Source organism: Pseudophryne corroboree, chromosome 2, assembly GCF_028390025.1.
Source record: "Pseudophryne corroboree isolate aPseCor3 chromosome 2, aPseCor3.hap2, whole genome shotgun sequence".
Lineage (NCBI taxonomy): Eukaryota > Metazoa > Chordata > Amphibia > Anura > Myobatrachidae > Pseudophryne > Pseudophryne corroboree.
The window spans coordinates 1,048,707,169-1,048,850,762 of record NC_086445.1 but is presented as its reverse complement, the minus strand read 5'-3'; the positions used below and the strand labels follow the sequence as shown (position 1 = coordinate 1,048,850,762).

At 52.8% G+C, this 143,594-nt stretch overlaps 1 protein-coding gene across 1 annotated transcript; it reads left to right on the top strand.

Annotated features, from left to right (window-relative positions):
* The first annotated feature begins 25,389 nt into the window (after positions 1-25,389).
* LOC135050399 (immunoglobulin superfamily member 3-like) lies at positions 25,390-125,868 on the top strand. The gene is made up of 10 exons (XM_063956886.1): positions 25,390-25,457; positions 33,905-34,282; positions 36,117-36,524; positions 48,837-49,202; positions 81,054-81,449; positions 118,952-119,347; positions 121,526-121,930; positions 122,338-122,727; positions 123,953-124,351; positions 125,316-125,868. Exons 1-10 carry the CDS (start codon positions 25,415-25,417, stop codon positions 125,531-125,533), a joined length of 3,399 nt encoding a protein of 1,132 aa, XP_063812956.1. The 5' UTR covers positions 25,390-25,414; the 3' UTR covers positions 125,534-125,868.
* The last annotated feature ends 17,726 nt before the right edge of the window (positions 125,869-143,594 follow it).

Genomic DNA, 143,594 nt, shown 5'->3' with positions numbered 1-143,594 from the left:
GTGCTATGGAGCCAGGGGACTTCACGGTATCCCTGGATATACAGGAAGCATATCTGCATATCACTATTGCTCCCTCACATCAAAAATACCTGCATTTTGCTATATGCAATCAACATTATCAATTCCAGTCGCTGCCATTTGGGCTGTCTATGGCACCCAGAATTTTTACAAAAGTTATGGCAGCATCGTCAAGGAGTCAGAATACTTCCCTACCTGGACGACTTACTGCTTCTAGCAACTTCACAAGAAGTCTTACAACGACATCTTCAAATCACGATGACCTTCCTTCAAAATCACTAATGGCTCATCAATTGGAAAAAGTCCTCCCACACCTATCCCAGCAGATGTTACACTTGGGAGCACTATTGGACTCTGCGAGTCAGCGTCTCTTTCTGACAGCAGACAAAATCTCAGCAAGCTGCTCCTGCCCCGCTGAGTGTCCATTCACTCAGCCATGCAAGTCCTCGTTCTGATGGTCTCAACCTTTGACATGGTGGAGTATGCTCAGTATCATTCTCATCCTCTACAACATCTGATCCTGGTCGAGTGGAACTGCTAGCCTCGTCTGATTAGATCACAAATGATGACTCACTCCAGACGTTCGCTTGTCTCTCACCTAGTGGCTCCACATGACCCATCTAGACAAAAGACGACCCTTTTGGATCTTGGACTGGGTACTCGTCACAACAGACGGCAGTCTCCGCGGTTAGGGTGCAGTGACCGAACACCACTTTTTTTTTCGGGAGCAATGGACGCAGTTGGAGTCTTGTCACCTGAACAATGTCCTAGAACTACAAGCTGTCTACAAAGCCTTAACTCTGGCGCAAAGCATCCTTCAAGGCAGACCTGATCACATTCAATCCGACAATGCCCCAGCAGCGGCTTATTGAGATCACCAGGGCAGCTCACACAGTCAGATGAGTATGCGGGAAGTGGCCCGCATTCTCAGGTGGGCAGAACGTCATATTCCAGGGACCCTCAACTGGGAAGCAGACTTCCTCAGTTGCCAGGATGTTCACGCGGGAGAATGGTCCCTACATCAAGAAATCTTTTGACTTCTAGTGGACACGTGGGGTTTCCAGGATGTCGACTTCATGGATTCTCGATACAACCACAAGGTCCCAGTATACTGATCCCGCTCCCAGGATCCGCAAGCAGCATTCGTGGACGCTCTCTCAGTCAAGTGGCCTTCCGTCTCATGTGCGTCTTTCCTCCAGTATCCCTTCTGCCAAGAGTTCTCTGGAAATTCAAACAGGAAGGAGGCAACCTCATCATAGTGGCCCAGATGTCATTGGTTCTCCGACCTCCAGTGTCTCTCACTGGAAACCCCTTTTCCACATCCACTATTACAGAACCTCTTGATTGGATTCCCTTTTCTTCCCCTATGGTTTTCACAAACATGGTTGGCCGGCTAATAAACAGACTCTGTCCAGATGGATTAGAATAGCTATCGCACAAGCATACTCTCAAGCTGATCTTCCAGTCCCAGCTTCAATCTCTGCTCATTCTACTCGGTCTGTAGGACCGTCATGGGCAGCACGCTGTGGCGCGTCAACTGAACATTTGTCCAAGTCAGCTACGTGGTCTTCAATCCACACCTTTCACAGGTTATATGCCTTTGATACATTTGCCTCCCAGGATGCATCATTTGGATGCGTATTCTACTATCCGCTCAGGAGTGTCACCACCCTTGAAGTACTGCTTTAGGACTTTCTAGATGTTATCTCTGTGGAGCCCGAAGAAGAAAATGAGTTTTATGGTAGACTTAACCTTGTTAACTCTCTTTCTTCGAGGTCCATAGGGTCGGACCTCGAAGAACTACCCGGATGCACCTGGCCTATATGGGTTTGTGGCTTTGGTCACTGGTTCGCTTCTCCTGTCTGTGAGAGTGTGTTCTTACGTGTACCATGTCTTCCTTCTCTGCTTCCGCTTCCTGGTTTGGGCTTGTTACCAAAACTGACCTGCCTGAGCATGGAGGCGGGGTTATAGGGAGAGGGGAAGAGGCATCCTGGGATAGGCTTAACTGTATGGTACTCAGCAGCTGATCCTATCACTTATAACCCCGATGTTATCCCTGTGGACCATATACACCTAGAAGAAAGAGAGTTAATAAGTGTAAGTCTACCATAACTGTCCTTTTCCTCGCTTGATGGCCATCCCACTCCTGCGGGTACACCACGTCAGATGCCCACAGATGACTCCAGATGGAGCTGCTGTGATTGCGGGCTGTGGCGGTGAGTACAGTGTAAATGCCGCTATCAGTTGCTGTACAACAGCCAGCTCCTACAGTTCTCCACATTTTATCCTTATTGACAGCCTCCGGCCATAAATGTTCATAACTCCTGGTGGGATTAGGTCCTTTGAATAAAGGGGCAGGGGGGTGACCAGGATACTTTTTGTCCCAGAGAGTGCAAAGTTAAATTATTCTCACCTGGACATATTTAAGAACCAGATCTCTCACTATACATGTCACTATGCGGGGGGGAGGGGTCCTCAGTCGTTTTGATGGTGATCCCAAACTCAGGTGAATGGGATCATCACAAGGGGGTATGTGCGAGATCCTGAAATATACAGGGTCTCTGCCTAATCTGGTGATTTCTCCCCCATGCCTAACCCTTTTCTCTTCCTCCTCCCTAACTCTTGCTCTCCCCCATCACTAACCCCTGTCTCTCTCCCACCCCTAACCCCCGTCTCTCTCCCACCCCTAACCCCCATCTCTTCCTTATCCCTAACCCTTGTCTCTTCCCCCACCCCCTAACCCTTGTCTCTCCCCCTTCCCTAACCCTTGTCTCTCACCCTTCCCTAACCCTTGTCTCTCCCCCTTCCCTAACCCTAGTCTTTCCCCCATCCCTAACCTTTGTCTCTTCCCCAATCCCTAACCCTTGTTTCTTTCCCCATCCCTAACCCTTGTTTCTTTCCCCATACCTAACCCTTGTCTCTCCCCCACCCCTAATACTTGTCTTTCCCCATCCCTAACCCTTGTCTTCTCCCCTCTCCCTAACCATTGTCTCTTTCCCCATCCCTAACCCTTGACTTCTCCCCTCTCCCTAACCGTTCTCTTTCCCCATCCCTAGCCTTTGATTTCTCCCCTCTCCCTAACCATTGTCTCTTTCCCAATCCCTAACCCTTGTCTCTCCCCCACCCCTAATACTTGTCTCTTTCCCCATCCCTAACCCTTTTCTTCTCCCCTTTCCCCAACCATTGTCTCTTTCCCCATCCCCAACCCTTGTCTCTCCCCCACCCCTAACCCTTCTCTCTTCCTCATCTCAAACCCTTGTCTCTTCCTCCATCCTGAACCCTTGTCTCTTCCCCATCCCGAACCCTTGTCTCTTCCCCATCCCGAACCCTTGTCTCTTCCCCTACCCCGAACCCTTGTCTCTTACCCCACCCCGAACCCTTGTCTCTTTCTCATCCCTAACCGTAGTCTTTCCCCACCCTGAACCTTTGTCTCTCCCCCACCCCTAACCCTTCTCTCTTCCTCATCCCTATCCCTAGTCTTTCCCCCATCCCGAACCCTTGTCTCTTCCCCCATCCTGAACCCTGGTCTCTTCCCCCATCCTGAACCCTGGTCTCTTCCCCCATCCCGAACCCTGGTCTCTTCCCCCATCCCGAACCCTGGTCTCTTCCCCCACCCCGAACCCTGGTCTCTTCCCCCACCCCGAACCCTGGCCTCTTCCCCCACCCCGAACCCTTGTCTCTTCCCCCACCCCGAACCCTGGTCTCTTCCCCCACCCCGAACCCTTGTCTCTTCCGCCATCCCTAATCCTGGTCACTTCCCCCATCCCTAACCCATGTCTCTTCCCCCACCCCGAACATTTGTTTCTTTCTCATCACTAAACCTGGTCTTTCCTCAACCCGAACCCTTGTCTCTTCCCCCACCCCAAACTCTTGTTTCTTCCCCCACCCCGAACCCTTGTCTCTTTGCCCACTCCGAACCCTTGTCTCTTCCCCCACCCCGAACCCTGGTCTCTTCCCCCACCCCGAACATTTGTGTCTTTCTCATCACTAAACCTAGTCTTTCCCCAACCCGAACCCTTGTCTCTTCCCCCACCCCGAACCCTTGTCTCTTCCCCCACCCCAAACCCTTGTCTCTTCCCCTACCCCGAACCCTGGTCTCTTCCCCCACACCGAACCCTGGTCTCTTTCCCCCACACCGAACCCTGGTCTCTTTCCCCCACACCGAACCCTGGTCTCTTTCCCCCACACCGAACCCTGGTCTCTTCCCCCCACACCGAACCCTGGTCTCTTCCCCCACCCCGAACCCTGGTCTCTTCCCCCACTCCGAACCCTGGTCTCTTTCCCCAACCCGAACCCATGTCTCTTCCCCCACCCCGAACATTTGTTTCTTTCTCATCACTAAACCTGGTCTTTCCTCAACCCGAACCCTTGTCTCTTCCCCCACCCCAAACTCTTGTCTCTTCCCCCACCCAGAACCGTTGTCTCTTCCCCCACCCCGAACCCTGGTCTCTTCCCCCACCCCGAACATTTGTGTCTTTCTCATCACTAAACCTAGTCTTTCCCCAACCCGAACCCTTGTCTCTTCCCCCACCCCGAACCCTTGTCTCTTCCCCCACCCCAAACCCTTGTCTCTTCCCCTACCCCGAACCCTGGTCTCTTCCCCCACACCGAACCCTGGTCTCTTCCCCCCACACCGAACCCTGGTCTCTTCCCCCCACACCGAACCCTGGTCTCTTCCCCCCACACCGAACCCTGGTCTCTTCCCCCCACACCGAACCCTGGTCTCTTCCCCCACCCCGAACCCTGGTCTCTTCCCCCACCCCGAACCCTGGTCTCTTCCCCCACTCCGAACCCTGGTCTCTTTCCCCAACCCGAACCCATGTCTCTTCCCCCACCCCGAACATTTGTTTCTTTCTCATCACTAAACCTGGTCTTTCCTCAACCCGAACCCTTGTCTCTTCCCCCACCCCAAACCCTTGTCTCTTTGCCCACTCCGAACCCTTGTCTCTTCCCCCACCCAGAACCGTTGTCTCTTCCCCCACCCCGAACCCTGGTCTCTTCCCCCACCCCGAACATTTGTGTCTTTCTCATCACTAAACCTAGTCTTTCCCCAACCCGAACCCTTGTCTCTTCCCCCACCCCGAACCCTAGTCTCTTCCCCCACCCCGAACCCTTGTCTCTTCCCCTACCCCGAACCCTGGTCTCTTCCCCCACACCGAACCCTGGTCTCTTCCCCCCACACCGAACCCTGGTCTCTTCCCCCACCCCGAACCCTGGTCTCTTCCCCCACTCCGAACCCTGGTCTCTTTCCCCAACCCGAACCCTTGTCTCTTTCCCCAACCCGAACCCTTGTCTCTTTCCCCACCCCGAACCCTTGTCTCTTTCCCCACCCCGAACCCTTGTCTCTTTCCCCACCCCGAACCCTTGTCTCTTTCCCCACCCCGAACCCTTGTCTCTTTCCCCACCCCGAACCCTGGTCTCTTTCCCCACCCCGAACCCTTGTCTCTTCCCCCACCCGAACCCTTGTCTCTTCCCCCACCCCGAACCCTTGTCTCTTCGCCCACCCCGAACCCTTGTCTCTTCCCCCACCCCGAACCTTTGTGTCTTCCCCCACCCCGAACCCCGGTCTCTTCCCCCACCCCGAACATTTGTTTCTTTCTCATCACTAAACCTAGTCTTTCCCCAACCCGAACCCTTGTCTCTTCCCGCACCCCGAACCCTTGTCTCTTCGCCCACTCCGAACCCTTGTCTCTTCCTCCACCCCGAACCCTGGTCACTTCCCCCACCCCGAACCCTGGTCTCTTCTCCCACCCCGAACCCTGGTCTCTTCCTCCACCCCGAACCCTGGTCTCTTCCCCCACCCCGAACCCTGGTCTCTTCCCCCACCCCGAACCCTTGTCTCTTCCGCCATCCCTAATCCTGGTCACTTCCCCCATCCCTAACCCATGTCTCTTCCCCCACCCCGAACCCTTGTCTCTTCCCCCACCCCGAACCCTTGTCTCTTCCCCCACCCCAAACCCTTGTCTCTTCACCCATCCCGAACCCTTGTCTCTTCGCCCACTCCGAACCCTTGTCTCTTCGCCCACTCCGAACCCTTGCCTCTACCCCCACCCCGAACATTTGTTTCTTTCTCATCACTAAACCTAGTCTTTCCCCACCCCGAACCCTTGTTTCTTCCCCCACCCGAACCATTGTCTCTTCCCTGAACCCTTGTCTCTTCCCCCACCCCGAACCCTGGTCTCTTCCCCCACCCGAACCCTTGTCTCTTCGCCCACCCCGAACCCTTGTCTCTTCCGCCATCCCTAATCCTGGTCACTTCCCCCATCCCTAACCCTGGTCTCTTCCCCCTACCCCGAACCCTGGTCTCTTCCCCCACCCCGAACCCTGGTCTCTTCCCCCACACCGAAACCTGGTCTCTTCCGCCATCCCTAATCCTGGTCGCTTCCCCCATCCCTATCCCATGTCTCTTCCCCCACCCCGAACATTTCTCTCTTCCTCATCCCTAATTCTGGTCTTTCCCACATCCCGAACCCTTGTCTCTTCCCCCAACCTGAACCTTTGTCACTTTCTCATCCCTAACCCTAGTCTTTACCCCACCTCGAGCAGTTGTCTCATACCCCACCCCGAACCCTTGTCTCTTCCTCATCCCTAACCCTAGTCTTTCCCCCATCCTGGACCCTTGTCTCTTCCCCCACCCCAAACCCTTGTCTCTTCCCCCACCCCTAACCCTTGTCTCTTCTCCCACCCCTAACCCTTGTCTCTCCTCCACCCCTAACCCTAGTCTCCCGCACCACGAACCCAGGTCTATCCCCCACCCCCGAACCCTGGTCTCTTCCCCCACCCCGAACCCTGGTCTCTCCCCCCACCCCTTCACCTTGTCTCTCCTCCACCCCTAACCCTAGTCTCCTCCACCCTGAACCCAGGTCTTTTCCCCACCCCCGAACCCATGTCTCTTCCCCCACCCCGAACCCTGGTCTCTTCCCCCACCCCGAATCCTGGTCTCTTCCCCCACCCCGAACCCTGCTGTCTTCCCCCACCCCGAACCCTGGGCTCTTCCCCCACCCCGAACCCTTGTCTCTTCGCCCACCCCGAACCCTTGTCTCTTCGCCCACCCCGAACCTTTGTCTCTTCCCCCTACCCCGAACCCTTGTCTCTTCCCCCCACCCCGAACCCTTGTCTCTTCCCCCCACCCCGAACCCTTGTCTCTTCCCCCACCCCGAACCCTGGTCTCTTCCCCCACCCCGAACCCTGGTCTCTTCCCCCACCCCGAACCCTGGTCTCTTCCCCCACCCCGAACCCTTGTCTCTTCCCCCACCCCGAACCCTTGTCTCTTCCGCCATCCCTAATCCTGATCACTTCCCCCATCCCTAACCCATGTCTCTTCCCCCACCCCGAACCATGGTCTCTTCCCCCACCCTGAACATTTGTTTCTTTCTCATCACTAAACCTAGTCTTTCCCCATCCTGAACCCTTGTCTCTTCCCCCACCCGAACCCTTGTCTCTTCCCCCACCCGAACCCTTGTCTCTTCCCCCACCCGAACCCTTGTCTCTTCCCCCACCTGAACCCTTGTCTCTTCCCCCACCCGAACCCTTGTCTCTTCCCTGAACCCTTGTCTCTTCCCCCCACCCCGAACCCTGGTCTCTTCCCCCACCCCGAACCCTGGTCTTTTCCCCCACCCCGAACCCTGGTCTCTTCCCCCACCCGAACCCTTGTCTCTTCCCCCACCCCGAACCCTTGTCTCTTCCGCCATCCCTAATCCTGGTCACGTCCCCCATCCCTAACCCATGTCTCTTTCCCCACCCCGAACCCTTGTCTCTTCCCCCACCCCAAACCCTTGTTTCTTCACCCACCCCAAACCCTTGTTTCTTCACCCACCCCAAACCCTTGTTTCTTCACCCACCCCAAACCCTTGTTTCTTCACCCACCCCAAACCCTTGTCTCTTCACCCACCCCAAACCCTTGTCTCTTCGCCCACCCCGAACCCTGGTCTCTTCACCCACCCCGAACCCTTGTCTCTTCGCCCACCCCGAACCCTGGTCTCTTCCCCCACCCCGAACCCTGGTCTCTTCCCCCACCCCGAACCCTGGTCTCTTCCGCCATCCCTAATCCTGGTCGCTTCCCCCATCCCTATCCCATGTCTCTTCCCCCAGCCCGAACATTTGTCTCTTTCTCATCACTAAACCTAGTCTTTCCCCACCCCGAACCCTTGTCTCTTCCCCCACCCCAAACCCTTGTCTCTTCCCCCACCCCTAACCCTTGTCTCTTCCCCCACCCCTAACCCTTGTCTCTCCTCCACCCCTAACCCTAGTCTCCCGCACCCTGAACCCAGGTCTTTCCCCCACCCCCGAACCCTGGTCTCTCCCCCCCCCCTGAACCCTGGTCTCTCCCCCCCCCCCTGAACCCTGGTCTCTTCCCCCACCCCGAACCCTGGTCTGTCCCCCCACCCCTAACCCTTGTCTCTCCTCCACCCCTAACCCTAGTCTCCTCCACCCCGAACCCTGGTCTCTTCCCCCACCCCGAACCCTGGTCTCTTCCCCCACCCCGAACCCTTGTCTCTTCCGCCATCCCTAATCCTGGTCACTTCCCCCATCCCTAACCCATGTCTCTTCCCCCACCCCGAACCCTTGTCTCTTCCCCCACCCCGAACCATTGTCTCTTCCCCCACCCCAAACCCTTGTCTCTTCACCCATCCCGAACCCTTGTCTCTTCGCCCACTCCGAACCCTTGTCTCTTCGCCCACTCCGAACCCTTGCCTCTACCCCCACCCCGAACATTTGTTTCTTTCTCATCACTAAACCTAGTCTTTCCCCACCCCGAACCCTTGTTTCTTCCCCCACCCGAACCATTGTCTCTTCCCTGAACCCTTGTCTCTTCCCCCACCCCGAACCCTGGTCTCTTCCCCCACCCCGAACCCTGGTCTCTTCCCCCACCCCGAACCCTGGTCTCTTCCCCCACCCGAACCCTTGTCTCTTCGCCCACCCCGAACCCTTGTCTCTTCCGCCATCCCTAATCCTGGTCACTTCCCCCATCCCTAACCGATGTCTCTTCCCCCACCCCGAACCCTTGTCTCTTCCCCCACCCCGAACCCTGGTCTCTTCCCCTACCCCGAACCCTGGTCTCTTCCCCCACCCCGAACCCTGGTCTCTTCCCCCACACCGAAACCTGGTCTCTTCCGCCATCCCTAATCCTGGTCGCTTCCCCCATCCCTATCCCATGTCTCTTCCCCCACCCCGAACATTTCTCTCTTCCTCATCCCTAATTCTGGTCTTTCCCACATCCCGAACCCTTGTCTCTTCCCCCAACCTGAACCTTTGTCACTTTCTCATCCCTAACCCTAGTCTTTCCCCCATCCTGGACCCTTGTCTCTTCCCCCACCCCAAACCCTTGTCTCTTCCCCCACCCCTAACCCTTGTCTCTTCTCCCACCCCTAACCCTTGTCTCTTCTCCCACCCCTAACCCTTTTCTCTCCTCCACCCCTAACCCTAGTCTCCCGCACCCCGAACCCAGGTCTATCCCCCACCCCCGAACCCTGGTCTCTTCCCCCACCCCGAACCCTGGTCTCTTCCCCCACCCCGAACCCTGCTGTCTTCCCCCACCCCGAACCCTGGGCTCTTCCCCCACCCCGAACCCTTGTCTCTTCGCCCACCCCGAACCCTTGTCTCTTCCCCCACCCCGAACCTTTGTCTCTTCCCCCCACCCCGAACCCTTGTCTCTTCCCCACCCCGAACCCTTGTCTCTTCCCCCACCCCGAACCCTGGTCTCTTCCCCCACCCCGAACCCTGGTCTCTTCCCCCACCCCGAACCCTGGTCTCTTCCCCCACCCCGAACCCTGGTCTCTTCCCCCACCCCGAACCCTGGTCTCTTCCGCCATCCCTAATCCTGGTCGCTTCCCCCATCCCTATCCCATGTCTCTTCCCCCACCCCGAACATTTGTCTCTTTCTCATCACTAAACCTAGTCTTTCCCCACCCCGAACCCTTGTCTCTCCCCCACCCCTAACCCTTCTCTCTTCCTCATCCCTAATTCTGTCTCTTCCCCCCACCCTGAACCTTTGTCACTTTCTCATCTCTAACCCTAGTCTTTCCCCCACTTTGAGCCCTTGTCTCATACCCCACCCCGAACCCTTGTCTCTTCCTCATCCCTAACCCTAGTCTTTCCCCCATCCCGGACCCTTGTCTCTTCCCCCACCCCAAACCCTTGTCTCTTCCCCCACCCCTAACCCTTGTCTCTTCCCCCACCCCTAACCCTTGTCTCTCCTCCACCCCTAACCCTAGTCTCCCGCACCCTAAACCCAGGTCTTTCCCCCACCCCCGAACCCTGGTCTCTTCCCCCACCCCCGAACCCTGGTCTCTTCCCCCACCCCCGAACCCTGGTCTCTTCCCCCACCCCGAACCCTGGTCTGTCCCCCCACCCCTAACCCTTGTCTCTCCTCCACCCCTAACCCTAGTCTCCTCCACCCTGAACCCAGGTCTTTTCCCCACCCCCGAACCCTGGTCTCTTCCCCCACCCCGAACCCTGCTGTCTTCCCCCACCCCGAACCCTGGGCTCTTCCCCCACCCCGAACCCTGGTCTCTTCCTCATCCCTAACCCTTGTCTCTTCGCCCACTCCGAACCCTGGTCTCTTCCCCCACCCCGAACCCTTGTCTCTTCTCCCACCCCAAACCCTTGTCTCTTCCCCCACCCCGAACCCTTGTCTCTTCCCCCACCCCGAACCCTGGTCTCTTCCCCGAACCCTGGTCTCTTCCCCACCCCGAACCCTTGTCTCTTCCCCCACCCCTTGTCTCTTCTGCCATCCCTAATCCTGGTCGCTTCCCCCATCCCTAACCCATGTCTCTTCCCCCACCCCGAACATTTGTCTCTTTCTCATCACTAAACCTAGTCTTTCCCCACCCCGAACCCTTGTCTCTCCCCCACCCCTAACCCTTCTCTCTTCCTCATCCCTAATTCTAGTCTTTCCCTCATCCCGAACCCTTGTCTCTTCCCCCACCCTGAACCTTTCTCACTTTCTCATCCCTAACCCTAGTCTTTACCCCACCTCGAGCCCTTGTCTCATACCCCACCCCGAACCCTTGTCTCTTCCTCATCCCTAACCCTAGTCTTTCCCCCATCCCGGACCCATGTCTCTTCCCCCACCCCAAACCCTTGTCTCTTCCCCCACCCCTAACCCTTGTCTCTTCTCCACCCCTAACCCTAGTCTCCCGCACCCCGAACCCAGGTCTATCCCCCACCCCCGAACCCTGGTCTCTTCCCCCACCCGAACCCTGGTCTCTCCCCCCACCCCTAACCCTTGTCTCTCCTCCACCCCTAACCCTAGTCTCCTCCACCCTGAACCCAGGTCTTTTCCCCACCCCCGAACCCTGGTCTCTTCCCCCACCCGAACCCTGGTCTCTTCCCCCACCCCGAACCCTGCTGTCTTCCCCCACCCCGAACCCTGCTGTCTTCCCCACCCCGAACCCTGCTGTCTTCCCCCACCCCGAATCCTGGGCTCTTCCCCCACCCGAACCCTGCTGTCTTCCCCCACCCCGAACCCTGGGCTCTTCCCCCACCCCGAACCCTTGTCTCTTCCCCACCCCGAACCCTTGTCTCTTCCCCCACCCCGAACCCTTGTCTCTTCCCCCACCCCGAACCCTGGTCTCTTCCCCCACCCCGAACCCTTGTCTCTTCCCCCACCCCGAACCCTTGTCTCTTCCGCCATCCCTAATCCTGATCACTTCCCCCATCCCTAACCCATGTCTCTTCCCCCACCCTGAACATTTGTTTCTTTCTCATCACTAAACCTAGTCTTTCCCCATCCCGAACCCCTTGTCTCTTCCCCCACCCGAACCCTTGTCTCTTCCCCCACCCGAACCCTTGTCTCTTCCCCCACCTGAACCCTTGTCTCTTCCCCCACCCGAACCCTTGTCTCTTCCCTGAACCCTTGTCTCTTCCCCCCACCCCGAACCCTGGTCTCTTCCCCCACCCCGAACCCTGGTCTCTTCCCCCACCCCGAACCCTGGTCTCTTCCCCCACCCGAACCCTTGTCTCTTCCCCCACCCTGAACCCTTGTCTCTTCCCCCTCCCCGAACCCTTGTCTCTTCCGCCATCCCTAATCCTGGTCACGTCCCCCATCCCTAACCCATGTCTCTTCCCCCACCCCGAACCCTTGTCTCTTCCCCCTCCCCAAACCCTTGTTTCTTCACCCACCCCAAACCCTTGTTTCTTCACCCACCCCAAACCCTTGTCTCTTCGCCCACTCCGAACCCTTGTCTCTTCCCCCACCCTGAACCCTGGTCTCTTCCCCCACCCCGAACCCTGGTCTCTTCCCCCACCCCGAACCCTGGTCTCTTCCCCCACCCCGAACCCTGGTCTCTTCCGCCATCCCTAATCCTGGTCGCTTCCCCCATCCCTATCCCATGTCTCTTCCCCCACCCCGAACATTTGTCTCTTTCTCATCACTAAACCTAGTCTTTCCCCACCCCGAACCCTTGTCTCTCCCCCAGCCCTAACCCTTCTCTCTTCCTCATCCCTAATTCTAGTCTTTCCCCCATCCCGAACCCTTGTCTCTTCCCCCACCCTGAACCTTTGTCACTTTCTCATCCCTAACCCTAGTCTTTCCCCCACTTCGAGCCCTTGTCTCATACCCCACCCCGAACCCTTGTCTCTTCCTCATCCCTAACCCTAGTCTTTCCCCCATCCCGGACCCTTGTCTCTTCCCCCACCCCAAACCCTTGTCTCTTCCCCCACCCCTAACCCTTGTCTCTTCCCCCACCCCTAACCCTTGTCTCTCCTCCACCCCTAACCCTAGTCTCCCGCACCCTGAACCCAGGTCTTTCCCCCACCCTCGAACCCTTGTCTCTTCCCCCACCCCAAACCCTTGTTTCTTCACCCACCCCAAACCCTTGTTTCTTCACCCACCCCAAACCCTTGTCTCTTCGCCCACTCCGAACCCTGGTCTCTTCCCCCACCCTGAACCCTGGTCTCTTCCCCCACCCCGAACCCTGGTCTCTTCCGCCATCCCTAATCCTGGTCGCTTCCCCCATCCCTATCCCATGTCTCTTCCCCCACCCCGAACATTTGTCTCTTTCTCATCACTAAACCTAGTCTTTCCCCACCCCGAACCCTTGTCTCTCCCCCAGCCCTAACCATTCTCTCTTCCTCATCCCTAATTCTAGTCTTTCCCCCATCCCGAACCCTTGTCTCTTCCCCCACCCTGAACCTTTGTCACTTTCTCATCCCTAACCCTAGTCTTTCCCCCACTTTGAGCCCTTGTCTCATACCCCACCCCGAACCCTTGTCTCTTCCTCATCCCTAACCCTAGTCTTTCCCCCATCCCGGACCCTTGTCTCTTTCCTCCACCCCAAACCCTTGTCTCTTCCCCCACCCCTAACCCTTGTCTCTCCTCCACCCCTAACCCTAGTCTCCCGCACCCTGAACCCAGGTCTTTCCCCCACCCTCGAACCCTTGTCTCTTCCCCCACCCCAAACCCTTGTCTCTTCGCCCACTCCGAACCCTTGTCTCTTCCCCCACCCCGAACCCTGGTCTCTTCCCCCACCCCGAACCCTTTTCTCTTCCCCAACCCCGAACCCTGGTCTCTTCCCCCACCCCGAACCCTGGTCTCTTCCGCCATCCCTAATCCTGGTCGCTTCCCCCATCCCTATCCCATGTCTCTTCCCCCACCCCGAACATTTGTCTCTTTCTCATCACTAAACCTAGTCTTCCCCCACCCCGAACCCTTGTCTCTCCCCCACCCCGAACCCTTGTCTCTCCCCCACCCCGAACCCTTGTCTCTCCCCCACCCCTAACCCTTCTCTCTTCCTCATCCCTAATTCTAGTCTTTCCCCCATCCCGAACCCTTGTCTCTTCCCCCACCCTGAACCTTTGTCACTTTCTCATCCCTAACCCTAGTCTTTCCCCCACTTCGAGCCCTTGTCTCATACCCCACCCCGAACCCTTGTCTCTTCCTCATCCCTAACCCTAGTCTTTCCCCCATCCCGGACCCTAGTCTCTTCCCCCACCCCAAATCCTTGTCTCTTCCCCCACCCCTAACCCTTGTCTCTTCCCCCACCCCTAACCCTTGTCTCTCCTCCACCCCTAACCCTAGTCTCCCGCACCCTGAACCCAGGTCTTTCCCCCACCCCCGAACCCTGGTCTCTTCCCCCACCCCCGAACCCTGGTCTCTTCCCCCACCCCGAACCCTGGTCTGTCCCCCCACCCCTAACCCTTGTCTCTCCTCCACCCCTAACCCTAGTCTCCTCCACCCTGAACCCAGGTCTTTTCCCCACCCCCGAACCCTGGTCTCTTCCCCCACCCCGAACCCTGCTGTCTTCCGCCACCCCGAACCCTGCTGTCTTCCCCCACCCCGAACCCTGGGCTCTTCCCCCACCCCGAACCCTGGTCTCTTCCTCATCCCTAACCCTTGTCTCTTCGCCCACTCCGAACCCTTGTCTCTTCCCCCACCCCGAACCCTTGTCTCTTCTCCCACCCCAAACCCTTGTCTCTTCCCCCACCCCGAACCCTTGTCTCTTCCCCCACCCTGAACCCTGGTCTCTTCCCTGAACCCTGGTCTCTTCCCCACCCCGAACCCTTGTCTCTTCCCCCACCCCTTGTCTCTTCTGCCATCCCTAATCCTGGTCGCTTCCCCCATCCCTAACCCATGTCTCTTCCCCCACCCCGAACATTTGTCTCTTTCTCATCACTAAACCTAGTCTTTCCCCACCCCGAACCCTTGTCTCTCCCCCACCCCTAACCCTTCTCTCTTCCTCATCCCTAATTCTAGTCTTTCCCTCATCCCGAACCCTTGTCTCTTCCCCCACCCTGAACCTTTGTCACTTTCTCATCCCTAACCCTAGTCTTTACCCCACCTCGAGCCCTTGTCTCATACCCCACCCCGAACCCTTGTCTCTTCCTCATCCCTAACCCTAGTCTTTCCCCCATCCCGGACCCATGTCTCTTCCCCCACCCCAAACCCTTGTCTCTTCACCCACCCCTAACCCTTGTCTCTTCTCCCACCCCTAACCCTTGTCTCTCCTCCACCCCTAACCCTAGTCTCCCGCACCCCGAACCCAGGTCTATCCCCCACCCCCGAACCCTGGTCTCTTCCCCCACCCCGAACCCTGGTCTCTCCCCCCACCCCTAACCCTTGTCTCTCCTCCACCCCTAACCCTAGTCTCCTCCACCCTGAACCCAGGTCTTTTCCCCACCCCCGAACCCTGGTCTCTTCCCCCACCCCGAACCCTGGTCTCTTCCCCCACCCCGAACCCTGCTGTCTTCCCCCACCCCGAACCCTGCTGTCTTCCCCCACCCCGAATCCTGGGCTCTTCCCCCACCCGAACCCTGCTGTCTTCCCCCACCCCGAACCCTGGGCTCTTCCCCCACCCCGAACCCTTGTCTCTTCCCCACCCCGAACCCTTGTCTCTTTCCCCACCCCGAACCCTTGTCTCTTCCCCCACCCCGAACCCTTGTCTCTTCCCCCACCCCGAACCCTGGTCTCTTCCCCCACCCCGAACCCTGGTCTCTTCCCCCACCCCGAACCCTGGTCTCTTCCCCCACCCCGAACCCTTGTCTCTTCCACCATCCCTAATCCTGATCACTTCCCCCATCCCTAACCCATGTCTCTTCCCCCACCCCGAACCATGGTCTCTTCCCCCACCCTGAACATTTGTTTCTTTCTCATCACTAAACCTAGTCTTTCCCCATCCCGAACCCTTGTCTCTTCCCCCACCCGAACCCTTGTCTCTTCCCCCACCCGAACCCTTGTCTCTTCCCCCACCTGAACCCTTGTCTCTTCCCCCACCCGAACCCTTGTCTCTTCCCTGAACCCTTGTCTCTTCCCCCCACCCCGAACCCTGGTCTCTTCCCCCACCCCGAACCCTGGTCTCTTCCCCCACCCCGAACCCTGGTCTCTTCCCCCACCCGAACCCTTGTCTCTTCCCCCACCCTGAACCCTTGTCTCTTCCCCCACCCCGAACCCTTGTCTCTTCCGCCATCCCTAATCCTGGTCACGTCCCCCATCCCTAACCCATGTCTCTTCCCCCACCCCGAACCCTTCTCTCTTCCCCCACCCCTAACCCTTGTCTCTCCTCCACCCCTAACCCTAGTCTCCCGCACCCTGAACCCAGGTCTTTCCCCCACCCTCGAACCCTTGTCTCTTCCCCCACCCCAAACCCTTGTTTCTTCACCCACCCCAAACCCTTGTTTCTTCACCCACCCCAAACCCTTGTTTCTTCACCCACCCCAAACCCTTGTCTCTTCGCCCACTCCGAACCCTGGTCTCTTCCCCCACCCTGAACCCTGGTCTCTTCCCCCACCCCGAACCCTGGTCTCTTCCGCCATCCCTAATCCTGGTCGCTTCCCCCATCCCTATCCCATGTCTCTTCCCCCACCCCGAACATTTGTCTCTTTCTCATCACTAAACCTAGTCTTTCCCCACCCCGAACCCTTGTCTCTCCCCCAGCCCTAACCATTCTCTCTTCCTCATCCCTAATTCTAGTCTTTCCCCCATCCCGAACCCTTGTCTCTTCCCCCACCCTGAACCTTTGTCACTTTCTCATCCCTAACCCTAGTCTTTCCCCCACTTTGAGCCCTTGTCTCATACCCCACCCCGAACCCTTGTCTCTTCCTCATCCCTAACCCTAGTCTTTCCCCCATCCCGGACCCTTGTCTCTTTCCCCCACCCCAAACCCTTGTCTCTTCCCCCACCCCTAACCCTTGTCTCTCCTCCACCCCTAACCCTAGTCTCCCGCACCCTGAACCCAGGTCTTTCCCCCACCCTCGAACCCTTGTCTCTTCCCCCACCCCAAACCCTTGTTTCTTCACCCACCCCAAACCCTTGTCTCTTCGCCCACTCCGAACCCTTGTCTCTTCCCCCACCCCGAACCCTGGTCTCTTCCCCCACCCGAACCCTTTTCTCTTCCCCAACCCCGAACCCTGGTCTCTTCCCCCACCCCGAACCCTGGTCTCTTCCGCCATCCCTAATCCTGGTCGCTTCCCCCATCCCTATCCCATGTCTCTTCCCCCACCCCGAACATTTGTCTCTTTCTCATCACTAAACCTAGTCTTTCCCCACCCCGAACCCTTGTCTCTCCCCCACCCCGAACCCTTGTCTCTCCCCCACCCCTAACCCTTCTCTCTTCCTCATCCCTAATTCTAGTCTTTCCCCCATCCCGAACCCTTGTCTCTTCCCCCACCCTGAACCTTTGTCACTTTCTCATCCCTAACCCTAGTCTTTCCCCCACTTCGAGCCCTTGTCTCATACCCCACCCCGAACCCTTGTCTCTTCCTCATCCCTAACCCTAGTCTTTCCCCCATCCCGGACCCTTGTCTCTTCCCCCACCCCAAATCCTTGTCTCTTCCCCCACCCCTAACCCTTGTCTCTTCCCCCACCCCTAACCCTTGTCTCTCCTCCACCCCTAACCCTAGTCTCCCGCACCCTGAACCCAGGTCTTTCCCCCACCCCCGAACCCTGGTCTCTTCCCCCACCCCCGAACCCTGGTCTCTTCCCCCACCCCGAACCCTGGTCTGTCCCCCCACCCCTAACCCTTGTCTCTCCTCAACCCCTAACCCTAGTCTCCTCCACCCTGAACCCAGGTCTTTTCCCCACCCCCGAACCCTGGTCTCTTCCCCCACCCCGAACCCTGCTGTCTTCCGCCACCCCGAACCCTGCTGTCTTCCCCCACCCCGAACCCTGCTGTCTTCCCCCACCCCGAACCCTGGGCTCTTCCCCCACCCCGAACCCTGGTCTCTTCCTCATCCCTAACCCTTGTCTCTTCGCCCACTCCGAACCCTTGTCTCTTCTCCCACCCCGAACCCTTGTCTCTTCTCCCACCCCGAACCCTTGTCTCTTCCCCCACCCCGAACCCTTGTCTCTTCCCCCACCCCGAACCCTGGTCTCTTCCCCGAACCCTGGTCTCTTCCCCACCCCGAACCCTTGTCTCTTCCCCCACCCCTTGTCTCTTCTGCCATCCCTAATCCTGGTCGCTTCCCCCATCCCTAACCCATGTCTCTTCCCCCACCCCGAACATTTGTCTCTTTCTCATCACTAAACCTAGTCTTTCCCCACCCCGAACCCTTGTCTCTCCCCCACCCCTAACCCTTCTCTCTTCCTCATCCCTAATTCTAGTCTTTCCCTCATCCCGAACCCTTGTCTCTTCCCCCACCCTGAACCTTTGTCACTTTCTCATCCCTAACCCTAGTCTTTACCCCACCTCGAGCCCTTGTCTCATACCCCACCCCGAACCCTTGTCTTTTCCTCATCCCTAACCCTAGTCTTTCCCCCATCCCGGCCCCTTGTCTCTTCCCCCACCCCTAACCCTTGTCTCTTCCCCCACCCCTAACCCTTGTCTCTCCTCCACCCCTAACCCTAGTCTCCCGCACCCCGAACCCAGGTCTTTCCCCCACCCCCAAACCCTGGTCTCTTCCCCCACCCCGAACCCTGGCCTCTCCCCCCACCCCTAACCCTAGTCTCTCCTTCACCCCTAACCCTGGTCTTCTCCACCCTGAACCCAGGTCTTTTCCCCACCCCCGAACCCTGGTCTCTTCCCCCACCCCGAACCCTTGTCTCTACTCCACCCCTAACCCTGGTCTCCTCCACCCTGAACCCAGGTCTTTTCCCCACCCCAAACCCTGGTCTCTTCCCCCCCACCCCGAACCCTGCTGTCTTCCCCCACCCCGAACCCTGCTGTCTTCCCCCACCCCGAACCCTGCTGTCTTCCCCCACCCCAAACCCTGGGCTCTTCCCCCACCCCAAACCCTGGGCTCTTCCCCCACCCCACACCCTGGGCTCTTCCCCCACCCCAAACCCTGGGCTCTTCCCCCACCCCGAACCCTGGGCTCTTCCCCCCACCCCGAACCCTGCGCTCCTCCCCCCACCCCGAACCCTTGTCTCTTCCTCATCCCTAACCCTCATCTCTTCCCCACCCCTAACCCTTGTCTCTCCTCCACCCCTAACCCTGGTCTCTCCCCCACCCCTAACCTTTGTCTTTCCCCCACCCCCGAACCCAGGTCTTTCTCCCACCCCAGAACCCTGGTCTCTTCCCCCACCCCGAACCCTAGTCTTTCCCTCATCCCGAACCCTAGTCTTTCCCTCATCCCGAACCCTGGTCTCTTCCCCCACCCTGAACCCTGGTCTCTTCCCCCACCCTGAACCCTGGTCTCTTCCCCACCCTGAACCCTGGTCTCTTCCCCACCCTGAACCCTGGTCTCTGCCCGCGCCCTGAACCCTGGTCTCTTCCCCCATCCCGAACCCTTGTCTCCCCATATCACCACTCCTCCCCTTCCCTTTTAGATTTTGCAAGCAGGGCCCTCCCTCCTAATGTTTCTACCCTCCCCCTAGAATCACTATCAGCCAATTGTGTCACATTTATCATGTCAGTATACATGTTACTATTACTGTTATTCTGTTACGTAGTTTACCTGGTTCTGTATGTTTGCGCTGTACTGTGCTGCGGAAATTTGTGGCACCTTAAAGTTAAATGCTAATAAACATGTAGTCTCCTGCAGTCACGTGGAGCTCCGGGAGAAGGCTCCGTGGTGTTTATGTTACTGCGCAAGTGCAGCCTTGTAATAAAAATGTCTAATATTATAGTAATACCTGATCTCTTCCAGAAACCGCTGATAGGATCATGTCTAGTCTTTCTGGAGGTTTGCATGGAGAGGACGAGCTTTCCACAGGACCATGACTGTTAATCAAGGAACAGAGGTAAGTACTGTAGGTTACTGTCTTGTTGGATGCAGATGATGAACATGAGTGCGGCAAATCCCTGTCTTGGTTATAACGAGTGCAGGGACTATGTGTGTGGGACATGACTCCAGGAGAAGCGCTGTAAATGCTGCATCTCCTGGGCTAACGCGTTTCACCTGGCGACTTTCTTTGCATCTTTCTCTACAATTGTTATGTGCCCAGACCTGGTGTCTCTCTGCTGTGCTGTCAGCGACGGGTGACTGTGATTGAGGAGGGAATTCCCATATAGCCATTACCGCCAGTGATAGGTCTTGTTTTGCTGACCCTATAGATATAGGGACAAAGTGCCAGCCGTAAGTATTACAGGGAAGGGTCATTTTCATTTATTTTTCTGCACTAAACCTTTTCTTTTCCTTGTGACGTTGTATTTGATTTCTCTGTGATTTTACCTTGGATGCTGAATATTATATTTATGTATCATGGTGGAACGTCATTTATTTTTTCTTTACAATAATATAAGAACTCGCTTATCGGCAGAGGATTATTTTACTGACTAGCCCTCATTATAGTCACTTACGGCCCCATATGCCGGAGTGCTCAGTGACACTGGGGTCTACTTACTATGCATTGGAGAGAGATAAAGTACCAACCAGCTCCTAACTGTCAGATTTCAAACACAGGCTGTGACATGACAATTAGGAGCTGATTGGCTGACACTTTATCTCTCTCCACTTAATCTCTCTCCAAGGCTTAGTAAATAGACACTTGGCTCTGATATGCTACCAGCACTGGACGGCTCTCTGCGAGGTCCGCTCTGCGCATTTGTAGCTGGAAGATGTGGCGGAGAGAGTTTACTCCAGTGATGTAAACTGGAGCCTGGAGACCATCGTCAGAGACAATGGCCCAAATTTATCAAGCCTTGGAGAGTGATATATAGCACGGTGATAAAGTACCAGGCATGTTACCTAACAGTAGGTTAGGGGACGGCACAATGGTGGCTAGACTGCCTCACAGAGCTGGGGGCAATTTCCCACTAGGCCCGTATCTGTATGGAGCATGTATACCCTTCCCCATGTTACCTGATCCAACATGGCTGACAGGAATGTGACCACAGTCACTGGCCCTGTAGATGGATAAGTGCTGTTGTCCTTGCTGGAAATCACAGTACTTTGAGAAAGCTCCCAAAACCTACAGTGTAATTGTGGGAGTTTTCCTTGCGGCGTATGAGGCCATCACGGTTCTATCGGAGCGCCTGATACCTCTTCAGGTTCCGTTCAGCTGCATTGCCCTATCCTCCTGGCCGCCTCTTCAGGTTCCGTTCTGCTGCATTGCCCTATCCTCCTGCCCTCCTCTTCAGGTTCCGTTCTGCTGCATTGCCCTATCCTCCTGGCCTCCTCTTCAGGTTCCGTTCTGCGCTGCCCTATCCTCCCAGCCTCCTCTTCAGGTTCCGTTCTGCGTTGCCCTATCCTCCTGGCCTCCTCTTCAGGTTCCGTTCTGCGTTGCCCTATCCTCCTGGCCTCCTCTTCAGGTTCCGTTCTGCATTGCCCTGTCCTCCTGGTATCCTCTTCAGGTTCCGTTCTCCGCTGCCCTATCCTACCGGCCTCCTCTTCAGGTTCTGTTCTGCGCTGCCCTATCCTCCCGGCCTCCTCTTCAGGTTCCGTTCTGCGCTGCCCTATCCTCCCGGCCTCCTCTTCAGGTTCCGTTCTGCGCTGCCCTATCCTCCTGGCCTCCTCTTCAGGTTCCGTTCTGCATTGCCCTATCCTCCTGGCCTCCTCTTCAGGTTCCGTTCTGCGCTGCTCTATCCTCCCGGCCTCCTCTTCAGGTTCCGTTCTGCGTTGCCCTATGCTCCTGGCCTCCTCTTCAGGTTCCATTCTGTGTTGCCCTATCCTCCTGGCCTCCTCTTCAGGTTCCGTTCTGCGCTGCCCTATCCTCCCGGCCTGCTCTTCAGGTTCCGTTCTGCGTTGCCCTATCTTCCTGGCCTCCTCTTCAGGTTCCGTTCTGCGTTGCCCTATCCTCCTGGCCTCCTCTTCAGGTTCCGTTCTGTGTTGCCCTATCCTCCTGGCCTCCTCTTCAGGTTCCGTTCTGCATTGCCCTATCCTCCTGGCCTCCTCTTCAGGTTCCGTTCTGCGCTGCTCTATCCTCCCGGCCTCCTCTTCAGGTTCCGTTCTGCGTTGCCCTATGCTCCTGGCCTCCTCTTCAGGTTCCGTTCTGTGTTGCCCTATCCTCCTGGCCTCCTCTTCAGGTTCCGTTCTGCGCTACCCTATCCTCCCGGCCTGCTCTTCAGGTTCCGTTCTGCGTTGCCCTATCTTCCTGGCCTCCTCTTCAGGTTCCGTTCTACGTTGCCCTATCCTCCTGGCCTCCTCTTCAGGTTCCGTTCTGCGTTGCCCTATCCTCCTGGCCTCCTCTTCAGGTTCCGTTCTGCATTGCCCTATCCTCCTGGCCTTGCGTTGCCCTGTCCTCCTGGCCTCCTCTTCAGGTTCTGTTCTGCATTGCCCTATGCTCCTGGCCTCCTCTTCAGGTTCCGTTCTGCGCTGCCCTATCCTCCCGGCCTCCTCTTCAGGTTCCGTTCTGCGTTGCCCTATGCTCCTGGCCTCCTCTTCAGGTTCCGTTCTGTGTTGCCCTATCCTCCTGGCCTCCTCTTCAGGTTCCGTTCTGCATTGCCCTATCCTCCTGGCCTCCTCTTCAGGTTCCGTTCTGCGTTGCCCTATCCTCCTGGCCTCCTCTTCAGGTTCCGTTCTGCGTTGCCCTATGCTCCTCCTCTTCAGGTTCCGTTCTGCATTGCCCTATGCTCCTGGCCTCCTCTTCAGGTTCCGTTCTGCATTGCCCTATGCTCCTGGCCTCCTCTTTAGGTACCGTTCTGCGTTGCCCTATGCGCCTGGCCTCCTCTTCAGGTTCCGTTATGCGTTGCCCTATGCTCCTGGCCTCCTCTTCAGGTTCCGTTCTGCGTTGCCCTATCCTCCTGGCCTCCTCTTCAGGTTCCGTTCTGCGTTGCCCTATCCTCCTGGCCTCCTCTTCAGGTTCCGTTCTGCGCTGCCCTATCCTCCTGGACTCCTCTTCAGGTTCCGTACTGCGTTGCTCTATTCTCCTGTCCTCCTCTTCAGGTTCCGTTCTGCGTTGCCCTATCCTCCTGCCCTCCTCTTCAGGTTCCGTTCTGTGTTGCCCTATCCTCCTGGCCTCCTCTTCAGGTTCCGTTCTGCGTTGCCCTATGCTCCTGGCCTAGTCTTCAGGTTCCGTTCTGCGCTGCCCTATCCTCCCAGCCTCCTCTTCAGGTTCCATTCTGCGCTGCCCTATCCTCCTGGCCTCCTCTTCAGGTTCCGTTCTGCATTGCCTTATCCTCCTGGCCTCCTCTTCAGGTTCCGTTCTGCATTGCCCTATCCTCCTGGCCTCCTCTTCAGGTTCCGTTCTGTGTTGCCCTATCCTCCTGGCCGCCTCTTCAGGTTCCGTTCTGTGTTGCCCTATCCTCCTGGCCGCCTCTTCAGGTTCCGTTCTGTGTTGCCCTATCCTCCTGGCCTCCTCTTCAGGTTCCGTTCTGTGTTGCCCTATCCTCCTGGCCTCCTCTTCAGGTTCCGTTTGCGTTGCCCTATCCTCCTGGCCTCTTCTTCAGGTTCTGTTCTGCATTGCCCTATCCTCCTGGCCTCCTCTTCAGGTTCCGTTCGGCGTTGCCCTATGCTCCTCCTCTTAAGGTTCCGTTCTGCATTGCCCTATGCTCCTGGCCTCCGCTTCAGGTTCCGTTCTGCATTGCCCTATGCTCCTGGCCTCCTCTTCAGGTTCCGTTCTGCGTTGCCCTATCCTCCTGACCTCCTCTTCAGGTTCCATTCTGCGTTGCCCTATCCTCCTGGCCTCCTCTTCAGGTTCCGTTCTGCGTTGCCCTATGCTCCTGGCCTCCTCTTCAGGTTCCTTTCTGCGCTGCCCTATCCTCCTGGCCTCCTCTTCAGGTTCCGTTCTGCGTTGCCCTATGCTCCTGGCCTCCTCTTCAGGTTCGTTCTGCGCTGCCCTAGCCTCCTGGCCTCCTCTTCAGTTTCCGTTCTGCGTTGCCCTATCCTCCTGGCCTCCTCTTCAGGTTCCGTTCTGCGCTGCCCTAGCCTCCTGGCCTCCTCTTCAGGTACCGTTCTGCGCTGCCCTAGCCTCCTGGCCTCCTCTCCAGGTTCTGTTCTGCGTTGCCCTAGCCTCCCGGCCTCCTCTTCAGGTTCTGTTCTGCGCTGCCTTAGCCTCCTGCCCTCCTCTTCAGGTTCCGTTCTGCATCGCCGTATCCTCCTGGCCTCCTCTTCAGGTTCTGTTCTGCGTTGCCCTATCCTCCTGGCCTCCTCTTCAGGTTATCTTCTACGTTGCCCTATGCTCCTGGCCTCCTCTTCAGGTTCCGTTCTGCATTGCCCTATCCTCCTGGCCTCCTCTTCAGGTTCCGTTCTGCATTGCCCTATCCTCCTGGCCTCCTCTTCAGGTTCCGTTCTGCATTGCCCTATCCTCCTGGCCTCCTCTTCAGGTTCTCTTCTACGTTGCCCTAGCCTCCTGGCCTTCTCTTCACGTTCTGTTCTGCGTTGCCCTATCCTCCTGGCCTCCTCTTCAGGTTCCGTTCTGCGCTGCCCTATCCTCCTGGCCTCCTCTTCAGGTTCTGTTCTACGTTGCCTTATCCTCCTGACCTCCTCTTCAGGTTCCGTTCTGCGCTGCCCTAGCCTCCTGGCCTCCTCTTCAGGTTATCTTCTACGTTGCCCTATGCTCCTGGTCTCCTCTTCAGGTTCCGTTGTGCATTGCCCTATGCTCCTGGTCTCCTCTTCAGGTTCCGTTGTGCATTGCCCTATCCTCCTGGCCTCCTCTTCAGGTTCCGTTCTGCATTGCCCTATCCTCCTGGCCTCCTCTTCAGGTTCCGTTCTGCATTGCCCTATCCTCCTGGCCTCCTCTTCAGGTTCCGTTCTGCATTGCCCTATCCTCCTGGCCTCCTCTTCAGGTTCCGTTCTGCGTTGCCCTATCCTCCTGGCCTCCTCTTCAGGTTCCGTTCTGCATTGCCCTATCCTCCTGGCCTCCTCTTCAGGTTCCGTTCTGCATTGCCCTATCCTCCTGGCCTCCTCTTCAGGTTCTGTTCTGCGTTGCCCTATCCTCCTGGCCTCCTCTTCAGGTTCTGTTCTGCGTTGCCCTAGCATCCTGGCCACCTCTTCAGGTTCCGTTCTGCGTTGCCCTATCCTCCTGGCCTCCTCTTCGGGTTCTGTTCTGCGTTGCCCTATCCTCCTGGCCTCCTCTTCAGGTTCCGTTCTGTGTTGCCCTATCCTCCTGGCCTCCTCTTCGGGTTCTGTTCTGCGTTGCCCTATCCTCCTGGCCTCCTGCGTGCTCTTGGGCTGGTGTTTGTAGCCTGTCTGACAGTATAATTCATGGAGCTGGGACAGGTAGAGAGCGCCTCCGGGCGGTAACGCCACTGGGAAAGGCTAGAACAAAACTTTTGGCTAAATGCATTTTACAAGCCATAGTGAGTAGTTCCTCGCCTGCGCACTGGGCGGAGTATGCAGTGTGATGCTATTACAGTCCTAGGGATTTAATAACCCCATTATTTGCCACGTCCAGCTTTTCATGGCGTCATTAGATCGCCATCACCCCCCTCACCCAGACTTTCATCACAGCAGAAGCCTGAGCGTTGTGCGGATCATGATGTAAGTTGTGTTGCGTGTGACTCTGTGTGAGGACAGTTCTGCTGTGTAGCCGTCTGCCTGCGAGTCTGTGGTTTCCTGTGCACAAGAGTGGAAGCTGTAACCTGCTGTCTGACAATGCCTCATACACACTGCAGAGCCTCACGCCTCATCCGCACTGAATGTCATGGCACCTGTGTTTGGGGGGCTTCTGTTGCTGAGCGTCCTGGGTAAGCCCCTATTGTCTGTTCATGTTGTGGAGATATCGCTATAGGGAATGGCATTATATAGGTGATAATACTGCACTTATACTGAAAGCTGAGGCTTCATGGTGCCCAAATATTGTATATAATGTCAGTGATCTGTACAGTGTAGCGTTGGCTGAGACTGCGAGGCACAGGGCTCTGCTGATATAGGGGCACCACCACTCTTAGTGGCTGAGACTGCGAGGCACAGGGCTCTGCTGATATAGGGGCACCACCAATCTTAGTGGCTGAGACTGCGAGGCACAGGGCTCTGCTGATATAGAGGCACCACCACTTTTAGCGGCTGAGACTGCGAGGCACAGGGCTCTGCTGATATAGGGGCACCACCACTCTTAGTGGCTGAGACTGCGAGGCACAGTGCTCTGCTGATATAGGGGCACCACCACTCTTAGTGGCTGAGACTGCGAGGCACAGGGCTGTGCTGATATAGGGGCACCACCACTCTTAGTGGCTGAGACTGCGAGGCACAGGGCTCTGCTGATATAGGGGCACCACCACTTTTAGTGGCTGAGACTGCGAGGCACAGGGCTCTGCTGATATAGGGGCACCATCACTCTTAGTGGCTGAGACTGCGAGGCACAGGGCTCTGCTGATATAGGGGCACCACCACTCTTAGTGGCTGAGACTGCGAGGCACAGGGCTCTGCTGATATAGGGGCACCACCACTCTTAGTGGCTGAGACTGCGAGGCACAGGGCTCTGCTGATATAGGGGCACCACCACTTTTAGTGGCTGAGACTGCGAGGCACAGGGCTCTGCTGATATAGGGGCACCACAACTCTTAGTGGCTGAGACTGCGAGGCACAGGGCTCTGCTGATATAGGGGCACCACAACTCTTAGTGGCTGAGACTGCGAGGCACAGGGCTCTGCTGATATAGGGGCACCACCACTTTTAGCGGTTGAGACTGCGAGGCACAGGGCTCTGCTGATATAGAGGCACTACCACTTTTAGCGGCTGAGACTGCGAGGCACAGGGCTCTGCTGATATAGGGGCACCACCACTCTTAGTGGCTGAGACTGCGAGGCACAGGGCTCTGCTGATATAGGGGCACCACCACTTTTAGCGGCTGAGACTGCGAGGCACAGGGCTCTGCTGATATAGGGGCACCACCACTCTTAGTTTCTGAGACTGCGAGGCACAGGGCTCTGCTGATATAGGGGCACCACCACTTTTAGCGGTTGAGACTGCGAGGCACAGGGCTCTGCTGATATAGAGGCACCACCACTTTTAGCGGCTGAGACTGCGAGGCACAGGGCTCTGCTGATATAGGGGCACCACCACTCTTAGTGGCTGAGACTGCGAGACACAGTGCTCTGCTGATATAGGGGCACCACCACTTTTACCGGCTGAGACTGCGAGGCACAAGGCTCTGCTGATATAGGGGCACCACCACTCTTAGTGGCTGAGACTGCGAGGCACAGGGCTCTGCTGATATAGGGGCACCACCACTTTTAGCGGCTGAGACTGCGAGGCACAGGGCTCTGCTGATATAGGGGCTCCACCACTCTTAGTGGCTGAGACTGCGAGGCACAGGGCTCTGCTGATATAGGGGCACCACCACTCTTAGTGGCTGAGACTGCGAGGCACAGGGCTCTGCTGATATAGTGGCACCACCACTTTTAGCGGTTGAGACTGCGAGGCACAGGGCTCTGCTGATATAGAGGCACCACCACTTTTAGCGGCTGAGACTGCGAGGCACAGGGCTCTGCTGATATAGGGGCACCACCACTCTTAGTGGCTGAGACTGCGAGGCACAGGGCTCTGCTGATATAGGGGCACCACCACTTTTACCGGCTGAGACTGCGAGGCACAGGGCTCTGCTGATATAGGGGCACCACAACTCTTAGTGGCTGAGACTGCGAGGCACAGGGCTCTGCTGATATAGAGGCACCACCACTTTTAGCGGCTGAGACTGCGAGGCACAGGGCTCTGCTGATATAGGGGCACCACCACTCTTAGTGGCTGAGACTGCGAGGCACAGGGCTCTGCTGATATAGGGGCACCACCACTCTTAGTGGCTGAGACTGCGAGGCACAGGGCTCTGCTGATATAGGGGCACCACCACTCTTAGTGGCTGAGACTGCGAGGCACAGGGCTCTGCTGATATAGGGGCACCACCACTTTTAGTGGCTGAGACTGCGAGGCACAGGGCTCTGCTGATATAGGGGCACCACCACTTTTAGCGGCTGAGACTGCGAGGCACAGGGCTCTGCTGATATAGGGGCACCACCACTTTTAGGCAGGTGTGGAAATAATGCTGCACAGTGAGAATGCTTCCAATAATAGAAGTGTTAATAGTTTTTCTCTAACGTCCTAGTGGATGCTGGGGACTCCATAAGGACCATGGGGAATAGCGGCTCCGCAGGAGACTGGGCACAGCTAAGAAAGAATTAGGACTACCTGGTGTGCACTGGCTCCTCCCACTATGACCCTCCTCCAGACTTCAGTTAGAATCCTGTGCCCGGCCGAGCTGGATGCACACTAGGGGCTCTCCTGAGCTCCTAGAAAGAAAGTATATGTTAGGTTTTTTATTTTACAGTGAGATCTGCTGGCAACAGACTCACTGCAGCGAGGGACTAAGGGGAGATGAAGCGAACCTACCTAACTGGTGGTAGCTTGGGCTTCTTAGGCTACTGGACACCATTAGCTCCAGAGGGATCGACCGCATGGAACCGGCCATTGGTGTTCGGTCCCGGAGCCGCGCCGCCGGCCCCCTTACAGAGCCAGAAGCAAGAAGAAATCCGGAAAATCGGCGGCAGAAGACATCAGTCTTCACCAAGGTAGCGCACAGCACTGCAGCTGTGCGCCATTGCTCCTCATACACACTTCACACTCCGGTCACTGAGGGCGCTGGGGGGGGGGGGGGGGGCGCCCTGAGAAGCAATAAATACACCTTGGCTGGCAAATATATCACAATATATAGCCCCAGTGGCTATATATGTGATAAATACCCCTGCCAGAATCTATAAAAAAGCGGGAGAAAAGTCTGCGAAAAAGGGGCGGAGCTATCTCCCTCAGCACACTGGCGCCATTTTCTCTTCACAGTGCACCTGGAAGACAGCTCCCCAGGCTCTCCCCTGTAGTTTTCGGGCTCAAAGGGTTAAAAAGAGAGGGGGGGGGGGGCACAAAATTTAGGTGCAATATTGTTATACAAGCAGCTATTGGGGGAAAAATCACTCAGTTATAGTGTTAATCCCTGCATTATATAGCGCTCTGGTGTGTGCTGGCATACTCTCTCTCTGTCTCCCCAAAGGACTTTGTGGGGTCCTGTCCTCAGTCAGAACATTCCCTGTGTGTGTGCGGTGTGTCGGTACGGCTGTGTCGACATGTGGGATGAGGAAGGTTACGTGGAGGTGGAGCAGAGGCCGATAAATGGGATGTCGTCCCCTGTGGGGCCGACACCAGAGTGGATGGATAGGTGGAAGGTATTAAACGACAATGTCAACTCCTTTACAAGGCTGGATGACGTAAAACAGCTGTGGGACAGCCGGCTTCTCAGCCCGCGCCTGCCCAGGCATCTCAAAGGCCATCAGGGGCTCAAAAAAGCGCCCGTTACCTCAGATGGCAGACACAGATGTCGACACGGAGTCTGACTCCAGTGTCGACGAGATTGAGACATATACACAATCCACTAGGAACATCCGTTACATGATCTCGGCAATAAAAAATGTGTTACGCATTTCTGACATGAACCCAAGTACCACATAAAAGGGGTTTTATTTTTGGGGAGAAAAAGCAGCCAGTGTTTTGTTCCCCCATCAGATGAATGAATGAAGTGTGTAAAGTAGCGTGGGTTCCCCCGATAAGAAACTGGTAATTTCTAAAAAGTTACTGATGGCGTACCCTTTCCCGCCAGAGGATAGGTCACGTTGGGAGATATCCCTTAGGGTGGATAAGGCGCTCACACGTTTGTCAAAAAAGGTGGCACTGCCGTCTTAGGATACGGCCACCTTGAAGGAGCCTGCTGATAAAAAGCAGGAGACTATCCTGAAGTCTGTATATACACACTCAGGTTATATACTGAGACCTGCAATCGCCTCAGCATAAATAGTGCTGCTGCAGCGTGGTCTGATACCCTGTCAGATAATATTAATACTCTAGGACAGGGAAAATAGTTTGCTAACATAGAGCATATTAAAGACGTTGTCTTATATATAAAGGATGCACAGAGGGATATTTGCCGGCTGGCATCCAGAATTAATGCAATGTCCATTCTGCCAGGAGGGTATTAGAAACCCGGCAGTGGACAGGTGATGCTGCCTATAAAAGGCACATGGAGATTCTGCCTTATAAGGGTGAGGAATTGTTGGGGATGGTCTCTGGGACCTCGTATCCACAGCAACAGCTGGGAAGAAAAATTTTTTTACCTCAGGTTTCCTCACAGCCTAAGAAAGCACCGTATTTTCAGGTACAGTCCTTTCAGCTTCAGAAAAGCAAGCGGGTCAAAGGCGCTTCCTTTCTGCACAGAGACAAGGGAAGAAGGAAAAAGCTGCACCAGCAGCCAGTTCCCAGGATCAAAAATCTTCCCCCGCTTCCTCTGAGTCCACCGCTTGACGTTGGGGCTCCACAGGTGGAGACAGGTGTGGTAGGGGCGCGTCTCGGGAACTTCAGGGACCAGTGGGTTTGCCCACAGGTGGATCCCTAGGTTCTGCAAATAGTATCACAGGGATACAGGCTGGAGTTCGAGGCGACTCCCCCTCGCCGTTACCTCACCTCAGCCTTGCCTGCTGCCCTCGGAGAAAGGTAGTACTGGCGGCAATTCACAAGCTGCACTTCCAGCAGGTGAAATCTAGGTACCCCTCCTTCAACAAGGCCGGGGTTACTATTCCAAAATGTTGTGGTACCGAAACCAGACGGTTCGGTGAGACCCATTCTAAAATTGAAAGCCTTGAACACTTATATACGAAGGTTCAAGTTCGAAATGGAATCGCTCAGGGCGATTATTGCAAGCCTGGATGGTATCACTGGACATCAAGGATGCTTACCTGCATGTCCCTATTTACCCTTTTCACCAGGAGTACCTAAAAATTGTGGTACAGGATTGTCATTACCAATTCCAGACGTTGCCGTTGGTCTGTCCCCGGCAATGAGGTATTTACCAAGGTAATGGCCGAAATAATTATCCCGTACTTGGACGATCTCCTTATAAAGGCGAGGTCCAGGGAGCAGTTGTTCGGCGGAGTAGCACTATCTCGGGAAGTGCTACAACAGCACGGCTGAATTCTGAATATTCCAAAGTCGCAGCTGGTTCCTACGACGCGTCTACTGTTCCTGAGTATGGTTCTGGACACAGAACAGGATAAAAAGGGTTTCTCCCGGAGGAGAAGTCCAAGGAGTTGTCGTCTCTAGACAGAGACCTCCTAATACGTATACAGGTGTCGGTGCATCAATGCACGCGAGCCCTGGGAAGGATGGTAGCTTCTTACGAAGAAATTCCATTCGCCAGGTCCCATTCAAGGATTTTCCAGTGGGATCTGTTGGACATGTGGTCCGGGTCGCATCTTCAGATGCATCGGCGGATAACCCTGTCTCCAAGGGCCAGGGTGTCGTTGTTGTGGTGGCTGCAGAGTGCTCATCTTCTAGGGGGCCGCAGATTCGGCATACAGGACTGGGTCCTGGTGACCACGGATGCCAGCCTTCGAGGCTGGGGGGCAGTCACACAGGGAAGAAACTTCCAAGGCTATGGAAAAGTCAGGAGACTTCCCTACACATAAATATTCTGGAACTAAGGGCCATTTACAATGCCCTAAGTCAGGCTAGACCCCTGCTTCAACACCGGCCGGTGCTGATCCAGTCAGACAACATCACGGCGGTCGCTCATGTACACAACAGGGCTGCACAAGAAGCAGGATGGCGATGGCAGAAGCCACAAGGATTCTCCGATGGGCGGAAAATCATGTGTTAGCACTGTAAGCAGTGTTCATTCCCGGAGTGGACAACTGAGAAGCAGACTTTCTCAGAAGACACGACCTCCACCCGGAGGAGTGGGGACTTCATCCAGAAGTCTTCCAAATGATTGTACACCGTTGGGAAAGGCCACAGGTGGACATGATGGCGTCCCGCCTCAACTAAAAGTTACAAAGATATTGCGCCAGGTCAAGGACCCTCAGGCGATAGCTGGGAACGCTCTGGTAACACCGTGGGTGTACCAGTCGGTGTATGTGTTCCCTTCTCTGCCTCTCTTACCCAGGGTAATGAGAATAATAAGAAGGAGAGGAGTAAGAACTATACTCATTGTTCCGGGTTGGCCAAGAAGAGCTTGGTAACCAGAACTCCAAGAAATGATCTCAGAGGACCTATTGCCTCTGCCGCTCAGACAGGATCTGCTGCAGCAGGGGGCCTGTCTGTTTCAAGACGTACCGCGGCTGCGTTGACGGCATGGCGGTTGAACGCTGGATCCTGAAGGAAAAGGGAATTCCGGAGGAAGTTATCCCTACGCTATTTAAAGCTAGGAAAGAAGTGAACGCTAACCATTATCACCGCATAGGGCGGAAATATGTTGCGTACTGTGAGGCCAGGAAGGCCCCAAAGGAGAAATTTCAGCTAGGTCGATTTCTGCACTTCCTACAGTCAGAGGTGACTATGGGCCTACAATTGGGTTCCATTAAGGTCCAGATTTCGGCTCTATCGATTTTCTTCCAAAATGGAACTGGCTTCACTGCCTGAAGTTCAGACATTTGTCAAGGGAGTGCTGCATATTCAGCCTCCTTTTGTGCCTCCAGTGGTACCGTGGGACCTCAACGTGGTGTTGGGTTTCCTAAAGTCACATTGGTTTTAGCCACTCAAAACCGTGGATTTAAAATATCTCACGTGGAAAGTGGTCATGCTTTTGGCCTTGGCTTCGGCAAGGCGGGTGGCAGAATTGGCGTCTTTGTCATGCAAGAGCCCCTATTTGATTTTCCATATGGATAGGGCAGAATTGAGGACTAGTCCCCAGTTTCTTCCTAAGGTGGTATCAGCTTTTCACTTGAACCAACCTATCGTGGTGCCTGCGGCTACTAGGGACTTGGAGGACTCCAAGTTACTGGACGTAGTCAAGGCCTTGAAAATTTATGTTTCCAGGACGGCTGGAGTCAGGAAGACTGACTCGCTATTTATCCTGTATGCACCAAACAAGATGGGTGCTCCTGCTTCAAAGCAGACTATTGCTCGCTGGATTTGTAGCACAATTCAGCTTGCGCATTCTGTGGCTGGCCTGCCGCAGCCTAAATATGTAAAAGCCCATTCCACGAGGAAAGTGGGCTCTTCTTGGGCGGCTGCCCGAGGGGTCTCGGCTATACAACTTTGCCGAGCTGCTACTTGGTCAGGGGCAAACACGTTTGCAAAATTCTACAAATTTGATACCCTGGCTGAGGAGGACCTTGAGTTCTCTCATTCGGTGCTGCAGAGTCATCCGCACTCTCCCGCCCGTTTGGGAGCTTTGGTATAATCCCCATGGTCCTTACGGAGTCCCCAGCATCCACTAGGACGTTAGAGAAAATAAGATTTTACTCACCGGTAAATCTATTTCTCGTAGTCCGTAGTGGATGCTGGGCGCCCGTCCCAAGTGCGGACTGTCTGCAATACTTGTATATAGTTATTGCTTAACTAAAGGGTTATTGTTGAGCCATCTGTTGAGAGGCTCAGTTGTTATCATACTGTTAACTGGGTATAGTATCACGAGTTATACGGTGTGATTGGTGTGGCTGGTATGAGTCTTACCCGGGATTCAAAATCCTTTCCTTATTGTGTCAGCTCTTCCGGGCACAGTATCCTAACTGAGGTCTGGAGGAGGGTCATAGTGGGAGGAGCCAGTGCACACCAGGTAGTCCTAATTCTTTCTTAGCTGTGCCCAGTCTCCTGCGGAGCCGCTATTCCCCATGGTCCTTACGGAGTCCTCGGCATCCACTACGGACTACGAGAAATAGATTTACCGGTGAGTAAAATCTTATTATTTTTATCAATTAACAAAATGCAAAGTGACTGAACAGAAGAGAAATCTAAATCACATCAGTTCTCCTAGGTACACTTGCACACAGTTTTTGAAGGAACTCGGCAGGAGGTTATTCCAAACATCTTGGAGAAGTAACCGCAGATCTTCTGTGGATGTAGCTTCCTCAGATCCTTCTGTCCGTGCCATACAGTACTCAGCGCTGTGCTAAATCTGTCACTTTATACCAATGCCATGGCAACAAACACACAAACCCTCAGCACCCAGTACACTGTGACGTTGTATGCGGCAAAGCGGACGCTATACTAAGATATAATATATGTGCGCTGGTCGGAGCGTCCAAGTCGCGCCATACGGTGCAGAAAAGATTGATGACTGAGGACGCCTCTGTAGAACATTTCATTGGACCAGGCCGCAGGGAGTGTATTGTGCATCTTGTGTGTGTCACTGTCATTAATTGTCTGTGTGTCTTCCCCGCAGGTGTGTCCTGGGCCCAGCGTCAGGTCATCATCCAGCAGGGGCCCCTGTACCGTACCGTGGGCTCTCACATCACTCTCTGGTGCAAGGTGCGGGGCTACCAGGGCCCATCCGAGCAGAACTTCCTCTACTCCATCTACCTGCCGTCCGCCCCTGACAGAGAGGTGCAGGTGGTGGCCACCGGCGACCCCGCCTTCTCCTACGCCATCTACAGCCAGCGGGTACGTAGCGGGGACATATCTGTGGAGAGAGTGTCCGGCGACCACACGCTGCTGCACATCCGCCAGCTGGAGGAACGGGACGCCGGAGAGTACGAATGTCACACGCCCAACACTGACCCCACCTACCACGGCAGCTACAGCGCCAAGATGAACCTGAATGGTAAGATGCCAGGGGGAGCGCAGAGAATCATTCTGTAGCGTTTATACACATATGGGGGCGAGGCGGCGATGGAAAATATGTCAGCGGTGAACGCTGCGGAGGTAGGGGGTTGCTGCGACCACAATGAAATTGCGGTAGCAGCCAGTGGGCGGGACGGTCAGCATGGGATAGAAGCAGTCGCAGACTCCTCCTGATCAGGGTCCATAGTGCCAGGGATCATTCCTGCAGGTTGGGCACAAAATGTTGACATTTATCATGTAGACAGCATGGATGGTGTAGTGGTTAGCATTACTCCCTCACAGCACTGAGGTCATGGGTTCCATTCCCACCATGGCCCTGTGTGGAGTTTATATATTCTCCCCTTACTTTATGTGGTTCTCCTCCGGTTTCTCCCACAATCCAAAAGTATACTGCTCGGTTAATTGGATCGCTACAAAATGAACCCTAACATGAATGTGTGCATGTGGCAGGGCAGCGGTGGCCAACCCGCGGCTCTTTCATCCGCCGCATGCGGCTCGGTCGGCTCCTGGCCACCGCTGCCCCCAGACACACGCACACCTCTCCGGCGACGGTGTCTCTCTTCAATTCGGCGCCGGCCCGTGAACTTATCAGAGCTCGCGGACCGGCAGCTAAGGCTCCTGATTGGCTGCCAGACCGCAAGCTTTGAATGGTTCAAGGACTGGCACCTAATTGAAGAGAGACACTGCCGCCGGAGAGTGAGCAGCAGCAGCGCGGTGAGCGGGGCGCGGGGGTGGCTGGTGAGCACTGTGGGGACATGTGTAGCAGGGACTGGGGGCATAGCTGGCACTGGGGGCATATCTGGACCTGGGGGCATAGCCGGCACTGTGGGGACATGCGTATCTGGCATTGGGGGCATATATGTATCTGGCACTGTGGAGGCACCCATTTTTTGGACATGCACATAAAAATGAGATGTGGCTTTGTGACAACTAGGCCACGCCCCCACATTTGCGCGCATGATAGTGGCTCTTGCTCTTGACTACAGATCTTTTCTGGCTCTTTGCCTCTGACTGGTTGGCCACCCCTGTGGTAGGGAATATAGATTATAAGCTCCTCTGGGGCAGGGAAAGATGTGAATGACCAAATATTCTCTCTGTACAGCACCGTGGAATATGTGTGCGCTATATAAATAACTGGTAATAAATAAATAATGTCAGAATGCCATCCTGGTGGCCCAGCGGTGACTTACCTTCTGGTGGCATCTTCTAGGTCCTGGCGGTCATGTGACCATCACCCCTGGGTAATACCTCTGATCGTCTGGTGTATGTTTCCCCTAACGTCCCCTCCGCAGCCTGAAGGTGCCCGCACATGGGAAGATGTTTTACACGATGTGGGCATTTCCGACCAATTGGAACAACACATTGTGTAAAAACAGCCTGTGTGGGGGCATGTCAAGGACGCAATATGCGCAGCCCCGGGTCATTTATCACTTGAACATGCAGAACGATCTGAGGAGGTGACGAATGATGCCATGATGCCATATGCAGCCCGGCACCGCTCCCCCCACCCCGCCGTTGCTTGTCATTGCTGGGTCCCGTCACTCTGTCTGTGGGCACCTTAATCCTAACTACCCCCTCCTCACAGTCTAACTCTAACCTCCCCCCCCAAACCCTAACCCTAATGTTGACATTGCGGCTGTTGACATGTTGCCTGTCGACATTGTAGTGTCGATATTATTAAGGTTGACGTTGTTATAGTCGACCTTTTGACTACCACCCTATTTGGCCCCAAGGCAAGAGGCGGTTACTCAGATGGCCTCAGCCCATAGCAGGTGTAGGTGCTGCTTGTCTAATGCTGTCCCTCTTCCTTCCAGTCCTGCCGGACACTCTGAAGGTCACAATGGTCCACCAGACCCTGGAGAAGATGGAGGGAGCCTCTTTGGAACTCACCTGTCAGGTATCTAAGGCCTCCACCCAGCACACCCATGTCTCAGTCACCTGGCTCCTCACCACTGACCAGGACTCTGAGATCCTGTCCCTATCCCGGGACTTTGTTCTGCTTCCCGGAGCGGGCTACCTGGAGAGATTCACCTCAGGAGATATCCGGATGGACAAGCTGGGTGATGCCACCTACACACTGACCATCCGAGCACTCCGCTTGTCAGACCAGGGGGAGATCTACTGCCAGGGATCTGAGTGGATTCAGGATCCTGATGGAACATGGACAAAAATCACAGAGAAGCAGTCAGAGAAAGTCAGTGTGAGGGTGTCAGCTGTGGGGGGTAAGTGTGTAGTGTGAGGGTGTCAGCTGTGGGGGGTAAGTGTGTAGTGTGAGGGTGTCAGCTGTGGGGGGTAAGTGTGTAGTGTGAGGGTGTCAGCTGTGGGGGGTAAGTGTGTAGTGTGAGGGTGTCAGCTGTGGGGGGTAAGTGTGTAGTGTGAGGGTGTCAGCCGTGGGGGGTAAGTGTGTAGTGTGAGGGTGTCAGCCGTGAGGGGTAAGTGTATAGTGTGAGGGTGTCAGCTGTGGGGGGTAAGTGTGTAGTGTGAGGGTGTCAGCCGTGGGGGGTAAGTGTGCACTGTGAGGGGGTAAGTGTGTAGTGTGAGGGTGTCAGGCGTGGGGGGTAACTGTGTAGTATGAGGGTGTCAGCTGTGGGGGGTAAGTGTGTAGTGTGAGGGTGACAGCTGTGGTGGGTAAGGGTGTACTGTGAGGGTGTCAGCCGTGGGGGGTAAGTGTGTAGTGTGAGGGTGACAGCCGTGGGGGGTAAGTGTGAGGGTGACAGCTGTGGGGGGTAAGTGTGTACTGTGAGGGTGACAGCTGTGGGGGGTAAGTGTGTAGTGTGAGGGTGACAGCTGTGGGGGGTAAGTGTGAGGGTGACAGCTGTGGGGGGTAAGTGTGTACTGTGAGGGTGACAGCTGTGGGGGGTAAGTGTGTACTGTGAGGGTGTCAGCCGTGGGGCATAAGTGTGTAGTGTGAGGGTGTCAGCCGTGGGGGGGTAAGTGTGTAGTGTGAGGGTGTCAGCCATGGGGAGTAAGTGTGTAGTGTGAGGGTGTCAGCTGTGGGGGGTAAGTGTGTAGCGTGAGGGTGTCAGCCGTGGGGGGTAAGTGTGTAGTGTGAGGGTGTCAGCCGTGGGGGGTAAGTGTGTAGTGTGAGGGTGTCAGCTGTGGGGGGTAAGTGTGTACTGTGAGGGTGTCAGCCGTGGGGGGTAAGTGTGTAGTGTGAGGGTGTCAGCTGTGGGGGGTAAGTGTGTAGTGTGAGGGTGTCAGCTGTGGGGGGTAAGTGTGTACTGTGAGGGTGTCAGCCGTGAGGGGTAAGTGTATAGTGTGAGGGTGTCAGCTGTCGGGGGTAAGTGTGTAGTGTGAGGGTGTCAGCCGTGGGGGGTAAGTGTGTACTGTGAGGGTGTCAGCTGTGGGGGGTAAGTGTGTAGTGTGAGGGTGCCAGCTGTGGGGGGTAAGTGTGTAGTGTGAGGGTGACAGCTGTCGGGGGTAAGTGTGTAGTGTGAGGGTGACAGCTGTGGGGGGTAAGGGTGTACTGTGAGGGTGTCAGCCGTGGGGGGTAAGTGTGTAGTGTGAGGGTGACAGCCGTGGGGGGTAAGTGTGTAGTGTGAGGGTGACAGCTGTGGGGGGTAAGTGTGTACTGTGAGGGTGACAGCTGTGGGGGGTAAGTGTGTACTGTGAGGGTGTCAGCCGTGGGGGGTAAGTGTGTAGTGTGAGGGTGTCAGCCATGGGGGGTAAGTGTGTAGTGTGAGGGTGTCAGCTGTGGGGGGTAAGTGTGTAGTGTGAGGGTGTCAGCTGTGGGGGGTAAGTGTGTACTGTGAGGGTGTCAGCCGTGAGGGGTAAGTGTGTAGTGTGAGGGTGTCAGCCGTGGGGGGTAAGTGTGTACTGTGAGGGTGTCAGCTGTGGGGGGTAAGTGTGTAGTGTGAGGGTGCCAGCTGTGGGGGGTAAGTGTGTAGTGTGAGGGTGACAGCTGTCGGGGGTAAGTGTGTAGTGTGAGGGTGACAGCTGTGGGGGGTAAGGGTGTACTGTGAGGGTGTCAGCCGTGGGGGGTAAGTGTGTAGTGTGAGGGTGACAGCCGTGGGGGGTAAGTGTGTAGTGTGAGGGTGACAGCTGTGGGGGGTAAGTGTGTACTGTGAGGGTGACAGCTGTGGGGGGTAAGTGTGTACTGTGAGGGTGTCAGCCGTGGGGCGTTAGTGCGTAGTGTGAGGGTGTCAGCCGTGGGGGGTAAGTGTGTAGTGTGAGGGTGTCAGCCATGGGGGGTAAGTGTGTAGTGTGAGGGTGTCAGCTGTGGGGGGTAAGTGTGTAGTGTGAGGGTGTCAGCCGTGGGGGGTAAGTGTGTAGTGTGAGGGTGTCAGCCGTGGGGGGTAAGTGTGTAGTGTGAGGGTGTCAGCTGTGGGGGGTAAGTGTGTACTGTGAGGGTGTCAGCCGTGGGGGGTAAGTGTGTAGTGTGAGGGTGTCAGCCATGGGGGGTAAGTGTGTAGTGTGAGGGTGTCAGCTGTGGGGGGTAAGTGTGTAGTGTGAGGGTGTCAGCCGTGGGGGGTAAGTGTGTAGTGTGAGGGTGTCAGCCGTGGGGGGTAAGTGTGTAGTGTGAGGGTGTCAGCTGTGGGGGGTAAGTGTGTACTGTGAGGGTGTCAGCCGTGGGGGGTAAGTGTGTAGTGTGAGGGTGTCAGCTGTGGGGGGTAAGTGTGTAGTGTGAGGATGTCAGCCCTGGGGGGTAAGTGTGTAGTGTGAGGGTGTCAGCCGTGAGGGGTAAGTGTATAGTGTGAGGGTGTCAGCTGTGGGGGGTAAGTGTGTAGTGTGAGGGTGTCAGCCGTGGGGGGTAAGTGTGCACTGTGAGGGGGTAAGTGTGTAGTGTGAGGGTGTCAGGCGTGGGGGGTAACTGTGTAGTATGAGGGTGCCAGCTGTGGGGGGTAAGTGTGTAGTGTGAGGGTGACAGCTGTGGGGGGTAAGTGTGTAGTGTGAGGGTGACAGCTGTGGGGGGTAAGGGTGTACTGTGAGGGTGACAGCCGTGGGGGGTAAGTGTGTAGTGTGAGGGTGACAGCTGTGGGGGGTAAGTGTGTACTGTGAGGGTGACAGCTGTGGGGGGTAAGTGTGCACTGTGAGGGTGTCAGCCGTGGGGCGTAAGTGTGTAGTGTGAGGGTGTCAGCTGTGGGGGGTAAGTGTGTAGTGTGAGGGTGTCAGGCGTGGGGGGTAACTGTGTAGTATGAGGGTGCCAGCTGTGGGGGGTAAGTGTGTAGTGTGAGGGTGCCGGCTGTGGGGGGTAAGTGTGTAGTGTGAGGGTGACAGCTGTGGGGGGTAAGTGTGTAGTGTGAGGGTGACAGCTGTGGGGGGTAAGGGTGTACTGTGAGGGTGTCAGCCGTGGGGGGTAAGTGTGTAGTGTGAGGGTGACAGCCGTGGGGGGTAAGTGTGTAGTGTGAGGGTGACAGCTGTGGGGGGTAAGTGTGTAGTGTGAGGGTGACAGCTGTGGGGGGTAAGGGTGTACTGTGAGGGTGTCAGCCGTGGGGGGTAAGTGTGTAGTGTGAGGGTGACAGCTGTGGGGGGTAAGTGTGTAGTGTGAGGGTGACAGCTGTGGGGGGTAAGGGTGTACTGTGAGGGTGTCAGCCGTGGGGGGTAAGTGTGTAGTGTGAGGTTGTCAGGCGTGTCAGGCGTGGGGGGTAAGTGTGTAGTGTTCGGGTGACAGCTGTGGGGGGTAAGTGTGTACTGTGAGGGTGACAGCTGTGGGGGGTAAGTGTGTACTGTGAGGGTGTCAGCCGTGGGGCGTAAGTGTGTAGTGTGGGTGTGTAAGCCGTGGGGGGGTAAGTGTGTAGTGTGGGTGTGTAAGCCGTGGGGGGGTAAGTGTGTAGTGTGGGTGTGTAAGCCGTGGGGGGGTAAGTGTGTAGTGTGGGGGTGTAAGCCATGGGGGGGGTAAGTGTGTAGTGTGAGGGTAACAGCTGGGGGGGTAAGTGTGCAGTGTGAGGGTATAAGCCGTGGGGGGGGGGGGGTGTAAGTGTGTAGTGTGAGGCTGACAGCCGTGGGGGTTAAGTGTATACTGTGGGGGGTAAGTGTGTAGTGTGAGGGTACAGCCGTGGGGGGTAAGTGTGTAGTGGGAGGTAATAAGTGTGTAGTGTGAGGATGACAGCCGTGGGGGGTATGTGTGTAGTGTAATGTGTCAGCCATGGGGGGTAAGTGTGTAGTGTGAGGGTGTAAGCCGTGTGGGGTAAGTGTGTACTCTGAGGATGACAGCTGTGGGGGGTAAGTGTGTAGTGTGAGGGTGACAGCCGTGGGGGTTAAGTGTATACTGTGGGAGGTATGTGAAAATACAACAGCAACAAGAAAAGATTCCTCTTTGAGGCGCAGCCAAGGAGCAGCAAATGGATAATACCTGATAGATCACCAACCTATACAAACAATGGAGTAAAAAGAAAAGGTACAATCTCACTGTTTGCGCTCCAAATGTCCCTTCACTTGGATAATCCTCACATCGATGATAAGTACATAAAACAGAAAATAAAACACAATATAGTGTAATACTGTTGGTAAATAAAAGTTCTTCTCCCCTGTGCAGCGGAGATAATAAGTGATGGAAAAAAAGTCCCAGTAGAGATCAGACGTCCACCTTCTTATGGGATCACCCGAAATGATGTGATGATATCTTAACAATGGGTTTTTACATGTATGCTTACTTGTAAAAGTATGGTAGAACACACGTAAAGGTTTCTTTAGAGGAGGTATTTCTTCCATTCTCTTTAAGCCATATAATATGGATGGATACCACTCATGGAAAATGTAATGTGGAATTAAAAGAGGGGAAGCCAAGTTAGGGCAAAGAAAACCCCTTTTATTTTTTAAAAAGATACTAGACAGGAGATGCTGCACACCAGTGTGAAATACACTGTTTTATCTTGATAAAGACGCCGCAGAGCGTCGAAACGCGTCGACACAGTGTTATTTTGAAATCCTTTACCAGTGTATTCATTGAGGGGAGCATATGACCTTGTTATATCCGGATGTAACTTTGTCAGCTGAAATCCATCTCTGTTTCCCACTCTGGGTACGATTGGTTGTTTGTTTGTATCTTTTTAAAAAATAAAAGGGGTTTTCTTTGCCCTAACTTGGCTTCCCCTCTTTTAATTCCACATTACATTTTCCATGAGTGGTATCCATCCATATTATATGGCTTAAAGAGAATGGAAGAAATACCTCCTCTAAAGAAACCTTTACGTGTGTTCTACCATACTTTTACAAGTAAGCATACATGTAAGAACCCATTGTTAAGATATCATCACATCATTTCGGGTGATCCCATAAGAAGGTGGACGTCTGATCTCTACTGGGACTTTTTTTCCATCACTTATTATCTCCGCTGCACAGGGGAGAAGAACTTTTATTTACCAACAGTATTACACTATATTGTGTTTTATTTTCTGTTTTATGTACTTATCATCGATGTGAGGATTATCCAAGTAAAGGGACATTTGGAGCGCAAACAGTGAGATTGTACCTTTTCTTTTTACTCCTGTGGGAGGTATGTGTGTAGTGTGAGGGTAACACCCAGGGAAAGGGGGGGGAGTGTAAGTGTGTAGTGTGGGGGTGTAAGCCATGGGTGTGTAGTGTGGGGGTGTAAGCCGTGGGGGGGTAAGTGTGTAGTGTGAGGGTGTAAGCCGTGTGGGGTAAGTGTGTACTCTGAGGGTGACAGCTGTGTGGGGTAAGTGTGTACTCTGAGGGTGACAGCTGTGGGGGATTAGTGTGTAGTGTGAGGGTGTAAGCCGTGGGGGGGTAAGTGTGTAGTGTGGGTGTGTAAGCCGTGGGGGGGTAAGTGTGTAGTGTGGGTGTGTAAGCCGTGGGGGGGTAAGTGTGTAGTGTGGGTGTGTAAGCCGTGGGGGGGTAAGTGTGTAGTGTGGGGGTGTAAGCCATGGGGGGGGGGGGTAAGTGTGTAGTGTGAGGGTAACAGCTGGGGGGGTAAGTGTGCAGTGTGAGGGTATAAGCCGTGGGGGGGGGGGGGTGTAAGTGTGTAGTGTGAGGCTGACAGCCGTGGGGGTTAAGTGTATACTGTGGGAGGTATGTGTGTAGTGTGAGGGTGACAGCCATGGGGGGTAAGTGTGTGGTGTGAGGGTGACAGCCAGGTAGGGTAAGTGTGTAGTCACTGACTAGAGTACATGGATAAGCTGTATGTATGGATGTACAGTAGCAGATGCTGTCACATTTGGTGCCATGCACAGAACACTTCCTATACTCCTGCCACTGGTATTGTTTTGGGTAAGGCCCTGGTATAAGGTATGTGGGTGGGTTGAGGTATTTAAGTGTATACTGTGAGGGTGTTTCGGGTAAGGCCCGGGTGTAAGGTATGGGGGGTGGGGTAAGAGTGTACTGTGAGGGTGTTTCGGGTAAGGCCGGGTGTAAGGTATGGGGAGGGGTAAGTGTGTTCTGTGAGGGTGTTTCAGGTGAGGCCCGGGTGTAAGGTATGGGGGGTGGGGTAAGTGTGTACTGTGAGGGTGTTTCAGGCAAGGCCCGGGTGTAAGGTATTGGGGGGCATAAGTGTGTACTGTGAGGGTGTTTCAGGTAAGGCCCGGGTGTAAGGTATGTTGGGGGGGGGGGTGTATGTGTGTACTGTGAGGGTGTTTCAGGCAAGGCCCAGGTGTAAGGTATTGGGGGGCATAAGTGTGTACTGTGAGGGTGTTTCAGGTAAGGCCCGGGTGTAAGGTATGGGGGGGGGGTAAGTGTGTACTTTGAGGGTGCTTCAGGTAAGGCCCGGGTGTAAGGTATGGGTGGGGGATAAGTGTGTACTGTGAGGGTGTTTCAGGTAAGGCCCGGGTGTAAGGTATTGGGGGGCATAAGTGTGTACTGTGAGGGTGTTTCAGGTAAGGCCCTGGTATAAGGTATGTGGGTGGGTTGAGGTATTTAAGTGTATACTGTGAGGGTGTTTCGGGTAAGGCCGGGTGTAAGGTATGGGGGGGGGGTAAGTGTGTTCTGTGAGGGTGTTTCAGGTGAGGCCCGGGTGTAAGGTATGGGGGGGGGGGGTAAGTATGTACTGTGAGGGTGTTTCGGGTAAGGCCCGGGTGTAAGGTATGGGGGGGTAAGTGTGTTCTGTGAGGGTGTTTCAGGTGAGGCCCGGGTGTAAGGTATGGGGGGGGGTAAGTATGTACTGTGAGGGTGTTTCGGGTAAGGCCCGGGAGTAAGGTATGGGGGGGGGGGGGTAAGTGTGTTCTGTGAGGGTGTTTCGGGTAAGGCCCGGGTGTAAGGTATGGGGGGGTAAGTGTGTTCTGTGAGGGTGTTTCAGGTGAGGCCCGGGTGTAAGGTATGGGGGGGGGTAAGTATGTACTGTGAGGGTGTTTCGGGTAAGGCCCGGGAGTAAGGTATGGGGGGGGGGGGGGGTAAGTGTGTTCTGTGAGGGTGTTTCGGGTAAGGCCAGGGTGTAAGGTATGGGGGGGGGGTAAGTGTGTACTGTGAGGGTGTTTCAGGTAAGGCCCGGGTGTAAGGTATGGGGTGGGGGGTAAGTGAGTACTGTGAGGGTGTTTCAGGTAAGGCCCGGGTGTAAGGTATGGGTGGGGGATAAGTATGTACTGTGAGGGTGTTTCAGCAAGGCCCGGGTGTAAGGTATTGGGGGGCGTAAGTGTGTACTGTGAGGGTGTTTCAGGTAAGGCCCGGGTGTAAGGTATGGGTGGGGGATAAGTGTGTACTGTGAGGGTGTTTCAGGTAAGGCCCGGGTGTAAGGTATGGGAGGGGGTAAGTGTGTACTTTGAGGGTGTTTTGGGTAAGGCCCTGGTATAAGGTATGTGGGTGGGTTGAGGTATTTAAGTGTATACTGTGAGGGTGTTTCGGGTAAGGCCCGGGTGTAAGGTATGGGGGGTGGGGTAAGAGTGTACTGTGAGGGTGTTTCGGGTAAGGCCGGGTGTAAGGTATGGGGAGGGGTAAGTGTGTTCTGTGAGGGTGTTTCAGGTGAGGCCCGGGTGTAAGGTATGGGGGGGGGTTAAGTATGTACTGTGAGGGTGTTTTGGGTAAGGCCCGGGTGTAAGGTATGGGGGGGGGTAAGTGTGTTCTTTGAGGGTGTTTCAGGTGAGGCCCGGGTGTAAGGTATGGGGGGGGAGGTAAGTATGTACTGTGAGGGTGTTTCGGGTAAGGCCCGGGAGTAAGGTACGGGGGGGGGGTAAGTGTGTTCTGTGAGGGTGTTTCAGGTGAGGCCCGGGTGTAAGGTATGGGGGGGGGGGGTGAGTGTGTACTGTGAGGGTGTTTCGGGTAAGGCCAGGGTGTAAGGTATGGGGGGGGGTAAGTGTGTACTGTCAGGGTGTTTCAGGTAAGGCCCGGGTGTAAGGTATGGGGTGGGGGGTAAGTGAGTACTGTGAGGGTGTTTCAGGTAAGGCCCGGGTGTAAGGTATGTTGGGGGGGGGGTGTATGTGTGTACTGTGAGGGTGTTTCAGCAAGGCCCGGGTGTAAGGTATTGGGGGGCGTAAGTGTGTACTGTGAGGGTGTTTCAGGTAAGGCCCGGGTGTAAGGTATGGGTGGGGGATAAGTGTGTACTGTGAGGGTGTTTCAGGTAAGGCCCGGGTGTAAGGTATGGGAGGGGGTAAGTGTGTACTTTGAGGGTGTTTTGGGTAAGGCCCTGGTATAAGGTATGTGGGTGGGTTGAGGTATTTAAGTGTATACTGTGAGGGTGTTTCGGGTAAGGCCCGGGTGTAAGGTATGGGGGGTGGGGTAAGAGTGTACTGTGAGGGTGTTTCGGGTAAGGCCGGGTGTAAGGTATGGGGAGGGGTAAGTGTGTTCTGTGAGGGTGTTTCAGGTGAGGCCCGGGTGTAAGGTATGGGGGGTGGGGTAAGTGTGTACTGTGAGGGTGTTTCAGGCAAGGCCCGGGTGTAAGGTATTGGGGGGCATAAGTGTGTACTGTGAGGGTGTTTCAGGTAAGGCCCGGGTGTAAGGTATGTTGGGGGGGGGGGTGTATGTGTGTACTGTGAGGGTGTTTCAGGCAAGGCCCGGGTGTAAGGTATTGGGGGGCATAAGTGTGTACTGTGAGGGTGTTTCAGGTAAGGCCCGGGTGTAAGGTATGGGGGGGGGGGGTAAGTGTGTACTTTGAGGGTGTTTCAGGTAAGGCCCGGGTGTAAGGTATGGGTGGGGGATAAGTGTGTACTGTGACGGTGTTTCAGGTAAGGTCCGGGTGTAAGGTATGGGAGGGGGTAAGTGTGTACTTTGAGGGTGTTTTGGGTAAGGCCCTGGTATAAGGTATGTGGGTGGGTTGAGGTATTTAAGTGTATACTGTGAGGGTGTTTCGGGTAAGGCCGGGTGTAAGGTATGGGGGGGGGGGGGAAGTGTGTTCTGTGAGGGTGTTTCAGGTGAGGCCCGGGTGTAAGGTATGGGGGGGGTAAGTATGTACTGTGAGGGTGTTTCGGGTAAGGCCCGGGAGTAAGGTATGGGGGGGGGGGGGGGTAAGTGTGTTCTGTGAGGGTGTTTCGGGTAAGGCCAGGGTGTAAGGTATGGGGGGGGGTAAGTGTGTACTATGAGGGTGTTTCAGGTAAGGCCCGGGTGTAAGGTATGGGGTGGGGGGTAAGTGAGTACTGTGAGTGTGTTTCAGGTAAGGCCCGGGTGTAAGGTATGTTGGGGGGGTGTATGTGTGTACTGTGAGGGTGTTTCAGCAAGGCCCGGGTGTAAGGTATTGGGGGGCGTAAGTGTGTACTGTGAGGGTGTTTCAGGTAAGGCCCGGGAGTAAGGTATGGGTGGGGGATAAGTGTGTACTGTGAGGGTGTTTCAGGTAAGGCCCGGGTGTAAGGTATGGGAGGGGGTAAGTGTGTACTTTGAGGGTGTTTTGGGTAAGGCCCTGGTATAAGGTATGTGGGTGGGTTGAGGTATTTAAGTGTATACTGTGAGGGTGTTTCGGGTAAGGCCCGGGTGTAAGGTATGGGGGGTGGGGTAAGAGTGTACTGTGAGGGTGTTTCGGGTAAGGCCGGGTGTAAGGTATGGGGGGGGGGGGTAAGTGTGTTCTGTGAGGGTGTTTCAGGTGTGGCCCGGGTGTAAGGTATGGGGGGGGGGGGGTTAAGTATGTACTGTGAGGGTGTTTCGGGTAAGGCCCGGGTGTAAGGTATGGGGGGGCGTAAGTGTGTACTGTGAGGGTGTTTCAGGTAAGGCCCGGGTGTAAGGTATGGGTGGGGGATAAGTGTGTACTGTGAGGGTGTTTCAGGTACGGCCCGGGTGTAAGGTATGGGAGGGGGTAAGTGTGTACTTTGAGGGTGTTTTGGGTAAGGCCCTGGTATAAGGTATGTGGGTGGGTTGAGGTATTTAAGTGTATACTGTGAGGGTGTTTCGGGTAAGGCCCGGGTGTAAGGTATGGGGGGTGGGGTAAGAGTGTACTGTGAGGGTGTTTCGGGTAAGGCCGGGTGTAAGGTATGGGGAGGGGTAAGTGTGTTCTGTGAGGGTGTTTCAGGTGAGGCCCGGGTGTAAGGTATGGGGGGTGGGGTAAATGTGTACTGTGAGGGTGTTTCAGGCAAGGCCCGGGTGTAAGGTATTGGGGGGCATAAGTGTGTACTGTGAGGGTGTTTCAGGTAAGGCCCGGGTGTAAGGTATGTTGGGGGGGGGGTGTATGTGTGTACTGTGAGGGTGTTTCAGGTAAGGCCCGGGTGTAAGGTATGGGAGGGGGTAAGTGTGTACTTTGAGGGTGTTTTGGGTAAGGCCCTGGTATAAGGTATGTGGGTGGGTTGAGGTATTTAAGTGTATACTGTGAGGGTGTTTCGGGTAAGGCCGGGTGTAAGGTATGGGGGGGGGTAAGTGTGTTCTGTGAGGGTGTTTCAGGTGAGGCCCGGGTGTAAGGTATGGGGGGGGGGGGGTAAGTATGTACTGTGAGGGTGTTTCGGGTAAGGCCCGGGAGTAAGGTATGGGGGGGGGGGGGGGGTGAGTGTGTACTGTGAGGGTGTTTCGGGTAAGGCCAGGGTGTAAGGTATGGGGGGGGGTAAGTGTGTACTGTCAGGGTGTTTCAGGTAAGGCCCGGGTGTAAGGTATGGGGTGGGGGGTAAGTGAGTACTGTGAGGGTGTTTCAGGTAAGGCCCGGGTGTAAGGTATGTTGGGGGGGGGGTGTATGTGTGTACTGTGAGGGTGTTTCAGCAAGGCCCGGGTGTAAGGTATTGGGGGGCGTAAGTGTGTACTGTGAGGGTGTTTCAGGTAAGGCCCGGGTGTAAGGTATGGGTGGGGGATAAGTGTGTACTGTGAGGGTGTTTCAGGTAAGGCCCGGGTGTAAGGTATGGGAGGGGGTAAGTGTGTACTTTGAGGGTGTTTTGGGTAAGGCCCTGGTATAAGGTATGTGGGTGGGTTGAGGTATTTAAGTGTATACTGTGAGGGTGTTTCGGGTAAGGCCCGGGTGTAAGGTATGGGGGGTGGGGTAAGAGTGTACTGTGAGGGTGTTTCGGGTAAGGCCGGGTGTAAGGTATGGGGGGGGGTAAGTGTGTTCTGTGAGGGTGTTTCAGGTGTGGCCCGGGTGTAAGGTATGGGGGGGGGGGTTAAGTATGTACTGTGAGGGTGTTTCGGGTAAGGCCCGGGTGTAAGGTATGGGGGGGCGTAAGTGTGTACTGTGAGGGTGTTTCAGGTAAGGCCCGGGTGTAAGGTATGGGTGGGGGATAAGTGTGTACTGTGAGGGTGTTTCAGGTAAGGCCCGGGTGTAAGGTATGGGAGGGGGTAAGTGTGTACTTTGAGGGTGTTTTGGGTAAGGCCCTGGTATAAGGTATGTGGGTGGGTTGAGGTATTTAAGTGTATACTGTGAGGGTGTTTCGGGTAAGGCCCGGGTGTAAGGTATGGGGGGTGGGGTAAGAGTGTACTGTGAGGGTGTTTCGGGTAAGGCCGGGTGTAAGGTATGGGGAGGGGTAAGTGTGTTCTGTGAGGGTGTTTCAGGTGAGGCCCGGGTGTAAGGTATGGGGGGGGGTTAAGTATGTACTGTGAGGGTGTTTTGGGTAAGGCCCGGGTGTAAGGTATGGGGGGGGGTAAGTGTGTTCTTTGAGGGTGTTTCAGGTGAGGCCCGGGTGTAAGGTATGGGGGGGGAGGTAAGTATGTACTGTGAGGGTGTTTCGGGTAAGGCCCGGGAGTAAGGTACGGGGGGGGGGTAAGTGTGTTCTGTGAGGGTGTTTCAGGTGAGGCCCGGGTGTAAGGTATGGGGGGGTAAGTGTGTTCTGTGAGGGTGTTTCGGGTAAGGCCGGGGTGTAAGGTATGGGGGGGGGGGGGGTAAGTGTGTACTGTGAGGGTGTTTCAGGTGAGTCCCGGGTGTAAGGTATGGGGGGGGGGGGGAGGTAAGTATGTACTGTGAGGGTGTTTCGGGTAAGGCCCGGGAGTAAGGTATGGGGGGGGGGGGGTAAGTGTGTTCTGTGAGGGTGTTTCAGGTGAGGCCCGGATGAAAGGTATGGGGGGGGTAAGTGTGTTCTGTGAGGGTGTTTCGGGTAAGGCCGGGGGGTGTAAGGTATGGGGGGGGGTAAGTGTGTACTGTGAGGGTGTTTCAGGTGAGTCCCGGGTGTAAGGTATGGGGGGGGGGGTAAGTATGCACTGTGAGGGTGTTTCAGGTAAGGCCCGGGTGTAAGGTATGGGGGGGGGGGTAAGTATGTACTGTGAGGGTGTTTCAGGTAAGGCCCGGGTGTAAGATAACTGTCTGAGGATTTATGTTCCAGGTGGAGGATTTGATGTAGGGATCCGAGCTACAGGCGGTACTCTCAGTGCTGGGAGTCCTCTGGAGGTCACCTGCTCTGTTACCCACCTGAGTCCCGACCCGCGCCGCTTCCACGTCTCCTGGCTGCTCAATAATGAGGTGGCTGCGAGCTGGGAGCCGTCTGGCATCACCCAGTACATGAAGCTGTACAGCGCCCGGGCGGCACGGTGGCAGCTGTCAGTGGGTCGGAGAGACCAGCACACCTGGACCCTAAGGATCAACTGGGCACACGCCGAGGACGGGGGCTCATACATGTGTGTGGTTACTGAGGAGGGGTCCGACAGGAAGCAGAACTCCAACCTCCTATCTGTGACTGTGGAACCCACCGGTGAGTTACACAGCGGCGCTGTACTATCCGATATATACACACATATATACAGCAGTGCTGACACGTGACATACCCCCAGCCCCCTATGCACCACCAACCCCCTGTGCTCCCCCAGCCCCCTGTGCACCACCAGCCCCCTGTGCAGCCCCCTGTGCACCACCAGCCCCCTGTGCACCACCAGCCCCCTGTGCACCACCAGCCCCCTGTGCACCACCAGCCCCCTGTGCACCACCAGACCCCGTGCTCCCCCAGCCCCCTGTGCACCACCAGCCCCCTGTGCAGCCCCCTGTGCACCACCAGACCCCGTGCTCCCCCAGCCCCCTGTGCACCACCAGCCCCCGTGCTCCCCCAGCCCCCTGTGCACTGCTTCCACACTGCAGGCAGAATTATTTGCACAATGTACTGTAGTCTTCATGTAGAATACAGCATTTATTGCATCCTTATTAGTGGCAGCTGGTGCACATAGTAGAGCGCGGGTGTGCACCACCTCATACCTCCTGTTCTGCTGGACACCGCTATACATCTTACACAGAGATCTGCAGAACATTTCTCCATCCTGTGTGCGCCCTGTCCTATACACTCTGACATATGGCGCAGAGCACCTGATAGGTATTAGCCCCAAAGCGTGAGGCTCTCCCATATGCCCCACCACCGGCTCTATCTCAGGTTATCACAGGGGTGTCACATTCACTGTCCAAGTTGTAAAAAGGAGTGTGTACCTGCGCTGGCTGAATCAATTTAAGATAATATAATGTCAATAATTGTAAAACATAATAGTAATAATAACCTTAATAGTAAATTAATAATAATAATAATAATAATAATAAACGGATGGTTTGTTCTATAAAAAAGAATGACAATTTAATAGCATATCACATATAACAATTCTTAAAAAAGAAGGAATTCCTCTTGCCACTGGGTGGCAATAAAAGCTTGAATAGAGCTTATCTGGATAAAATTGGATATAATTCATATGTTCCACTGTTTAGATTGTCCATTCCTATAGGCTAGGACAGCTTCCCTTTGTATATTCACTGTACTCAGAAGATATTTACCAATTCCCCTTGTAGGTGAGCATCAGCCTTGGAACAAGTCCTTTGTGTAGCTGTAGGGGTGGGTCAGTTAGGTGAAGAGATCCAGTGATGGGAGATGTGTCCAAATATTGGCCCTCATTCCGAGTTGATCGGTCGCAAGGCGAATTTAGCAGAGTTACACACGCTAAGCCGCCGCCTACTGGGAGTGAATCTTAGCTTCTTAAAATTGCGACCGATGTATTCGCAATATTGCGATTACTAACTACTTAGCAGTTTCAGAGTAGCTCCAGACTTACTCTGCCTGTGCGATCAGTTCAGTGCTTGTCGTTCCTGGTTGACGTCACAAACACACCCAGCGTTCGCCCAGGCACTCCCACCGTTTCCCCGGCCACTCCTGCGTTTTTTCCGGAAACGGTAGCGTTTTCAGCCACACGCCCCTGAAACGCTGTGTTTCCGCCCAGTAACACCCATTTCCTGTCAATCACATTACGATCGCCGGAGCGAAGAAAAAGCCGTGAGTAAAAATACTATCTTCATAGTAAAGTTACTTGGCGCAGTCGCAGTGCGAACATTGCGCATGCGTACTAAGCGGATTTTCACTGCGATGCGATGAAAAATACCGAGCGAACAACTCGGAATGAGGGCCATTGCCCAGGAGGACACGGCTTTGGCGAGCCGGTGTGGAGAGCAGAGTCCAGATAGAGCAAGTAGATTCAGGTTGATCAGAAAAAGCTCAACGCGTTTCACTGGTAAATCCAGCTTCCTCAGGAGCATGAGGTCCATAAACATAAGGTGCTCTATTTATACTCTTACTAATAGATTGATTGTTGTCACCTGTTTGGGTGATTACTATTGTATAGAACAGGGGTGTCAAAGACAAGGCCCGCGGGCCAAATCCGGCCCGCCAGACCTCGTCTGATGGCCCGCGGTGCCGCCGCCATGAAACCCCCTTCTCCCGAGTGCCCAGCTCGGGGGGGGCGGGGTTTCGCGGAATGACGCGATTGCGTCGTGACGTCACGGCGCAAACGCGTCATTCAACGAAACCCCGTCGGAGGAGGGAGAAGGGAGCCGCGCAGACGAGGAGGGAGAGGCGGCTGAAGAGCGGCGAGAACCGCTTCAAATGTAAGTCAGCCCCTCTCCCTTCCTCTCTTTCTCTCTCTCTCCCTCCTTCCACCACCTGCCGCAATGTGTAAAATGGGGACCTGTGCCTGCCACAATGTGTAAAATGGGGACCTGTGCCTGCCACAATGTGTAAAATGGGGACCTGTGCCTGCCACAATGTGTAAAATGGGGACCTGTACCTGCCGCTATGTGTAAAATGGGGACCTGTGCCTGCCACAATGTGTAAAATGGGGACCTGTACCTGCCGCTATGTGTAAAATGGGGACCTGTGCCTGCCACAATGTGTAAAATGGGGACCTGTGCCTGCCACAATGTGTAAAATGGGGACCTGTGCCTGCCACAATGTGTAAAATGGGGACCTGTACCTGCCGCTATGTGTAAAATGGGGACCTGTGCCTGCCACAATGTGTAAAATGGGGACCTGTGCCTGCCACAATGTGTAAAATGGGGACCTGTGCCTGCCACAATGTGTAAAATGGGGACCTGTACCTGCCGCTATGTGTAAAATGGGGACCTGTGCCTGCCACAATGTGTAAAATGGGGACCTGTGCCTGCCACAATGTGTAAAATGGGGACCTGTGCCTGCCACAATGTGTAAAATGGGGACCTGTACCTGCCGCTATGTGTAAAATGGGGACCTGTGCCTGCCGCAATGTGTAAAATGGGGACCTGTGCCTGCCACAATGTGTAAAATGGGGACCTGTGCCTGCCACAATGTGTAAAATGGGGACCTGTACCTGCCGCTATGTGTAAAATGGGGACCTGTGCCTGCCACAATGTGTAAAATGGGGACCTGTACCTGCCGCTATGTGTAAAATGGGGACCTGTGCCTGCCGCAATGTGTAAAATGGGGACCTGTGCCTGCCGCAATGTGTAAAATGGGGACCTGTGCACTATAAAAGGGGGCACATGGCTGGGCACTATAAAAGGGGGCACATGGCTGGGCACTTTAAAAGGGGGCAGATGGCTGGGCACATATAAGGCAGGTGGAGCGGTAAATTTTGGATAGACCTACAGATACAACCGGCCCTTTGATGGGGACCAAACTGCTGATGCGGCCCCCGATGAATTTGAGTTTGACACCCCTGGTATAGAAACAAACCATCCAAAATTAAACAAAGGACAATTAGTCCAAAATACATACTAAATATCTATTCATAAATTATGTTAAAGTTAAAAAACGAGTATATATAACCCATTAAAACAGATAAACAAAGTGAGATAGTTCCGATCACGTGACATACCTCGTCACGTGATCAGAAAAATCCTTACATCTAATTTTATTAAATCAGTTAATACTAACTCATATCTACATTATAGGAGTGCTCATTACGCCCCATGGAAGAACAACATCCCTAAAGGGCAATTAATGCGTCTTAGACGCAATTGTTCAAATACAGACACCTTTAAAATACAGGTGAACCAACTCATAAATTCTTTTAAAAGCAGAGAATATCCACAACATATTCTAGACGAGGCCCTTAGGGAGGCCTTAAATATGGATAGGCAAGATCTACTTCTCCCTTCCAAAAATAAAACAGCTAATCAGGACATACAGAAAAGAGAATTGGCGTTCATCTGTAAATATAACAGATGCGCCAATGAAATCAAAACCATCATTAGTCGGAATTACAGGATACTTAAACAAGATAATGTTCTGGGTAACATACTACCTAATAAACCACAGATTGTATATAAGAAAAATAGAGCCCTCAAAACCATCTTTGCACCGAGCCATTTTAGATCTGCCCCAATAAAGGGACAAGGAGGAGGCTCAGACTGGTTAACCACCAAACCCGTTGGCTTCCACAGATGTGGTAAGAGCAGATGCACCATGTGTCAGCACATGGACCGTAAGACTACATCCGTATCTATACCCGGCTTCCAGGAAAAATATTTTTTCAAATCTTTCATGAATTGTGATTCAAGATTTGTGATATATGTACTAACATGTGGGTGTGGCCTACATTATGTTGGCAGGACCACGAGAGCGATACACACACGCTTTATGGAACACCGCCGTAACATAACACGTAAGTTGGAGACACACAGTGTCTCACGACATTACTTAATGAAACATGAAGGCAATCCTGCCTGTCTTTCCATCATTTGCTTAGAACAAGTTACACCAACAGACAGAGGGGGGGACAGATTCAATCAATTATGCCGCAGAGAAGTCTTCTGGATGCTCAAATACAATTCATTACATCCAGAGGGATTAAACGAGGCAATAGAACTTAACTCTGTCATTTAGGATCATGTGGACCTCTCTCTGTCTTCCTCAGAATTATGCTTTTTATATATTTTGCTTTAAAACTACCATCTACGATATACTCTTCATAACTGATAATGGCTATGAGATTAGTAATAGTGATACCAATGACATCATCAAAATCGGGACTACGATATGATTAATATCAATTTTAATATCTGTTTCTACATGGTGAGAGAGTTATATATATATATGTCTTTTTTCTAGTTATTAGATTGATCGATGTATGAATATTAACACATTCATTGATGTTGGTTGTATTGATACCTCTATTTTCTGTTGAAATATTATTTATCAGACATCTAGTAATATCCACTACATTATAATTATCAGAATGATGATCATTTATAATGACCTATAGGTCACAAAAAAGACAAGTGTCCTTATTTCTATATACAATCTCTTTTTGAGGAAAAAAACAACATAACTAGGGACTTAGCTCCATGAGGATATATAAGAGCATGTATGGGCAAAAGACACCTGGGTATGCTCCTCTGAGAAAATATATGTACCTACTTTTAAATGATGAACATCCAATCTGTAATTAATATTCACTTAACATTGCCTCTATCTTTATACAAACTATACTTTGGATTGAAATGTATTTGTATGAATTGTATACTGCTTTGGGAGATTCATGACGCAAGGCGGGTTCCCATGGCAACCGTTCAATACGGAAGCCGAGAAAGGAACTGAGGTGATCGCCACACCAGGAGACCCGGTGGATTTCCGGGTCCTTATTATGTGTTAGGGTCTCCTGCCCTGTGCTGCCACGTCGTCATGGCAACCGGGAGACAAGTGCTAGCGGAGTAACCTGAGCGCAGCTGATACTCCGGTTCGGGTCTTTTGCTGTGCAGTGGTTATAGGCTCTGTGCATGGCAGGGGATCCGGTGCTGGTTTTTGTGCTCACAGTCTGTGAGGTCTGAGTGGGGCGTGGACAGCACCTGCTTTATAAGGCCTCTTTTCAGGGTAAGCAGATGCTGCTGAATCTTTGTTGGTTAGTCAGTTTCTGAAAGTTAGCCAGTACTGTGTAGCTTTGTATTTGTTTGTTGCTTACTGCAAATAGGCCTGGGGATTTGGTATTACACTCTGCCAATCCAGACCTAGCAGTAAGACTGGAGTCAGTCGTTTAGCTTGCTGGGGTTCTGTTACTACTCTGTGAACTTAGCAAGTTTGCGGCTGTATTCTAAGACTTGCCTGTCTAATCCTGTCTCACTGTGCTAGGTGTCAGGGGTCAGTTTAGTGGCAGTAAACCGAACCTGTGCACTGCAAGTGAGAATTAGGATTGTGGAGAATCTCCTTGTGTCTATCATTCCATCTCTGACCAAGGAGTTTACTGCCACACCCGTTGGTAACCCTTTAGGGTTTTGCTGTTGCCCTTAGCAACAGCATTTCGGGTTTTCTATGTATTAAAACACAACATCTTGCTTTTCACATCTGAGCAGTTCTAATACAAGGGAGATACCCAGTTCCTTAGCCTCTGGGCTTCTCTGTTCACGTTGTGTGTATTTTGTTACCCTACCACCTTCTGTGTACGTTATGTCATATTCCCTAGTCTGTCTGTGAGTCCATTTGTTTTGCATAACAGTTCAAACACCAGTACATTCCTGCAGGCACTGGAGTGCATAACAGCCCTGACACCAGTACTTTCCTGCAGGCACTGGTGTGCATAACATATTCAGCAGCCCAATACTCCTGTTGAAATTTTGTGGGAATATGGAGCATACCCCTCAAAATACGTTGCAACAGGTGGTTGATCAGGTGCAGGTCCTGACTCAAAAATGTAATGATTTGTCCATTAAAATGCACACCTCCCAGGCTGCTGGCGGAGCTCCCGCAGCAGCAGCACCTGCAGGGGTTAAGGAGCCGAAAGTAAATCTCCCGGATCGTTTTTCTGGAGATCGCTCGCAGTTCTTTTGTTTCAAGGAGAGCTGCAAGCTATACTTCCGGCTTAGGCCTCAGTCTTCTGGGTCGGAGATTCAGCGGGTGGGCATAGTGATTTCCTTGCTACAAGGAGACCCACAGGTCTGGGCATATGGGTTGCAGCCTGACTGTCCGTCGCTTAAAAGTGTTGATGCTTTTTTTACGGCACTGGGCATGTTGTATGATGACCCTGACAAGACGGCCTCAGCCGAGGCTCAGATTTCGATCCTTAAGCAAGGGCGAAGGCCAGTTGAGGTTTACTGTACGGAGTTTCGGAGGTTGGCCCATGATACCCAGTGGAATGACCCAGCCCTGAGACACCAGTACCGAAGAGGTCTTTCTAACCAGATAAAGGACCAACTGGTACAACATCCCTTGCCTGATAGCTTGGATCAGCTCATGCAGTTATCCATCCGGGTGGATAGACGGCTGAGAGAGCGTAGGCTTGAAAGGGAGACTGAGATTTCCTTCCTTCCCAAGGGAACCTCAGACTCTGAGGAATTTTCCGAGGAGCCTATGCAGATTGGGGCTACCCGCCTCTCCTCGCGTGAGAAGATGCGGAGGAGACAGCAGGGGTTGTGTTTGTACTGTGGGAATAAAGGTCATGTGGTAGTATCATGCCCAGAAAAGCTGGAAAACTTCAGGGCCTGAGGGTGATGGGAAATATCCTGTCAGGCCAGAAGTCAGAATTTCCCAAGAAGACTTTTATCATTCCGGTGACTTTGAAGATCCTCGGTCAAACTGTCAAGACTGAGGCCTTTGTGGACAGTGGGGCCGACGGGGTTTTTATGGACCGCCAATTCGCCCTGAAACACTCTGTTCCCTTAGTACCCTTGGCATCGGAAATTGAGATTTGTGGGTTAAACGGGGAACCATTATCCCAAGGTAAAATTACCTCTTGCACTAGCCAGATTTCTTTGTTTATTGGAGCCACACACTCTGAAAAATTGTCCTTTTATGTGACTGTCTGTACTTTTGCCCCATTGGTGTTGGGGTTACCCTGGTTAAGGGCCCACAATCCTCAATTTGACTGGGTCTCTGGGGAGATTCTTAGTTGGAGTACTGATTGTTTCAGGAGTTGCTTGAGCCTTCCAGTCAGGTTCTCGCAGCTAAGTTTGCCAGGATTGCCAGGGTGTTATGCAGATTTTGCGGACGTGTTCTCCAAAAAAGTTGCAGAGGTACTACCTCCCCATCGCTCCTATGACTGTGCCATTGATTTGTTGCCAAATGCTAAGCTTCCCAAGAGCAGGTTGTACTCCCTGTCACGTCCTGAGACTCAGGCTATGGCAGAGTACATTCAGGAGAACTTGGCTAAGGGATTTATCAGACCTTCACAGTCTCCAGTTGGGTCGGGGTTCTTCTTCGTGGGTAAAAAGGACGGTTCGTTGCGACCCTGCATCGACTTCAGGGAATTGAACCGTATCACGATTAAAAACTCATACCCACTGCCTCTCATTTCGGTCTTGTTTGACCAGCTTCGTACTGCCACCATTTTCTCTATCGTCCTAGTGGATGCTGGGGTTCCTGAAAGGACCATGGGGATTAGCGGCTCCGCAGGAGACAGGGCACAAAAAGTAAAGCTTTACGATCAGGTGGTGTGTACTGGCTCCTCCCCCTATGACCCTCCTCCAAGCCTCAGTTAGATTTTTGTGCCCGGCCGAGAAGGGTGCAATCTAGGTGGCTCTCCTAAAGAGCTGCTTAGAAAAGTTTAGCTTAGGTTTTTTATTTTACAGTGAGTCCTGCTGGCAACAGGATCACTGCAACGAGGGACTTAGGGGAGAAGAAGTGAACTCACCTGCGTGCAGGATGGATTGGCTTCTTGGCTACTGGACATCAGCTCCAGAGGGACGATCACAGGTACAGCCTGGATGGTCACCGGAGCCTTGCCGCCGGCCCCCTTGCAGATGCTGAAGTAAGAAGAGGTCCAGAATCGGCGGCAGAAGACTCCTCAGTCTTCTAAAGGTAGCGCACAGCACTGCAGCTGTGCGCCATTTTCCTCTCAGCACACTTCACACGGCAGTCACTGAGGGTGCAGGGCGCTGGGAGGGGGGCGCCCTGGGAGGCAAATGAAAACCTATTTTGGCTAAAAATACCTCACATATAGCCTCCGGAGGCTATATGGAGATATTTAACCCCTGCCAGAATCCGTTAAGAGCGGGAGACGAGGCCGCCGAAAAAGGGGCGGGGCCTATCTCCTCAGCACACAGCGCCATTTTCCCTCACAGAAAGGCTGGAGGGAAGGCTCCCAGGCTCTCCCCTGCACTGCACTACAGAAACAGGGTTAAAACAGAGAGGGGGGGCACTAATTTGGCGTTAGAAATATATAAAAAAGATGCTATAAGGGAAAACACTTATATAAGGTTGTCCCTATATAATTATAGCGTTTTTGGTGTGTGCTGGCAAACTCTCCCTCTGTCTCTCCAAAGGGCTAGTGGGTCCTGTCCTCTATCAGAGCATTCCCTGTGTGTGTGCTGTGTGTCGGTACGTGTGTGTCGACATGTATGAGGACGATGTTGGTGAGGAGGCGGAGCAATTGCCTGTAATGGTGATGTCACTCTCTAGGGAGTCGACACCGGAATGGATGGCTTATTTAGGGAATTACGTGATAATGTCAACACGCTGCAAGGTCGGTTGACGACATGAGACGGCCGACAAACAATTAGTACCGGTCCAGACGTCTCAAAAACACCGTCAGGGGTTTTTAAAACGCCCGTTTACTTTAGTCGGTCGACACAGACACAGACAGGGACACTGAATCCAGTGTCGACGGTGAATAAACAAACGTATTCCTTATTAGGGCCACACGTTAAAGGCAATGAAGGAGGTGTTACATATTTCTGATACTACAAGTACCACAAAAGAGGGTATTATGTGGGATGTGAAAAAACTACCGTAGTTTTTCCTGAATCAGATAAATTAAATAAAGTGTGTGATGATGCGTGGGTTCCCCCCGATAGAAAATTATGGGCGGTATACCCTTTCCCGCCAGAAGTTAGGGCGCGTTGGGAAACACCCCTTAGGGTGGATAAGGCGCTCACACGCTTATCAAAACAAGTGGCGGTACCGTCTATAGATAGGGCCGTCCTCAAGGACCAGCTGACAGGAGGCTGGAAAATATCATAAAAAGTATATACACACATACTGGTGTTATACTGCGACCAGCGATCGCCTCAGCCTGGATGTGCAGAGCTGGGGTGGCTTGGTCGGATTCCCTGACTAAAAATATTGATACCCTTGACAGGGACAGTATTTTATTGACTATAGAGCATTTAAAGGATGCATTTCTATATACGCGAGATGCACAGAGGGATATTTGCACTCTGGCATCAAGAGTAAATGCGATGTCCATATCTGCCAGAAGATGTTATGGACACGACAGTGGTCAGGTGATGCAGATTCCAAACGGCACAAAGGTGTATTGCCGTATAAAGGAAGAGGAGTTATTTGGGGTCGGTCCATCGGACCTGGTGGCCACGGCAACTGCTGGAAAATCCACCGTTTTTACCCTAAGTCACATCTCTGCAGAAAAAGACACCGTCTTTTCAGCCTCAGTCCTTTCGTCCCTATAAGATCATATCTGCCCAGGGATAGAGGAAAGGGAAGAAGACTGCAGCAGGCAGCCCATTCCCAGGAACAGAAGCGTTCCACCGCTTCAGACAAGTTCTCAGCATGGCGCTGAGACTGTACAGGACCCCTGGATCCTACAAGTAGTATCCCAGGGGTACAGATTGGAATGTCGAGACGTTTCCCCTTCGCAGGCTCCTGAAGTCTGCTTTACCAAGGTCTCCCTCCGACAAGGAGGCAGTATGGGAAAAAATTCACAAGCTGTATTCCCAGCAGGTGATAATTAAATTACCCCTCCTACTACAAGAAAAGGGGTATTATTCCACACTATATTGTGGTACTGAAGCCAGAAGGCTAGGTGAGACTTATTCTAAAAATTTTTTTGAACACTTACAAAGGTTCAAATCAAGATGGAGTCACTCAGAGCAGTGATAACGAACCAGGAAGAAGGGGACTATATAGTGTCCCGGGACATCAGGGATGCTTACCTCTATGTCCCAAATTTGCCCTTCTCACTAAGGGTACCTCAGGTTCGTGGTGCAGAACTGTCACTATCAGTTTCAGACGCTGCCGTTTGGATTGTCCACGGCACCCCGGGTCTTTACCAAGGTAATGGCCGAAATGATGATTCTTCTTCGAAGAAAAGGCGTCTTAATTATCCCTTACTTGGACGATCTCCTGATAAGGGCATAGTCCAGGGAACAGTTGGAGGTCGGAGTAGCACTATCTCGGATACTGCTACAACAGCACGGGTGGATTCTAAATATTCCAAAATCGCAGCTGATCCCGACGACACGTCTGCTGTGCCTAGGGATGATTCTGGACACAGTCCAGAAAAAGGTGTTTCTCCCGGAAGAGAAAGCCAGGGAGTTATCCGAGCTAGTCAGGAACCTCCTAAAAACAGTGCATCATTGCACAAGGGTCCTGGTAAAAATGGTGGCTTCCTACGAAGCAATTCCATTCGGCAGATTTCACGCAAGAACTTTTCAGTGGGATCTGCTGGACAAATGGTCCGGATCGCATCTTCAGATGCATCAGCGGATAACCCTATATCCAAGGACAAGGGTGTCTCTCCTGTGGTGGTTATAGAGTGCTCATCTTCTAGAGGGCCGCAGATTCGGCATTCAGGATTGGATGCTGGTGACCACGGAGCCCAGCCCGAGAGGCTGGGGAGCAGTCACACAAGGAAAAAATTTCCAGGGAGTGTGATCAAGTCTGGAGACTTTTCTCCACATAAATATACTGGAGCTAAGGGTAAATTTATAATGCTCTAAGCTTAGCAAGACCTCTGCTTCAAGGTCAGCCGGTATTGATCCAGTGGGAAAAACATCACGGCAGTCGCCCACGTAAACAGACAGGGCGACACAAGAAGCAGGAGGGCAATGGCAAAAACTGCAAGGACTTTTCGCTGGGCGGAAAATCATGTGATAGCACTGTCAGCAGTGTTTCATCCCGGGAATGGAAACTGGGAAGCAGACTTCCTCAGCAGGCACGACCTCCACCCGGGAGAGTGGAAACTTCATCGGGAAGTTTTTTCCACATGATTGTAAACCGTTGGGAAATACCAAAGGTGGACATGATGGCGTCCCGTCTGAACAAAAAACGGGACAGGTATTGCGCCAGGTCAAGAGACCCTCAGGCAATAGCTGTGGACGTTCTGGTAACACCGTGGGTGTACCAGTCGGTGTATGTGTTCCCTCCTCTGCTTCTCATACCTAAGGTGCTGAGAATTATAAGACGTAGAGGAGTAAGAACTATACTCATGGCTCCGGATTGGCCAAGAAGGACTTGGTACCCGGAACTTCAAGAGATGCTTACAGAGGTCTTATGGCCTCTGCCGCTAAGAAGGGACTTGCTTCAGCAAGTACCATGTCTGTTCCAAGACTTACCGCAGCTGCGTTTGTCGGCATGGCGGTGGAACGCCGGATCCTAAGGGAAAAAGGCATTCCGGAAGAGGTCATTCCTACCCTGGTCAAAGCCAGAAAGGAGGTGACCGCACAACATTATCACCACATGTGGCGAAAATATGTTGCGTGGTGTGAGGCCAGGAAGGCCCCACAAAGAAATTTCAACTCGGTCGTTTCCTGCATTTCCTGCAAACAGGAGTGTCTATGGGCCTCAAATTGGGGTCCATTAAGGTTCAAATTTCGGCCCTGTCGATTTTCTTCCAGAAAGAATTGGCTTCAGTTCCTGAAGTCCAGAAGTTTGTCAAGGGAGTATTGCATATACAACCCCCTTTTGTGCCTCCAGTGGCACTGTGGGATCTCAACGTAGTTCTGGGATTCCTCAAATCACATTGGTTTAAAACCAGTCAAATCTGTGGATTTGAAGCATCTCACATGAAAAGTGACCATGCTCTTGGCCCTGGCCTGGACCAGGCGAGTGTCAAATTGGTGGTTTTTTTCTCAAAAAAGCCCATATCTGTTTGTCCATTCGGACAGGGCAGAGCTGCGGACTCGTCCCCAGTTCTCTCCCTAAGGTGGTGTCAGTGTTTCACCTGAACCAGCTTATTGTGGTGCCTTGCACCTACTAGGGACTTGGAGGACTCCAAGTTGCTAGATGTTGTCAGGGCCCTGAAAATATGTTCCAGGACGGCTGGAGTCAGGAAAACTGACTTGCTGTTATCCTGTATGCACCCAACAAACTGGGTGCTCTTGCTTCTAAGCAGACTATTGCTAGTTGGATGTGTAATACAATTCAGCTTGCACATTCTGTGGCAGGCCTGCCACAGCCAAAATATGTAAATGCCCATTCCACAAGGAAGGTGGGCTCATCTTGGGCGGCTGCCCGAGGGGTCTCGGCTTTACAACTTTGCCGAGCGGTTATTTAGTCAGGGGAAAACACGTTTGTAAAATCCTACAAATTTGATACCCTGGCTAAGGAGGACCTGGAGTTCTCTCATTCGGTGCTGCAGAGTCATCCGCACTCTCCCGCCCGTTTGGGAGCTTTGGTATTATCCCCATGGTCCTTTCAGGAACCCCAGCATCCACTAGGACGATAGAGAAAATAAGAATTTACTTACCGATAATTCTATTTCTCGGAGTCCGTAGTGGATGCTGGGCGCCCATCCCAAGTGCGGATTGTCTGCAATACTTGTACATAGTTACAAAAATCGGGTTATTATTGTTGTGAGCCATCTTTTCAGAGGCTCCGCTGTTCTCATACTGTTAACTGGGTTCAGATCACAGGTTGTACAGTGTGATTGGTGTGGCTGGTATGAGTCTTACCCGGGATTCAAAATCCTTCCTTATTGTGTACGCTCGTCCGGGCACAGTACCTAACTGAGGCTTGGAGGAGGGTCATAGGGGGAGGAGCCAGTACACACCACCTGATCGTAAAGCTTTACTTTTTGTGCCCTGTCTCCTGCGGAGCCGCTAATCCCCATGGTCCTTTCAGGAACCCCAGCATCCACTACGGACTCCGAGAAATAGAATTATCGGTAAGTAAATTCTTATTTTTTCTAAGATTGACCTACGCGGTGCGTACAATCTAATCCGAATAAGAGAGGGGGATGAATGGAAGACTGCCTTTAATACCCACTCGGGGCATTATGAATATTTGGTGATGCCTTTTGGGCTCTGTAATGCCCCGGCAGTCTTCCAGGATTTCATGAATGATGTGCTCAGGGAATATTTGGATAGATTCTTAGTTGTATACTTAGATGACATCCTAATCTTCTCCCATTCCCTGGAGGAACATCGGAAGCATGTACGCTTAGTCCTCCAGAAACTCAGAGACCACCGGCTTGGGGCGAAGCTGGAGAAGTGCGAATTTGAAGTTCAGCAAATCGCATTTCTAGGATATATTATCTCCCCAGAAGGTTTCCAAATGGAGGGTTCCAAGGTACAGGCTGTCCTGGATTGGGTGCAGCCCACTAGTTTGAAGGCGCTTCAGCGTTTCCTGGGCTTTGCGAATTTTTATAGACGATTTATCGCTGGATTTTCGTCTATAGTGGCGCCCTTGGTGGCACTCACTAAGAAAGGGGCGGATGTTGCTCACTGGTCTTGTGAGGCTAAAGCGGCTTTTGCCCGTCTCAAAAGGGCATTTGTTTCGGCCAAGGTGCTGCGACACCCAGATCCAGAGCGTCCTTTTGTGGTGGAGGTGGATGCCTCTGAGATGGGTATTGGGGCAGTGCTTTCTCAGATGGGAGTGTCAGATAATCGCCTTCATCCCTGTGCTTACTTTTCCCGTAAATTTTCGCCTGCCGAGATGAATTATGACGTGGGTAACCGGGAATTGTTGGCTATTAAGGATGCACTCGAGGAGTGGAGACACTGGCTTGAGGGGGCTAAGTTTGTGGTCTCAATTCTCACTGACCATAAGAATCTGGCATATTTAGAGTCAGCGAAGCGTCTCAATTCCAGGCAGGCACGATGGGCTTTGTTTTTTGCTCGCTTTAATTTTTTGATAACATATCGCCCTGGGTCAAAAAACATCAAGGCTGATGCGCTCTCGCGGAGTTTTGCTCCAATCCAGGAGACCACCGAGGAGCCGTTGCCCATTGTTTCCCCATCATGTATTAAAGTGGGCATTACCCAGGACCTCTTATCATTAGTCCTTAGAGCACAGGAGCAGGCTCCTCCAGACCTTCCGGTAGGTCTTTTGTTTGTGCCTCCTAGGTTAAGACAGCGAGTGTTCCTGGAATTCCATGCCAAGAAGTCTGCAGGTCACCCGGGTATTGCCAGAACTCGGGAGTTGCTATCTAGGGCGGTGTGGTGGCCCTCGGTGGCTAAGGATGTGGATCAGTGGGTTCGGGCATGTGACATCTGTGCCCGAAATAAGACTCCTAGAGGGGTTCCTGTTGGCCCACTACATCCACTCTCTATCCCATCTAAGCCATGGACCCACATTTCAATGGATTTTGTGGTGGACTTGCCCAAATCCTCGGGGATGACAGCCATCTGGGTTGTCGTTGACAGGTTTTCGAAGATGGCGCACTTCGTTCCACTGGTTGGGCTGCCATCGGCCAGACGCCTGTCTGAATTATTTATGCTGCATGTTGTGCGTCTCCACGGGTTGCCACTTGATGTGGTCTCTGACCGCGGATCCCAGTTTGTGGCCAAATTCTGGAGGGCATTTTGTTCCGATCTCCAGATTTCTGTCAGCTTGTCGTCGGGCTACCATCCGCAGTCTAATGGGCAGACTGAAAGGGTGAACCAGTCCTTGGAGCAGTTCCTCAGGTGTTATGTCTCCAAGTGTCAGACTGACTGGGTTGCTCATCTGTCCATGGCGGAGTTTGCCTATAACAACGCGGCTCACTCTGCTACAGGGATCTCTCCCTTCCTTTGTGTGTATGGGCATCATCCTAAGGCCAATTCTTTTGACCCCCTGGACTCCACGCCTGGTGGTTCCTCTGTGGTTTCGGTCCATAGAGGTATTTGGCGGAAAGTGAAGAAAGCCCTTGTGTCTGTGTCATTAGTGACCAAAAGGGTTTTTGATAAGCGGAAAAGACCCTGCAGCTTCAAATTAGGAGACTTCGTCTGGTTGTCTACCAAGAATTTGAAGTTGAGACAGCCATCTCATAAGTTAGGCCCCCGGTTCATCGGCCCTTATAAGATCACCAGGGTTATCAATCCGGTGGCATTTCAGTTAGATCTGCCCCGTTCTTTGGGTATCAATAAAACATTTCATTGTTCCCTTTTAAAACGGGCGATTAGTAATCCTTCTTCCAGTGGAAGACCTTCCCCTCTTCTGATACGTGGCCAGAGGGAGTTTGTTGTTGAAAGGATTCTTGACTCCAAGGTGGTTCGGGGTCGGCTGTCATTTTTGGTGCACTGGAAGGGGTATGGCCCGGAGGAGCGGTCGTGGGTGCGCAGTTGTGATCTTCATGCCCCCAGACTGATACGCTCTTTCTTCTCGCAGTTCCCCGATAAACCCGGTGGTAGGGGTTCTTTGACCCCTCGTCAGAGGGGGGGTACTGTTAGGGTCTCCTGCCCTGTGCTGCCACGTCGTCATGGCAACCGGGAGACAAGTGCTAGCGGAGTAACCTGAGCGCAGCTGATACTCCGGTTCGGGTCTTTTGCTGTGCAGTGGTTATAGGCTCTGTGCATGGCAGGGGATCCGGTGCTGGTTTTTGTGCTCACAGTCTGTGAGGTCTGAGTGGGGCGTGGACAGCACCTGCTTTATAAGGCCTCTTTTCAGGGTAAGCAGATGCTGCTGAATCTTTGTTGGTTAGTCAGTTTCTGAAAGTTAGCCAGTACTGTGTAGCTTTGTATTTGTTTGTTGCTTACTGCAAATAGGCCTGGGGATTTGGTATTACACTCTGCCAATCCAGACCTAGCAGTAAGACTGGAGTCAGTCGTTTAGCTTGCTGGGGTTCTGTTACTACTCTGTGAACTTAGCAAGTTTGCGGCTGTATTCTAAGACTTGCCTGTCTAATCCTGTCTCACTGTGCTAGGTGTCAGGGGTCAGTTTAGTGGCAGTAAACCGAACCTGTGCACTGCAAGTGAGAATTAGGATTGTGGAGAATCTCCTTGTGTCTATCATTCCATCTCTGACCAAGGAGTTTACTGCCACACCCGTTGGTAACCCTTTAGGGTTTTGCTGTTGCCCTTAGCAACAGCATTTCGTGTTTTCTATGTATTAAAACACAACATCTTGCTTTTCACATCTGAGCAGTTCTAATACAAGGGAGATACCCAGTTCCTTAGCCTCTGGGCTTCTCTGTTCACGTTGTGTGTATTTTGTTACCCTACCACCTTCTGTGTACGTTATGTCATATTCCCTAGTCTGTCTGTGAGTCCATTTGTTTTGCATAACAGTTCAAACACCAGTACATTCCTGCAGGCACTGGAGTGCATAACAGCCCTGACACCAGTACTTTCCTGCAGGCACTGGTGTGCATAACATTATGAAGGGCAACACTCTGAGGGTCGCGCTCACGTGACTCGGTGACGCGCGTCACGTGGTCGCTTCCACACAGTAAATACACGCACGGAAGACGGAAGTCCCCTAGGTCTCCTTGAGTGCCAGAATACACCTCGGGAGAAGGGACTCTGAATGTATAGTCATATGACCAATATAATGTGACCACAAATGACCAATAGGACTGCCTTTTTTCTGATCACGTGACGAGGTATGTCACGTGATCGGAACTATCTCACTTTGTTTATCTGTTTTAATGGGTTATATATACTCGTTTTTTAACTTTAACATAATTTATGAATAGATATTTAGTATGTATTTTGGACTAATTGTCCTTTGTTTAATTTTGGATGGTTTGTTTCTATACAATAGTAATCACCCAAACAGGTGACAACAATCAATCTATTAGTAAGAGTATAAATAGAGCACCTTATGTTTATGGACCTCATGCTCCTGAGGAAGCTGGATTTACCAGTGAAACGCGTTGAGCTTTTTCTGATCAACCTGAATCTACTTGCTCTATCTGGACTCTGCTCTCCACACCGGCTCGCCAAAGCCGTGTCCTCCTGGGCAATATTTGGACACATCTCCCATCACTGGATCTCTTCACCTAACTGACCCACCCCTACAGCTACACAAAGGACTTGTTCCAAGGCTGATGCTCACCTACAAGGGGAATTGGTAAATATCTTCTGAGTACAGTGAATATACAAAGGGAAGCTGTCCTAGCCTATAGGAATGGACAATCTAAACAGTGGAACATATGAATTATATCCAATTTTATCCAGATAAGCTCTATTCAAGCTTTTATTGCCACCCAGTGGCAAGAGGAATTCCTTCTTTTTTAAGAATTGTTATATGTGATATGCTATTAAATTGTCATTCTTTTTTATAGAACAAACCATCCGTTTATTATTATTATTATTATTATTATTATTATTATTATTATTATTAATTTACTATTAAGGTTATTATTACTATTATGTTTTACAATTATTGACATTATATTATCTTAAATTGATTCAGCCAGCGCAGGTACACACTCCTTTTTTCTACTGTTTAGTTTTGAGGGATTGACCTTCCTCCTACCTGCTGCTGTTGGCCGCGCACCTGCATATTTGCTATTTTACTGTCCAAGTTGTGCTGAGCTAGCCTACAGAACAGTGACACCTCCACTCACCAGCTCCCGCAGCCTGGTGCACTGAAGCTAGGTACACGCGTCCACTGCCGAACCACCTACCCAGCCACTGTCGAACCTGCTACCCAGCCACTGCCAAACCGGCTACACGTCCACTGCCATACCACCTACCCAGCCACTGTCGAACCTGCTACCCAGCCACTGCCAAACCGGCTACCCGGCCACTGCCATTTCGCCTACCCATCCACTGCCGAACCGGCTACCCGTCCACTGCCGAACCAGCTACCCGTCCACTGCCAAACCAGCTACCCGTCCACTGCCAAACCAGCTACCCGTCCACTGCCAAACCGCCTACCCGTCCACTGCCAAACCGCCTACCCGTCCACTGCCAAACCGGCTACCCGTTCACTGCCAAATCGCCTACCCAGCCACCGCCAAACCGGCTGCCCGTCCACTGCCGAACCAGCTACCCGTCCACTGCCGAACCGGCTACCGGGCCACTGCCGAACCAGCTACCGGGCCACTGCCGAACCAGCTACCGGGCCACTGCCAAACCGGCTACCCGTCCACTGCCAAACCGGCTACCCGGCCACTGCCGAACCGGCTACCCGGCCACTGCCAAACCGGCTACCCGTCCACTGCCAAACCGGCTACCCAGCCACTGCCGAACCGGCTACCCAGCCACTGCCGAACCGGCTACCCAGCCACTGCCGAACTCCACCCGTGAATCACGAGAATAAGGAGAAATAGCAATAACATCATTATCACCCAATCACCCTGGGTGGCCCCTTCTTGCATCGTCATAATAACAACACTGGGGGGCAAGTAAAAAATAGGAAACTCTGGGGTAGGTAAGAAACTGGAAGAGATGAGACCCCAGCAGTAACATTACAGACACAGCATTCCCGCAGGTGATCTCAGCAACTTGCACAATATCTACTAAATGTCTTTTCTCTAACGTCCTAGTGGATGCTGGGGACTCCGTAAGGACCATGGGGAATAGACGGGCTCTGCAGGAGACATGGGCACTTTAAGAAAGAATTTGGATTCTGGTGTGCTCTGGCTCCTCCCTCTATGTCCCTCCTCCAGACCTCAGTTTGAATCTGTGCCCGGACGAGCTGGGTGCTATTTAGTGAGCTCTCCTGAGCTTGCTATAAGAAAGTATTTTGTTAGGTTTTTTTATTTTCAGGGAGCTCTGCTGGCAACAGACTCTCTGCTACGTGGGACTGAGGGGAGAGAAGCAGCCCTACTCTCTGCAGATAGGTCCTACTTCTTAGGCTACTGAACACCATTAGCTCCAGAGGGATCGTACACAGGATCTCACCCTTTGTCGTCCGATCCCGAAGCCGCGCCGCCGTCCCCCTCGCAGAGCCGGAAGACAGAAGCCGGGTGAAAGAAGCAAGAAGACTTCGAAATCGGCGGCAGAAGACTCCAGTCTTCACTGAGGTAGCGCACAGCACTGCAGCTGTGCGCCATTGCTCCCACACTACACCCACATACTCCGGTCACTGTAGGGTGCAGGGCGCAGGGGGGGGGGCGCCCTGGGCAGCAAATAGGACCTCTTGGCAAAAGTTAGACATATATACAGTTGGGCACTGTATATATGTATGAGCCCCCGCCATAATAGTGTACAGAAACGCGGGACAGAAGCCCGCCGCTGAGGGGGCGGGGCTTCTTCCTCAGCACTCACCAGCGCCATTTTCTCTCCACAGCTCCGCTGAGAGGAAGCTCCCCAGGCTCTCCCCTGCAGATTCACGGTAGAAGAGGGTAAAAAGAGGGGGGGGAACATAAATTAGGCGCAAAAACATTATATACAGCAGCTACTGGGTTAACACTAAGTTACTGTGTGATTCCTGGGACATATAGCGCTGGGGTGTGTGCTGGCATACTCTCTCTCTGTCTCTCCAAAGGGCCTTGTGGGGGAACTGTCTTCAAAAAAGACATCCCCTGTATGTGTGGTGTGTCGGTACGCCTGTGTCGACATGTTTGACGAGGAAGGCTATGTGGAAGCAGAGCGGGGGCAAATGAATGGGGTGTCTCCGCCGACGGCGCCGACACCTGATTGGATGGATATGTGGAAGGTTTTAAATGATAATGTTAATTCTGTCACGATCCGGGTATCTGGACGCCATTTCTTACCTATCAGATGCCTCCTAAGGCTGGCTCAGCGCTCCAGGACTGGATCCCATCTGTCATCCTGATGTGCACATTCCCGCATCCTCGCCTGTCTCTCTGGACGCAGTCACAGTAATGCCTTATACATATGGCATGGCGTCTCCCGCGGCCTCCGCCGCCGTCCCTGAGCTTCTGCATTCAGAGTGGCGATTACGTCAGCCGCGGCCTCCGCTGTGTCCGCGTGGTTGGATGTGCATCTGTCAGCCTGGCGTCTCCTGTCTCCGGTGGCCGGCGCCGCCATTACTGTTTTCCAGACCACATGGATTACAATCCAAACTTCCCTCCAAGTGTCTGCATGGGCGCAGCCATCTTGGATTCTGTCAGCTGATCATTCCTACCAATCCGTTGTCAGTATTATTAATTTGCATAATTGCCTAGCCAATGCCTTCCTTGCTGCAGGTATAAATAGGTTGTGCCTGAGCAAGGAAGGCGTCAGTGCTTTGGTTGTCAAACCTAGTTCCAGTTTGTCTCTCTTCTGTGAATGTCTTCCAGGTTCCAGCTCCTGTCTCCAGACTTCTGCTATAGAGACCCGCACCAGCATTCCATCTGCGGTGTAGCCTGACTCTCCGATCCATTCTGGACTCACCTGTTTCCAGCTACAACATCACCTGCTTCCAGCTCAGCTTCCAGCAGTGTACAGCTTCTCTTAAAGGGCCGGTGTCCTTTCTGCAGTTTACCACTCTCCACCGGTATTATTATTTCTCCGCTCTCAAATTCTACATTTCATCTACATTGCATCGCTCTCAAGCTTTATTTATTATTTAACTGGTTCCAGCCAGTATCCACTCCGTGCCAACACCTGTCTGGTTCTAACCAGTACCCACAGCAGCATTTTATCTACAGCAGTCCAGCTTTCCCTGGAACACCAGCTGGTACGACCCTGGGCTTTCCTCATTGCTACAGTTGAGCCTGGTAAGGACTTTCCAACTTGCAGATAATAAGAACTGTCTCATACCACCAGAGCTCTGTGGCCCCTGCCACCCTGTAGTACCCAGGAACTGTATTATTATTTCTCTGCTGATTTTTATGTTACTTTTTTCTGCTACTGTGATGCATGGAGTTTGTCATAAATAAATATCATTGACTTTTACTCTAGTTGTCGTGGTCACGCCTTCGGGCGGTTTCTCTTCATGTTACTTACATGTCCAGGGGTCTGATACAACCTCCCAGGTTCCGGTACATCTCAGCCCCTACAACTGAGGCTGCCTTCCGTCAGCTCAGGCCCTCAGTTGTGACAAATTCCTTGCATAAAAGGTTAGATAAAGCTGAAACCTTAGGACAGTCAGGGTCTCAGCCCATGCCTGATCCGATGTCGCAGAGGCCGTCAGTGTCTCAGAAGCGCCCACTATCCCAAATTGTTGACACAGATACCGACATGGATTCTGACTCCAGTGTCGATTACGATGATGCAAAGTTACAGCCTAAATTGGCTAAAGCTATACGTTATATGATTATAGCAATGAAGGATGTGTTGCACATCACAGAGGAAACCCCAGTCCCTGACAAGAGGGTTCATATGTATGGGGAGAAAAGGCAAGAGGTGACCTTTCCCCCCTCACACGAGCTAAATGAGTTATGTGAAAAGGCTTGGGAATCTCCAGATAAAAAACTGCAGATTTCCAAGAGGATGCTTATGGCGTATCCCTTCCCGCCAACGGACAGGTTACGCTAGGAATCCTCCCCTAGGGTGGACAAAGCTCTAACACGCTTATCCAAGAGGGTAGCCCTGCCGTCACAGGATACGCCACCCTAAAAGATGCTGCGGATAGAAAGCAAAAGGGTACCCTGAAGTCCATTTATACACATTCAGGTACCTTGCTAAGGCCGGCAATTGCGTCGGCCTGGGTGTGTAGTGCTGTAGCAGCATGGACGGATACCTTATCTGAGGAACTTGATACCTTAGACAAGGATACTATATTAATGACCCTGGGTCATATAAAAGACGCTGTCCTATATATGAGAGATGCTCAAAGAGACATTAGCCTACTGGGCTCTAGAATAAATGCAATGTCGATTTCTGCCAGAAGGGTCCTGTGGACTCGGCAATGGACAGGCGATGCCGACTCAAAAAGGCACATGGAGGTTTTACCTTACAAGGGTGAGGAATTGTTTGGGGAGGGTCTCTCGGACCTGGTCTCCACAGCTACTGCTGGAAAGTCAAATTTCTCTATCGTCCTAGTGGATGCTGGGGTTCCTGAAAGGACCATGGGGAATAGCGGCTCCGCAGGAGACAGGGCACAAAAAGTAAAGCTTTCCGATCAGGTGGTGTGCACTGGCTCCTCCCCCTATGACCCTCCTCCAAGCCTCAGTTAGATTTTTGTGCCCGGCCGAGAAGGGTGCAATCTAGGTGGCTCTCCTAAAGAGCTGCTTAGAGAAAGTTTAGCTTAGGTTTTTTATTTTACAGTGAGTCCTGCTGGCAACAGGATCACTGCAACGAGGGACTTAGGGGAGAAGAAGTGAACTCACCTGCGTGCAGGATGGATTGGCTTCTTGGCTACTGGACATCAGCTCCAGAGGGACGATCACAGGTACAGCCTGGATGGTCACCGGAGCCTCGCCGCCGGCCCCCTTGCAGATGCTGAAACATGAAGAGGTCCAGAATCGGCGGCAGAAGACTCCTCAGTCTTCTAAAGGTAGCGCACAGCACTGCAGCTGTGCGCCATTTTCCTCTCAGCACACTTCACACGGCAGTCACTGAGGGTGCAGGGCGCTGGGAGGGGAGCGCCCTGGGAGGCAAATGAAAACCTATTTGGCTAAAAAATACCTCACATATAGCCTCCGGGGGCTATATGGAGATATTTAACCCCTGCCAGAATACACTAAAGAGCGGGAGACGAGCCCGCCGGAAAAGGGGCGGGGCCTATCTCCTCAGCACACAGCGCCATTTTCCTTACACAGCTCCGCTGGTCAGGACGGCTCCCAGGTCTCTCCCCTGCACTGCACTACAGAAACAGGGTAAAACAAGAGAGGGGGGGCAAAATAGTGGCAAAAATTATATTATAAAAGCAGCTATACAGGGAGCACTTATTATAAGGCTATCCCTGTCATATATAGCGCTTTTGGTGTGTGCTGGCAAACTCTCCCTCTGTCTCCCCAAAGGGCTAGTGGGGTCCTGTCTTCGTTAAGAGCATTCCCTGTGTGTCTGCTGTGTGTCGGTACGTGTGTGTCGACATGTATGAGGACGATATTGGTGTGGAGGCGGAGCAATTGCCAAATATGGGGATGTCACCTCCTAGGGGGTCGACACCAGAATGGATGCCTTTATTTATGGAATTACGGGATAGTGTCAACACGCTAAAGCAGTCGTTTGACGACATGAGACGGCCGGACAATCAGTTAGTGCCTGTCCGGCGCCTCAAACACCGTCAGGGGCTGTAAAACGCCCTTTGCCTCAGTCGGTCGACCCAGACACAGGCACTGATTCCAGTGGCGACGGTGACGAATCAACCGTATTTTCCAGTAGGGCCACACGTTATATGATTTTGGCAATGAAGGAGGCGTTACATTTAGCTGATACTACAGGTACCACTAAACAGGGTATTATGTGGGGTGTGAAAAAACTACCTATAGTTTTTCCTGAATCAGAAGAACTAAATGATGTATGTGATGAAGCGTGGGTTGCCCCCGATAAAAAGATGCTAATTTCAAAGAAGTTATTAGCTTTATACCCTTTCCCGTCAGAGGTTAGGGCGCGCTGGGAAACACCTCCTAGGGTGGACAAGGCGCTCACACGCTTATCTAAACAAGTGGCGTTATCCTCTCCTGAGACGGCCGCACTTAAAGATCCAGCAGATAGGAGGATGGAAAATATCCAAAAAAGTATATACACACATACAGGTGTTATACTACGACCAGCTATAGCGACAGCCTGGATGTGCAGTGCTGGAGTAGCTTGGTCAGAGTCCCTGATTGAAAATATTGATACCCTGGATAGGGACAATGTTTTACTGTCTTTAGAGCAAATAAAGGATGCATTTCTTTATATGCGTGATGCACAGAGGGATATCTGCACACTGGCATCACGGGTAAGTGCTATGTCCATTTCGGCCAGAAGAAGTTTATGGACGCGACAGTGGTCAGGCGATGCGGACTCAAAACGGCATATGGAAGTTTTGCCGTATAAAGGGGAGGAGTTATTTGGAGTCGGTCTATCAGATTTGGTGGCCACGGCTACAGCCGGGAAATCCACCTTTTTACCTCAAGCTACTCCCCAACAGAAAAAGACACCGACTTTTCAACCGCAGCCCTTTCGTTCCTTTAAAAACAAGAGAGCAAAGGGATATTCATATCTGCCACGAGGCAGAGGAAGGGGGAAGAGACACCAACAGGCAGCTCCTTCCCAGGAACAGAAGCCCTCCCCCGCTTCTACAAAAGCCTCAGCATGACGCTGGGGCTTCTCAAGCGGACTCGGGGGCGGTGGGCGGTCGTCTCAAGAATTTCAGCGCGCAGTGGGCTCACTCGCAGGTAGATCCCTGGATCCTGCAAATAATATCTCAGGGGTACAGGTTGGAACTAGAGACAGATCCGCCTCGCCGTTTCCTGAAGTCTGCTTTACCAACGTCCCCCTCCGAAAGGGAGACGGTTTTGGAAGCCATTCACAAGCTGTACTCTCAGCAGGTGATAGTCAAGGTACCTCTTCTACAACAGGGAAAGGGGTATTATTCCACTCTATTTGTGGTACCGAAGCCGGACGGCTCGGTAAGACCTATTCTAAATCTGAAGTCCTTGAACCTGTACATAAAGAAGTTCAAGTTCAAAATGGAGTCACTCAGAGCAGTGATAGCGAACCTGGAAGAAGGGGACTTTATGGTGTCCTTGGACATCAATTATGCGTACCTCCACGTTCCAATTTACCCCTCACACCAGGGGTACCTCAGGTTCGTTGTACAAAACTGTCACTATCAGTTTCAGACGCTGCCGTTCGGATTGTCCACGGCACCTCGGGTCTTTACAAAGGTAATGGCCGAGATGATGATTCTTCTTCGAAGAAAAGGCGTATTAATTATCCCATACTTGGACGATCTCCTAATAAGGGCAAGGTCCAGAGAACAGCTAGAGAGGGGATTAGCACTGTCTCAAGAAGTGCTAAAACAGCACGGCTGGATTCTGAATATTCCAAAATCCCAGTTAATGCCGACAACTCGTCTGCTGTTCCTAGGGATGATTCTGGACACGGTTCAGAAAAAGGTTTTTCTCCCGGAGGAAAAAGCCAAGGAGTTATCCGAGCTTGTCAGGAACCTCCTAAAACCAGGAAAGGTGTCTGTACATCAATGCACAAGAGTCCTGGGAAAAATGGTGGCTTCTTACGAAGCAATTCCATTCGGCAGATTCCATGCACGAATTTTCCAGAGGGATCTGTTGGACAAATGGTCAGGGTCGCATCTTCAGATGCACCAGCGGATAACCCTGTCTCCAAGGACAAGGATATCTCTTCTGTGGTGGTTGCAGAGTGCTCATCTATTGGAGGGCCGCAGATTCGGCATACAGGATTGGATCCTGGTGACCACGGACGCCAGCCTGAGAGGCTGGGGAGCAGTCACACAAGGAAGAAACTTCCAGGGAGTGTGGACGAGCCTGGAAACGTCTCTTCACATAAACATTCTGGAACTAAGAGCAATCTACAATGCTCTAAGCCAGGCAGAACCTCTGCTTCAAGGAAAACCGGTGTTGATCCAGTCGGACAACATCACGGCAGTCGCCCATGTAAACAGACAGGGCGGCACAAGAAGCAGGAGTGCAATGGCAGAAGCTGCAAGGATTCTTCGCTGGGCAGAGAATCATGTGATAGCACTGTCAGCAGTGTTCATCCCGGGAGTGGACAACTGGGAAGCAGACTTCCTCAGCAGACACGACCTTCACCCGGGAGAGTGGGGACTTCATCCGGAAGTCTTCCACATGCTGGTAACCCGTTGGGAAAGACCAATGGTGGACATGATGGCGTCTCGCCTCAACAAAAAACTGGACAGGTATTGCGCCAGGTCAAGAGATCCGCAGGCAATAGCTGTGGACGCGCTGGTAACGCCTTGGGTGTACCAGTCGGTGTATGTGTTTCCTCCTCTGCCTCTCATACCAAAAGTATTGAGAATTATACGGCAAAGAGGCGTAAGAACGATACTAGTGGTTCCGGATTGGCCAAGAAGGACTTGGTACCCGGAACTTCAAGAGATGATCACGGAAGATCCGTGGCCTCTACCTCTAAGGAGGGACTTGCTTCAGCAGGGTCCCTGTCTGTTTCAAGACTTACCGCGGCTGCGTTTGACGGCATGGCGGTTGAACGCCGGATCCTAAAGGAAAAAGGCATGCCGGAAGAAGTCATTCCTACTTTGATTAAAGCAAGGAAGGAAGTAACCGTGCAACACTATCACCGCATTTGGCGAAGATATGTTGCGTGGTGCGAGGATCGGAGTGCTCCGACGGAGGAATTTCAACTGGGTCGATTCCTACATTTCCTGCAATCAGGATTGTCTATGGGTCTCAAATTGGGATCTATTAAGGTTCAAATTTCGGCCCTGTCGATTTTTTTCCAAAAAGAATTGTCTTCAGTTCCTGAAGTCCAGACTTTTGTTAAGGGAGTGCTGCATATACAGCCTCCTGTGGTGCCTCCAGTGGCACCGTGGGATCTCAATGTGGTTTTGGAATTTCTAAAATCTCATTGGTTTGAACCACTAAAAAAGGTGGATTTAAAATATCTCACATGGAAAGTGACCATGTTACTAGCCCTGGCTTCGGCCAGGAGAGTGTCAGAACTGGCAGCTTTATCTTACAAAAGCCCATATCTGATTTTCCATTCGGACAGGGCAGAACTGCGGACTCGTCCGCATTTTCTCCCTAAGGTGGTGTCAGCATTTCATCTGAACCAGCCTATTGTAGTGCCTGCGGCTACAAGTGACTTGGAGGACTCCAAGTTACTGGACGTTGTCAGAGCATTAAAAATATATATTGCAAGGACAGCTGGAGTCAGAAAATCTGACTCGTTGTTTATATTGTATGCACCCAACAAGATGGGTGCTCCTGCGTCTAAGCAGACGATTGCTCGTTGGATCTGTAGCACAATCCAACTTGCACATTCTGTGGCAGGCCTGCCACAGCCTAAATCTGTAAAGGCCCACTCCACAAGGAAGGTGGGCTCATCTTGGGCGGCTGCCCGAGGGGTCTCGGCATTACAACTTTGCCGAGCAGCTACGTGGTCAGGGGAGAACACGTTTGTAAAATTTTACAAATTTGATACTCTGGCTAAGGAGGACCTGGAGTTCTCTCATTCGGTGCTGCAGAGTCATCCGCACTCTCCCGCCCGTTTGGGAGCTTTGGTATAATCCCTATGGTCCTTTCAGGAACCCCAGCATCCACTAGGACGATAGAGAAAATAAGAATTTACTTACCGATAATTCTATTTCTCGGAGTCCGTAGTGGATGCTGGGCGCCCATCCCAAGTGCGGATTATCTGCAATAATTGTACATAGTTATTGTTAACTAATTCGGGTTATTGTTTAGGAAGCCATCTTTCAGAGGCTCCTCTGTTATCATACTGTTAACTGGGTTTGATCACAAGTTGTACGGTGTGATTGGTGTGGCTGGTATGAGTCTTACCCGGGATTCAAAATTCCTCCCTTATTGTGTACGCTCGTCCGGGCACAGTACCTAACTGAGGCTTGGAGGAGGGTCATAGGGGGAGGAGCCAGTGCACACCACCTGATCGGAAAGCTTTACTTTTTGTGCCCTGTCTCCTGCGGAGCCGCTATTCCCCATGGTCCTTTCAGGAACCCCAGCATCCACTACGGACTCCGAGAAATAGAATTATCGGTAAGTAAATTCTTATTTTTTTGCCATATGTTCCCTCACAACCTAAGAAAGCACCGTATTACCAAATGCAGTCCTTTCGATCACAAAAAGGCAAGAAAGTCCGAGGTGCGTCCTTTCTTGCCAGAGGCAGGGGCAGAGGAAGGAAGCTGCACAACACAGCTAGTTCCCAGGAACAGAAGTCCTCCCCGGCTTCCACTAAATCCACCGCATGACGCTGGGGCTCCACAGGCGGAGCTAGGCCCGGTGGGGGCGCGTCTCCGAAATTTCAGCCACAAGTAGGTTCACTCCCAGGTGGTTCCCTGGGCAATAGAGATTGTGTCTCAGGGATACAAGCTGGAATTCGAAGAGATGCCCCCTCACCGATACCTCAAATCGGCCCTGCCAGCTTCCCCATTAGAGAGGGAAATAGTGTTAGCTGCAATTCACAAATTGTATCTTCAGCAGGTGGTGGTCAAGGTTCCCCTCCTTCAACAAGGGAAGGGTTATTATTCGACCATGTTTGTGGTACCGAAACCGGACGGTTCGGTCAGACCCATATTGAATTTAAAATCTCTGAACATATACCTGAAAAGGTTCAAGTTCAAGATGGAATCGCTCAGAGCGGTCATTGCAAGCCTGGAAGAGAGGGATTTTATGGTGTCTCTGGACATAAAGGATGCATACCTTCATGTCCCCATTTATCCACCTCATCAGGCGTACCTCAAATTTGTGGTACAGGATTGTCATTACCAATTTCAGACGTTGCCGTTTGGTCTCTCCACGGCACAGAGAATATTTACCAAGGTGATGGCAGAAATGATGGTACTCCTGCGAAAGCAAGGGGTCACAATTATCCCATACTTGGACGATCTCCTCATAAAAGCGAGGTCAAGAGAGCAGTTACTGATCAGCGTAGCACGCTCTCTGGAAGTGTTAGGACAGCACGGCTGGATTCTGAATATTCCAAAGTCGCAGTTGATTCCTACGACTCGTCTGCCCTTCCTGGGCATGATTCTGGACACAGACCAGAAGAGGGTTTATCTCCCGATGGAGAAGGCTCAGGAACTCATGACACTGGTCAGAGACCTATTAAAACCAAAAAAGGTGTCAGTGCATCACTGCACACGAGTCCTGGGAAAGATGGTGGCATCATACGAGGCCATTCCCTTCGGCAGGTTCCATGCGAGGACCTTTCAATGGGATCTCCTGGACAAATGGTCCGGATCACATCTTCAGATGCATCGGTTAATCACCCTATCCCCCAGGGCCAGGGTGTCTCTCCTGTGGTGGCTGCAGAGTGCTCACCTTCTGGAGGGCCGCAGATTCGGCATTCAGGACTGGGTCCTGGTGACCACGGATGCAAGCCTCCAGGGGTGGGGGGCAGTCACACAGGGAAGAAATTTCCAAGGCCTGTGGTCAAGTCAGGAGACTTGCCTTCACATCAACATCCTGGAACTAAGGGCCATATACAACGCCCTACGTCAAGCGGAGTCCCTACTTCGCGACCAACCGGTTCTGATTCAGTCAGACAACATAACCGCAGTGGCTCATGTAAACCGCCAAGGCGGCACAAGGAGCAGAGTGGCGATGGCGGAAGCCACCAGGATTCTTCGCTGGGCGGAGAATCACGTAAGCGCATTGTCAGCAGTGTTCATCCCGGGAGTGGACAACTGGGAAGCAGACTTCCTCAGCAGACACGACCTCCACCCGGGAGAGTGGGGACTTCATCAAGAAGTCTTCACACAGATTACAAGTCGGTGGGAACTACCACAGATAGACATGATGGCGTCACGCCTCAACAAGAAGCTACAGAGCTATTGCGCCAGGTCAAGGGACCCTCAGACGGTAGCTGTAGACGCCCTGGTGACACTGTGGGTGTTCCAGTCGGTCTATGTATTTCCTCCTCTTCCTCTCATACCCAAGGTACTGAGGATAATAAGGAAAAGAGGAGTAAGAACAATTCTCATTGTTCCAGATTGGCCATGAAGGACTTGGTATCCAGATCTGCAAGAATTGCTCACAGAGGATCCGTGGCCTCTTCCTCTAAGACAGGACCTGTTGCAACAGGGACCCTGTCTCTTCCAAGACTTACCGCGGCTGCGTTTGACGGCATGGCGGTTGAACGCCGGATCCTAGCAGAAAAGGGTATTCCGGAGGAGGTCATTCCTACGCTGATAAAGGCTAGGAAGGACGTAACAGATAAACATTATCACCGGATATGGCGAAAATATGTTTCTTGGTGTGAGGCCAGCAATGCTCCTACAGAGGAGTTTCAGCTGGGCCGTTTCCTTCACTTCCTTCAGTCAGGAGTGGATTTGGGCCTGAAGTTAGGCTCAATTAAGGTCCAGATTTTGTCCCTTTCCATTTTCTTTCAAAAGGAGTTGGCTTCTCTGCCAGAAGTTCAGACGTTTGTGAAAGGAGTCCTGCATATTCAGCCTCCTTTTGTGCCTCCAGTGGCACCTTGGGATCTTAACGTTGTGTTGAGTTTCCTGAAAATCACACTGGTTTGAACCACTTAAAACAGTGGAGTTGAAATATCTCACGTGGAAGGTGGTCATGCTATTAGCCTTGGCTTCGGATAAGCGCGTGTCAGAATTAGCGGCTTTGTCTCATAAAAGCCCATATCTGGTTTTCCATATGGATAGAGCGGAATTGAGAACACGTCCACAATTTCTGCCAAAAGTGGTCTCATCCTTTCATATGAACCAACCTATTGTGGTGCCTGCGGCTACTCGTGACTTGGAGGATTCCGAGTTACTGGATGTGGTCAGGGCTTTAAAAGTTTATGTAGCCAGAACGGCTAAAGTCAGGAAAACTGAGTCGCTGTTTATCCTGTATGCATCCAACAAGCTGGGTGCTCCTGCTTCAAAGCAGACTATTGCTCGCTGGATCTGTAACACGATTCAGCAGGCTCATTCTGCGGCTGGATTGCCGCAGCCAAAATCAGTGAAAGCCCATTCCACTAAGAAGGTGGGCTCTTCTTGGGCGGCTGCCCGAGGGGTCTCGGCATTACAGCTATGCCGGGATTCACTACGATATGCCGGCGGTCGGGCTCCCGGCGACCAGCATACCGGCGCCGGGAGCCCGACCGCCGGCTTACCGACAGTGTGGCGAGCGCAAATGAGCCCCTTGCGGGCTCGCTGCGCTCGCCACGCTACGGGCACTACGCGCACCACACTATTTTATTCTCCCTCCAGGGGGGTCGTGGACCCCCACGAGGGAGAATAAGTGTCGGTATGCCGGCTGTCGGGATCCCGGCGCCGGTATACTGTGCGCCGGGATCCCATCAGTCGGCATACTGAAGACCACCCCTATGCCGAGCAGCTACTTGGTCGGGTTCAAACACATTTGCAAAGTTCTACAAGTTTGATACCCTGGCTGAGGAGGACCTTGTGTTTGCTCATTCGGTGCTGCAGAGTCATCCGCACTCTCCCGCCCGTTTGGGAGCTTTGGTATAATCCCCATGGTCCTTACGGAGTCCCCAGCATCCACTAGGACGTCAGAGAAAATAAGAATTTACTCACCGTTAATTCTATTTCTCGTAGTCCGTAGTGGATGCTGGGCGCCCATCCCAAGTGCGGAATGTCTGCAATACTTGTATATAGTTATTGCTTACATAAAAGTTATGTTATAGTTGCATCAGGGTTTATTTGATGCTCTGTAATTGTTCATACTGTTAACTGGGTAAGGTTATCACAAGTTATACGGTGTGATTGGTGTGGCTGGTATGAGTCTTACCCTGGATTCCAAATCCTTTCCTTGTAATGTCAGCTCTTCCGGGAACAGTTTCTCTAACTGAGGTCTGGAGGAGGGGCATAGAGGGAGGAGCCAGAGCACACCAGTATCCAAATTCTTTCTTAAAGTGCCCATGTCTCCTGCGGAGCCCGTCTATTCCCCATGGTCCTTACGAAGTCCCCAGCATCCACTACAGACTACAAGAAATAGATTTACCGGTAAGTAAAATCTTATTATTTCCCCAGGTAACCGCGGCCGGAGGGTCATACTCAGCACTGATGTATCAGCGGTCTATGAAGGGAAATCGGTGAAGTACCAGTGTGCGGTGCCCGGACCCCCCGTGGCGATGTCTGTGGGCTGGTATAGGATGGGGTCAGCGGCACAGCCGGTGGAGGTGGCATCACTACAGGCTGATGGAGAGCTGCGGGTGGGAGAGGATTATGTCCAGAGGTACCAGAGAGGCCACCTAGCGGCGCAGAAAGTCACCCCGGGGCTCTACGTCCTGAGATTGGACAGAGTAACGCAAAGCGATGGCGGAGAATTCATCTGCAGCGTGACAGAAAGGATACAGGAACGGGAGGACGTGTGGGAGAATGTGACCACGGAAAGTAATGTCATACACATCACCGTCACACCCCTAGGTGAGTCATAGACCTACCGCCATCATCTGTGTAATACACGTGTCATCATGTACCGTGTCAGTATCTTACCCCTACCGCCATCATACATGTAATACACATGTCACCATGTACCGTGTCCTCTTCCCGTGTTAGTATCTTACCCTTACCGTCATCATACATGTAATACACATGTCACCATGTACCGTGTCCTCTTCCCGTGTTAGTATCTTACCCTTACCGTCATCATACATGTAATACAGGTGTCACCATGTACCGTGTCAGTATCTTACCCCTACCGCCATCATACATGTAATACACATGTCACCATGTACCGTGTCCTCTTCCCATGTTCGTATCTTACCCTTACCGTCATCATACATGTAATACACATGTCACCATGTACCGTGTCCTGCACATCACTGTCACACCCCTAGGTGAGTCATAGACCTACCGCCATCATCCATGTAATACAGGTGTCACCATGTACCGTGTCCTCTTCCCGTGTCAGTATCTTAGCCTTACCATCATCATACATGTAATACACGTCACCATGTACCGTGTCAGTAACTTACCCCTACCGTCATCATACATGTAATACACATGTCACCATGTACCGTGTCCTCTTCCCGTGTCTGTATCTTACCCTTACCGCCATCATCCGTGTAATACACGTGTCACCATGTACCGTGTGCTCTTCCCGTGTCAGTGTCATACTCCTACCATCATCATACGTGTAATACATGTGTCACCATGTACCGTGCCCTCTTGCCGTGTCAGTGTCATACTCCTACCGTGCCCCAGTTTGGTGTCAATATCATACCCCTAGGTGAGTCATAGACCTACCTTCATCATACGTGTAATACACGTGTCACCATGTACCGTATCCTCTTCCCGTGTCAGTATCATACCCCTACCATCATCATACGTGTAATACATGTCACCATGTACCATGTAAGTATCTTACCCCTACCGTCATCATATGTGTAATTCACGTGTCACCATGTACCGTGTGCTCTTCCCATGTCCGTATCTTACCCTTACCGTTATCATACAAGTAATACAGGTGTCACCATGTACCATGTCCTCTTCCAGTGTCAGTATCTTACCCCTACCGTCATCATATGTGTAATACACGTGTCACCATGTACCGTGTCCTCTTCCCATGTCAGTATCTTACCCCTAACGTCATCATACGTGTAATTCACGTGTCACCATGTACCGTGTCCTCTTCCCATGTCCGTATCTTACCCTTACCGTCATCATACATGTAATACAGGTGTCACCATGTACCGTGTCCTCTTCCAGTGTCAGTATCTTACCCCTACCATCATCATATGTGTAATACACGTGTCACCTTGTACCGTGTCCTCTTCCCGTGTCAGTATCTTACCCCTAATGTCATCATATGTGTAATACACGTGTTAGTATCTTACCCTTACATTCATCATACGTGTAATTCACGTGTCACCATGTACCACCGTGTCCTCTTCCCATGTCCGTCCGTATCTTACCCTTACCGTCATCATACATGTAATACAGGTGTCACCATGTACCGTGTCCTCTTCCAGTGTCAGTATCTTATCCCTAGCGTCATCATACATGAAATACACGTGTCAACATGTACCGTGTGCTCTTCCCATGTCCGTATCTTACCCCTAGGTGAGTCATAGACCTACCGTCATCATACGTGTAATATGTGTCACCATGTACCATGTCCCCTTCCCATCACAGTATCATACCACTAGGTGAGTGCCACCATCATACGTGTAATACACGTGTCACCATGTACTGTGTCCTTTTCCCGTGTCCGTATCATACTCCTAGGTGAGTCATAGACCTACCATCATCATACGTGTAATACACGTGTCACCATGTACGTGTCCTTTTCCCATTTCCATATCATACCCCTAGGTGAGTCATAGACCTACCATCATCATACGTGTAATACACATCATCATGTACCATGTTCTTTTCCCATGTCAGTATCATACTCCTAGGTGAGTCATAGACCAACTGCCATCATCCGTGTAATACACGTGTCACCATGTACCATGTGCTCTTCCTGTGTCAGTATCTTATCCTTACCATCATCATACGTGTAATACACGTGTCACCATGTACGATGTCCTTTTCCTGTGTCAGTATCATACTCCTAGGTGAGTTATAGACCTACTATCATCATACGTGTAATACACATGTCACCATGTACCGTATCCTTTTCCCATGTCCGTATCATACTCCTAGGTGAGTCATAGACCTACCATCATCATACATGTAATACATGTGTCACCATCTACCGTGTCCTTTTCCCATGTCCATATCATACTCCTAGGTGAGTCATAGATCTACCATCATCATACATGTAATACAAGTGTCACCATGTACCGTATCCTCTTGCCGTGTCAGTATCATACCCCTACCATCATCATACGTGTAATACATGTCACCATGTACCATGTAAGTATCTTACCCCTACCTTCATCATATGTGTAATACACGTGTCACCATGTACCGTGTCCTTTTCCCATGTCAGTATCTTACCCCTAACGTCATCATACGTGTAATTCACGTGTCACTATGTACCGTGTCCTCTTCCCATGTCCGTATCTTACCCTTACCGTCATCATACATGTAATACAGTTGTCACCATGTACCGTGTCCTCTTCCCATGTTAGTAACTTATCCCTACCGTCATCATACATGAAATACACATGTTACCATGTACCGTGTGCTCTTCCCATGTCCGTATCTTACCCTTACCGTTATCATACAAGTAATACAGGTGTCACCATGTACCATGTCCTCTTCCAGTGTCAGTATCTTACCCCTACCGTCATCATATGTGTAATACACGTGTCACCATATACCGTGTCCTTTTCCTGTGTCAGTATCATATCCCTAGGTGAGTCATACCCCTACCCTCATCATACGTGTAATGCATGTATCATCATGTACCGTGTCCTCTTCCCGTGTCAGTATCATACCCCTAGGTGAGTGCCGCCATCTTTGTCTGTGTAATACACGTGTCACCATGTACCGTGTACCCGTGTCAGTATCATACTCCTAGGTGAGTCATAGACCTACCATCATCATACGTGTAATACACATGTCACCATGTACCGTGTACCCATGTCTTTATCATACTCCTAGGTGAGTCATAGACCTACCATCATTATACGTGTAATACACGTGTCACCATGTACCGTGTCCTTTTCCCGTGTCAGTATCGTATCCCTAGGTGAGTCATACCCCTACCATCATAATACATGTAATACACATGTCATCATGTTCCGTGTCCTCTTCCCTTGTCAGTATCATACTCCTAGGTGAGTGCTGCCATCATCATACATGTAATACACGTTTCACCATGTACCGCGTCCTTTTCCCATGTCCGTATCATACTCCTAGGTGAGTTATAGACCTACTGTCATCATACGTGTAATACACGTGTCACCATGTACCGTGTCCTTTTCCCGTGTCTGTATCATGCTCCTAGGTGAGTCATAGACCTACCATCATCATACGTGTAATATACGTGTCACCATGTACAGTGTTCTTTTCTTGTGTCAGTATCATACTCCTAGGTGAGTGTCTCCACCATCATACGACGTGTAATGCACATGTCACCATGTACCATGTCCTCTTCCCGTGTAAGTATCATACTCCTAGGTGAGTGCCACCACCATCATACGTGTAATACACATGTCACCATGTACCATGTCCTCTTCCTGTGTCAGTATCATACTCCTAGGTGAGTGCCCCCACCATCATACGTGTAATACACGTGTCACCATGTACCATGTCCTCTTCCCGTGTCAGTATCATACTCCTAGGTGAGTGCCCCCACCATCATACGTGTAATACACATGTCACCATGTACCATGTCCTCTTCCCGTGTCAGTATCATACTCCTAGGTGAGTGCCCCCACCATCATACGTGTAATACACATGTCACCATGTACCATGTCCTCTTCCCGTGTCAGTATCATACTCCTAGGTGAGTGCCCCCACCATCATACGTGTAATACATGTGTCACCATGTACCATGTCCTCTTCCCGTGTCAGTATCATACTCCTAGGTGAGTGCCCCCACCATCATACGTGTAATACATGTGTCACCATGTACCATGTCCTCTTCCCGTGTCAGTATCATACTCCTAGGTGAGTGCCCCCACCATCATACGTGTAATACGTGTGTCACCATGTACCATGTCCTGTTCCCGTGTCAGTAAGGATCACTGGAGGGACTCTTGTGAGTCTGTATTTACAAATTGCCAGGAAACTGGGGGAAGCGCTTTCACCGTACGTAAATGGTTGGTGGCCCAGAGGCAGCCTGGGCCACCCCTGGTACATTAGGGGTTTTGGGTCACTTGGGCAAAGTGGTTGGTAATAAACACTATACAGAGCTCATGGCACAAATGACAGAGTAATATACAGCCCTACCCATGTAGCCACTATTCCTGCTCACTGCCAACCCCGCATATGGGATAGAGGTATTACAGCGTGGAGAGAGATAAAGAACCAATCAATCAGCACCTAACTGTCACTTTTCAAACATAGGGCAGATGTATTAACCTGGAGAAGGGAGAAAGCAGAAAAATGACAGGAGCTGATTGGCTGCTGCGTTATCACTGCTGTATCACTTCTCCAGCCTTAGTACATCTGCCCCATAGCCTGTAACATGGCAGATAGGAGCTGATTGGGTGGTATTTGATACATTTCCCCCTGTGTCTCAGAAATGGCCAGCATGGGTGTTTTCCCCATATGTATGGGTGGGGATCACGGATATCTGCTGCAGAGCCGATCCTATAGGATACTGTGGGGAATACATCATAGCCGAATGTATAAGATACACTGAGTCACAGGAGCTAACGACATTTTATGATGGGATCAGCCGTTATAGTCCATTGTCTGCTATACATCAATATGTTCCGTAGAGGGACCATTCCATCCATCTCTGGTGATGCGCATTATCTCTGTTGGGTCAGCATCTGGGGTATAAAGACTTCGCCGGGACAGCTGATCACCAATGAGGCAGCAATCCCTGATCCAGGAGGATTCGGTGTGCGTGCCTGTAGCCCTCGTCCTGGCTGTGTAACAGTATAATCACCAGCAGCGGGCACTGGGCATTTCCCAGCTGGCAGGGCAGCAGCAAGCGTTGGTTGAGGAGACAGCTGGATACAACCATTTACACATGGACGGAGATTCTGCACATGGCATGGGGCTGGTGCCAGGTTTTGGTGCGGCCGATGGTGGCATCTAAAGACTCGCCAAGCGGGATTACAGCGTCTGCAGATCCTCATAGTGGTCGCCCCAGTGCTTGCATGCGCACGGCTGTACCCCGGGGCAGGGGCTGATACCAGCATTAGCATATAGTCGCAGATTATCCACATGGCAAAAGCCTCAGTGGCAGCAGCGAAGAATCGGGCCCTATATACGTATGGGCCACGTATGAGCCACGTACAGTGCAGCTTAGTCATTGTGTGATGTCAGATCGGCAGAAGAGACAGGAAGCCACTTACCGGCAGAGCACAGACAGGCCGGGCTGCGGTAGGGAACGCGAATATATGTGTGATACAGATTGCAGACGTACTGCTTGTGCTGGCTGGAAGAGCAGACAGGAAACACATTGCACACACCACAAGCTGACACACGTCACCGTCATCGCTGTGAGGCATCACACCTCATATATTGTTGCTGTATGTAGTTCCCCACTGACCTCCGGGCGGCGGGAGAAGGGGGGGGGGGGGGGGGGGTCAGTGTGAGACCAGCATGTGCCACACTCTACTACTCTCCCAGAATGGCCAGGAGGCTCGGGAGCATTAAAGTCTCTGGGTCGTGCACCACGTCAGCCCACCGCTGCCCATTTCCCGAGAAACGTGAGCGTAATGGCGGATTATGGCGCATTTTGTGCTAAATTTCATCATTGTAGCCACGCCCCCTGCTGTACAGTGACGGTAATCTCTGCATTATATAGCAGGGGGTCCAACCCCGCTGTCGCACCACGGCACTGCCCACCCATGCCACGCCCCTACTTACTCACTACTGTGCCGACCTTGCACACCCCTCCCTGAGTGGGTGTGACGACACAGCCGGCGCGTTGTGTCGCACAGTGGTGAAATACATGCGGTTACTTTCCTAGCCCTGGTCCTAACCATGGACTCCACTAATTGCCAATATGTTATTAGTTCTATGTTAGGCAATATTGTGTTGTGTTGTTATTATATTGTACAGTTATATTTTATATGTTATATTTGGACTATGTGGTTTATTTGGTGATACTGTGTGCAATGTGTGTAGTTGGTAATAGGAATAGTTCTCTGCCAGAGGATTTCACAGACAAATTGCATCTGGAATCCCTTGTCTGCTACAAAGGGGATAAATCTGGTAGTAAATGGACACTATCTGATATTTGGAGGAGGGATAACCTAATTAGCATCTATTGTTCTCTAGTAGGCATGTATAGACATGTTACAGGACAACAGCAGGTGTTACCCTGCAATGAACCTGGCTTTTCTCCCAGCCATATCCACCCCTTACTCTGCAGCTCCAATAAGCAGAGAGCACCACGTCTTGGACAGCCCTGGAAGGCAGGTCTACACCTAGAGGAATTGGTGGGACTTTTGAAAGAGCGAGAGATCTTCTGGACAGAAGGTCAGAGAGTTGATGTACCTCTGAAGTTCAGACGCTGACTAGGCATTGTGGTGCCGTCAGTGGCAAAAATCCGTGGCGCAAGACGCTGTGTGAGCTGGTATTCCAGGCCAGGAGACACAGAATTACTGCTGGCAGGTAATCTCAGGAGACTGTAATTCTGAACTACTGTGGCACTTAGTAAGTAAAATACCATCCTTGCTTACAATTGTTAATGTTATTGTGTACTGTGTGTGTGTGTATTTACAATAAAGGGCAGTTGCCACTTTACTAAACTGTTTACCTGAGTGATCAGATCCGTATCCTCACAATTGGTGGCAGAAGTGGGGTCACTCAGTCCCGGTTTACCCTGGGTAAGGTTGCGAGAGGTGTCGGCGGAGGGCACCTTAGAGCATTGTAAACAGTTTGGCACACAGTAGCCAGGTATCTTGCTGAAAAGTTGTTGGTACGTTTGGAAAGTCAGCAGTATGGAGGCAGAAACAGAGGTGTACAAATACCTCAACAAGAGATTCCTGCATATGGTTCTTTCGAGCGTGCGGTATTAAGGTGACCGCAACAGATGTAAAGGAATCATTAATTGCGAAATTGCTGCAATGGGATCAAGAACACCCTTGTGATGAGAAGGAGGACTCTGAGGAGTCATATGAGGAGGAACAAGTGACGGAGTGGTTGAGACCTACAGCCGGGACATTCGATGCCAGTAACCGCAGTGAGAGCGGTGGATCGGAGATGGGATCCCGAGGGTTAGTACAACCCCGTCTGAAAGCCCTTAGAGAGGGGAAGGCTGGAGAAAAGTTTGATAGGACACCGGAGGTATTACAGACCCGTCTAGAAGCGCTGGGAGATGGCGCAACACCCGATGATCGGATGCGGGTAATAAAGGAGGTGCTGGGATTACCAGACAACAGTCCTACAGTGCGGACTCTTGCACCAGCAGCCACCATTATACAGACTGCCCTGTCCCATCAGGATGTGCCCCAGGGCAAGTGCCAGCAACGCAACATGGCGTCTGACGTTTCATACAGAGGAGATTTGCAGAGCCAGCGACTGGGTCAGAGGATAGATAGCTCAAGCAGTCGGCTGATGGAATCCACACTGAGATGGCGTGAACACACCAGGGAGCAGGTCGTGTTGGACTACCCCAGGAGACAGTGGTGTCTGGGTCATACAGAGCAGGTAAGTGCAGTGAATGCTACCCTGCACTACCCTATACAAGGAATATCCGAGGAACGGATGAGTTGTGGATCTGCTGTGCTTTTAGCTGTCCCATGTGCTATACTGGGGTAGGCTACTGAAAATGAGAAGGAAGTGGGGTCTGTCATTCAGACACCCCAGGAGGAGATGCACTATGCCTTCCCATTTGCAGAGGTGGAAGATGGGGATATAGTAACCAGCTGCCAGGAGAGCTACAAGGACTGTGTGGAAGAGGAGATCTCTGTGAGGGCAGCAATAGGTGGTAATGTCCCAGCTATAAGCATGGTTAGTGCAGACAGTGTCTCACTTCAGGCTGATCAGCATATTCGGCTAGAGGAGGCCTATTGTGAAGCTATGTTCATGGCTGCCCCAGTTATTTTATCAGCACAGGATGGTCAGGAAGGGCCCAGTGTATCCCCAGCTACTGTATCTCCCCCAGAAGATTCTGGAGGTCTGTTCTCATTCAGTGAACTTGATGATAAGGAGCTGCAGTCTGAATGCCAGAACTTGTTCTGTGACTCGGAGAGAATCCAGGTATCAGACATAGTGAAAATAACATCAGCTCAGGAACTGGAAGGGAACATGTTGCTCTACGCTAGGGCACCTGAATGTGTTTTGGACTGGCATTGTGTGCAAAGTGAAATTACTGACTCTAACCAGGACAATGGTGTTCAGCCAGGACATGTAGCAGTGAATGGAGAAGGTAATGCCACTGTCCCTGTGAACCTACATCCATGTTCCAGTACAACCATGGTCAAGTTGGTGGCTACACACAAGGGAGCTGAGCGGATTTTACTCCCGGCCAAAGCATACAAGACTTGGAGAGGAATCCCACAAGTTATCCAGACAGCCAGGCTGGAGGAAACATTTACCCAGGATAGCACAGAAGAAACTTCTGGCATAGAGGAATCCCCATTGTGCCCTGACAATTACCATACCCGTGATTCATGTTTGGGGGAGGTAAGCCACTGTCCTGATGCACCAGAGGTGATGGAAGTGGGGTTCCCAGGGAATACATTGTTGGGGAGGGAGAGTGAGGGCCCCAGAGATCAGATTTTGTTTATGGAGGAAAACTGTGACTATCTGAACTATGAGGTTACCCAGTTGGGTGTAGGGGAATTATTAAGTCCACAGGTGGAGTTACAGGACTTACTGAATTATGCTGTTAGCCCAACCCAGCGGCTGTCTCCAAAGGGGACATTGATTAATGTATTTGGATGGGACACCGGGGAAAAATACAAGAACTATGAACTGCTGATCACGTTTCCACCGGACCCTAGTAAGACTTTATTGATTGATGTACTGTGGGTCACACACCCGTCAGAACGGGGAAAGAAATCCCCACGCAAGTCTCTTGATAATTGCCAAAGACTGTGGACATGGGACACTGGAGGGCTCCCTACAAACTGTACAATGCTATTCATAAACCACCAGGCCCTCAGGAGAATCCAGCCAGTCATTGTTATGACGGGGCCCAGACTGTCTGAGAGTGCCACTGTAGGAGAGTGCCACTGCTCTCCGCAAGCTTAATCTACTCCAAGACAGAGCTAGAAAGTAGGGGGAGGTAATGTGATGACACAGCCGGCGCGTTGTGTCGCAGTCATAAAATACATGCGGTTACTTTCCTAGCCCTGGTCCTACCCATGGACTCCACTAATTGCCGATATGTTATTAGTTCTATGTTAGGCAATATTGTATTGTATTGTGATGTTATTATATTGTACAGTTATATTTTATATGTTATATTTGGACTATGTGGTTTATTTGGTGATACTGTGTGCAATGTGTGTAGTTGATAATAGGAATAGTTCTCTGCCAGAGGATTTCACAGACAAATAGCATCTGGAATCCCTTGTCTGCTACAAAGGGGATAAATCTGGTAGTAAATGGACACTATCTGATACTTGGAGGAGGGATAACCTAATTATCATCCATTGTTCTCTAGTAGGCATGTATAGACATGTTACAGGACAACAGCAGGTGTTGCCCTGCAATGAACCTGGCCTTTCTCCCAGCCATATCCACCCCTTAAGAGGGGTACTCACGGAGCGATATTCTAAGCAATCTGACTAGATTGCTTAGAATATCAGCAAGATCGCTCCGTGTGTAGCCCCCTCAGCGATAGCGATGCGCGTCCCCGCGCATCGCTATCACTGCTGCTAGATTGGCCTGCATGCATGCCAATCTAGCGGGTCGCTCACTTCACCCGCTGGGTGAAATGAGCGCTCCCCCCGTCTCCCCCCGCACGCTCAGCACAGATCGCGCTGTGCTGAGCGGCGGGAGAGATGTGTGCTGAGCGGTTCGCTCAGCACACATCTCTCCTGCATCGGCCCGTGGGTACTGGGCTTTACTCTGCAGCTCCAATAAGCAGAGAGCACCACGTCTTGGACAGCCCTGGAAGGCAGGTCTACACCGAGAGTAATTGGTGGGACTTGTGAAAGCAGGGAGAGATCTGGACAGAAGGTCAGAGAGAGTGGATGTACCTCTGGAGTGCAGATGCTGACTAGGCATTGTGGTGCCGTCAGTGGCAAAAATCCGTGGCGCAGGGCGCTGTGTGAGCTGGTATTCCAGGCCAGGAGACACAGAATTACTGCTGGCAGATAACATCAGGAGACTGTAATTCTGAACTACTGTGGCACTTAGTAAGTAAGATACCATCCTGGCTTACAATTGTTAATGTTATTGTGTACTGTGTGTGTGTATTTACAATAAAGGGCATTTGCCACTTTACTAAACTTTTTACCTGAGTGATCAGAGAATCCGTATCCTCACAATGGGCAGCTACAAAAGCCAGCAAGTATAGCTTAAGCCAAAGGTTCCCAAACTGTGTGCCGTGGCTCCCTGGGGTGCCTCGGGACACTTGCAGGGGTGCCCTGGGTTGGTGGTCCAGGACCAATTCAAATTATTCATGGTCAATATAATAGGCAAAACCAGTGCTGGCGGCTGCCAGTCATAAAATATGTGGCCAAACAGAAGCAAATCTTGTCCCTCACCACACAACTGACCCTAAGGATGACATATAAACGTGATCTACTTAATGTAATATTTCTTTCTAAATTTCTCAATAAGAAATTTTTGGCCTAGGGGTGCCGTGAAAAAAAATCTGATATTCTACGGCGCCGTAATTCAAAAAAGTTTGGAAACCACTGGCTTAAGCATTAAAACGATTATTTACATAGCGCCCACATATTACCTAGCACAGTACAGAGCGTGTAATTGTCCACATCAGCCCCTGTGCCAGTGAGCTTACAATCTATGGGGTCAACTACAGGCCCCTTCCACTCTTAAGCTATCGCTGAATAGGGGAACAACAAATCCCAGCTTTTCCCACTTTTGTCTATTACCTTGTAGTGCATTGGTCTTTATCTGCCTATTTATCAATGTGTCGCTAAAATGCTGATACTTATTGCTGCGTATTGTGCAATCTGTAGATAGAATATTGCCGGTGTCTGAGCTATGCCGGCTGCCTGGAGCTGGAAGAGTTAACATACCGCTATACCCGGCCTATCACGCTATACATGACTGCGCGACCCGGCTACGTCCCACTATACGACAATAGTCTAACGATACAGTATATGAAATATGTCCTTATATTTTATCATTGTTATACATAGAAAACCTCTATATTCACAGTCATACACTGTCATCAGCATTATTCTCTGTAAAGGGGTTTTAGTTTTGAAAATCTTGATTTATTTTTTTAACTTGTTTTTTTAATGACATTAATGGACCCAAAGTTTTCTCACGAATATCTGTCCTGTCCTGCGTTAACCCTTCCTGCTCCGGGCCAGTATTGCCAGTATATTCATGGGATATTTCTATAACCGCCAGCTTGATAAATAAGCCCCCTGGTGACACAGCGAGGACTAGGAGAGGATACGATGCCATGTACAGGTCTCCTGGTACGTGTGTAGCAGCTGTGGTCGCTGTGTCAGGACTGATAGCGGCTGGTGACACAGCGAGGAATAGGAGAGGATACGATGCCATGTACAGGTCTCCTGGTACGTGTGTAGCAGCTGTGGTCGCTGTGTCAGGACTGATAGCGGCTGGTGACACAGCGAGGAATAGGAGAGGATACGATGCCATGTACAGGTCTCCTGGTACGTGTGTAGCAGCTGTGGTCGCTGTGTCAGGACTGATAGCGGCTGGTGACACAGCGAGGAATAGGAGAGGATACGATGCCATGTACAGGTCTCCTGGTACGTGTGTAGCAGCTGTGGTCGCTGTGTCAGGACTGATAGTGGCTGGTGACACAGCGAGGAATAGGAGAGGATACGATGCCATGTACAGGTCTCCTGGTACGTGTGTAGCAGCTGTGGTCGCTGTGTCAGGACTGATAGCGGCTGGTGACACAGCGAGGAATAGGAGGATACGATGCCATGTACAGGTCTCCTGGTACGTGTGTAGCAGCTGTGGTCGCTGTGTCAGGACTGATAGCGGCTGGTGACACAGCGAGGAATAGGAGAGGATACGATGCCATGTACAGGTCTCCTGGTACGTGTGTAGCAGCTGTGGTCGCTGTGTCAGGACTGATAGCGGCTGGTGACACAGCGAGGAATAGGAGAGGATACGATGCCATGTACAGGTCTCCTGGTACGTGTGTAGCAGCTGTGGTCGCTGTGTCAGGACTGATAGCGGCTGGTGACACAGCGAGGAATAGGAGAGGATACGATGCCATGTACAGGTCTCCTGGTACGTGTGTAGCAGCTGTGGTCGCTGTGTCAGGACTGATAGCGGCTGGTGACACAGCGAGGAATAGGAGGATACGATGCCATGTACAGGTCTCCTGGTACGTGTGTAGCAGCTGTGGTCGCTGTGTCAGGACTGATAGCGGCTGGTGACACAGCGAGGAATAGGAGGGTACGATGCCATGTACAGGTCTCCTGGTACGTGTGTAGCAGCTGTGGTCGCTGTGACAGGACTGATAGCGGCTGGTGACACAGCGAGGAGAGGATACGATGCCATGTACAGGTCTCCTGGTACCTGTGTAGCAGCTGTGGTCACTGTGTCAGGACTGATAGCGGCTGGTGACACAGGAGGAATATGAGAGGATACGATGCCATGTACAGGTCTCCTGGTACGTGTGTAGCAGCTGTGGTCGCTGTGTCAGGACTGATAGCGGCTGGTGACACAGGAGGAATATGAGAGGATACGATGCCATGTACAGGTCTCCTGGTACGTGTGTAGCAGCTGTGGTCGCTGTGTCAGGACTGATAGCGGCTGGTGACACAGCGAGGAATAGGAGAGGATACGATGCCATGTACAGGTCTCCTGGTACGTGTGTAGCAGCTGTGGTCACTGTGTCAGGACTGATAGTGGCTGGTGACACAGCGAGGAATAGGAGGATACGATGCCATGTACAGGTCTCCTGGTACGTGTGTAGCAGCTGTGGTCGCTGTGTCAGGACTGATAGCGGCTGGTGACACAGCGAGGAATAGGAGGATACGATGCCATGTACAGGTCTCCTGGTACGTGTGTAGCAGCTGTGGTCGCTGTGTCAGGACTGATAGCGGCTGGTGACACAGCGAGGAATAGGAGAGGATATGATGCCATGTACAGGTCTCCTGGTACGTGTGTAGCAGCTGTGGTCGCTGTGTCAGGACTGATAGCGGCTGGTGACACAGCGAGGAATAGGAGAGGATATGATGCCATGTACAGGTCTCCTGGTACGTGTGTAGCAGCTGTGGTCGCTGTGTCAGGACTGATAGCGGCTGGTGACACAGGAGGAATAGGAGAGGATATGATGCCATGTACAGGTCTCCTGGTACGTGTGTAGCAGCTGTGGTCGCTGTGTCAGGACTGATAGCGGCTGGTGACACAGCGAGGAATAGGAGAGGATACGATGCCATGTACAGGTCTCCTGGTACGTGTGTAGCAGCTGTGGTCGCTGTGACAGGACTGATAGCGGCTGGTTACACAGCGAGGAATAGGAGAGGATACGATGCCATGTACAGGTCTCCTGGTACGTGTGTAGCAGCTGTGGTCGCTGTGCCAGGACTGATAGCGGCTGGTGACACAGCGAGGAATAGGAGAGGATACGATGCCATGTACAGGTCTCCTGGTACGTGTGTAGCAGCTGTGGTCGCTGTGTCAGGACTGATAGCGGCTGGTGACACAGCGAGGAATAGGAGGATATGATGCCATGTACAGGTCTCCTGGTACGTGTGTAGCAGCTGTGGTCGCTGTGTCAGGACTGATAGCGGCTGGTGACACAGCGAGGAATAGGAGAGGATACGGTGCCATGTACAGGTCTCCTGGTACGTGTGTAGCAGCTGTGGTCGCTGTGTCAGGACTGATAGCGGCTGGTGACACAGCGAGGAATAGGAGAGGATACGATGCCATGTACAGGTCTCCTGGTACGTGTGTAGCAGCTGTGGTCGCTGTGTCAGGACTGATAGCGGCTGGTGACACAGCGAGGAATAGGAGAGGATACGATGCCATGTACAGGTCTCCTGGTACGTGTGTAGCAGCTGTGGTCGCTGTGTCAGGACTGATAGCGGCTGGTGACACAGCGAGGAATAGGAGAGGATACGATGCCATGTACAGGTCTCCTGGTACGTGTGTAGCAGCTGTGGTCGCTGTGTCAGGACTGATAGCGGATGGTGACACAGCGAGGAATAGGAGAGGATACGATGCCATGTACAGGTCTCCTGGTACGTGTGTAGCAGCTGTGGTCGCTGTGTCAGGACTGATAGCGGCTGGTGACACAGCGAGGAATAGGAGAGGATACGATGCCATGTACAGGTCTCCTGGTACGTGTGTAGCAGCTGTGGTCGCTGTGTCAGGACTGATAGCGGCTGGTGACACAGCGAGGAATAGGAGAGGATACGATGCCATGTACAGGTCTCCTGGTACGTGTGTAGCAGCTGTGGTCGCTGTGTCAGGACTGAGAGCGGCTGGTGACACAGCGAGGAATAGGAGGATACGATGCCATGTACAGGTCTCCTGGTACGTGTGTAGCAGCTGTGGTCGCTGTGCCAGGACTGATAGCGGCTGGTGACACAGCGAGGAATAGGAGAGGATACGATGCCATGTACAGGTCTCCTGGTACGTGTGTAGCAGCTGTGGACGCTGTGTCAGGACTGATAGCGGCTGGTGACACAGCGAGGAATAGGAGGATACGATGCCATGTACAGGTCTCCTGGTACGTGTGTAGCAGCTGTGGTCGCTGTGTCAGGACTGATAGCGGCTGGTGACACAGCGAGGAATAGGAGAGAGGATACGATGCCATGTACAGGTCTCCTGGTACGTGTGTAGCAGCTGTGGTCGCTGTGCCAGGACTGATAGCGGCTGGTGACACAGCGAGGAATAGGAGAGGGTACGATGCCATGTACAGGTCTCCTGGTACGTGTGTAGCAGCTGTGGTCGCTGTGTCTGGACTGATAGCGGCTGGTGACACAGCGAGGAATAGGAGGATACGATGCCATGTACAGGTCTCCTGGTACGTGTGTAGCAGCTGTGGTCGCTGTGTCAGGACTGATAGCGGCTGGTGACACAGCGAGGAATAGGAGGATACGATGCCATGTACAGGTCTCCTGGTACGTGTGTAGCAGCTGTGGTCGCTGTGTCAGGACTGATAGCGGCTGGTGACACAGCGAGGAATAGGAGAGAGGATACGATGCCATGTACAGGTCTCCTGGTATGTGTGTAGCAGCTGTGGTCGCTGTGTCAGGACTGATAGCGGCTGGTTACACAGCGAGGAATAGGAGAGGATACGATGCCATGTACAGGTCTCCTGATACGTGTGTAGCAGCTGTGGTCGCTGTGTCAGGACTGATAGCGGCTGGTGACACAGCGAGGAATAGGAGAGGATACGATGCCATGTACAGGTCTCCTGGTACGTGTGTAGCAGCTGTGGTCGCTGTGTCAGGACTGATAGCGGCTGGTGACACAGCGAGGAATAGGAGAGGATACGATGCCATGTACAGGTCTCCTGGTACGTGTGTAGCAGCTGTGGTCGCTGTGCCAAGACTGATAGCGGCTGGTGACACAGCGAGGAATAGGAGAGGATATGATGCCATGTACAGGTCTCCTGGTACGTGTGTAGCAGCTGTGGTCGCTGTGACAGGACTGATAGCGGCTGGTGACACAGAGGAATAGGAGAGGATACGATGCCATGTACAGGTCTCCTGGTACGTGTGTAGCAGCTGTGGTCAGTGTGACAGGACTGATAGCGGCTGGTGACACAGCGAGGAATAGGAGAGGATATGATGCCATGTACAGGTCTCCTGGTACGTGTGTAGCAGCTGTGGTCAGTGTGACAGGACTGATAGCGGCTGGTGACACAGGAGGAATAGGAGAGGATACGATGCCATGTACAGGTCTCCTGGTACGTGTGTAGCAGCTGTGGTCACTGTGTCAGGACTGATAGCGGCTGGTGACACAGGAGGAATAGGAGGATACGATGCCATGTACAGGTCTCCTGGTACGTGTGTAGCAGCTGTGGTCGCTGTGCCAGGACTGATAGCGGCTGGTGACACAGGAGGAATAGGAGAGGATACGATGCCATGTACAGGTCTCCTGGTACGTGTGTAGCAGCTGTGGTCGCTGTGCCAGGACTGATAGCGGCTGGTGACACAGCGAGGAATAGGAGGATACGATGCCATGTACAGGTCTCCTGGTACGTGTGTAGCAGCTGTGGTCGCTGTGTCAGGACTGATAGCGGCTGGTGACACAGCGAGGAATAGGAGAGGATACGATGCCATGTACAGGTCTCCTGGTACGTGTGTAGCAGCTGTGGTCGCTGTGTCAGGACTGATAGCGGCTGGTGACACAGCGAGGAATAGGAGAGGATATGATGCCATGTACAGGTCTCCTGGTACGTGTGTAGCAGCTGTGGTCGCTGTGTCAGGACTGATAGCGGCTGGTGACACAGCGAGGAATAGGAGAGGATATGATGCCATGTACAGGTCTCCTGGTACGTGTGTAGCAGCTGTGGTCGCTGTGTCAGGACTGATAGCGGCTGGTGACACAGGAGGAATAGGAGAGGATACGATGCCATGTACAGGTCTCCTGGTACGTGTGTAGCAGCTGTGGTCGCTGTGTCAGGACTGATAGCGGCTGGTGACACAGCGAGGAATAGGAGAGGATACGATGCCATGTACAGGTCTCCTGGTACGTGTGTAGCAGCTGTGGTCGCTGTGTCAGGACTGATAGCGGCTGGTTACACAGCGAGGAATAGGAGAGGATACGATGCCATGTACAGGTCTCCTGGTACGTGTGTAGCAGCTGTGGTCGCTGTGACAGGACTGATAGCGGCTGGTGACACAGGAGGAATAGGAGGATACGATGCCATGTACAGGTCTCCTGGTACGTGTGTAGCAGCTGTGGTCGCTGTGTCAGGACTGATAGCGGCTGGTGACACAGCGAGGAATAGGAGAGGATACGATGCCATGTACAGGTCTCCTGGTACGTGTGTAGCAGCTGTGGTCGCTGTGTCAGGACTGATAGCGGCTGGTTACACAGCGAGGAATAGGAGAGGATACGATGCCATGTACAGGTCTCCTGGTACGTGTGTAGCAGCTGTGGTCGCTGTGTCAGGACTGATAGCGGCTGGTGACACAGCGAGGAATAGGAGGATACGATGCCATGTACAGGTCTCCTGGTACGTGTGTAGCAGCTGTGGTCGCTGTGCCAGGACTGATAGCGGCTGGTGACACAGCGAGGAATAGGAGGATACGATGCCATGTACAGGTCTCCTGGTACGTGTGTAGCAGCTGTGGTCACTGTGTCAGGACTGATAGTGGCTGGTGACACAGCGAGGAATAGGAGAGGATATGATGCCATGTACAGGTCTCCTGGTACGTGTGTAGCAGCTGTGGTCGCTGTGTCAGGACTGATAGCGGCTGGTGACACAGCGAGGAATAGGAGAGGATACGATGCCATGTACAGGTCTCCTGGTACGTGTGTAGCAGCTGTGGTCGCTGTGTCAGGACTGATAGCGGCTGGTGACACAGCGAGGAATAGGAGAGGATACGATGCCATGTACAGGTCTCCTGGTACGTGTGTAGCAGCTGTGGTCGCTGTGTCAGGACTGATAGCGGCTGGTGACACAGCGAGGAATAGGAGAGGATATGATGCCATGTACAGGTCTCCTGGTACGTGTGTAGCAGCTGTGGTCGCTGTGTCAGGACTGATAGCGGCTGGTGACACAGCGAGGAATAGGAGAGGATACGATGCCATGTACAGGTCTCCTGGTATGTGTGTAGCAGCTGTGGTCGCTGTGTCAGGACTGATAGCGGCTGGTGACACAGGAGGAATAGGAGAGGATACGATGCCATGTACAGGTCTCCTGGTACGTGTGTAGCAGCTGTGGTCGCTGTGTCAGGACTGATAGCGGCTGGTTACACAGCGAGGAATAGGAGAGGATACGATGCCATGTACAGGTCTCCTGGTACGTGTGTAGCAGCTGTGGTCGCTGTGACAGGACTGATAGCGGCTGGTGACACAGGAGGAATAGGAGGATACGATGCCATGTACAGGTCTCCTGGTACGTGTGTAGCAGCTGTGGTCGCTGTGTCAGGACTGATAGCGGCTGGTGACACAGCGAGGAATAGGAGAGGATACGATGCCATGTACAGGTCTCCTGGTACGTGTGTAGCAGCTGTGGTCGCTGTGTCAGGACTGATAGCGGCTGGTGACACAGCGAGGAATAGGAGAGGATACGATGCCATGTACAGGTCTCCTGGTACGTGTGTAGCAGCTGTGGTCGCTGTGTCAGGACTGATAGCGGCTGGTGACACAGCGAGGAATAGGAGGATATGATGCCATGTACAGGTCTCCTGGTACGTGTGTAGCAGCTGTGGTCGCTGTGTCAGGACTGATAGCGGCTGGTGACACAGCGAGGAATAGGAGAGGATACGATGCCATGTACAGGTCTCCTGGTACGTGTGTAGCAGCTGTGGTCGCTGTGACAGGACTGATAGCGGCTGGTGACACAGCGAGGAATAGGAGAGGATACGATGCCATGTACAGGTCTCCTGGTACGTGTGTAGCAGCTGTGGTCACTGTGTCAGGACTGATAGCGGCTGGTGACACAGCGAGGAGAGGATACGATGCCATGTACAGGTCTCCTGGTACGTGTGTAGCAGCTGTGGTCGCTGTGCCAGGACTGATAGCGGCTGGTGACACAGCGAGGAATAGGAGAGGATACGATGCCATGTACAGGTCTCCTGGTACGTGTGTAGCAGCTGTGGTCGCTGTGTCAGGACTGATAGCGGCTGGTTACACAGCGAGGAATAGGAGAGGATACGATGCCATGTACAGGTCTCCTGGTACGTGTGTAGCAGCTGTGGTCGCTGTGTCAGGACTGATAGCGGCTGGTGACACAGCGAGGAATAGGAGAGGATACGATGCCATGTACAGGTCTCCTGGTACGTGTGTAGCAGCTGTGGTCGCTGTGCCAGGACTGATGGCGGCTGGTGACACAGCGAGGAATAGGAGGATACGATGCCATGTACAGGTCTCCTGGTACGTGTGTAGCAGCTGTGGTCGCTGTGTCAGGACTGATAGCGGCTGGTTACACAGCGAGGAATAGGAGAGGATACGATGCCATGTACAGGTCTCCTGGTACGTGTGTAGCAGCTGTGGTCGCTGTGTCAGGACTGATAGCGGCTGGTGACACAGCGAGGAATAGGAGAGGATACGATGCCATGTACAGGTCTCCTGGTACGTGTGTAGCAGCTGTGGTCGCTGTGTCAGGACTGATAGCGGCTGGTGACACAGCGAGGAATAGGAGAGGATACGATGCCATGTACAGGTCTCCTGGTACGTGTGTAGCAGCTGTGGTCGCTGTGTCAGGACTGATAGCGGCTGGTGACACAGCGAGGAATAGGAGAGGATACGATGCCATGTACAGGTCTCCTGGTACGTGTGTAGCAGCTGTGGTCGCTGTGTCAGGACTGATAGCGGCTGGTGACACAGCGAGGAATAGGAGAGGATACGATGCCATGTACAGGTCTCCTGGTACGTGTGTAGCAGCTGTGGTCGCTGTGTCAGGACTGATAGCGGCTGGTGACACAGCGAGGAATAGGAGAGGATACGATGCCATGTACAGGTCTCCTGGTACGTGTGTAGCAGCTGTGGTCGCTGTGTCAGGACTGATAGTGGCTGGTGACACAGCGAGGAATAGGAGGATACGATGCCATGTACAGGTCTCCTGGTACGTGTGTAGCAGCTGTGGTCGCTGTGTCAGGACTGATAGCGGCTGGTGACACAGCGAGGAATAGGAGAGGATATGATGCCATGTACAGGTCTCCTGGTACGTGTGTAGCAGCTGTGGTCGCTGTGTCAGGACTGATAGCGGCTGGTGACACAGGAGGAATAGGAGAGGATACGATGCCATGTACAGGTCTCCTGGTACGTGTGTAGCAGCTGTGGTCGCTGTGTCAGGACTGATGGCGGCTGGTGACACAGCGAGGAATAGGAGAGGATACGATGCCATGTACAGGTCTCCTGGTACGTGTGTAGCAGCTGTGGTCGCTGTGTCAGGACTGATAGCGGCTGGTGACACAGCGAGGAATAGGAGAGGATACGATGCCATGTACAGGTCTCCTGGTACGTGTGTAGCAGCTGTGGTCGCTGTGTCAGGACTGATAGCGGCTGGTGACACAGCGAGGAATAGGAGAGGATACGATGCCATGTACAGGTCTCCTGGTACGTGTGTAGCAGCTGTGGTCGCTGTGTCAGGACTGATAGCGGCTGGTGACACAGCGAGGAATAGGAGAGGATACGGTGCCATGTACAGGTCTCCTGGTACGTGTGTAGCAGCTGTGGTCGCTGTGACAGGACTGATAGCGGCTGGTGACACAGCGAGGAATAGGAGAGGATACGATGCCATGTACAGGTCTCCTGGTACGTGTGTAGCAGCTGTGGTCGCTGTGTCAGGACTGATAGCGGCTGGTTACACAGCGAGGAATAGGAGGATACGATGCCATGTACAGGTCTCCTGGTACGTGTGTAGCAGCTGTGGTCGCTGTGCCAGGACTGATAGCGGCTGGTGACACAGCGAGGAATAGGAGAGGATATGATGCCATGTACAGGACTCCTGGTACGTGTGTAGCAGCTGTGGTCGCTGTGTCAGGACTGATAGCGGCTGGTGACACAGCGAGGAATAGGAGAGGATACGATGCCATGTACAGGTCTCCTGGTACGTGTGTAGCAGCTGTGGTCGCTGTGCCAGGACTGATAGCGGCTGGTGACACAGCGAGGAATAGGAGGATACGATGCCATGTACAGGTCTCCTGGTACGTGTGTAGCAGCTGTGGTCGCTGTGTCAGGACTGATAGCGGCTGGTGACACAGCGAGGAATAGGAGAGGATACGATGCCATGTACAGGTCTCCTGGTACGTGTGTAGCAGCTGTGGTCGCTGTGCCAGGACTGATAGCGGCTGGTGACACAGGAGGAATAGGAGAGGATATGATGCCATGTACAGGTCTCCTGGTACGTGTGTAGCAGCTGTGGTCGCTGTGCCAGGACTGATAGCGGCTGGTGACACAGCGAGGAATAGGAGAGGGTACGATGCCATGTACAGGTCTCCTGGTACGTGTGTAGCAGCTGTGGTCGCTGTGTCAGGACTGATAGCGGCTGGTGACACAGCGAGGAATAGGAGAGGATATGATGCCATGTACAGGTCTCCTGGTACGTGTGTAGCAGCTGTGGTCGCTGTGTCAGGACTGATAGCGGCTGGTGACACAGGAGGAATAGGAGAGGATACGATGCCATGTACAGGTCTCCTGGTACGTGTGTAGCAGCTGTGGTCACTGTGTCAGGACTGATAGCGGCTGGTGACACAGGAGGAATAGGAGAGGATACGATGCCATGTACAGGTCTCCTGGTACGTGTGTAGCAGCTGTGGTCGCTGTGCCAGGACTGATAGCGGCTGGTGACACAGCGAGGAATAGGAGGATACGATGCCATGTACAGGTCTCCTGGTACGTGTGTAGCAGCTGTGGTCACTGTGTCAGGACTGATAGTGGCTGGTGACACAGCGAGGAATAGGAGAGGATATGATGCCATGTACAGGTCTCCTGGTACGTGTGTAGCAGCTGTGGTCGCTGTGTCAGGACTGATAGCGGCTGGTGACACAGCGAGGAATAGGAGAGGATACGATGCCATGTACAGGTCTCCTGGTACGTGTGTAGCAGCTGTGGTCGCTGTGTCAGGACTGATAGCGGCTGGTGACACAGCGAGGAATAGGAGAGGATACGATGCCATGTACAGGTCTCCTGGTACGTGTGTAGCAGCTGTGGTCGCTGTGTCAGGACTGATAGCGGCTGGTGACACAGCGAGGAATAGGAGAGGATATGATGCCATGTACAGGTCTCCTGGTACGTGTGTAGCAGCTGTGGTCGCTGTGTCAGGACTGATAGCGGCTGGTGACACAGCGAGGAATAGGAGAGGATACGATGCCATGTACAGGTCTCCTGGTATGTGTGTAGCAGCTGTGGTCGCTGTGTCAGGACTGATAGCGGCTGGTGACACAGGAGGAATAGGAGAGGATACGATGCCATGTACAGGTCTCCTGGTACGTGTGTAGCAGCTGTGGTCGCTGTGTCAGGACTGATAGCGGCTGGTTACACAGCGAGGAATAGGAGAGGATACGATGCCATGTACAGGTCTCCTGGTACGTGTGTAGCAGCTGTGGTCGCTGTGACAGGACTGATAGCGGCTGGTGACACAGGAGGAATAGGAGGATACGATGCCATGTACAGGTCTCCTGGTACGTGTGTAGCAGCTGTGGTCGCTGTGTCAGGACTGATAGCGGCTGGTGACACAGCGAGGAATAGGAGAGGATACGATGCCATGTACAGGTCTCCTGGTACGTGTGTAGCAGCTGTGGTCGCTGTGTCAGGACTGATAGCGGCTGGTGACACAGCGAGGAATAGGAGAGGATACGATGCCATGTACAGGTCTCCTGGTACGTGTGTAGCAGCTGTGGTCGCTGTGTCAGGACTGATAGCGGCTGGTGACACAGCGAGGAATAGGAGGATATGATGCCATGTACAGGTCTCCTGGTACGTGTGTAGCAGCTGTGGTCGCTGTGTCAGGACTGATAGCGGCTGGTGACACAGCGAGGAATAGGAGAGGATACGATGCCATGTACAGGTCTCCTGGTACGTGTGTAGCAGCTGTGGTCGCTGTGACAGGACTGATAGCGGCTGGTGACACAGCGAGGAATAGGAGAGGATACGATGCCATGTACAGGTCTCCTGGTACGTGTGTAGCAGCTGTGGTCACTGTGTCAGGACTGATAGCGGCTGGTGACACAGCGAGGAGAGGATACGATGCCATGTACAGGTCTCCTGGTACGTGTGTAGCAGCTGTGGTCGCTGTGCCAGGACTGATAGCGGCTGGTGACACAGCGAGGAATAGGAGAGGATACGATGCCATGTACAGGTCTCCTGGTACGTGTGTAGCAGCTGTGGTCGCTGTGTCAGGACTGATAGCGGCTGGTTACACAGCGAGGAATAGGAGAGGATACGATGCCATGTACAGGTCTCCTGGTACGTGTGTAGCAGCTGTGGTCGCTGTGTCAGGACTGATAGCGGCTGGTGACACAGCGAGGAATAGGAGAGGATACGATGCCATGTACAGGTCTCCTGGTACGTGTGTAGCAGCTGTGGTCGCTGTGCCAGGACTGATGGCGGCTGGTGACACAGCGAGGAATAGGAGGATACGATGCCATGTACAGGTCTCCTGGTACGTGTGTAGCAGCTGTGGTCGCTGTGTCAGGACTGATAGCGGCTGGTTACACAGCGAGGAATAGGAGAGGATACGATGCCATGTACAGGTCTCCTGGTACGTGTGTAGCAGCTGTGGTCGCTGTGTCAGGACTGATAGCGGCTGGTGACACAGCGAGGAATAGGAGAGGATACGATGCCATGTACAGGTCTCCTGGTACGTGTGTAGCAGCTGTGGTCGCTGTGTCAGGACTGATAGCGGCTGGTGACACAGCGAGGAATAGGAGAGGATACGATGCCATGTACAGGTCTCCTGGTACGTGTGTAGCAGCTGTGGTCGCTGTGTCAGGACTGATAGCGGCTGGTGACACAGCGAGGAATAGGAGAGGATACGATGCCATGTACAGGTCTCCTGGTACGTGTGTAGCAGCTGTGGTCGCTGTGTCAGGACTGATAGCGGCTGGTGACACAGCGAGGAATAGGAGAGGATACGATGCCATGTACAGGTCTCCTGGTACGTGTGTAGCAGCTGTGGTCGCTGTGTCAGGACTGATAGCGGCTGGTGACACAGCGAGGAATAGGAGAGGATACGATGCCATGTACAGGTCTCCTGGTACGTGTGTAGCAGCTGTGGTCGCTGTGTCAGGACTGATAGTGGCTGGTGACACAGCGAGGAATAGGAGGATACGATGCCATGTACAGGTCTCCTGGTACGTGTGTAGCAGCTGTGGTCGCTGTGTCAGGACTGATAGCGGCTGGTGACACAGCGAGGAATAGGAGAGGATATGATGCCATGTACAGGTCTCCTGGTACGTGTGTAGCAGCTGTGGTCGCTGTGTCAGGACTGATAGCGGCTGGTGACACAGGAGGAATAGGAGAGGATACGATGCCATGTACAGGTCTCCTGGTACGTGTGTAGCAGCTGTGGTCGCTGTGTCAGGACTGATGGCGGCTGGTGACACAGCGAGGAATAGGAGAGGATACGATGCCATGTACAGGTCTCCTGGTACGTGTGTAGCAGCTGTGGTCGCTGTGTCAGGACTGATAGCGGCTGGTGACACAGCGAGGAATAGGAGAGGATACGATGCCATGTACAGGTCTCCTGGTACGTGTGTAGCAGCTGTGGTCGCTGTGTCAGGACTGATAGCGGCTGGTGACACAGCGAGGAATAGGAGAGGATACGATGCCATGTACAGGTCTCCTGGTACGTGTGTAGCAGCTGTGGTCGCTGTGTCAGGACTGATAGCGGCTGGTGACACAGCGAGGAATAGGAGAGGATACGGTGCCATGTACAGGTCTCCTGGTACGTGTGTAGCAGCTGTGGTCGCTGTGACAGGACTGATAGCGGCTGGTGACACAGCGAGGAATAGGAGAGGATACGATGCCATGTACAGGTCTCCTGGTACGTGTGTAGCAGCTGTGGTCGCTGTGTCAGGACTGATAGCGGCTGGTTACACAGCGAGGAATAGGAGGATACGATGCCATGTACAGGTCTCCTGGTACGTGTGTAGCAGCTGTGGTCGCTGTGCCAGGACTGATAGCGGCTGGTGACACAGCGAGGAATAGGAGAGGATATGATGCCATGTACAGGACTCCTGGTACGTGTGTAGCAGCTGTGGTCGCTGTGTCAGGACTGATAGCGGCTGGTGACACAGCGAGGAATAGGAGAGGATACGATGCCATGTACAGGTCTCCTGGTACGTGTGTAGCAGCTGTGGTCGCTGTGCCAGGACTGATAGCGGCTGGTGACACAGCGAGGAATAGGAGGATACGATGCCATGTACAGGTCTCCTGGTACGTGTGTAGCAGCTGTGGTCGCTGTGTCAGGACTGATAGCGGCTGGTGACACAGCGAGGAATAGGAGAGGATACGATGCCATGTACAGGTCTCCTGGTACGTGTGTAGCAGCTGTGGTCGCTGTGCCAGGACTGATAGCGGCTGGTGACACAGGAGGAATAGGAGAGGATATGATGCCATGTACAGGTCTCCTGGTACGTGTGTAGCAGCTGTGGTCGCTGTGCCAGGACTGATAGCGGCTGGTGACACAGCGAGGAATAGGAGAGGGTACGATGCCATGTACAGGTCTCCTGGTACGTGTGTAGCAGCTGTGGTCGCTGTGTCAGGACTGATAGCGGCTGGTGACACAGCGAGGAATAGGAGAGGATATGATGCCATGTACAGGTCTCCTGGTACGTGTGTAGCAGCTGTGGTCGCTGTGTCAGGACTGATAGCGGCTGGTGACACAGGAGGAATAGGAGAGGATACGATGCCATGTACAGGTCTCCTGGTACGTGTGTAGCAGCTGTGGTCACTGTGTCAGGACTGATAGCGGCTGGTGACACAGGAGGAATAGGAGAGGATACGATGCCATGTACAGGTCTCCTGGTACGTGTGTAGCAGCTGTGGTCGCTGTGACAGGACTGATAGCGGCTGGTGACACAGCGAGGAATAGGAGAGGATACGATGCCATGTACAGGTCTCCTGGTACGTGTGTAGCAGCTGTGGTCGCTGTGTCAGGGACTGATAGCGGCTGGTGACACAGCGAGGAATAGGAGAGGATATGATGCCATGTACAGGTCTCCTGGTACGTGTGTAGCAGCTGTGGTCGCTGTGTCAGGACTGATAGCGGCTGGTGACACAGCGAGGAATAGGAGAGGATATGATGCCATGTACAGGTCTCCTGGTACGTGTGTAGCAGCTGTGGTCGCTGTGTCAGGACTGATAGCGGCTGGTTACACAGCGAGGAATAGGAGAGGATACGATGCCATGTACAGGTCTCCTGGTACGTGTGTAGCAGCTGTGGTCGCTGTGTCAGGACTGATAGCGGCTGGTTACACAGCGAGGAATAGGAGGATATGATGCCATGTACAGGTCTCCTGGTACGTGTGTAGCAGCTGTGGTCGCTGTGCCAGTACTGATAGCGGCTGGTGACACAGCGAGGAATAGGAGAGGATACGATGCCATGTACAGGTCTCCTGGTACGTGTGTAGCAGCTGTGGTCGCTGTGTCAGGACTGATAGCGGCTGGTTACACAGCGAGGAATAGGAGAGGATACGATGCCATGTACAGATCTCCTGGTACGTGTGTAGCAGCTGTGGTCGCTGTGCCAGGACTGATAGCGGCTGGTGACACAGCGAGGAATAGGAGAGGATACGATGCCATGTACAGGTCTCCTGGTACGTGTGTAGCAGCTGTGGTCGCTGTGTCAGGACTGATAGCGGCTGGTGACACAGCGAGGAATAGGAGAGGATATGATGCCATGTACAGGTCTCCTGGTACGTGTGTAGCAGCTGTGGTCGCTGTGTCAGGACTGATAGCGGCTGGTTACACAGCGAGAAATAGGAGAGGATACGATGCCATGTACAGGTCTCCTGGTACGTGTGTAGCAGCTGTGGTCGCTGTGTCAGGACTGATAGCGGCTGGTGACACAGCGAGGAATAGGAGGATACGATGCCATGTACAGGTCTCCTGGTACGTGTGTAGCAGCTGTGGTCGCTGTGTCAGGACTGATAGCGGCTGGTGACACAGCGAGGAATAGGAGGATATGATGCCATGTACAGGTCTCCTGGTACGTGTGTAGCAGCTGTGGTCGCTGTGTCAGGACTGATAGCGGCTGGTGACACAGCGAGGAATAGGAGGATACGATGCCATGTACAGGTCTCCTGGTACGTGTGTAGCAGCTGTGGTCGCTGTGTCAGGACTGATAGCGGCTGGTTACACAGCGAGGAATAGGAGAGGATACGATGCCATGTACAGGTCTCCTGGTACGTGTGTAGCAGCTGTGGTCGCTGTGCCAGGACTGATAGCGGCTGGTGACACAGCGAGGAATAGGAGGATACGATGCCATGTACAGGTCTCCTGGTACGTGTGCAGCAGCTGTGGTCGCTGTGTCAGGACTGATAGCGGCTGGTGACACAGGAGGAATAGGAGAGGATACGATGCCATGTACAGGTCTCCTGGTACGTGTGTAGCAGCTGTGGTCGCTGTGTCAGGACTGATAGCGGCTGGTGACACAGGAGGAATAGGAGAGGATACGATGCCATGTACAGGTCTCCTGGTACGTGTGTAGCAGCTGTGGTCGCTGTGTCAGGACTGATAGCGGCTGGTGACACAGCGAGGAATAGGAGAGGATACGATGCCATGTACAGGTCTCCTGGTACGTGTGTAGCAGCTGTGGTCGCTGTGTCAGGACTCATAGCGGCTGGTGACACAGCGAGGAATAGGAGAGGATACGATGCCATGTACAGGTCTCCTGGTACGTGTGTAGCAGCTGTGGTCGCTGTGTCAGGACTGATAGCGGCTGGTGACACAGCGAGGAATAGGAGAGGATATGATGCCATGTACAGGTCTCCTGGTACGTGTGTAGCAGCTGTGGTCGCTGTGTCAGGACTGATAGCGGCTGGTGACACAGCGAGGAATAGGAGAGGATACGAGTGCCATGTACAGGTCTCCTGGTACGTGTGTAGCAGCTGTGGTCGCTGTGTCAGGACTGATAGCGGCTGGTGACACAGCGAGGAATAGGAGAGGATACGATGCCATGTACAGGTCTCCTGGTACGTGTGTAGCAGCTGTGGTCGCTGTGTCAGGACTGATAGCGGCTGGTGACACAGCGAGGAATAGGAGAGGGATACTGATGCCATGTACAGGTCTCCTGGTACGTGTGTAGCAGCTGTGGTCGCTGTGTCAGGACTGATAGCGGCTGGTGACACAGCGAGGAATAGGAGAGGATACGATGCCATGTACAGGTCTCCTGGTACGTGTGTAGCAGCTGTGGTCGCTGTGTCAGGACTGATAGCGGCTGGTGACACAGCGAGGAATAGGAGAGGATATGATGCCATGTACAGGTCTCCTGGTACGTGTGTAGCAGCTGTGGTCGCTGTGTCAGGACTGATAGCGGCTGGTGACACAGCGAGGAATAGGAGAGGATACGATGCCATGTACAGGTCTCCTGGTACGTGTGTAGCAGCTGTGGTCGCTGTGTCAGGACTGATAGCGGCTGGTGACACAGCGAGGAATAGGAGAGGATACGATGCCATGTACAGGTCTCCTGGTACGTGTGTAGCAGCTGTGGTCGCTGTGTCAGGACTGATAGCGGCTGGTGACACAGCGAGGAATAGGAGAGGATACGATGCCATGTACAGGTCTCCTGGTACGTGTGTAGCAGCTGTGGTCGCTGTGTCAGGACTGATAGCGGCTGGTGACACAGCGAGGAATAGGAGGATATGATGCCATGTACAGGTCTCCTGGTACGTGTGTAGCAACTGTGGTCACTGTGTCAGGACTGATAGCGGCTGGTGACACAGCGAGGAATAGGAGAGGATACGATGCCATGTACAGGTCTCCTGGTACGTGTGTAGCAGCTGTGGTCGCTGTGTCAGGACTGATAGCGGCTGGTGACACAGGAGGAATAGGAGAGGATACGATGCCATGTACAGGTCTCCTGGTACGTGTGTAGCAGCTGTGGTCGCTGTGTCAGGACTGATAGCGGCTGGTGACACAGCGAGGAATAGGAGAGGATACGATGCCATGTACAGGTCTCCTGGTACGTGTGTAGCAGCTGTGGTCGCTGTGTCAGGACTGATAGCGGCTGGTGACACAGCGAGGAATAGGAGAGGATACGATGCCATGTACAGGTCTCCTGGTACGTGTGTAGCAGCTGTGGTCGCTGTGTCAGGACTGATAGTGGCTGGTGACACAGCGAGGAATAGGAGGATACGATGCCATGTACAGGTCTCCTGGTACGTGTGTAGCAGCTGTGGTCGCTGTGTCAGGACTGATAGCGGCTGGTGACACAGCGAGGAATAGGAGAGGATATGATGCCATGTACAGGTCTCCTGGTACGTGTGTAGCAGCTGTGGTCGCTGTGTCAGGACTGATAGCGGCTGGTGACACAGCGAGGAATAGGAGAGGATACGATGCCATGTACAGGTCTCCTGGTACGTGTGTAGCAGCTGTGGTCGCTGTGTCAGGACTGATAGCGGCTGGTGACACAGCGAGGAATAGGAGAGGATACGATGCCATGTACAGGTCTCCTGGTACGTGTGTAGCAGCTGTGGTCGCTGTGCCAGGACTGATAGCGGCTGGTGACACAGCGAGGAATAGGAGAGGATACGGTGCCATGTACAGGTCTCCTGGTACGTGTGTAGCAGCTGTGGTCACTGTGCCAGGACTGATAGCGGCTGGTGACACAGCGAGGAATAGGAGAGGATACGATGCCATGTACAGGTCTCCTGGTACGTGTGTAGCAGCTGTGGTCGCTGTGTCAGGACTGATGGCGGCTGGTGACACAGCGAGGAATAGGAGAGGATATGATGCCATGTACAGGTCTCCTGGTACGTGTGTAGCAGCTGTGGTCGCTGTGTCAGGACTGATAGCGGCTGGTGACACAGGAGGAATAGGAGAGGATACGATGCCATGTACAGGTCTCCTGGTACGTGTGTAGCAGCTGTGGTCACTGTGACAGGACTGATAGCGGCTGGTGACACAGGAGGAATAGGAGAGGATACGATGCCATGTACAGGTCTCCTGGTACATGTGTAGCAGCTGTGGTCGCTGTGTCAGGACTGATAGCGGCTGGTGACACAGCGAGGAATAGGAGAGGATACGATGCCATGTACAGGTCTCCTGGTACGTGTGTAGCAGCTGTGGTCGCTGTGACAGGACTGATAGCGGCTGGTGACACAGCGAGGAATAGGAGAGGATACGATGCCATGTACAGGTCTCCTGGTACGTGTGTAGCAGCTGTGGTCGCTGTGTCAGGACTGATAGCGGCTGGTGACACAGCGAGGAATAGGAGAGGATATGATGCCATGTACAGGTCTCCTGGTACGTGTGTAGCAGCTGTGGTCGCTGTGACAGGACTGATAGCGGCTGGTGATACAGCGAGGAATAGGAGAGGATATGATGCCATGTACAGGTCTCCTGGTACGTGTGTAGCAGCTGTGGTCGCTGTGTCAGGACTGATAGCGGCTGGTGACACAGCGAGGAATAGGAGAGGATACGATGCCATGTACAGGTCTCCTGGTACGTGTGTAGCAGCTGTGGTCGCTGTGTCAGGACTGATAGCGGCTGGTGACACAGCGAGGAATAGGAGAGGATACGATGCCATGTACAGGTCTCCTGGTACGTGTGTAGCAGCTGTGGTCGCTGTGTCAGGACTGATAGCGGCTGGTGACACAGCGAGGAATAGGAGAGGATACGATGCCATGTACAGGTCTCCTGGTACGTGTGTAGCAGCTGTGGTCGCTGTGCCAGGACTGATAGCGGCTGGTGACACAGCGAGGAATAGGAGAGGATACGATGCCATGTACAGGTCTCCTGGTACGTGTGTAGCAGCTGTGGTCGCTGTGTCAGGACTGATAGTGGCTGGTGACACAGCGAGGAATAGGAGAGGATACGATGCCATGTACAGGTCTCCTGGTACGTGTGTAGCAGCTGTGGTCGCTGTGTCAGGACTGATAGTGGCTGGTGACACAGCGAGGAATAGGAGAGGATACGATGCCATGTACAGGTCTCCTGGTACGTGTGTAGCAGCTGTGGTCGCTGTGTCAGGACTGATAGTGGCTGGTGACACAGCGAGGAATAGGAGAGGATACGATGCCATGTACAGGTCTCCTGGTACGTGTGTAGCAGCTGTGGTCGCTGTGTCAGGACTGATAGCGGCTGGTGACACAGGAGGAATAGGAGAGGATACGATGCCATGTACAGGTCTCCTGGTACGTGTGTAGCAGCTGTGGTCGCTGTGTCAGGACTGATAGCGGCTGGTTACACAGCGAGGAATAGGAGAGAGGATACGATGCCATGTACATGTCTCCTGGTACCTGTGCAGCAGCTGTGGTCACTGTGACAGGACTGATAGCGGCTGGTGACACAGCGAGGCATAGGAGGATACGATGCCATGTACAGGTCTCCTGGTACCTGTGTAGCAGCTGTGGTCGCTGTGTCAGGACTGATAGCGGCTGGTGACACAGCGAGGAATAGGAGGATACGATGCCATGTACAGGTCTCCTGGTACGTGTGTAGCAGCTGTGGTCGCTGTGTCAGGACTGATAGCGGCTGGTGACACAGCGAGGAATAGGAGGATATGATGCCATGTACAGGTCTCTTGGTACGTGTGTAGCAGCTGTGGTCGCTGTGTCAGGACTGATAGCGGCTGGTGACACAGCGAGGAATAGGAGAGGGTACGATGCCATGTACAGGTCTCCTGGTACGTGTGTAGCAGCTGTGGTCGCTGTGTCAGGACTGATAGCGGCTGGTGATACAGCGAGGAATAGGAGAGGATACGATGCCATGTACAGGTCTCCTGGTACGTGTGTAGCAGCTGTGGTCGCTGTGTCAGGACTGATAGCGGCTGGTGACACAGCGAGGAATAGGAGGATACGATGCCATGTACAGGTCTCCTGGTACGTGTGTAGCAGCTGTGGTCGCTGTGTCAGGACTGATAGCGGCTGGTGACACAGCGAGGAATAGGAGAGGATACGATGCCATGTACAGGTCTCCTGGTACGTGTGTAGCAGCTGTGGTCGCTGTGCCAGGACTGATAGCGGCTGGTGACACAGGAGGAATAGGAGAGGATATGATGCCATGTACAGGTCTCCTGGTACGTGTGTAGCAGCTGTGGTCGCTGTGCCAGGACTGATAGCGGCTGGTGACACAGCGAGGAATAGGAGAGGGTACGATGCCATGTACAGGTCTCCTGGTACGTGTGTAGCAGCTGTGGTCGCTGTGTCAGGACTGATAGCGGCTGGTGACACAGCGAGGAATAGGAGGATACGATGCCATGTACAGGTCTCCTGGTACGTGTGTAGCAGCTGTGGTCGCTGTGTCAGGACTGATAGCGGCTGGTGACACAGCGAGGAATAGGAGAGGATACGATGCCATGTACAGGTCTCCTGGTACGTGTGTAGCAGCTGTGGTCGCTGTGTCAGGACTGATAGTGGCTGGTGACACAGCGAGGAATAGGAGGATACGATGCCATATACAGGTCTCCTGGTACGTGTGTAGCAGCTGTGGTCGCTGTGTCAGGACTGATAGCGGCTGGTGACACAGCGAGGAATAGGAGGATATGATGCCATGTACAGGTCTCCTGGTACGTGTGTAGCAGCTGTGGTCGCTGTGTCAGGACTGATAGCGGCTGGTGACACAGCGAGGAATAGGAGAGGATACGATGCCATGTTCAGGTCTCCTGGTACGTGTGTAGCAGCTGTGGTCGCTGTGTCAGGACTGATAGCGGCTGGTGACACAGCGAGGAATAGGAGGATACGATGCCATGTACAGGTCTCCTGGTACGTGTGTAGCAGCTGTGGTCGCTGTGTCAGGACTGATAGCGGCTGGTGACACAGCGAGGAATAGGAGAGGATACGATGCCATGTACAGGTCTCCTGGTACGTGTGTAGCAGCTGTGGTCGCTGTGTCAGGACTGATAGCGGCTGGTGACACAGCGAGGAATAGGAGAGGATACGATGCCATGTACAGGTCTCCTGGTACGTGTGTAGCAGCTGTGGTCGCTGTGTCAGGACTGATAGCGGCTGGTGACACAGCGAGGAATAGGAGAGGATACGATGCCATGTTCAGGTCTCCTGGTACGTGTGTAGCAGCTGTGGTCGCTGTGCCAGGACTGATAGCAGGTGGTGGTAGCTGCTGACGGGGCAGAGATCAGCATAAACAGGGATATTACTGCCGGGAGAACAGGAGCATAGAGAAGGGCCCCGGGGCGGGTGTTTAGGGTATAAATAGGATTCTGGAGGGGTAGGGTCGGGATATTAACCCCTTACTAACACAAGGGGTTATAGAGCTCAGCGACAAGAGGCCAAAAAGAGGCCCTGAGTCTGTAACTTTGTGTTATGCACACCAGTGCCTGCAGGAATGTACTGGTGTCTGAACGGATAGGGATGCAAAACAAATGAACTCACAGACAGACTGGGGAATATGACATTACGTACACAGAAGGTGATAGGGTAACAAAATAAACACAAAGTGAACAGAGAAGCCCAGAGGCTAAGAAACTGGGTGTCTCCCCAGTATTAGTAATGCTCAGATGGAAAAAGCAAGATGTTGTGTTTTAATACGTAGAGAACCCGAAATGCTGTTGCTAAGGGCAACAGCAAAACCCTAAAGGGTTACCAACGGGTGTGGCAGTAAACTCCTTGGTCAAAGATGGAATGATAGGCACAAGGAGAGTCTCCACAATCCTAATCCTCACTTGCAGTGCACAGGTTCAGCTTACTGCCACTAAACTGACACCAGAACACCTTGCACAGTGAGACAGGATTAGACAGGCAAGTCTGAGAATACAGCAAACTTGCTAAGTTCACAGAGTAGCAAAAGAACCCCAGCAAGTTAAACGACTGACTCCAGTCTTACTGCTAGGTCTGGATTGGCAGAGTGTAGTACCAAATCCCCAGGCCTATTTGCAGTAAGCAACAACAAATACAAAGCTACACAGTACTGGCTAACTTTCATGAACTGACTAACCAACAAAGATTCAGCAGCATCTGCTTAACCTGAGAAGAGGCCTTATATAGCAGGTGCTGTCCACGCCCCACTCAAACCTCACAGACTGTGAGCACAAAAACCAGCACCGGATCCCCTGCCGTGCACAGAGCCTGTAACCACTGCACAGCAAAAGACCCGAACCGGAGTATCAGCTGCGCTCAGGTTACTCCGCTAGCACTTGTCTCCCGGTTGCCATGACGACGTGGCAGCACAGGGCAGGAGACCCTAACACTCTGATAGTCCTGGGCTTCTCACCTCTCCTGTGTAGTAAATGGGAACAATCCGGAGCTGGAGCCCAGGTTACACTTTACTGTAGATTGTAAGCTCCACGAGCAGGTCCCCCCTTCGTATATTCTGCCCCTGTATCCGGCCCCATCTGGCCCACCTGTGCATCCTTGTCCCCAGCCAATGTACTCTAATTGAATAGCCCCAGGCATTAAAGCTGGTGACTACCACCTCTATTCACACCTGGTAAATTTCCGGGTGTGACTGAATTCCTCCCATAGTGTAGGGGTCTTTCCTCAGGGCAGCAGACAGTACATTTATACTGAAGCCCAATAGCAGACTGTACACCTGCATCTGGTTCCATGTCTCTGCTCTGTTATTGGTGGCATAAGGCAGAGGGCACGCCTGGCACAGAAGTACCCACTGGCAGAAGCTCGGCAATATGGCCGCCAGAGAGGCCTATGACTCCTGTGGGGCAGCTCTCTCATGGCCAGGCCTATGTCTCCTGTGGGGCAGCTCTCTCATGGCCAGGCCTATGTCTCCTGTGGGGCAGCTCTCTCATGGCCAGGCCTATGTCTCCTGTGTGGCAACTCTCTCATGGCCAGGCCTATGTCTCCTGTGAGGCAACTCTCTCATGGCCAGGCCTATGTCTCCTGTGAGGCAGCTCGCTCATGGCCAGGCCTATGTCTCCTGTGGGCAGCTCTCTCATGGCCAGGCCTATGACTCCTGTGGGGCAGCTCTCTCATGGTCAGGCCTGTGTCTCCTGTGGGGCAGCTCTCTCATGGCCAGGCCTATGTCTCCTGTGGGGCAGCTCTCTCATGGTCAGGCCTATGTCTCCTGTGAGGCAGCTCTCTCATGGCCAGGCCTGTGTCTCCTGTGGGGCAGCTCTCTCATGGCCAGGCCTATGTCTCCTGTGGGGCAGCTCTCTCATGGTCAGGCCTATGTCTCCTGTGAGGCAGCTCTCTCATGGCCAGGCCTGTGTCTCCTGTGGGCAGCTCTCTGATGGCCAGGCCTATGTCTCTTGTGGGGCAACTCTCTCATGGCCAGGCCTATGTCTCCTGTGGAGCAGCTCTCTCATGGCCAGGCCTATGTCTCCTGTGGGGCAGCTCTCTCATGGTCAGGCCTATGTCTCCTGTGGGGCAGCTCTCTCATGGCCAGGCCTATGTCTCCTGTGGGGCAGCTCTCTCATGGCCAGGCCTATGTCTCCTGTGGGGCAACTCTCTCATGGCCAGGCCTATGTCTCCTGTGAGGCAACTCTCTCATGGCCAGGCCTATGTCTCCTGTGAGGCAGCTCGCTCATGGCCAGGCCTATGTCTCCTGTGGGCAGCTCTCTCATGGCCAGGCCTATGACTCCTGTGGGGCAGCTCTCTCATGGTCAGGCCTGTGTCTCCTGTGGGGCAGCTCTCTCATGGCCAGGCCTATGTCTCCTGTGGGGCAGCTCTCTCATGGTCAGGCCTATGTCTCCTGTGGAGCAGCTCTCTCATGGCCAGACCTGTGTCTCCTGTGGGGCAGCTCTCTCATGGCCAGGCCTATGTCTCCTGTGGGGCAGCTCTCTCATGGCCAGGCCTATGTCTCCTGTGGGGCAACTCTCTCATGGCCAGGCCTATGTCTCCTGTGAGGCAACTCTCTCATGGCCAGGCCTATGTCTCCTGTGAGGCAGCTCGCTCATGGCCAGGCCTATGTCTCCTGTGGGCAGCTCTCTCATGGCCAGGCCTATGACTCCTGTGGGGCAGCTCTCTCATGGTCAGGCCTGTGTCTCCTGTGGGGCAGCTCTCTCATGGCCAGGCCTATGTCTCCTGTGGGGCAGCTCTCTCATGGTCAGGCCTATGTCTCCTGTGAGGCAGCTCTCTCATGGCCAGGCCTGTGTCTCCTGTGGGGCAGCTCTCTCATGGTCAGGCCTATGTCTCCTGTGAGGCAGCTCTCTTATGGTCAGGCCTATGTCTCCTGTGAGGCAGCTCTCTCATGGCCAGGCCTGTGTCTCCTGTGGGCAGCTCTCTGATGGCCAGGCCTATGTCTCCTGTGGGGCAACTCTCTCATGGTCAGGCCTATGTCTCCTGTGGGGCAGCTCTCTCATGGCCAGGCCTATGTCTCCTGTGGGGCAGCTCTCTCATGGCCAGGCCTGTGTCTCCTGTGGGCAGCTCTCTGATGGCCAGGCCTATGTCTCCTGTGGAGCAGCTCTCTCATGGCCAGGCCTATGTCTCCTGTGGGGCAGCTCTCTCATGGCCAGGCCTGTGTCTCCTGTGGGCAGCTCTCTGATGGCCAGGCCTATGTCTCCTGTGGAGCAGCTCTCTCATGGCCAGGCCTATGTCTCCTGTGGGGCAGCTCTCTCATGGCCAGGCCTATGTCTCCTGTGGGGCAGCTCTCTCATGGCCAGGCCTGTGTCTCCTGTGGGGCAGCTCTCTCATGGCCAGGCCTATGTCTCCTGTGGGGCAGCTCTCTCATGGCCAGGCCTGTGTCTCCTGTGGGCAGCTCTCTCATGGCCAGGCCTGTGTCTCCTGTGGGGCAGCTCTATCATGGCCAGGCCTATGTCTCCTGTGGAGCAGCTCTCTCATGGCCAGGCCTATGTCTCCTGTGGGCAGCTCTCTCATGGCCAGGCCTATGTCTCCTGTGGGCAGCTCTCTCATGGCCAGGCCTATGTCTCCTGTGGGGCAGCTCTCTCATGGCCAGGCCTATGTCTCCTGTGAGGCAGCTCTCTCATGGCCAGGCCTATGTCTCATGTGGAGCAGCTCTCTCATGGCCAGGCCTATGTCTCCTGTGGGCAGCTCTCTCATGGCCAGGCCTATGTCTCCTGTGGGCAGCTCTCTCATGGCCAGGCCTGTGTCTCCTGTGGGGCAGCTCTATCATGGCCAGGCCTGTGTCTCCTGTGGGACAGCTCTCTCATGGCCAGGCCTATGTCTCCTGTGGGGCAGCTCTATCATGGCCAGGCCTATGTCTCCTATGGGGCAGCTCTCTCATGGCCAGGCCTGGGAGAGTGGGACGCAGATTTCGTTACTGTGGTGACGGCACTAGCGTAATCTTGTTCTAGGTTTAAATATGCTTACTGGGGTTTTCTAACCAGGAACGGCGCCATTACACTGCGGCGCTAATCCTCCAGGCTACCCCCTCTTTCAGAGGTTCACGCGACCGCTAGCCGGAACTTTGTGGGCCTCTTACATCTTTGCTCCGTGCGCTAGAAGTTGCGTTACACTTAATGCGTTAGCGCCGTGTGACTCTGTAGCGCTGAGCGTCTTTTTTTACGTCTCTGTCTTGACGGAATATTCTCCCTCTTCTCATTGCAGACGGCTCTTTCAGCGCCACGCTGATGACGAGGAACGCGCGGGTAACCTCCGGTGATAACGCCACGCTATTCTGCAGGGTGACGGCACAGTACAGCCTGCTGGATAAATTCCTGCTCTGGTCCTGGGACTTTCAGCCCAGCTCCAACCCGCAGGGGCCCTTTCAGAGCGTGGTCGCCACGTCCAGGAGCGACCTGTCCTGGGGAAATTCATCCTCAGGCTTCCGAGGAAAAGCGCAGCTCTCCGTAGAGGGGCACACCGCCACGTTGACAATTTTCCGGGTCCAGCAGGAGCAGGGGGGATCATACGTGTGCAGAGTCGGGGTGCTGGATCCAGATGTGAACACGAGGACACCGTCAGTCCCCTCCAACGTCATGGCCGTAAGCGTCCAGTTACCACGTAAGTGCGACCGTCCCTGTGTATCTGTAATGTAACCCCTGACATATTATTATTACCATGTATTTATATAGTGCTGACATATACCGCTGCGCTGTATAACAGTGATAAGATGGGACTGGGTAATAACAGACAGAGAGGTAGGAGGGTCCTGCTCGCAGGCTTACACTCTAGAGAGTAAATTTACTAAAGCTTCTAAAAATGAAAAGTGATGTTGTCCATAGCAACCAATCATATTCTATCATTTTCTAGGATACAATAGAGAAACGATAGACAGAATGTGATTGGTTGCTAGGGGCAACATCACCAACACCAAGCTTTAGTAAATGGCTATGGCTCAAACACCGAGAGCAGAATGTCAGAGATTATAATGTCGCAGTGTGTAGTAAATCCCACTCAGTTCCGGCCAGTATCATTCCACGGGCGTCACCGCCACTGACAGGCGTGGGTGTGGTAGATTTACTGTACTATGGGGCTTATTCGGGTTTGTTAGCAGTTGTGCAAAACCATGCGCACTGTAGGGGGGCAGATATAACATGTGCAGAGAGAGTTAGATGTGGGTGGGTTATATTGTTTCTGTGCAGGGTAAATACTGGCTGCTTTATTTTTACACTGCAATTTAGATTTCAATTTGAACACACCCCACCCAGCTCTAACTCCCTCTGCACATGTTACATCTGCCCCACCTGCAGTGCAGCCTAACATCTAACTCTCTCTGCACATGTTACATCTGCCCCTGCCTGCACTGCACATGATTTTGCCTATTTGCTAACTTTTTGGTTTGCTAATAAACCTGAATAAGGCCCTGTGTCCTCTGATCCTGAAATTAGTGGCGGAACTCCAGGAGCCATTGGAAGCATTGGCCACCGGGCAGCAGCTGTCAGGGGGGCGCAGAGGAAGGAAGAAGGGTCAGCTGCATTCAGACTGTTGGGGGCACTCTCAACTGCTGCCTCTCCCATAGCCAGCAGGTACTAGGACTCCCAGTCACATCTCTCTCCTCCTGGTGCGGGGTGACAGGGTGTTGGTAGGGTGCGGCACCTGGAGACCAGGCCTCAGGTTGGAAGTTCCGCCAATGAATGTGATTTACACTAAGTACAGGGTAGTGACCTGTAAGCAGCGGAACAAAGTTCCCATGTACATTTATAGGCTCTTTACCTGCATCATTGGGTGTGTAGTGTTTCTGGGCCTCTACAAGAGCCTTGCACAACAGTCTAATCTCACCCAGCGGGTGTCACTCCGCCACAGCAGCAGACAGTGGGTTCTCCTCTCATGAAGTGCTGTTGGGACTGCAGGTAGGGATGATGGGTCTGCCGTCCACACAGACCGCTATGAAAGTCGCCGTGGGGAAATTATATCCGCAGATTATTTCCGTGGCCCCTGAGAGCCTGAAACTGAAATCACAAGAGATAAAATAGTGTGTGACTGCGCAGGTCATACATGAGCGTTACATTAACGTCCACTAAGACGGGGGGTTATAATATTCTCTATGCTGCACATTGAAGGGTCTTTACTAACGGCGCAGAAAGTGGCGCTCACGCTACAAGACAGGTGCAGAATTCAGTAAATACAATGAGGTCTATGTACTAAGCCGTGGGGAGAGATAAAGTATCAGCCAATCAGCACCTAGCAGTTAGTTTGCAAACTCAGCCTGTAACATGGAAGCTAGCAGCTGATTGGCTGATACTTTATCTCTCTCCATTTAATAAATCAGCATGTGCTGTGCTATATGGATGACAGGATCTGGCTGCGCTTCCTCTCTCTCCGTGTTCTCCCCCAGTATGTCCGTATTGCTATGGACTATTGCCCCTCAGCATGTCAGTAAATGCCCCTCACATGGTATACTAACATTTACTGACATGGTCTGAGCACGGCCACGGAATCAGCCGTGTGGCTCGTACACATCTGACCACTGAGGGTTTCTGCTTTGTGCTGCGGTGCGCCATTTCCGCCTGGCGTCACACTGTTGGCACAGCGGTTTGTATGGCGGGAAAGGCGTTTGTGAGGGGTTTGCAGTATAACGGCTAGAATGTGACTTTGTTATGCACACATGTAAATGTAAGGGGGTCTCCCGGTCCCCACATTACCCGGAGCTGTGAGCCGTCAGGAGGTGTATGAGACCACACTGTACGTGTGATAGATGTGACCCGTGTAACTGCCGCACTTCTGTCCCTCTGTCCCCAGCCAGCCGTCTTCTGATGGACACCACCGCCCGGCTGCTGTCAGTGACCAGTGTGCAAGATGAGGCCGCTGTGACTTGTGACATCAAAGCCCGGACCCCTGGTACTGCCCTGAGTGTGGCGTGGCACTTCCTCCCACCCACGGCCACCTCTCCAGTGGAAATCCTGGCGTTCAGCCAAGAGGGGGTGATTTCTCCCAACCCGTCGTTCTCCGGACCAAGGTCCAGGTTCCTCAGTGAGCGAGTCTCTGCGGACGTCGTCACCCTGCGGATCCTGAGACCGGGCTCCGGGCAGATGGGGTCCTACTACTGTTCAGTACAGGAGTGGCTGCAGAAGGAGAGCGGGGCCTGGACCAGACTGGGGAAAGAGAAGACCTCCGGGGCCACACACACAGCCTTCAGTGCTTCAGGTACTAATGTCCGATGATATCTTGCAGGATTATCCGATCGGCCCGGTGTGACAATAACCCGAGTGTAGCTATGTGCACAATGCCACGAGCGGGGTCTGGGGGCGGCTGAGAGTCCTACGTTAGGCCCACTGAACACGTGTCAATCACAGAATGAGGCCCTCACGTCAGAAGGATCACCTGCACCTCTCTGTAATGTGATCCCGGTTCTGCCATAGACAAAACGCATAAAAACGGCGACATAACATAGCCAGCAGGGGTGGTGGAAGAACTGGTGGTGATGTACCCCAGAATATGGGCAGAATTTCGGGTCTTCCTCTGGCAGGGAACATCCCCGATGTAGACATAGATGAGACGCAGTAACTGGACCTATCGATAAAGTCCTCTCATTCTTCTCTCCTCACCCACAGATACCACCCTGAATGTTCCTAAGGAGAATGTGAGCTCTGAGGTTCCGGAAGGCGGCGACGTTGTGCTGACTTGCCCCTTGGGGGTGGCTCTCAGCTCTGCCTCCCTCCACTCCGTATCCTGGTATTATCAGAGGCCTGGCCTCTACTCCTCCACCCTCCTATACCGAGCAGACCGGGAAGGGGTCACTGAGTACGAGGAGTCACTAGCCAAGCGCTTGCAATTCGTGGCCACAAGCCGGGGGAATTACAGCCTGATCCTGCGGAACGTGGGGCAGGAAGAGGCAGGAACATACTACTGCCAGGCGGAGGAGTGGAGGCTGCAGGAGGAGAGATGGAAGATGGAGGCCACTGATACGTCAGGTTACCTACAGCTCAGAATCACCAGGCTAGGTAGGTAACAATTACCGGGAGAATCCTCTGCGTTGTCTCCATGTTCTCTGTCCATGGCCAGCAGTCCTTCACAGTGGGTGTGGGGTTCTGTGTGTCAGGGGTTGGGGTTTCTGTGGGACAGTGGGTGTGGGGTTCTGTGTGTCAGGGGTTGGGGGGTTCTGTGGGACAGAGGGTGTGGGGTTCAGGGGGTGTGGGGTTTTGTGGGACGGAGGGTGCGGGATTCTGTGGGACAGAGGTTGTTGGGGTGGATCGTTGGGACAGAGGGTGTGGGGTTCTGTGGCACAGAGGATGTGGGGTTCTGTAGGACATAAGTTGGGGGGGGGTTCTGTGGGACAGAGGGTGCAGGGTTCTGTAGGACAGAGGTTGGGGGGGGTTCTGTGGGACAGAGGGTGCAGGGTTCTGTAGGACAGAGGTTGGGGGGGGTTCTGTGGGACAGAGGGTGCAGGGTTCTGCAGGACAGAGGTTGGGTGGTTTCTGTGGGACAGAGGGTGCAAGGTCCTGTAGGACAGAGGTGGTGGTGGTGGTGGGAGGGGGTTCTGTGGGACAGAGGGTGCAGGGTTCTGTATCACAGAAGTTGGGGGGGTTCTGTGGGACAGAGGGTGCAGGGTCCTGTAGGACAGAGGTGGGGGGGGGGGGTTCTGTGCGACAGAGAGTGCAGGGTTCTGTAGGACAGAGGTGGGGGGGGGGGTTCTGTGGGACAGAGGGTGCAGGATTCTGTAGGACAGAGGTGGGGGGAGGATTTCTGTGGGACAGAGGGTGCAGGGTTCTGTAGGACAGAGGTGTGGGGGGTTCTGTGGGACAGAGGGTGCAGGGTTCTGTTGGACAGAAGTTGGGGGGGGGTTCTGTGGGGCAGCCGTACTTAATAGAAGGAAATGAATAGTTTAAAAAGTTCTGGATTCAACTATTTAAAGCCTAGTTTAGGGGTTCTGGATTTAGTTATATTATACAGTTCAGGAGTTCTGGTTATATGATATTGTTCATGGCTTCTGGACCATTTTCCAGAGGTGTCCAGTGATTTTGCCTCTGAACATTTGTGCTTTCCACCCTGGGTCAGGGCACTGCCTGTACATGAGCAGATGGGTCCTGGCTTAGTAATACAGTATGTGGCCCACCCATGGACAATGCTGCTGCATGTCTCTATTGCACCCTGCTCCACCTGTAGGCACTGCGGTGCGTTATATATTATTCAGCACAGACATGTTTAATTCTGACACTTTCCTCCCAGGAGACCATCTGAGCGTGAACCACACTAATGTAACCCTTCTGGTGCCAGAGAAGTCCATCCTCACCTTGCCCTGCCAGGTACTGTCCGTGTCCACACCCAGCTCTGCCCTCTCCGTCACCTGGTGGAGGATCCTGGGACCTGGGACCCCGGAGCAGCTGCTGTTCAATGCCAGTCACACCGGTCTGTATCACTATCCCAGCGATGATGGGATAGGCAGCCGCCTCCAGTATGAGAGGGCATCAGAGGGCACAGGGACCCTGAGGATCCTCAGCATCCAGGAGGAAGATGCCGGAGTCTATTACTGCTGGGTCCAAGAGTGGGTGCTGATCCCCCGAGGGGCCTGGAGCCTAATGGGAGAGCACAGATCTGGGGACGCCACCATCACTGTCCAGCCTGAAGGTACAAAATACTCTATAATGCCCCTACTTTCATTGGCCCCGGGATAGAGGCAGACACGACCGGCCCCTGGATAGAGGCAGACACGAGCAGCCCCTGGGTAGAGAAAGATGCAAGCGGCCCTGGGATAGAGGCAGCCTCCTCCCAGGCCTCTCTGTAGGATGCAGCCTCCTCCCAGGCCTCTCTGTAGGATGCAGTCTCCTCCCAGGCCTCTCCATAGACTGCAACCTCCTCCCAGAGCTCTCTGTAGACTCCAACCTCCTCCCAGAGCTCTCTGTAGACTGCCACCTCCTCCCAGAGCTCTCTGTAGACTGCAACTTCCTCCCAGGCCTCTCCATAGACTGCAACCTCCTCCCAGAGCTCTCTATAGACTGTAACCTCCTCCCAGAGCTCTCTGTAGACTGCAACCTCCTCCCAGACCTCTCTATAGACTGCAACCTCCTCCCAGACCTCTCTATAGACTGCAACCTCCTCCCAGACCTCTCTATAGACTGCAACCTCCTCCCAGACCTCTCTATAGACTGCAACCTCCTCCCAGACCTCTCTAAACACCGCAACCTCCTCCCAGACCTCTCTATAGACTGCAGCCTTCTCCTAGGCCTCTCTGTAGACCGCAGCCTCCTCCCGGGCCTCTCTGTAGACCGCAGCCTCCTCCCAGGCCTCTCTGTAGACTGCAGTCTCCTCCCAGGCCTCTCTGTAGATTGCAGCCTCCTCCCAGGCCTCGCTGTAGACTGCATCCTCCTCCCAGGGCTCTCTGTAGACTGCAACCTCTTCCCAGGCCTCTCTGTAGATTGCAGCCTCCTCCCATGCCTCTCTGTAGACTGCATCCTCCTCCCAGGCCTCTCTGTAGACTGCTGCAGTCTCACATTCAGCTTAACTATATATGTCTCTTTATAGGCTATTTTCGTCTCCTAGCTTAGCAGACCCTGATATGAGTTGATGATGTCTCCATTTATTTCCACCACAGGTGTCCACTCACAGGTCTGCTCTTCCCCGCTTCTCTTCTCCTTTCTTGCCGTGTTCCCATTTCTCTTCATATTACTGGTGATACTGCTGGCATGGAGATACCTAAAAAGAAGGAAAAACAAAACTGGAAATTCCAATCCCAAGAGCCGAGGACACCTCTTATCTCCTGTGACAGTGTGTGAGAGGAACGGTGGTGGTGGGACAGAGGAGGCGGAATGAACTCTGGTTCCTCTCAGTAACGTTCTGAAGATATATTGAAGCCCTTATAATGTGTGTATATATATATGCCCCGAGCCAGCAGCTGAGGGGTCCAGGCCTCGTATTCTGAGGGTCTCTGACCAGTCCATAATATCCACACTCTCTACAGGCTGAGATGACGTATAACTAATATCTCAATATAATATAATATTATCAGACCAAACACAGACTGAAATTGGTGTATAAATACTAAATGGCCATGTATGTGATACGGTATAGGTGAAGGAATGTAATGTAACTGTATGCAGGAGACAAAGGATGTAAGAGGAAAGCTCATGATGGAGCAATGTAACAAGTGATGGTTTATTAAAGAACTAAATATATTCTCCAAATTGATTCCCGACATCAGAGATATCAAAGGGGTGAAAAGCCCAATTATCCGTGTGATGCCAGCGGCTGTTTCCCCGGGATGCGGTCAGGATCCCCACGGATGAAATGCTGATGGTAAGTACTGGGGTTAGGGTTAGGCGCTAGGGGGAGGCTTAAGGTTAGGCTGTGGTGGGGATCGTTAGGGTTAGGCTGCAGGGAGGGGGGGTTAGGTTGTGGTGGGGATTGTTAAGGTTAGGGTGCAGGGGGCGGAGGTTAGGGTGTCAGAGGGGGGAGTACAGTTAGGCTGCAGGGGGAGGGTAAGGATGTAGTGGGGACAGTTAGGGTTAGGCTGCAAGGAGGGTGGGGTCAGGGATAGGTTGCAGAAGGGGAGGGCATTTAGGGTTAGGTTGCAAGAGGGGTAGGGTCAGGGTTAGGTTGCAGGAGAGGAGGGAGGTTAGGGTTAGGTTGCAGGAGGGGAGGGAGCTTAGGGTTAGGTTGCAGGAGGGGAGGGTGGTTAGGGTTAGGTTGCAGGAGGGGAGGGTGGTTAGGGTTAGGTTGCAGGAGGGGAGGGAGGTTAGGGTTAGGTTGCAGGAGGGGAGGGAGGTTAGGGTTAGGTTGCAGGAGGGGAGGGCGGTTAGGGTTAGGTTGCAGGAGGGGAGGGAGGTTAGGGTTAGGTTGCAGGAGGGGAGGGCGGTTAGGGTTAGGTTGCAGGAGGGGAGGGCGGTTAGGGTTAGGTTGCAGGAGGGGAGGGGGGTTAGGTTGCAGGAGAGGACGGCGGTTAGGATGCAGGAGGGGAGGGTGGTTAGGGTTAGGTTGCAGGAGGGGAGGGTGGTTAGGGTTAGGTTGCAGGAGGGGAGGGTGATTAGGGTTAGGCTGCAGAGGTGGAAGAACGGTCAGGGTTAGGTTAAAGGCTAGGAGGGTGGTTAGGGTTAGGTTGCAGGGGGAGGAGGGTGGTTAGGGTTAGGTTGCAGGGGGGCAGGTTGGTTAGGGTTAGATTTCAGGAATTGAGGGTGGTTAGGGTTAGGCTGCAGAGGTGGAAGATCAATTAGGGTTAGGTTAAAGGCTGGGAGGGTGGTTAGGGTTAGGTTGCAAGGGGGGTAGGGTCAGGGTTAGGTTGCAGGAGGGGAGGGCAGTTAGGGTTAGGTTGCAGGAGGGGACGGTGGTTAGGGTTAGGCTGCAGGGGGGGGTTAGGGTTATTTTGCAGGAGGGGAGTGTGGTTAGGGTTAGGCTGCAGAGGTGGAAGATCGGTTAGGGTTAGGTTAAAGGCTGGGAGGGTGGTTAGGGTTAGGTTGCAGAGGGGAGGGCGGTTAGGGTTAGGTTGCGGGGGGAGAGGGCAGTTAGGGTTAAATTGCAAGGGGGGTAGGGTCAGGGTTAGGTTGCAGGAGCGGAGGGCGGTTAGGGTTAGGATGCAGGAGGGGAGGGCGGTTAGGGTTAGGATGCAGGAGGGGAGGGCGGTTAGGGTTAGGATGCAGGAGGGGAGGGCGGTTAGGGTTAGGTTGCAGGAGCGGAGGGCGGTTAGGGTTAGGTTGCAGGAGCGGAGGGCGGTTAGGGTTAGGTTGCAGGAGGGGAGGGCGGTTAGGGTTAGGATGCAGGAGGGGAGGGCGGTTAGGGTTAGGATGCAGGAGGGGAGGGCGGTTAGGGTTAGGATGCAGGAGCGGAGGGCGGTTAGGGTTAGGTTGCAGGAGCGGAGGGCGGTTAGGGTTAGGATGCAGGAGGGGAGGGCGGTTAGGGTTAGGTTGCAGGAGCGGAGGGCGGTTAGGGTTAGGATGCAGGAGGGGAGGTCGGTTAGGGTTAGGATGCAGGAGGGGAGGGCGGTTAGGGTTAGGATGCAGGAGGGGAGGGCGGTTAGGGTTAGGATGCAGGAGGGGAGGGCGGTTAGGGTTAGGATGCAGGAGGGGAGGGCGGTTAGGGTTAGGATGCAGGAGGGGAGGGCGGTTAGGGTTAGGATGCAGGAGGGGAGGGCGGTTAGGGTTAGGTTGCAGGAGCGGAGGGCGGTTAGGGTTAGGATGCAGGAGGGGAGGGCGGTTAGGGTTAGGATGCAGGAGGGGAGGGCGGTTAGGGTTAGGATGCAGGAGGGGAGGGCGGTTAGGGTTAGGTTGCAGGAGCGGAGGGCGGTTAGGGTTAGGATGCAGGAGGGGAGGGCGGTTAGGGTTAGGATGCAGGAGCGGAGGGCGGTTAGGGTTAGGTTGCAGGAGCGGAGGGCGGTTAGGGTTAGGATGCAGGAGGGGAGGGCGGTTAGGGTTAGGATGCAGGAGCGGAGGGCGGTTAGGGTTAGGTTGCAGGAGCGGAGGGCGGTTAGGGTTAGGTTGCAGGAGGGGAGGGCGGTTAGGGTTAGGATGCAGGAGGGGAGGGCGGTTAGGGTTAGGATGCAGGAGGGGAGGGCGGTTAGGGTTAGGATGCAGGATCGGAGGGCGGTTAGGGTTAGGATGCAGGAGGGGAGGGCGGTTAGGGTTAGGATGCAGGAGGGGAGGGCGGTTAGGGTTAGGATGCAGGAGCGGAGGGCGGTTAGGGTTAGGATGCAGGAGGGGAGGGCGGTTAGGGTTAGGATGCAGGAGGGGAGGGCGGTTAGGGTTAGGATGCAGGAGGGGAGGGCGGTTAGGGTTAGGTTGCAGGAGGGGAGGGCGGTTAGGGTTAGGATGCAGGAGGGGAGGGCGGTTAGGGTTAGGTTGCAGGAGCGGAGGGCGGTTAGGGTTAGGATGCAGGAGGGGAGGGCGGTTAGGGTTAGGATGCAGGAGGGGAGGGCGGTTAGGGTTAGGATGCAGGAGGGGAGGGCGGTTAGGGTTAGGTTGCAGGAGCGGAGGGCGGTTAGGGTTAGGATGCAGGAGGGGAGGGCGGTTAGGGTTAGGATGCAGGAGGGGAGGGCGGTTAGGGTTAGGTTGCAGGAGCGGAGGGCGGTTAGGGTTAGGATGCAGGAGGGGAGGGCGGTTAGGGTTAGGATGCAGGAGGGGAGGGCGGTTAGGGTTAGGATGCAGGAGGGGAGGGCGGTTAGGGTTAGGTTGCAGGAGCGGAGGGCGGTTAGGGTTAGGTTGCAGGAGCGGAGGGCGGTTAGGGTTAGGATGCAGGAGGGGAGGGCGGTTAGGGTTAGGATGCAGGAGGGGAGGGAGGTTAGGGTTAGGTTGCAGGAGCGGAGGGCGGTTAGGGTTAGGATGCAGGAGGGGAGGGCGGTTAGGGTTAGGATGCAGGAGCGGAGGGCGGTTAGGGTTAGGATGCAGGAGCGGAGGGCGGTTAGGGTTAGGTTGCAGGAGCGGAGGGCGGTTAGGGTTAGGATGCAGGAGGGGAGGGCGGTTAGGGTTAGGTTGCAGGAGCGGAGGGCGGTTAGGGTTAGGATGCAGGAGCGGAGGGCGGTTAGGGTTAGGATGCAGGAGGGGAGGGCGGTTAGGGTTAGGATGCAGGAGCGGAGGGCGGTTAGGGTTAGGTTGCAGGAGCGGAGGGCGGTTAGGGTTAGGATGCAGGAGGGGAGGGCGGTTAGGGTTAGGATGCAGGAGGGGAGGGCGGCTAGGGTTAGGATGCAGGATGGGAGGGCGGTTAGGGTTAGGATGCAGGAGGGGAGGGCGGTTAGGGTTAGGATGCAGGAGCGGAGGGCGGTTAGGGTTAGGATGCAGGAGGGGAGGGCGGTTAGGGTTAGGATGCAGGAGGGGAGGGCGGTTAGGGTTAGGATGCAGGATGGGAGGGCGGTTAGGGTTAGGATGCAGGAGGGGAGGGCGGTTAGGATTAGGATGCAGGAGGGGAGGGCGGTTAGGGTTAGGATGCAGGATGGGAGGGCGGTTAGGGTTAGGATGCAGGAGGGGAGGGCGGTTAGGGTTAGGATGCAGGAGGGGAGGGCGGTTAGGTTTAGAAAGCAGGAGGGCGGTTAGGGATAGGTTAAAGGCTGGGAGTGTGGTTAGGGTTAGGATGCAAGAGTAGTATCAGCGCTTAGAGAGATAATCTGCAGGTGGGGGATAGTATCAGCGCTGAGAGATAATCTGCAGATGGGGTAGTATCATAGTTTCAGCACTGAGAGAGATAATCTGCAGATGGGGGTAGTATCAGTGCTGAGAGAGATAATCTGCAGATGGGGTAGTATCAGCACTGAGAGAGAGAATCTGCATATGGGGGTAGTATCATAGTATCAGCGCTGAGAGAGATAATCTGCAGATGGGGTAGTATCATAATATCAGTGCTGAGAGAGATAATCTGCAGATGGGGTCGTATCAGCGATGAGAGAGATAATCAGCAGTTGGGGGTAGTACCAGCCATAGGTGTGCGCAGAGGGGGTTCCTGGTGCACCCAGGCACCCCCTAATGTCTGGCACCCCGATCTCACATGCCTGATGCAGCGATCGCCGAGCAGGCTGATTACTATCCCCTCTGCGCTGCACCCTGTCAGGACTGCATTACTGACCAGACGCCTGGGTTAATCAAGGGTGCCACTGCCACCGGCTTTCAAACTCTCGGCTCCACCTCCATGTACAAAAACAGCGTGATGTGATTACGTCATGCTGCTCGCACGCCCACCCATCACACCCGCCAGATGCCCACCTCTCTCCTTCTATGCCATGACAATGCCAGCCACTTATGAGGATCAGCATGCAGCCAGCGTTCCTCTTAGGAAGACAAATTCAATACTGGCAGGCGGTCGGCAGCAGCATTGACACGTCACTCGTTTTTCCAGCAGCAGCAGTACTAGTCTGCGACTGTCAGTGTCAGTGAGTGACTGACTTGTAAGTAAGCTGCTGCAGCTTGCAGGGGAAAGAGAGGGGGAGCCAGACAAGGCTGAGGAGGAGCACTGTAATTGCAGTGAGTGCCATCAGGGGTGTTTTTTTGATGCACACCACAACATCTGACAATGTATCTGCATTATTACAAGAGTGGATATTTTATATTGCGTTGACCGGCAATAGATGGTGCTAAACACGTCCAAAAGGCGGTGTTATACACACCCCTCTGACGGTGCACCCCCTAATAAAATTTGCTGCGCACACCTATGGTATCAGCACTGAGAGAGATAATCTGCAGATGGGGGTAGTATCAGCGCTGAGAGAGATAATCTGCAGGTGGGGGATAGTTTCAGCGCTGAGAGAGATAATCTGCAGTTGGGGGTAGTATCATAGTATCAGCGCTGAGAGAGATAATCTGCAGATGGGGGTAGTATCAGCGCTGAGAGAGATAATCTGCAGGTGGGGGATAGTATCATCGCTCTGACGTGGCAGTACCAGGAGCGGGTGTGCTGGGTGTCCCAGGCTTGGAAGGCGGATTTATATATGTAAGGTGCATTGTGGGTAACAGGGCGGAAAGGGGTGTGCCAGTGGGGCCCTGTGAAGGCCTGGGGGCCGCCCTGTCACTGCACGACAGCCCCTGCGTCTGGCTGGTATCTGGTGCAGGAGCCTGCGGCCAGTAGCGCTGCTGCAGTGTTGCTCAGAGCACGCAGAGGGTGTTCATGGCTGGGACTGGCACATACCGGGCATGGTGGCTAATGGTGATGTGTATTATCCTGTGTGGGAGAAAGGTGATACTAACACACACACAATGACTGCAGTCACGCGTGTCACCTGGAGAGCGTGCAGCGGCGGCATCTGGTACTCTCACCCCGTACAGCGATTATGGGGGAGATTGTTACATGGAAGCTGAATCCATTAGAATGACAATCCCTAACATATGGAGCTTCCAGACCCCTGATACACAGTGACGTGTTACCCACCGCGTCACAAGGGGGTGTGCACCCGAGTGTCACCCTTCCCGGGGGTGACACCAAGCCGCCGGCTCCTCTGCAGTGACAGGAGACGGGTGCTGCAGTGTGACAGTCTCCGATCACTAGCAGTGCAGACACCAGCCTCCGGGGGCAGCCTAGAGTCTCCGGTGATGCTGGGCACTCCACCCAGAGTGAGGTCATCATGGTCTCCCTGCAAGATATGGTGTACGTAACTATGAGCAACTGCAGTTCTGCATTGGGGCAGTGGTGTATGACATGCAGTTCTATATTGGGGCAGTGGTGTAAGACATGCAGTTCTATATTGGGGCATCGGTGTATGACATGCAGTTCTATATTGGGGCAGTGGTGTATGACATGCAGTTCTATATTGGGGCAGTGGTGTATGACATGCAGTTCTATATTGGGGCAGCGGTGTATCACATGCAGTTCTATATTGGGGCAGTGGTGTATGACATGCAGTTCTATATTGGGGCATCGGTGTATGACATGCAGTTCTATATTGGGGCAGTGGTGTATCACATGCAGTTCTATATTGGGGCAGTGGTGTATCACATGCAGTTCTATATTGGGGCATCGGTGTATGACATGCAGTTCTATATTGGGGCAGTGGTGTATCACATGCAGTTCTATATTGGGGCATCGGTGTATGACATGCAGTTCTATATTGGGGCAGTGGTGTATGACATGCAGTTCTATATTGGGGCATCGGTGTATGACATGCAGTTCTATATTGGGGCATCGGTGTATGACATGCAGTTCTATATTGGGGCAGTGGTGTATGACATGCAGTTCTATATTGGGGCAGTGGTGTATCACATGCAGTTCTATATTGGGGCATCGGTGTATGACATGCAGTTCTATATTGGGGCAGTGGTGTATGACATGCAGTTCTATATTGGGGCATCGGTGTATGACATGCAGTTCTATATTGGGGCATCGGTGTATGACATGCAGTTCTATATTGGGGCAGTGGTGTATGACATGCAGTTCTATATTGGGGCAGTGGTGTATCACATGCAGTTCTATATTGGGGCAGTGGTGTATGACATGCAGTTCTATATTGGGGCAGTGGTGTATGACATGCAGTTCTATATTGGGGCAGTGGTGTATGACATGCAGTTCTATATTGAGGTAGTGGTGTAAGACATGCAGTTCTATATTGGGGCAGTGGTGTATCACATGCAGTTCTATATTGGGGCATCGGTGTATGACATGCAGTTCTATATTGGGGCAGTGGTGTATGACATGCAGTTCTATATTGGGGCATCGGTGTATGACATGCAGTTCTATATTGGGGCATCGGTGTATGACATGCAGTTCTATATTGGGGCAGTGGTGTATGACATGCAGTTCTATATTGGGGCAGTGGTGTATCACATGCAGTTCTATATTGGGGCATCGGTGTATGACATGCAGTTCTATATTGGGGCAGTGGTGTATGACATGCAGTTCTTTATTGGGGCATCGGTGTATGACATGCAGTTCTATATTGGGGCAGTGGTGTATGACATGCAGTTCTATATTGGGGCAGTGGTGTATCACATGCAGTTCTATATTGGGGCATCGGTGTATGACATGCAGTTCTATATTGGGGCAGTGGTGTATGACATGCAGTTCTATATTGGGGCAGTGGTGTATGACATGCAGTTCTATATTGGGGCAGTGGTGTATGACATGCAGTTCTATATTGGGGCAGTGGTGTACGACATGCAGTTCTATATTGGGGCAGTGGTGTATGACATGCAGTTCTATATTGGGGCAGTGGTGTATGACATGCAGTTCTATATTGGGGCATCGGTGTATGACATGCAGTTCTATATTGGGGCATCGGTGTATGACATGCAGTTCTATATTGGGGCAGTGGTGTATGACATGCAGTTCTATATTGGGGCAGTGGTGTATCACATGCAGTTCTATATTGGGGCATCGGTGTATGACATGCAGTTCTATATTGGGGCAGTGGTGTATGACATGCAGTTCTATATTGGGGCAGTGGTGTACGACATGCAGTTCTATATTGGGGCAGTGGTGTATGACATGCAGTTCTATATTGGGGCAGTGGTGTATGACATGCAGTTCTATATTGGGGCAGTGGTGTATGACATGCAGTTCTATATTGGGGCATCGGTGTATGATATGCAGTTCTATATTGGGGCAGTGGTGTACGACATGCAGTTCTATATTGGGGCAGTGGTGTATGACATGCAGTTCTATATTAAGGCAGCGGTGTATCACATGCAGTTCTATATTGGGGCAGTGGTGTATGACATGCAGTTCTATATTGGGGCAGTGGTGTATGACATGCAGTTCTATATTGGGGCATCGGTGTATGACATGCAGTTCTATATTGGGGCATCGGTGTATGACATGCAGTTCTATATTGGGGCAGTGGTGTATGACATGCAGTTCTATATTAAGGCAGCGGTGTATCACATGCAGTTCTATATTGGGGAAGTGGTGTATGACATGCAGTTCTATATTGGGGCAGTGGTGTATGACATGCAGTTCTATATTGGGGCATCGGTGTATGACATGCAGTTCTATATTGGGGCATCGGTGTATGACATGCAGTTCTATATTGGGGCAGTGGTGTATGACATGCAGTTCTATATTGGGGCAGTGGTGTATCACATGCAGTTCTATATTGGGGCATCGGTGTATGACATGCAGTTCTATATTGGGGCAGTGGTGTATGACATGCAGTTCTATATTAAGGCAGCGGTGTATCACATGCAGTTCTATATTGGGGCAGTGGTGTATGATATGCAGTTCTATATTGGGGCAGTGGTGTATGATATGCAGTTCTATATTGGGGCAGTGGTGTATGACATGCAGTTCTATATTGAGGTAGTGGTGTATGACATGCAGTTCTATATTGGGGCAGTGGTGTATGACATGCAGTTCTATATTGGGGCAGTGGTGTATGACATGCAGTTCTATATTGGGGCAGTGGTGTATGACATGCAGTTCTATATTGGGGCAGTGGTGTATGACATGCAGTTCTATATTGGGGCAGCGGTGTATGACATGCAGTTCTATATTGGGGCAGCGGTGTATGACATGCAGTTCTGCATTGGGGCATTGGTGTATGACATGCAGTTCTGCATTGGGGCATCGGTGTAAGACATGCAGTTCAGCATTGGGGAATAGGTGTATGACATGCAGTTCTGCATTGGGGCATCGGTGTATGACATGCAGTTCTGCATTGGGGAATTGGTGTATAACGTGCAGTTCTGCATTGGTGCAAAACATGGAATTCTGCATTGGGGCATAGGTGTATGGCATGCAGTTCTGCATTGGGCATCAGTGTATGACATGCAGTTCTGCATTGGTGCAAAAGATGCAGTTCTGCATTGGGGCATGACATGCAGTTTTGCATTGGTGTATGACATGCAGTTCTGCAGTGGGGCATCGGTGTAAGACATGCAGTTCTGCATTGGGGCATGGCATGCAGTTCTGCATTGGGCATCGGTGTAAGATATGCAGTTCTGCTTTGGGGCATCGGTGTAAGACATGCAGTTCTGCATTGGTGTATTACATGCAGTTCTGCATTGGGGCATCAGTGTAAGACATGCAGTTCTGCATTGGGGCATCGGTGTAAGACATGCAGTTCTTCATTGGTGTATGACATGCAGTTCTGCATTGGGGCATCGGTGTAAGAATGCGGTCCTGCATTGGGGCATTGGTGTAAGACATGCAGTTCTGCATTGGGGCATCATTGTAAGACATGCAGTTCTGCATTGGGGCATTGGTGTATGACATGCAGTTCTGCATTGGGGCATGGCATGCAGTTCTGCATTGGGCATCGGTGTAAGATATGCAGTTCTGCTTTGGGGCATCGGTGTAAGACATGCAGTTCTGCATTGGTGTATTACATGCAGTTCTGCATTGGGGCATCAGTGTAAGACATGCAGTTCTGCATTGGGGCATCGGTGTAAGACATGCAGTTCTTCATTGGTGTATGACATGCAGTTCTGCATTGGGGCATCGGTGTAAGAATGCGGTCCTGCATTGGGGCATTGGTGTAAGACATGCAGTTCTGCATTGGGGCATTGGTGTATGACATGCGGTTCTGCATTGGGGCATTGGTGTATGACATGCAGTTCTGCATTGGGGCATCAGTGTAAGACATGCAGTTCTGCATCGGTGTATGACATGCAGTTCTGCACATGGGCATCGGTGTAAGACATGCAGTTCTGCATTGGGGCATCAGTGTAAGACATGCAGTTCTGCATTGGGGCATTGGTGTATGACATGCAGTTCTGCATTGGGGCATTGGTGTAAGACATGCAGTTCTGCATTGGGGCATTGGTGTATGACATGCAATTCTGCATTGGGGCATTGGTGTAAGACATGCAGTTCTGCATTGGGGCATTGGTGTAAGACATGCGGTTCTGCATTGGGGCATTGGTGTAAGACATGCAGTTCTGCATTGGGGCATTGGTGTAAGACATGCAGTTCTGCATTGGGGCATTGGTGTAAGACATGCAGTTCTGCATTGGGGCATTGGTGTATGACATGCAATTCTGCATTGGGGCATTGGTGTAAGACATGCAGTTCTGCATTGGGGCATTGGTGTATGACATGCAGTTCTGCATTGGGGCATTGGTGTAAGACATGCAGTTCGGCATTGGGGCATTGGTGTATGACATGCAATTCTGCATTGGGGCATTGGTGTAAGACATGCGGTTCTGCATTGGGGCATTGGTGTAAGACATGTGGTTCTGCATTGGGGCATTGGTGTAAGACATGCAGTTCTGCATTGGGGCATTGGTGTAAGACATGCAGTTCTGCATTGGGGCATCGGTGTAAGACATGCAGTTCTGCATTGGGGCATTGGTGTATGACATGCAATTCTGCATTGGGGCATTGGTGTATGACATGCAATTCTGCATTGGGGCATTGGTGTAAGACATGCAGTTCTGCATTGGGGCATTGGTGTATGACATGCAGTTCTGCATTGGGGCATTGGTGTAAGACATGCAGTTCGGCATTGGGGCATTGGTGTATGACATGCAATTCTGCATTGGGGCATTGGTGTAAGACATGCGGTTCTGCATTGGGGCATTGGTGTAAGACATGTGGTTCTGCATTGGGGCATTGGTGTAAGACATGCAGTTCTGCATTGGGGCATTGGTGTAAGACATGCAGTTCTGCATTGGGGCATCGGTGTAAGACATGCAGTTCTGCATTGGGGCATTGGTGTATGACATGCAGTTCTGCATTGGGGCATTGGTGTAAGACATGCAGTTCGGCATTGGGGCATTGGTGTATGACATGCAATTCTGCATTGGGGCATTGGTGTAAGACATGCGGTTCTGCATTGGGGCATTGGTGTAAGACATGTGGTTCTGCATTGGGGCATTGGTGTAAGACATGCAGTTCTGCATTGGGGCATTGGTGTAAGACATGCAGTTCTGCATTGGGGCATTGGTGTAAGACATGCAGTTCTGCATTGGGGCATCGGTGTAAGACATGCAGTTCTGTACAGGGGCAGAAATCAGTAAGATCACTTACTAGTTGGTCCGACTCCGAGCTTATTCTTGCAATAAGCCAATAACCCAAAGATTTCTCATCAAGCCCTGTAATAAGTGTGAGACAGGCCAATTCCAGGGGCAGAACTACAGTGGGTGACGGCTCTGATGAGCACAGAAGTGGTGGATACAGCCTCAGAGTCCTGGAGTGATCCTAAGTACCACAACCTGTTAGTGAAGGGGGTGGAATAGGGCAGCACACATGTGTGTAAATGAGGATACAGTAGTGGCCGATCCATGTAGTGAGCATCAGCCAGCAGCAGGACATCAGTAACCAGATAATTTTATTTATCATTTACTTCAATATTCTGTTACCCTGTGACTCCTTCCTTATCTACTGTATCAATGCACTGATTCATAGGGGGGATACAATTACTGGTGATGTGCCACCGCCACGTTGCTGTGATGCCGGGCATTCAGCCACTTACGGTCCCGCCAGCATCACAAGTTTTCCTGTGCACCTCTGTGTAGATGAACGTGATTATCTATTCAGGAAAATCCCATTCATCCTGCTGAATCGAATTGCCCCCATACAGTACAACCTAAACTCTCCATATTCCCAATACTACATACAACACTATGGATAAACAGTTATAAACAGTATGCCAGATTCCTGAGACTTATTCCTCTGTAATATATTACATTGTTCAGAAGCCGGCGTAGTTCCACACCAGGGCAGCATCATTTTTCATTTCATGATAAGTATAATTCAGGATTATAACTATACAGTAACATTCGCACATCTCTTGGTGTAGAAGACGGCTGCAGCATCTCCAGGTACTTGCGGACGTCCGGCTGCCACCTTGCTGCTTTGGGAAAAGAGCACTTAGACGTATTGATTTGTACTTTGAGTTTCCGCGCTGACTTCCTCTAACACCGCGCCATGGTTCATTTGTTTATTTAAACACCTTATGGCAGTCGCTGTATTAAACTAGACGGCTTGTTATTGTGTTTATAATAAGAATTTACTCACCAGTAATTCTATTTCTCGTAGTCCGTAGTGGATGCTGGGAACTCCGTAAGGACCATGGGGAATAGACGGGCTCCGCAGGAGACTGGGCACTCTATATAAAGATTTAGGACTATCTGGTGTGCACTGGCTCCTCCCTCTATGACCCTCCTCCAGACCTCAGTTAGGGAAACTGTGCCCGGAAGAGCTGACACAATAAGGAAGGGATTTGGAATCCCGGGTAAGACTCATACCAGCCACACCAATCACACCGTACAACTCGTGATACTATACCCAGTTAACAGTATGAATAACAACTGAGCCTCATGAACAGATGGCTCATAACAATAACCCTTTAGTTAGGCAATAACTATATACACGTATTGCAGACAATCCGCACTTGGGATGGGCGCCCAGCATCCACTACGGACTACGAGAAATAGAATTACCGGTGAGTAAATTCTTATTTTCTCTGACGTCCTAGTGGATGCTGGGAACTCCGTAAGGACCATGGGGATTATACCAAAGCTCCCAAACGGGCGGGAGAGTGCGGATGACTCTGCAGCACCGAATGAGCAAACTCAAGGTCCTCCTCAGCCAGGGTATCAAACTTGTAGAATTTTGCAAACGTGTTTGAACCCGACCAGGTAGCAGCTCGGCAAAGTTGTAAAGCCGAGACCCCTCGGGCAGCCGCCCAAGAAGAGCCCACCTTCCTCGTGGAATGGGCTTTTACTGATTTAGGATGCGGCAGGCCTGCCACAGAATGTGCAAGTTGAAACGTGGAGCAGATCCAGCGAGCAATAGTCTGCTTAGAAGCAGGAGCACCCAGCTTGTTGGGTGCATGCAGGATAAACAGCGAGTCAGTCTTTCTGACTCCAGCCGTCCTGGAAACATAGATTTTCAGGGCCCGGACCACGTCCAGCAACTTGGAAGCCTCCAAGTCCCGAGTAGCCGCAGGCACCACGATATGTTGGTTCAAGTGAAAAGCTGATACCACCTTAGGGAGGAATTGGGGACGAGTCCTCATTTCTGCTCTGTCCATATGAAAGATCAGTTAGGGGCTTTTACAGGACAAAGCCGCCAATTCTGACACCCGCCTAGCCGAAGCCAAGGCCAAAAGCATGAGCACTTTCCATGTGAGATATTTTAATTCCACAGTCTGCAGTGGCTCAAACCAATGAGATTTCAGGAAATCCAACACAACGTTGAGATCCCAAGGAGCCACTGGAGGCACAAAAGGAGGCTGAATATGCAGCACTCCCTTAACAAATGTCTGAACTTCAGGCAGTGAAGCCAGTTCTTTTTGGAAGAAAATCGACAGAGCCGAAATCTGGACCTTAATGGAACCCAATTTGAGGCCCAAAGTCCCCCCTGACTGTAGGAAGTGCAGAAATCGACCCAGCTGAAATTCCTCTGTTGGGGCCTTCCTGGCCTCGCACCACGCAACATATTTCCGCCATATGCGGTGATAATGTTTTGCGGTTACATCCTTCCTAGCTTTAATCAGCGTAGGAATGACTTCCTCCGGAATGCTCTTTTCCTTTAGGATCCGGTGTTCAACCGCCATGCCGTCAAACGCAGCCGCAGTAAGTCTTGGAACAGACAGGGCCCCTGCTGCAGCAGGTCCTGTCTGAGCGGCAGAGGCCATGGGTCCTCTGAGATCATTTCTTGAAGTTCTGGGTACCAAGCTCTTCTTGGCCAATCCGGAACAATGAGTATAGTTCTTACTCCTCTCCTTCTTATTATCCTCAGTACCTTGGGTATGAGAGGAAGAGGAGGGAACACATAGACCGACTTGTACACCCACGGTGTCACTAGTGCGTCCACAGCTATCGCCTGAGGGTCCCTTGACCTGGCGCAATATCTTTTTAGTTTTTTGTTGAGGCGGGACGCCATCATGTCCACCTGTGGCCTTTCCCAACGGTGTACAATCATTTGGAAGACTTCTGATGAAGTCCCCACTCTCCCGGGTGGAGGTCGTGCCTGCTGAGGAAGTCTGCTTCCCAGTTGTCCACTCCCGGAATGAACACTGCTGACAGTGCTAACACGTGATTTTCCGCCCATCGGAGAATCCTTGTGGCTTCTGCCATCGCCATCCTGCTTCTTGTGCCGCCCTGTCGGTTTACATGTGCGACCGCCGTGATGTTGTCTGACTGAATCAGCACCGGCTGGTTTTGAAGCAGGGGTCTTGCCTGACTTAGGGCATTGTAAATGGCCCTTAGTTCCAGAATATTTCTGTGTAGGGAAGTCTCCTGACTTGACCATTGTCCTTGGAAGTTTCTTCCCTGTGTGACTGCCCCCCAACCCCGGAGGCTTGCATCCGTGGTCACCAGGACCCAGTCCTGTATGCCAAATCTGCGGCCCTCCAGAAGATGAGCACTCTGCAGCCACCACAGCAGAGACACCCTGGCCCTTGGAGACAGGGTTATCAGTCGATGCATCTGAAGATGCGATCCGGACCACTTGTCTAACAGATCCCACTGAAAGATCCTTGCATGGAACCTGCCGAATGGAATTGCTTCGTACGAAGCTACCATCTTTCCCAGGACTCTCGTGCAGTGATGCACCGACACCTGTTTTGGTTTTAGGAGGTCTCTGACCAGAGATGACAACTCCTTGGCCTTCTACTCCGGGAGAAACACCTTCTTCTGTTCTGTGTCCAGAATCATACCCAGGAACAGCAGACGCGTCGTAGGAACCAGCTGCGACTTTGAAATATTCAGAATCCAGCCGTGCTGTTGTAGCACTTCCTGAGATAGTGCTACTCCGACCAACAACTGCTCCCTGGACCTCCCCTTTATAAGGAGATCGTCCAACTACTGGATAATTATAACTTCCTTTTTTCGAAGGAGTATCATCATTTCGGCCATTACCTTGGTAAATACCCTCGGTGCCGTGGACAGACCAAACGGCAACGTCTGGAATTGGTAATGACAGTCCTGTACCACAAATCCGAGGTACTCCTGGTGAGGTGGGTAAATGGGGACATGCAGGTAAGCATCCTTGATGTCCAGTGATACCATGTAATCCCCCTCTTCCAGGCTTGCAATAACCGCCCTGAGCGATTCCATTTTGAACTTGAACCTTCTTATATAAGTGTTCAAGGATTTCAAATTTAAAATGGGTCTCACCGAACCGTCCGGTTTCGGTACCACAAACATTGTGGAATAGTAACCCCGTCCTTGTTGAAGGAGGGGTACCTTGATTATCACCTACTGGAGGTACAGCTTGTGAATTGCCGCCAGCACTACCTCCCTGTCCGGGGGAGTAGCTGGCAAGGCTGATTTGAGGTAACGGCGAGGGGGAGACGTCTCCAATTCCAGCTTGTATCCCTGAGATACTACTTGTAGAACCCAGGGATCCACCTGTGAGCGAACCCACCGGTCGCTGAAGTTCCGGAGACGGCCCCCACCGCACATGGCTCCACCAGTGGAGCCCCAGCGTCATGCGGTGGATTTAGTGGAAGCGGGGGAGGATTTCTGTTCTTGGGAACTGGCTGTCTGGTGCAGCTTCTTTCCTCTACCCCTGCCTCTGGGCAGAAAGGACGCGCCTCTAACCCGCTTGCCTTTCTGGGGCCGAAAGGACTGTACCTGATAATATGGTGCTTTCTTTGGCTGTGAGGGAACTTGGGGTAGAAATGTCGACTTCCCAGCTGTCGCTGTGGAAACTAGGTCCGAGAGACCATCCCTAAACAATTCCTCACCCTTGTAAGGCAAAACCTCCATGTGCCTTTTCGAATCCGCATCACCTGTCCACTGCCGAGTCCATAATACTCTCCTGGCAGAAATGGACATCGCATTTATTCTAGATGCCAGCCGGCAAATATCCCTCTGTGCATCTCTCATGTATAAGACTGCGTCTTTTATATGCTCTATGGTTAGCAGAATAGTGTCCCTGTCAAGGGTATCAATGTTATCAGACAGAGAATCCGACCACGCAGCTGCAGCACTGCACATCCATGCTGAAGCAATAGCCGGTCTCAGTATAGTACCTGAGTGTGTATATACAGACTTCAGGATAGCCTCCTGCTTTCTATCAGCAGGCTCTTTTAAGGCGGCCGTATCCTGAGACGGCAGTGCCACCTTTTTTGACAAGCGTGTGAGCACTTTATCCACCCTAGGGGATGTCTCCCAACGTAACCTGTCCTCTGGCGGGAAAGGGTACGCCATTAGTAACTTTTTAGAAATCACTAATTTTCTATCAGGGGAAGCCCATGCTTCTTCACACACTTCATTTAACTCATCTGAAGGGGGAAAAACCACTGGTTGCTTTTTCTCCCCAAACATAATAACCTTTTTTGTGGTACCTAGGTTAATGTCAGAAATGTGCAATACATTTTTCATTGCCGTAATCATGCAACAGATTGCCCTATTGGAATGTACACTAGTCTCGTCGTCGTCGACACTGGAGTCAGAATCCGTGTCGACATCTGTGTCTGCCATCTGAGGTAGCGGGCGTTTTTGAGCCCCTGATGGCTTTTGAGATGCCTGGGCAGGCACTGGCTGAGAAGCCGGCTGTCCCACAGCTGTTATGTCATCGAACCTTTTATGTAAGGAGTTGACACTGTCGTGTAATACCTTCCATATATCCATCCACTCTGGTGTCGACCCCGCAGGGGGTGACATCACATTTATCGGCACCTGCTCCGCCTCCACATAAGCCTCCTCATCAAACATGTCGACACAGCCGTACCGACACACCGCACACACACAGGGAATGCTCTGACTGAGGACAAGAACCCACAAAGTCCTTTGGGGAGACAGAGAGAGAGTATGCCAGCACACACCACAGCGCTATATAAACAGGGATTTACACTACACAAAGTGATTTTCCCTATAGCAGCTATAATACACAGTTTTGCGCCTAAATTTAGTGCCCCCCCCTCTCTTTTTTTACCCTAATGAGCCTGGAAACTGAAGGGGAGAGCCTGGGGAGCGTCCTTCCAGCGGAGCTGTGAGAGGAAATGGCGCCAGTGTGCTGAGGGAGATAGCCCCGCCCCTTTTTCGGCGGGCTTCTCCCGCTTTTATATTAATATTTTGGCAGGGGATTTTTACACATATATAGTTTATTGGACTATATTATGTGTGTTTTTGCCAGTAAGGTACTCTAATTGCAGCCCAGGGCGCCCCCCCAGCGCCCTGCACCCATCAGTGACCGGAGTATGTGGTGTGCATAGGGAGCAATGGCGCACAGCTGCAGTGCTGTGCGCTACCTTAAAGAAGACCGAAGTCTTCAGCCGCCGATTTTCAGGATGTTCTTCTTGCTTCTGGCTCTGTAAGGGGGACGGCGGCGCGGCTCCGGGACCGGACGACCGAGGCTGGGCCTGTGTTCGATCCCTCTGGAGCTAATGGTGTCCAGTAGCCTTAGAAGCCCAAGCTAGCTGCAAGCAGGTAGGTTCGCTTCTCTCCCCTTAGTCCCTCGTAGCAGTGAGTCTGTTGCCAGCAGATCTCACTGAAAATAAAAAACCTAATAAATACTTTCTTTACTAGAAGCTCAGGAGAGCCCACTAGGAGCACCCAGCTCTGGCCGGGCACAGATACTA

What these genes read in the sequence shown, in the direction of transcription:
- LOC135050399 (XM_063956886.1), top strand. Translation starts at nt 25,415, where the DNA reads ATGGCACCTGTGTTTGGGGGGCTTCTGTTGCTGAGCGTCCTGG. An exon ending in GAGGGTGTCAGCTGTGGGGG is followed by an intron (nt 36,525 to 48,836) that starts GTAAGTGTGTAG and finishes TTTATGTTCCAG; the next exon opens with GTGGAGGATTTGATGTAGGG. An exon ending in TGTGACTGTGGAACCCACCG is followed by an intron (nt 49,203 to 81,053) that starts GTGAGTTACACA and finishes TTATTTCCCCAG; the next exon opens with GTAACCGCGGCCGGAGGGTC.